This window comes from Pteronotus mesoamericanus, unplaced genomic scaffold (assembly GCF_021234165.1).
Source record: "Pteronotus mesoamericanus isolate MK-2021 breed Mesoamerican mustached bat unplaced genomic scaffold, CSHL_Meso_final contig_25, whole genome shotgun sequence".
Lineage (NCBI taxonomy): Eukaryota > Metazoa > Chordata > Mammalia > Chiroptera > Mormoopidae > Pteronotus > Pteronotus mesoamericanus.
In genome coordinates, this window is record NW_026555105.1 from 31,115,224 (window position 1) to 31,259,402 (window position 144,179).

At 36.5% G+C, this 144,179-nt stretch overlaps 1 pseudogene; it reads right to left on the reverse strand.

The window, feature by feature from the left end:
* Positions 1–9,338: 9,338 nt before the first annotated feature.
* On the reverse strand, positions 9,339–9,799 carry LOC129070538 (FUN14 domain-containing protein 1-like; annotated as a pseudogene).
* Positions 9,800–144,179: the final 134,380 nt, after the last annotated feature.

The window sequence follows — 144,179 nt, forward strand, 5'->3', positions numbered from 1 at the left end:
TGCTAGGATACCGCTACTAATAATAATAAAAGGAAAATAACAAGTGTTGGTGAGGATGTGAAAGAATAGGAATCCTCATATATTACTGTTGACAATGTATAATCGTATAACTGCTATGGAAAGCAGTTGCTGTCTCCTCAAAGAGTTAAACATAGAATCACCATATGACCCAGAAATTCTATTTTTAGTTATATACTCCAGGTAAATGAAAATGTATGTTCACATAAAAACTTGTCCATGAATGTGAATGTTTATAGCGCCATTATTCATAGTAGCCTAAAGGTAGAAACAACACAAATACCCATCAGTGGATGGACAAATTATGATAAATTACATAAAATATTATTTAGCCATAAAACAGAAGCAAATTACTGATACATGCCACAAGTTGGATGAACTTTGAAAACATTATGCTAAGTGAAAGAAGACAAGCAAAAGTTCATATATTTTCTGATTCTTTTTCAAATAAAATATGGCAATCCATAATTACAAAAAGAGGACTGTGGCTGCCACAGGATGGGGGCTATAGGTTGGAGTCTGGTTTTAAAACAAGCTTATAATTTTTTTTTAATATTGGGATTTGTAGTATGAATGTTTCTCCCCCAGTTATGAGTGTCATAATTGAATTAAGAGTAAAACATCATAAACACTTTTTAAATTGAATTGCAACAAAGCCAAGACTGGCCGCAGGCACTTGATACTAAACTTTCCATGGACTATAAGATGGGGATTGTACCCAATTGCTACATTAGTTTGAACCTGCCTATTACAACTGCTGATCTCCTCCATTTGTAACTTAAATCAATAGACCAATGATGTAAGGAGGATCTGTTGTATAGTAGGCATGGGAACTAGGGCCTGGGAAGATAAAAAGTGATAGGCCAGGAGTACTGCCAAGCTTAATGCTTTGGAAAAGGACCCACTCTATCAGCTTCTCTCGCTTCCTTCCTAGTTTCTCCTAAAAGCACCATCTCAATAAATTATTTTTATATAAATCCTCATTTCAGGCTTTGCTTCTAGTGAAGCTGATTCAAGATCCTGATATCCATCTATCCTTAGACTTATTTGATCTTTCCTATACAGTTAGGGGAATGGTGCTTTAGTCCTGAAGTGTGTCAGTATATATGCTAATATTCCATTGGCCAAAGCAGGTCATGTGGCCAAGCTTAATAACAAGAGACCTGGATGTACTCTCTATCCTCAGAAGGGAACAGAGAGAGAGAACAGTTGCTGAATGATAAACCAAATGATCACAGAATTATTAATAAATTGTGGCCATTTTATTTAACCAACTAGAGTTTTTAATCAAAGTATGCCAAAGATCTTTGCAACTGTTTCCTGGGGTATCTTATCAAATTTAACCTATTGTTTGAGTCCTTTTTAAACATAAGCAATGCCATCTCTGGAAGGAATTCTGGCAAGTACAGTTTTCTATCCTTCTATTCCCCTGCAAGCATTAACATTCCTTATAAAATGGTACCTCAGACAGCTCTCTGGATGGCCCTCCCATTACTCAGTTCTGTCCTTATCCTAAGGGAAGATTAAATGTTTCTTGCCAATAGGTTAGTAATTCTGCATTAAATCAGTTGGATACCAGGCCACCTTTATTTCTATGAGGTGTGTTAATTTTAGGAAAATTTATTGAACTATAAACTTAACCCATTCAAGAAACAAGACATAACCAGTACAACAGAAGCCTCCTTCATCTGATGCTCCTTTCTAGACTCTTTGCCCCCAAAGGTAATGACAATCCTGGCTTCGATTAACATAGGTTTATCTCTACTTGATTACTCGTATATTCAGATAAAAGGATTCATGTAGTATGTACTCTTGTGTCTTGTTTCATTCACTTAACACTGTTTGTAAAATTCATATTTTTTACAGATAGCTGTAAAGAATTACTTCTTAATTTGTATAGTGTTTATTTATCTCTCTCTTCTACTGATAATTAACAACTTGGAAACATCGGATTTTTGGCCATTAAGAATAAAGCTGCTATGAATATTTTGCTATATGACTTCTGTTGAACCTATGAATACATTTCATTTGGGTGTACACCTATGAGTGAAATCACTGAGTCACATGATTTGTATATGTTCATATTTAGTAAACACTTATAGTATCTTTTAAGAGTTTGGAGAATGATGTAGACTTAGTCATAGGTGCATGTAGCTACATTTCATTTATAAGCTTGTGATTTTCCACTTAAAACTTAACAAGCTCATATTTATCTGGGCCTAAGCTGTTGTTTGGTTGCAAATTAGGCAGCTTTGAAAGCTGTGCTAACCTCTTTATCCCCCTGGGGCTCTATGCAGTGTGTTACTCATAGATGGGTAAGAGATGAAGGTTCTTGCCACCAATACAGTCAAGCACAAGGAAAATATCCTAATATACTATTATCCAATATCCTCTTGAGAATGAACAATGGGTCTGGAAAACGATTATCCTTTTAGAGTCCCAGTAACAGAGTCATTTATCATTTTGAGTCCCACAGAGGAAGCCAGGCCTTGTTCGAGGGCTATGCTAAATGAGATGAGTGATTGGACAGGGCAGGAGGTGGCACTGCCTCCCTCTTTGTCTGCATGCCTGCCTCTCTGTGGAGGGAGGAGAATCTGAGAATTTGAGGAATAACAGAACCCTTAGTGGAAAGTAAAATACAGACAGATACATAGAGAAAGACACCGTTACTTCTCTTTAAACACCATACGTCTTCATTCCTTATGGCTCCAAGGTAAAGTACCTACTCATTGAAAAGGCTAAAGACAGTGTGTTGCTCAGTGCCTGTTTTTTTTTTCCCTTTTTTTGTCACAACCAATAAATTTATCCAAGGGACCCTAGAGTAGACAGAAAAAAAAAAGCTAAATTTAAGGCCTTCCTCTGAAGGGCTTACCTCTCTGATAGTAGTGACCAATGAGAGCAAGGGAGAAAAAGACAAAACACACAGCAGAAAATTTCATCACAACACCTTCCTTAACAGCAGGTTGAGATTTTAGGCTCATTCCTATCTGTCTTTGCGCCTTGGTGAATACAAAAGCTGTCTCCAAACCTTCCTTCGCAGTTTCTACTTGGGTGGAGAAGACATGGAGAACATGCAGGGAACAGTATGAAAATAAAACACAAATTATAAATCAAGTGATTCATGTGAATATGAAAGAGTGAATATGCTTTACTTTACAAATTATATCAACAGAGAGGTGGCTAATTTGGCATTGAAATAGCCTGATGTCATAATTATATCCTAAAATATATGTTTAATAATATTTTTTAAATAAAATATAGTTGTTTTTGAATATACCAAGTTTTTCATCTTAATGAAAAATAGACTCTTAAGGACTAGCACTCCAGAAGAAATTACATGATCCCTCAAAAGGGAAATTTGAGGAAAGGTAAAGGAAAGGTAAAGAAAATTGTGGACAGGATTAAGGGGAATGAACAGAAATTGGGAAGCCCTTTGGCCAGCAATAATGAGGGGTTATTTGTCACACCTAGAGTGGAAGGGTAGAGACAGCAACCAGCATCCAGGAGCTGTGGCTGGAGGTGAAGAACCTCAGCCAATCTGCAACAATCTGTCAGAAAAGAGTCAAACTCCACTGTCCTACTTTCCTTCTATATAGAGGATGGTATGTCCCATTACAGGAGTCCAACTGAAAGTTCAGGGGCAAGGAGCCTATTGATTGGCCCCTAAAGGTAAGGTCCTCTCGCCTCCAGATGGAAAAGGGCCAGAGGGGCAGTGGGAGAGTACCTATCAGTTGGAAAGTTACAGTTTCTCAAGAAATAAAACAAAGCTCTTTGTTTAGATCATATTCTGTTTTTTTTAATGCATACCTATTTTGCTGTTATTATTTTATGTTCATTAAACACTTCTAGCTTATCAAGCATTCATTAATTAGCTTCTAATTATGCAAACTCCTTTTCAGAGATATGAAAATTGGCAATTTTTCCCCTCATCTGCTTTTTATCTTGCTGAGAAACAAAAATATTGAGAATGTTAGAGTTATGTAAAAACTTTGAAAAATATCAACAACCAGCTTCAAAAAATGAACATAAAATTTTTGAAGCATCTATAATTATATTAGGATTTTATAGACAAACCACTATCTTCTAGCTCCAAACCTGTATTTAGGGGCTAAAATAACAGGTTGTATCCTGTTTAGTCCCAGTTACTTATTTAGGAATTCATAGAACTATTTCTTCTGCTGCTCAATAGAAAAGATTGCTTACTATAGCAACCTCTGCATTAGCATTCAGCTTCCTGGCTACAAAGCACTTCCCTAAGAAAGGCTTACATCAATGTGCAAAGTGAACCCAATTTTTAAATATAATTTTAAGAGAGGAGGCTGTTGTATTAAAGTTCATAACAAAGAGCAAAACCCCAGCTGGAGACTAGTAATTGCCTAAGACATTTTTGCAATTATTTAATTGGCATATTTTTCCTGATCCTGGGCACTCTGTTTCTCTTGTACTTCTATAAGCCAGAAAGGGTGGGAATAACAAAATATTATGCACAACCCATACCCAGCATAAGAAGCTTGCTGCTGTCTCTGGGGAGTTCCGGCTTAGGTTAGCTTCACTCCGCTATTCTCAAATTTATTTTATTTTCTTTTGTTAGAAAAAGGCAAATTCCTGCTCCTGTCACTCAAAATTTCAAAGTAAAAATATTTAGTTTAATTTTGAAGTCTATTTCCCTTATGTCAATCTAGTGTCTGAAACACTCATGATTGTTTTTACTTTGTATTGTGAAGTAAGGCAGCATTTTAATGAAGGGAAAAATATTTGACTTGTATTCATAAGTGATAGTCACAGCATTTGCAGCTGAGCTTAAAATATATAGAGACCAGGAAGTCATGACTTGTATGTTGATGATCAGAGCATCCAAGCTGTTTTTTGGAGCTTCACTGGTTAAAAAGGGGCTCGTTAGTTCACAAGAAGATTTGTAGAACTGCTTACAGTCAAATATACTACTGAAAAATAACCCTGGAATTGTTTGTGATTTTGATGTTCTATTCCAGCTCTTAGACAATTTATACCCAATGGAAGACAATGGCTGAAGAGAAGAAAAATGTGCTGGGGTTCAAGTAACCTCATTTCTGAGGTTAATTCTTGGTAGATAACAGGGGCAAAGAGAAGTGAACACAGATATTATATCCAGGAAATGTGTTGGAGAAAGATGAGCTAGAGGATGTGATTAAACTTAGGGTATAGGTAGAAGCTCTCTTTTCTGTGTGTGTCCAGAATCCAACCTGGGCCTCATGAAACAGGTTAGAGACTTCAGTAGGAATATTATTCCTGATTTAAGTAGGAGCAAATATTCTAAGCTTCCTAGGTGTATTTTTTCCTGGATACTTCTCTCAGAGATATGCTTTGCTTTCAAATTAAATTCCCCTCTTTCAGACTCGATGAAAAATGTGAATCTGGATCCTTGGCCAACATATCATTGCATTAATTTTCATGGAGACTTGGCTTAGCAATAAGGGGTTCTCACCATCCAAGGTAACCTCAGCTTTTATAGGAACTATTTGTGAGAGAATGAGGAAGGCTCATCCAGATGGACATGCTAGAATGAGGAATCAGCTCACAAATGGATTGAACCAGGTCTTCTACAGTTATCTGGGTTTTGTGGTACAAATAATAAACCAGGCAGTTATGGGTGATTGGAATATTACCATTGTCCAAAATATTATTTTCTACTGTTGTCCTTGTTACAGAGTTCTTACCAGCTTCTTTGGAGCAATGGTGTTCAACTTTGGTAAACATTAATAATACTTGGAGAGCTAATAATCCTGAAGATTCAGGAGCTCTACTCACAGCAACTCAGTTTTGGGTGGTACCTGAGAATCTGCATTTCTCAGAAAGGCAATGATGCTTTTGTGCTGACGGAGGGCCACAATTTGAGAAACATTGAGGAAATTTTCTGCTAATCAGTGGTTGGGCCCAGAAGTCTGTGTTTTAACAAGGGTCCAGGAGATACTAGTCTTTACCTAAGCCTGAGAAGAGCTATTTTAAACCACTTGTTTTCAACCCTAACTAAACATTGGACACATGCTTAAATAATGCCAATGCCTAGGTCTCACCCAACTGATTTTGTTGAAAATGGATCAGGAAACAGCTTGACATGGGGATTAGTTGAAGTTCCCCAGATGATTCTAATGTGCAGTCAAGGTTGAAAACCATTTCTTAGACCATATTTTTATTTCTAGGTTGCAAGACTAGACTACCTGAAATTTGTAATTTTCAATGTATTGCTATGGAAGGAAAAGAGGGAGATATAAATTCTAGCACCTAAAAGGAAATAAGCTTTGCCAGCTTTGTATGAAGTCAACCCCAGCTTACCTTACTTATTGTAGGGAGTGTGAGTAATGAAGGACTCAATTCAGAGACTCTGGGAGTGAGTCACCTGGAAGAGGTAGAACTTTGGGTAAAGAGCAAGTTTTACAAATCTGTAGAAGTAAAATCCATTTAGTTACTTCCAAAGGGCCAAATGTACTATTTAAAATGCTCCAATAGAGCATTCAATTTCACAGCTGTCTGTATCTTTGAGGCCAAATTATCATTCCCTAAAGTTAGGAAACAGAAGTAGGAGCTCTACCAAAGCCACATGTACTACTGAGATATTAATTAAGCCCCAAAGACTTCAAGGACCCCTGTCCAGTACTCCAAAATGCATTATTCTTTGCCAACGGATGCAAATAGATTTCTCTTGACCTTCCTCATGCTTGACCCAGACGTCTAAACCTGAGTATCATTAACATAAAAGGATGTCAAAATTTTAAATTTCAGAGAATAGATTCCTCCAAAGCTAACTCACATCCTTTTGTTATTTTCCCAAGATACTGAAAAAACTTTTTCTTTTTTTTATGAAAGATGTATATTAAACAAAAAAAAAGATTCCTTCCATTTGGGAAATGAAGCTTAACATTTAGGCAGAAAATGAGAGTATAAAGCCAAGTTAGAACACTGGATGAAGATTCAGGTACACAGGATCCTCATCCTGGTTTTGACCCTTACATGATCTGTAGAAAGTTGTGTTCTGAGCCTTAGTTGCTTCAACTGTCAAATGACAATGACTTCTCATAACCTCTTTTAATTTTAATACTGTAAAAGGGTCTTACTAGATAACGAGGATATGGAAAATTCTGTGTTATCACAGTCAACCGAAAACCTATTGGGCTAGTTTTCAAACTTTCAACTGAAACACTAAGTGGATTATTGTCTCTGCAATGGTACAGCTTCAGTGCTGACTCCTCCCTGCCCGCTGCCTCCTGTGTAATGGCTGTTGTTTTTCATTGACATAAAAGACTGGAAAAGCAAGCCATATTCTCCAACTCTTTCCTCTTAGGGTGATAGCAAATGAACTATTTTTCCTATGATCTGCTTGCAAATCACTCTCACCAGTAGTGAATCTCCCATTTTTTGAAAAGTTATCATTTGAATCATTTTCCCTCTGTTGATTTGTACTTAGCCATCTTTTTGAAATGAAGTTCCATTTGCATTGTTGGTTCCATGAAAATGTAAGCTATTTCAAAGCCTATTTCTGCTTTTTTTCTGATTGGAACCAAGTAGGGGAGGGAGGATAAACTTCTCTAATTTGCTGGTAAACTGACAAATATTCCAAAGATTTTTGTTCAGTCCTGAGTAGATTGATCTTTGCCAACAAATTCAAATGTATTTTTCTTGACTTTGCCAACTGCTGTGCCCATAGCAAAATTGAAACTATATTAATATAAAAGGATATCAAAACTTTCAAAGTTGAGACTACAGTAACATAAAAGAATATCAAAACTTAGTCACTGTAGAGGGTAGATCCAGTAGAACCTGGCATTGGCAATGATGGGCATTGATAGCAACTAGATTAGTATTAAGGGGTTGTACGGGAAACATTATCCATTTTGCCTAAAAATGTCTCAGAAAGAAGAAATGAAAGGCAGAGAAAGATGCAGTTCCGGAATTCAAGAACCCTAGGCTTGAATTTTGATCATCAATTAACTAGCTATGAGAACTTGGAAATTCTTCAGTTGCTCCAGGTTTGAAAAAGGTCTAGAGTAGTTTTTCTTAAACTTTAATGTGCATTTGAGTCCCTTGGGATGTTGGTAAAATGAAGACTGATTCAGTAGGTCTAGGATCCTGTACTTCTAATGTCTCTGAGGTGGTGAACGTGCCATGAATCCAAGACCACACCCTGAGTAGCTAGAGGACAGATGGTTCTCCCCAAGTTACCTTGCAGATCTGTAGGAAAATAAATACACAAATTGATACCCTTAAGCCATTTTGAAGAATTCTGTTAGTATGATGCTGAAGTCCAAATTCTATAAATCATCATGTGAATGTGGATAGCACCTGACTGGATTTTCTGCAATTTCACACCTCAGTTGCAGGAAAAATGCCAATCAGAGAAGTGAGAGCTTCTACAGTAATGATCCTACTGCTTTTTCCCCCCAAATATTATTCTCTGCTTATCAGATACTTTCTAACTCATCTCTAAAATAACCCAAAACAGAGTATTAGAAGCTTTCTGATTTACATAGCAGCCAGAGAATTATGCTTTTCAGATTTTTGCAAAATTTATGGAGCATAAACAGTGGGTTATGTCAACATTTTAATTGTCAAAACAGTTATTTTCTTTTGAAATGTTTTGTATTATGAGTTACTAATTTTTATCCTGAGACTGAATCCTCATTCTAGCGAGTGACACAATATTAACAGATATGTGCATGTTACTAATGAGAAATGCTTAGTTCAATTTCTATCCTAAGTTATGTGAACAAATCAGGAATCTAGTGTACTGTGTCTGATGTGCGTGGATTGGTTTGTACTCACCAAGACATGCTAATAAAATTAGCAAATATTATGGTGAAAATATAGCTATAGATATAAATGTAGCTTTCTATTGTTTTATTTTTTTGTTATTAAGTCTGTTTAATACCTTTAATAATTCTACTATTTCTAAATTCTTCCACAGAAAGGCTCTACAGTTCTTCAGTTTCTTGGAAACATTTCTTTCAAAAAAGCCATTCTTAATGTTGCAGCTATAATCAAATTTTTGTTTATTGTCACTTTACTATACAGCACAAGAAAGAACATTTGATTTAAATAAATGAAAGCCATGTTTTATTCAGGAATATTTTATATACATATCATGTAAGAAGATTAATAGCAGATACTAATTTGCCAAACTTCAGAAGGCAGTATGCTAAATTCAGAAGGCAGTGAGTTTGATATTGTCCAGCTAGTTGTTTCTTGCTGCCCTGGAGAGGCTGGTGGTATATAATGTTGACAGACAGCCTTGTTGCCACCACTTCTTTGCTCACAAGTGACTCTGCTGTGGTAGAACACTCATATCCTTAAGATGCAGGGCCTAGCAAAAAGCCTCCCACAAACCTGCTAGATGTCACAATGTTCTGTTTGACAAATTCTGTAACCTCTTCAATTATGTTGTTAATTTCAGGTGCTGTCTTATTTGCTGATTTCTTAATCTGTCTTTTTGCTTTCTATACACATTTTAATCTTCTTCCAGATGATCTGTACATAGCTTGTGTGACTAGTAATCTGGAGAAGAAAGCCACCACCTACTGCAGTTGCTGCAAGATTTCCAACTTTCTGAAACAAAAATCCTGGACACCAACCATTCACCCCACCCATTACAATCTGGGTGGCTACCGAGTATTTTTCCACTATAGGTCCAGAACTTGGCCAAGATATGATTCCATCAGTGGCGCCTTCTTGCATAATCTGTTTAATCCAACACTTCATAAGAGTCATCATCACTTTCAAATTCTTGGGCAGGAGGGTTCCAGGTCTCCATACCACAGGCAGCCTGTATCGAAGGTTGTTTTCCCTCATCCTCCCTTCCCACTACTTCGAGAGCCAGTCTAGCCCAGGTGGAAATCTATCCTCTCTTTTTTCCTACTTCTCCTCCCTCTCCTCCAAGCATGTCCTACTGTTACATCTTTAACTGGGTAGTTTTATGAGATTTCAAAGTGTTCATGTTTTCCCTCGGAAATGCAGCCTCTTGTGAGAACATGTAGCCTACTGGCAGTAACAGCAAAAACAGGCTGTGGGCTCTCCTGAGGAAGTCATTTCCAGATCTCATCCCCCAGAGACTAACATCAGCTGCAAAGTAAAATTTGGCTTCCTTGCAATGTGTGCGTAGGACACACTCACTCTGATGAAATGGAAAGAAGTGAATAAGTGTAGCCTAGCTTCTATTTTGCATCAGACAACAGAAGAATGTAAGAGACAGCTTCACTGATAACCAACAGTGCCTTCCTGTTAGGTATTTAAAAAATTGTTCCTTAGAGTATAAACTTATGGAAGATATAGTTCTTTAAAAAAAACAGTTTACTCATCTAAACTCACTAGGAAATATATTAAAAATTCTTAGAGTCTTTTTGTCTTAAAATATCATATCATAGTAATCCTCTATAATTTGAGCTGACATAAAATATTAAATGGTTTCAGATTAATGGTAAAAGCAATTCATTTGGAATTAGAATACATTGATTTAAAATATGACTTTGTATGAGTCACTTAAACTTTCTGGGCCCCAATTTTCTTATCTATAGAATCTTATCTATCTAAACTGTTAGTTTAGATAATAGCTTAGATATTTACCAAGGTACCTACCAGCTCTGCACTTCCTTGATCAATTCTCTGATGATATTTTTTTCCATATTTACTTATAAATCCCAATATATGCTCACTGCTCTTCTTCACACAACTTTTTACATTTAATATTTTTTATAACTAGGTCATTTCTCTTTAAAAAGCCCACATAGTGTTTCCTATCTGATGATGTTTGGACTTTATAACCTAATAAACCTCCAGAAGACAGAAGAGGGACTCAAAGAGAGTGAAAAGATGGGCTAAGCAGAGTGTGTCTGCTTCTTCCATCTTGTATCTTGGTGGGTTTGACTTGTTAGGGATCTTTAATTTTTAGAGAGGAGTTCAAATTGACCACAAATAATTGCTTTTAGAAGCCATTTTTAGGTGGATAGCCATTGGCTCAGGGCGGTACTCAGAGGGAAAGTGAAGTCCAGTGGTCCATTGGAGCTGGCTCACCTCCTACGTACAGCCTTGTGAGGTCAATCATGTGCCTCTCTGCCCCACCCTTGGCTACAATGAGAATATTTACACCATGGAAGTCAGCAAATGCTAAAAATTGAGGTACATATAGCAGCCAGTTGTTAAACATCTGTAAATGTTAAAACTGGATGTTGCACATACACATGTACACACAATAACACACAGATCAATACCACCCATATTCAGAATTTTTAAACATCTTTGTTAAGGCAAAGAAAGAGACTAGAAATCCCCTCTCCCAAATGCCCATTTGTTAATGATTTTTCTTCCCAATTTAGGATGTCCATGTAGGTAATTCTTAAAAATATATACATAATGTATAATTATTTCATATAGTTATTAAAGGGATAATATTCATAATGCACTTAAATGGATTTTTTCACTATATAATCCTGTGGGAGTGGAATAATTTGCTTAATCATTATTCAGTGGTTTAAGTTCCTTCTCATTTCTTCACTATGATAAATAATACTGTGATAGATAATTTGATAAATAACTTTGATGGTAGAGGAAGGGTAGAATCATAGAGGGTTTGTTTTTTTTTATATTGTACACTCTGAATTGTTGGCATAGTGGGGGAAAAATGGCACGAACAGTTTAATCATGGCCAAGGAAAACTCAGCTGTCCATAGAACAATTTGGAGAACCTGGATATTTATAAAAGTCCTATGAATTGCTAACTGAATGACATATGTGGGTGTGTTGAGATCTTCTGCCAGGTGGTTTATAAAAAAGCTTGCCAGGGTTTAAATCAACCCTATCATCAGGATCAGAGTAGATTATATACCAGCTATTTTTTCTCATGCACCATTTTTGGACTTGATTAAGGACACCTGCTAGGAATATTTGTCACCTGATGTATATCTAGGCAAACAATACCATCAGAGAGAGTTTTGTAACAGCAACAGTAGAACCTTTAGTGTAGAACCTTTAATCGTTGGGGGAGGCCAAGAGTTTCTGTATACTTGGGTTTGCTAAATCCACCTCCAGCTTGTTGGGTGGACATGTTTCTAAACCTACTCAGGCAGCAGATCAAGCCAACTGATCTGGTACACTGTGTTCCCTGAAAGCTCTGTTTTGAATATATTTGTGTATATCTCCACCTGCTCTGTTCACCAGACTGAAGGTTCTGTTGTTGACTGCATTTGGTTTTAAATTTATTAAATTCTTCAGTTAATTTAATTCACCAGACATTTAATGTACGATTGCCCACTGCAAGGCAGGATGCAATTGTTGTAATCCCCACTTCCCCATTATTTTTTGATTGATGCTTAATAGAAATGATGAGTCTTAAAATGCCCAGGATATAAGGTACATGAGATAGAGCCTATCCTATGGGTTGCCACTAAGATATGGAGTCAGAAACGGAATACATGTGAGTGAAGAGATGTGGGAATAATGCTTTTATGGGGAGAGTGGCATGACATATTTCAGCTGGTGAACATAGAATAAAGGGAATCTAGGGAGAGGGATTTTTACAGACAAACCAGAAGGTAATAACAGTAGTTTATGATTATATAGTGCTTTTCAAATAAAGGGTTTTTACATACTTTATTATCGTTAAATAAAATAGGAGTAGAAAAGACCCTGAACTGGCTAAGCATAGGTTTGAAGGACAAAGATGGAAGTGTTTCTCATAGTCAATTTTTTCTAGACCACAGAGGGTAATTTAATTTAGATTCCTCCAATAGCAGTTCCTGAAATAAAGATTTTGGGTAGTCTGTTTCGGAAGGAATCCCAGGAAGTAGGGTCAGAGGAGTGGAAAATGAGTTAGGGAAATAAGGAAAGCCAATAAAGAAGTATGAGTGAATGAAGAAACAGGTTATCATCAGGGCTAGAAGTAAGGTAAAGTGAGGGAAGCACTCACCTAGGATGCAGAATTTAAGTGGTGCCAAACACTCAGTAAACCAAATACACAATATTTTAATGAAATATATTTTTTAAATATCAAAATTAACACAAAAAATTTATGGTATAAAATTATCCAAGTTTAAATAAAGACAGGATCTGACAGTGCTGTGTTGAGCTATATTGGGGCCTGAGGCAAAAGAAAAAGTGTGTAAAGATAAAATATTTTGTATTTTTAAAAATGGTGTATTTTCTGCAGAACATTAAAGTAACTGAAAAATATTGAAAAATCATAAAGTAGGTGTAGTAAAACTCACACCATTATTTTAAATTTAAACATTTTATTTATATCAAAACCAAATTTAATTATAATTTTACTGGTTTTAATGAAAACAAACTCATCACTAATATTTTGTTAAAACAATTGATCATAAAAAATATAAAAATTGTCTCTGACCAGGTAGCTCAACTGGTAGGAATGTCATCCCATACACCAAAGTGTTGCAGGTTTGATCCCCATTAGGACACATACCTAATAGGTGGGTTCCAACCCAGTCAGTGTGAATATGGGAGGCAGCCCATCAATGTTTCTCTCTCACATCAATGTCTTCCTCTCTCTCTCTCTCTCTCTCTTTCTCTCTCTTCCCCTTTCTCTTTCTTTAAAACCAATGAACATATCCTCAAGTGAGGATTTTTAAAAGGTTAAAAAAATATAAAAATTGTATATAGGAGCATATATATATTTAAATATATTTATTTAGATGAGATTGATTAATAAGATATTGTAAGTTGCAAGTATACAGTATTATAAGACATCATCTGTATATTTCATTGTTTGTTCATTACCCAAAGTTTAGTCTCCTTTTGTCACTATATATTTGACACCCTTACTCTCTTCTACCTCCCCCAACTTCCTTATCCTCTGGTAATCACCATATTGTTGTCTATGTCAATGAATTTTTTGTCTGTTTGTTTTGTTCATAGCCCACGTGGGAAAAAATCATATGGTTCTTGTCCTTTACCGTCCCTCTATGTTGTTGAAAATGGCAATATTTATCTTTTCTTATAGCTGAGTAGTATTCCTTGTATATATGTACCACATTTCATTTATTCAATCATCCATGGGAGGAAGCTTGTATTGTTTCAATGTCTTGGCTATTGCAAATAATGCTGCAACAAACACAGGGGTACATAAAGTTTTATGAATAAATTTTTTCCATTTTTTTCTGGTAGATGCTGGGAAGAGGGATTGCTGGATCATATGGTAGCTCTATTCTTATTTTTAAGAAACACCCTTACTGTTTTCCATAGTGACTGTGCCAATTTACATTCTCACCAGCAGCGTAGGAGGGTTACTTTTTTCTCCACATCTTCTCCAGCACTTGTTACTTCTTGTGTTGTGAATAGTAACCATTCTAACATATTTCTGGAAGTCCTAGCAGAGCAATGATGCAAGAGAAAGAAGCAAAACATCCAAATTAGGAATGAAGGAGTAAAATTGTCACTTTTTGCAGAGTACATGATTCTTTATGTAGAAAACCCCAAGGACTCCACCAAAAAAATTACTATTAGAAACAGTAAACAAATATAATAAAATTTCAGGATACAAAATCAAAGTGCAAAAATCCATTACACTAAGAAAAAGAAATGAAAAAGATATTTTTGATTAAAACAACAAAAAAAAAACCCCTAGGAATAAATTTAACAAACGATGTATAGGACCTATACACTGAAAACTCAGGAGGATTGAAAGTAATTGAAGGTTACATTCCATCTCATGGATTGGAAGAACCAACCTAGTTAAAATGGCCATTATCACCCAAAGAAAGATATGAATTTAATGCAATCCCTATTAAAATCTCAATAATAGTTCTCAAAGAAATAGCACAAAACCCCATCAAATTTGTATGGAACTAAAAAAGATGCCAAATAGTCAAAGCAACTGTGAGGGAAAAACCAAACCAAACAAAAATCTACAGAACTGAAGGTATCACATCTTTGACTTCAGATTATATTACAAATAATCATTACACATTTCTTTTGCCTAAGGTTCTAGTTTAGCTTGGCAGATCACAGGTTACTACTGTGGGTTTTATTCTGCTGGGAGTCCTTTGAGACTTGTCCTACTGAGGAGTTAAAAGGCTGAGGTATTTATCCACCAACTCCTGCCTCTCACTGGGTGGGATTCTTGCTAAGGGTGTTAACTCTCTGGTACTCCCAGCATCCTCCTGGGGTAAGCCAATACCTGTAGAAAAGACACTACCATTGTCCACTATGGAGAGCTTTGATGTGTATTCAAGGACCACAAATTTTTATATTGTGGGCTCTGTGCAAGTACTAAAAAGGCTCTCAAGAAAGTATGAAACAGTTGATAGAGCTCTGATTTATACATGTTTTCCTGAATTTGCTACATATAGTAAGTTGGAAATGAGGAAAGCAGGAGACAGGAAGGCAATTTAGAGGACACTAAAATAATTCAGTTGGAAGACAATGTGGGCCTGAGCTAGGAATGTGTCTGTGGGGCTAAAAATAACAAAGAAGAGGCAAGACAGTATGGCAGGACTTAATCACTGAGTCCTGACCACCAAATGGATAAGTGGGGGGACAAGGAGGGACGATGTGGTTTCTCATTGATCTCTAAGATAATAAATATTCCATTTACTGAATTGATAGCTTTGGAGAAAGAGAAAACTTAATGAGTAAAGAGATTTGGATTTGCACATGTGAAAGGGATAGAGATCCAGGATGGACACACACATGCATGAGCACAAAAAAAAAATGTTAAAATATGATTTGGAGGGCTAACAAATTTCCAGGACTCTTTCTTGCCTGAGTTGATGTTCCTAGAAGAGCCTCCCCTTTGAGGGGAAAGCCTGGGGGACAAAGGCATGCGGGAGGAGAAAGATAATCAGTCAAGGCTTCTCAGAGTGGCCTGTGCACACAACCTATACTGACCCATGGACTGCTGGTTACCCATCCATAAGGTGAATGCAGTGCACAAGGCCAACATGTGGGAACCTTCATAGCAATTTAACACTGCTGCCAGATGCTGTGTTGTGAGCCCTGTGCAGAGGCACATGCAGTTAAGGAGTCTCCAGAGGAGGGCCAGCCCAGCTGACAGCTTGACTGCAACCTCGTGAGAGACTAAGCCAGTGGCACCTAGCTAGGCTGCACCTAGATTCCTGACCCACAGGAACTGTGAGATGACATTTGCTGTTTTAAGCTACTAGATTTTGAGGAAATTAATAATTAATAACATTCACTGTCTACTAGTGGATTGAAACACAGATACGTTACAAAAATGTTTTTTTGAGTTGGGGGTCAGGTGGTGGGGCAGTGAAAAGATAAGTTTTCAATGTTATTGCGAGGTACAGTGACCTTTCCTGTATAACTCCGCACCTCTTTCTTGGAAAAAGGGCATTTATATCATTAAAAGGCAATGGTCCTGAAGAAAATTGTGAAGGAAAAGATTGCTGCTGTCAGCTTTTACCCTACCTTCTATGTAAAGGCCCCATTACCTGCTGAGTGTAATAATCCTAGTTATCTTACTACTCAGCCATTGTTGGGGACCACTTTCAGCCAGACATGCTTCCTAGCTTGTGTGTTCCCAGATATCTATTTGTCTCATTTATTAATGACTGTTATGTAGGGATCGTCCAGAAACAACAAATTTGGGTTACATGAGAGGGTGTATTAGAAAATCAGTTCATGGCTCATGTCTTACAGAAATGGTCTTCTCTGGGACTGGAATCCACAAGTATGGAGACCTTAATTCTCCAGGATTCTCAGAAGCTATAAACTGTGCATAGCATAAATCAGATGAACATGTAGGAAATTTTAGAGGAGGCAAAAATTTACCTTTTCTCTCTTTGTTTTTATTTCAGCTGAACCTAAGAAATTAGTTGACATAGGTTAGATCAACAGTAGAAAAGCATACGCATTCACTTAATACAAGTTTTATGTAAACTGAAGCCTTTATTAGGAATGAAGATACAAAGAAATTGTGAAACCTACATGCCTTTGTATTAGGTTGAGGAAAGAGAGGCCATTGTGGACAAATATGTGGGGAGACTGAAAGAAGACAAAGATTTTAACAAGATCTGTATATATAGAATTCTCTCAATCTCAATTTCTCTTTCTTGATAAGAATGCTGCTTTCCTTCCAGTATAGGGAAGGCACATGGGAATTTCATCTCCTGCTTTTAAGAAAAGAAAAATAGTCAGTATATTCCTTGTATTTGCTGTTTTACAAATTCCTTTAACTCAAAATAGTCAATATGCCTGAACAGCATATTTTGGAGTGGCATGTTCTGAACCTCTTCAATATGTTACATATTTTGATGAATAATGCTTGTGTCATAGGGTTTGACTTACCATTGCTCTTGCCTGGGGCTAGACATATATTCTGAGAATCAACCCTCTCCCACCTCCACACTGGTCCCATTCTTTATTTAGGGTCTTCTAGGTGTCTTGAAATTCTGAAAAAGGAATGTTTCACAGCTAAGTTTCAGAAGCCCGTCTTCAAATCTAACTGCTAATGAAGGGAAGTTTTCAGTGGATGACAACAGGAAAAACAGCTAACATATTTCCCCATCAGAGGGAAGATGCAATGCTTAGTGCAGTGCTGTATTTTACATGACCCCTAGTGAGGCATGTGGGGTTGTCCTTGAGTTGCACGCAAGGAGAGGCTGGACCATCTCTGGCTTCATTCTTTCCTGTGCAGGTTTGCCATACTCTTCACCTGAACTCCCATTCCCTAATTTTATTTATGCTCTGAGAATTTCTTACTATTTAAAAAGGAGAGAAGACTTTCTTCAAAACCTATGGCCTCTGCTTTAAGTTTATGAAATTGAAAAATATAAAGAACAAAAATTGAAAATTTTTTAAACTTCTAAATTTCTGTTTCCTTGAGGCCACAAATGCACAGTGATAAGCTGACTGGAAGAGGTAAGAAGTAAGGGTAGAAAGAATTAAGAAGAGTAAGAAAAACAATGACATGGCTTAATTCCTCAAATGTACTATTTTTCCACAAACACATAAATAATTTTATGGACTACAGAAGCTATTTGTGATACAACCACATGTATGTATAAATGACACATGTGGTGTGTGTCCTTAAAGTCGTAAAGTCATGCAGGTTAGCAGTCCCCAGGTAGTCACTGAAGTCAAAACATCAGGATCCCTGCCCCTCTAGTGTCCGTGGTGCCCCCGGGATCTGCTCAGGCTATAAAAGCAATAATTACTGCTGTCTGTGGAACACTGATATTGTTATAAACTGTGTGCTAAGGACTGTGTTCTTTTATCCATAATCAATATTCCCCACTTGTACAAGGTAAGTATTATTTCCCCCATCCTGCAAATGAAAAAACTGATGCTCACAGAGGTTAAATACCTTGTTGAAGATCTTCCATCCAGAAAGTACAGAATCAAATCTGCCTGATTCCAGAGGCATTGGTCTTTTTACTCTACCATTGGATTAGCTTGTATTTCCCTCAGATATAGAACCTGAGGCAAGGATTTGTAGACAGGTAGTTTATGAGGTGATCCCAGAGTTTAAAAGAAAAGCACAAGGGGATATGAAAAAAAGGAAAAAAAGGCAAGTCTGTAATGATGAGGATGTAATGATAAGGATGCTTTTTGTTAGATTTATTGCTGTGGGCCACTTGGATTTTATTTTTTCAAGGGTTTTCTAAACAGCTTATAGATATCTCACTGAATTTTCCACTTAAGAATCAATTGGGAGCAATAGTTACCCATTACCCTCCAGGCCCCCCATATTTGAGAGCTGTCCCTGGGGACACTACCAGCCTATCACTTTTAGGAAGTGCATTCATGCTTTCTGAGTAGACTATTGTTTGGTTTTGGAACATCAGAGAAGACCCAGAATAGAAAGGGAAATACAGAACATAATGAAGATGCTTCATGGTGGATGTGAAATAAGTTGATGCCTGTAAGGACTGCCTGCTGTGGCCACAGCTGGGGTCAGAGGTGAGGCTGAGAAAATGTGAGCTGGGGCACCAGGGGCATCTGGTACAGTTATATTCTCCCTGATTAAGCCCATTACAGGCCACAATGATATGTGATCCTTCCATTGCAATGGCCTCAATAAGGCTTGAACATGACAGTTACACTGAAGTAACAAAACAACCTACCAGATTAAGTGTGTATGGAGGTAGATGTTGTGAAATGCATGAACTGAAAAGGTGTCCTTCTTGACTAAAATGGCATGTAGAGCAAGGGGCACCTGAGTGTGCTGTTGCAAAGGGGTCATTTTTAATGGACAATAGGAGGCTTAAAGAATTTGTCTGAAACATTCTCCTTTTCAAGCTATATATATATATATATATATATATATATATGAAAATTTTGATGACTAGTATCATGCTGCCATGAGACAGGATGAACAAAGATATAGCTTTGAGGCAAGACTGTGAAGTTACTGAGATTTTACCCAGTTGCAAACTAAATTAGTCTGCCACACTTTCATAGATGTCTGCACATTACAGAAGACTCCAGTGTCAGATATAGAGGACTTGATTACTCAGACACCGTAAGCAGCGAGAGCATCAACATATTTTTGTCAGTTCTCCTCACTCTCAAGTCCAACAGGGGCTACATGGATAAGCCCAAGTAGATGCCTGTATGTGTACTAGGTTGCATTTCAGAAGAACTTTGGGCTTCAGAAACCCAAATTTCATATTGGGCAGGTATGTCTTCCCTTTGATAACAGGTCACATTATCTTATTATCCTGAATAGTAAGGATGCCTCCCTTGTCCTCAAGGAGATACTGTCTCTATCTTATAAAAATATAAGCAGACTTGTCCTTAGCTTCTAATGGAGATACTATATGTGTCTTTTAAGGCTGGTCAATATATGATAATCTTAAAAAGGTAATCCAGAACAAAGGTAGTTAGTGCCTCACTCATAAAATGTGTAGAAACATGAGAGAGCCATGAATAATTTTCTTTTAATACTTTGTTCTTCATCAAGTAACAACAGGATTGAACTTTGTTTGAACCATATGTAGATGTTCTATTGCCTTAATGAGACATATATCTTCAATACACAGGAACATATTTTCTAATCTTGGATGGGGCAGGAGGTTAGAACATACAAGAACCTGCCTAAAATACCTGGGTGAACACTAACTTTAAATGGAGAGATAGAGGAGAGTGTTGAGGGTGGAGGAATGGAGAGAACATGTGAGAAAGAGAGAGAAAGAGACAAGGAGAAAGTCTCAGAGGGAAAGTTAGAAATTGTATAACATATTCAGAAAACGATTTGGAGGTATGGAAAGCATAAGTGAATAGGTGGATGGATAGATGGATGAATGGAAGGAAGGAAGGATGGCGAAGTAAAGACAAATGTATGCATATATATAAATAGGTAATTCATAGATAAATACTTATATGAATAGAGAGCTTAAAAGAGTGAGAGAAAGAAAGGAAAGAAAAGACAGAGACATGAAATAAGAGACAAACTCATTAGGGTTGAGATAGTCAAGGACACAAAGAGAAAGAGTTCACAGAGATAAAGACGTACATGAAGGTACAGGGAAAGACAGAGAAAGAACATAGAAGAACAGATAGAATATGAGGAGAGCAATAAATGAATAAATAGATGGGTAAGTACATGGATGAAAGAGATAATTAAAGAGAGAGAAGTAATGTAATATGGATTTGAGCTCTGCATTCAGGTTTAGGGTTTTAGTTTTGCCACAGTCCATCTGCATGGCTTTGCACAAGTTAATTTCTTTGTCTGTTAAATGGGAATAATATTAATAATACTGATGTTATAAGGTTGTCTTAAGTCTGAATTAAAATAATCCTCATAAATTCTTAGCAAGGTGGGAGCCCATGGTAATGCCAATACACAGGAAGATGGCTTGTTACATCAGCTGAGATGCTATCCCTATAAATATTATAGGCTTCAACACTTTAGCACTCACATTAAATGTGTTTCCCCTTGGAGCCACAGCTGAGTCTGGCAGATGTGTCAAACACTGATAAAGCCAACACTGGCATACAACATTCAATTTTATGCAACATAGCAATTTTATGCAAACGGGATCTTCTCATTATGTTATCCCTCTGTAATCCATAATTATTGTTCTGAATGAGTCTGAGGTTGTCCTCATCTCCATGAAATGAGGTCACACTACTTATACAGTAAATTAAAGGCAAATTGAGCAGATGATCTGTATAAAATAAGAAACATGCAGTTTTTGGAGCATTGACACGCTGCTAAATGAGTTGATTTTCAATCCAAACCAAGTATTTATATAATTTGGTTTAGCATCCCAACATTCAGATGAAAACCCACACTCTTTACAGACTTGTTACTTTTACTCTTTAGAGTTAGCATTTATGATGAGAAAGTACTTCTTGAGTCTTATGATTTCAGTTTTAAACCCAAACACATAATTTTTTACAGTTCATTCTTACTAAAGGAAAAAAAATATTCCTGCCTAAGTTATTTTGATTTGTCACATTATGGTAAAGTATTTCCAAATAAAGTGACATGAAAAACACAATCTGAAATCTTTGGTTACATCAGAATACATCAAGGACTCTTTCTGGCCCACTTTTATCATTCTTCAAGCACCCCAGCATTTCCACTTCAAAGGAGAGTTATTATAATTTCTAGCACATACTTGATTCAAGGTTCTTCACTTTTAATGAGGGTAAAATGAATAAAACTTATCTCATTTAGGTAAAATTATGTATTTTTTCAATTGCTTCTGTGAATCTCTATTCTCTTCCCCCTGGTCAACCTTATGAGTAAACAATTATACCAATGGTGTAATTTGAAGACCAGCATGATAATGCAGGTTAAAATGCTTTGGAATGCTTTTCTATCCCGTTTTCATTAAATATACCTCTAGTCAGAAACTTTACCATTACATCATCTTTCATTTGAATTCAATAGACTTCCCTTTATAGGTTCTATTTTAAAATGTGAATGTTCCTTACTAGTAACAGTTTATGTTTGAAGTAAATTCATTTAATTGATCATTTTCTTTTATAAGTATTTAGGTTCAACAAATATTATTAAACACAACTGTAGTGGTGATTTATGGGGAGTAACACAGTAGAGATTTCAGACTTGACACTCATTTATTTATTCGTTTACCAATTGTTTATTGAGCTCTTACTACCTGCCAGACACTATGTTATGCACTGGGTATATAATACTAATTTGTCTTTGGAACATAAAATTTATTGAGGGATGTTATTGGTCTTTAAATAATCATAGAAATAATAAGTGAAGATTGAAATGACCTCAATGAGAGAGTTGCAAGAATTTATAATGGCTTGAAAAGATTCTGTAGTACTAGATCACCAAAAATCAACTTTTCTGGGGCCATGTGCTATCCAGGACAGCAAACTCATGTTTAATGGGTCAGGCACTCTCAGATAGGCAGCACTTTTATAGAGAGGTGACAGAGGGTAGCTAAGTGGGATAGAGAGTTGAGTACTGAGATTAAAGTTTGCTTTGAAACTAGGTTCCTAGTTATGATTTTCCTGGCTCAGATGGTTGCTTCTGACTTATGCACAGTGTCTTCTTACTTCCCTGCCAGATGTCATCTCTCTTTTTCATCCCTCCCATACCCTTGTTCTGAGGCTTTCCTGGCATTTACCACATGCAGTGCCTGGTAACAATAGCATATGGGTTTATGATTTGTCCCTTCCTGGATAGCAAGCTCCTTGTGCTCAAAATATGAGCTCAGTACGTCCTGTATAAACACCAGATATATGAATGCAATACAACAATCACCTCTGAGAGGGATATTATTATTCCTATTGGATAACAAAGAAGTGGGATTATAATAGATTAATGATTGATCCAATGTCACAAATGTAGTATGTGGCTATTTCCAGATTTGAACCCAAGTTCTTTTAGAACAAAAACTTATATTAGAAATGTACTCTCTAAAACAAGGATATACAATAAGAAGATAAGGACAACACCTCAAACCACTTTAAATCATGTAAGATGACTCTAAATGTCTCATTTCCATGTGATTTTTGTAGAGATAACTATTCTATAGTTTAAAAAAATCCCAAATCTCGATGCTAATTTAAAATACGAACAACTTTTTCTCATATATATTGTACACCTACTGCAGGTAAGCTAGAAGCTCTGATGATTTCTATTACACATGGAGCAGCCATCATTGTAATTATTGCTTCTCATTATGCCCACTGGATAAATAGAGCTTTAGAATGTCTTGCAATTAAATGTTCTAGTCTGGAAATAACACAATGTCAGTTTAGTTTATAACTCATTGCTCAGAACCAGTCATATGTCCCTATATTCTCTGCTAGAAAATGCAAAGGCATAATACTAATGACTCCCACAGATTAAAAAATGTATACTTCTTTTACATGGTCATTTATTTATCAATTACCTATTGGATACTTATTATGTGCCAGGATGTCTAAACATAACAATGTAATAGTCTGCTATTGGTGCCTAACAATCACAGAATCTCAGTGACATATAAGATATGTATTTATTTATCTATTGTGTATGTGTCAGGTGATTGGGATCTGGTTGATCTAGGTAGGTTGGAGTCAGCAAATCAAGACTTTAACCAATAGGTTGTACAGGTTGTATGAGTCTACAACATACAGCTCCTGTCCTCCTGAGACCACTGGCTACATGAAACATGCTTCTCATAGCAATCGCAGAAGTATAAAAATAGTGAGTGGAAGCATACAATGCCTTGTAAAGTCAAGGCTTGGCACTGCCACACTATCATACCCACTTACATTCTGATAACCAAAGCAAGCCTTATGACCAAATCCAACAGCAAGGAAGCATAGAAGTATAATCAACCTTTCTTGGGATAAACTGAAAAGGTTGTAGATTCATAAAAGGATGATTGGTAACAACAATGCAATCTCTCAACAGAGATCAGACTAAAATATTTAATTTCATATAGTTTATATTCTATAGACAAAGGATTGATAAGCTATAAAATATGTAAAATTTTGGATAGAAATAACTGCTAAAGAGAAGATAATAAAGCAAGAAAGGAGATTAGAAAGAATGATGACAGATGACAGGAATAGTGGTAAAAAATTTAGAAGAATAGCCAAGAAGGAAGACCTTACAAAACCAGAGGACAATTTAATAAATCACTTAAAAGAAGTAAAAGAGACATCTGTGAAGATAGCTGAAGAAAACCAGAGGAAAAAATCAACTGCAGAGGTTGTGGTAGGGTCTACCTGGCATGTTTGAAGAGCAGAGAGACGGTTTATGTGACTGAGCCAAGTGAGTGAGGAGAATACCAAAAAAGTGAGCACAGATTGTTTGAGGCCAGTAAAATGTTATCTTTTAAATTGGAATGAGGCGAATGTCCACTGGAGAATTTCCAGAAAAAAGGTGCTATTGTCTGCTTCCACTTTTTACTGGATCACTCTGGCTAACTTACTGAAAGTGGACATTGTTTGGGTAGGGAAACAAGCTAAAAAGCCATCACAGTGTTATAGGTGACAGACAATGGTGGCTTAGACAAGGATTTTAGCAGCAGATATGATAATAGTCACTGAATTGGTTAGATTTTGAAAATATTTTATGGTTTAGTCTGTCAAGTTTGCTGACAATCAGATTAGCAAAATAGGAGAGAGTGGCAAAAAGTTTGGTTCAATCAACTGGATAAAAAAAAAATTTCGGTTTTCTGAGATGGAAAAGATTCTGTGAGGAGCACACGAGAAAGAAAGATCAAGGTTCATTTTGGGATCCATTATGTTGAAAGTACCTATAATTCATCCAAGTGGAAAGGTAAGCAGACTGTCAAATAGTGAGATGAACTGCGGGAGGTCCAGGCTGAAGAGATAAATTTTGAGGCATTCTTTGTATGCTTGTATGCAGGTCTGAAACCATTCAAGGCTATAAGATTGAGACTCACCAAAGAATGGATTTGGATAAAATAATGACAAAAGCCAAGACCTGAACTCTGGGGCACTTCTAATTTCCAGTGCCAAGAAGTTAGTGAGAAACCAGAGACAATCTTAGAATAAATGACTAGAGCATAGATGAGAAACATGAGAGAGTGATGTCACAGAAATTAGGTTAGGTTGAGCAACATGCAGGTCATTGGTCATCTTGTGAAACAGATTAGTTAGAATAAGGGAGTAAAAGCTTGGTCAATATGGGTTTAAGAGAGAATGGGACTGGAGCAATTGGTGACAGTGAATATAGGTCACTCTTTCAAGGAGTTCTATGAAAGAGAATAAAAGGTTTTGTTTGATGGAGATTGATGGAAGAATCAAGGGAAAATCATTTTTAAATAAATGGTAGAATCAATCATGGGATCTATTAGAGCGAAAAAAAATAACAACAAAGAGGAAAAAGTTACTGAATTGGTGGTCTTGAGTGGTGAAAATGACAGGTTGTGTGTACAAAGAGAGAGGTGTGCTTTCTCTAAGAGCATGGACTTTTCATTCACAGGATCTATAGAAAGACAGACTAACTGGAAACAGAGACAAGTGGAAGGTATATTGATAGAAGCTGGGTGCGTATATTCTCTCAGTGAGGAGGGAAACATTTGTTCATTGTCCAACTAAGGTAGCTCAAATCAAACACCTTCTTAAATCCATACTTGGTGTTCTAATACCAAACAAACACACAGCATGTTGGAAATATTCAACACAGGGACAGAGGATGGGGCCCACAGAGGTAACTAAGGTCATCTATAGCAAAGGTGACCTGCAGATGATTTTGTGGCTTGGAACAGCTGGGACTGTGAAAAATCACATTTCTTGTCTTCCTGCAGAAGCTATTTTATACCAGAGTTGCCTGGTATTTAGATTCTCATTCCTCTGCTGCTAGAGTTTATGACTCTAAGAAAAAAGTTTACTTACTTATGGACACCTTATTGGACTTCTAGGGAGAGAATAATGGGTTGCTGTCCAGAACAAGATTGTTGACAGTTCTCTTTCTGAGAGTTGCTAGAATCCAAGCTACCATTAAAGGTATCGTTCTGAAGATCCCCAGCAGTTGCTTTGCTTGTAGCTTTGTATATCCTTCCTGAGTTCTAAATACCAGCTTCTTGGCCCTATCTCTTCAAGTAGCTCAGATGCTACCTTTTGGAGAATACCTTTTCTTTATGCCAATTAATGAAAAATCAACAATTCAGTGATATTTAAGAGCGATTCTCTCCCCTTCTATATTATCATACCTTTGAAAGCAGAGACTGTCCCATTCTTTCAGGTACCCAGTGAAGGCCCACCTTACACAGAATATGCACTTAATATATCAATGAATGGACAACTTTTTCCCTTCCATCAGGCATAATTAAAATTTGGTTAAGAAAGGACTTTGTGCAATTGTTAAATGTTAGCCCCAAATCTGTTTAGAACAATAGCAAATGTTTAATTATTTAAAAGACACATTTTTAATATAAAAGTCTAGTTTTTAATTATTTTTATGACAGTTTATGTTAAATTTTACCTGCTTCATGCCTGGCTGTAGATTACAGATTTCTATTTTAATTATGCAGCCAGTAATTACCTCAAATGTGTTGAGGCTCAATTTTTTTTTCTTCTTTTAGTTCTCTTGGAGTCGGAAGTGAACAGTGTTGGGTATTATCAAGTTCTCCGGGAAATGACAGTGATGTATGGTCAAAAAATTAATGCCTTTCAAAAGAATAAGATTCACATGTCTCCCCACAGCTTTGGTGTATAAAGAATATTAAACATGAGTGTGATTATCCAGGCTTTGAATATCTTTATTCTGTGCCTATGCCCACCTAGCAAGAGCTAATTCACTCTCTTTAGTAGATTTTGTGGATCAACAAAACACCCTTTTGCTTAGTGGTTTAAAAACACTTTTTTTTTTTGGCTTATGATTCTGCAAGTTGGCAATTTTTGACTGTGATCAGCTGAGTGGGTCTTCCGGTCTTGGCTGGGATTACTTATTTGTTTATGGTAAGCAACCAGATTGGCTGGGGCTAGTTATTTCAAAATGACCTACACTGGGATAGCTCATTTTTGCTTCATGTGTTTTTATTCCATCAGGCTAGCCAGGGCAGTCTATCTAGAAGCATGCAAATCCTTTCAAGGCCAACACTCAACTGGCATGCTATCACTTCTGACACATTCTATTGACCAATGCAAGTCTCAAAGTCATCAAGAATCAAAGGGAAGAGAAATAGATTCCATATATTGATGGGAGGAGCTGGAACATCATATCCAGACAAAGTGTCTGGGTACAGGGGAGTCATTTTTGCAACCTGCCACACCAGCTGAAATATAATAAAAAAAAAGTACATGGGCAAAATAAGTTCATTGGTTGAGTATCCTGGCATTGAGAACCCTAAAAGGCTGTGGATTTTGTACTGGAGTCAGAAGTAGGGCCCAGTTTTGCTATGCAGAATGAATGTACTCCCTCATTGGAGATGAATGATGAGCTATGACTTATGAAATGAAAACTATTTCTACTGAAGTTTCTAACCACTTCAGAAGCAGTAGCAGAGCTCTGGCAGGGAAAATCATTATGGTCAATAAATGCTCCCAAAATGTGAGTGGAGGCAAGTATGTCTTCCTCCATCAGCATTTCTTTTTCCCTTTGGAAATATGATACTCCAAATCACTATTGCCCTGTTTTCAACTAACTTGAACATAACTATAACTATGGTGTTAGTTGATAGATAAGGTGTTTAAAAAATGTTAAGTTTATTTACAGTTTTAGAGTGGTCTGTTGACCTTTCAAAGACCTAGGTGTCAAATACATAAAGCCGTGATAGTGGAAGGATGGGCAGATGTGGTCACTCATTTGAACAGAATACTCCATCTAACCCATGGATAGTACTTCTGCTCATTTTAACCCAAGAATTGAACCTTCTCTTAGTGTTAATATTAAATTCAGATGACTAGAATGCCATACAGACATTTTCTCCATAGATTAAATGGAGGGTAATATTGGAGATGATGGAAACGTGGTGTCCAGTGTTAATGGTGCTGTAATATCATCCTATATAGATGTTGTGAACTTGGGTTGTGTTTTCTTTCTGCACAACCTTTCTTGTTTCCTGTCACATTTGCAAGCTACATTCTCAATACTTCCAGCAATTCTTGGAGTTCCTTGATAATAAAAGACCCTCTTCCTAATATGCCCTTTGCTAATAAATCCCTCTTCTGCTAAGTTAAGTAGAATCATTTTATTTGTCTGCAACTAAAAACTGTATGATTAATTTTAATTTTTTTTTAATTATCTTCAGGCTTTCTTACTTCTTAGTAAAAATATTTATTTTGGGAGGACCAAGCTGGGATTTAAAACCACATTGACATAGGTTCACCGTGAGTTGTTTTTTTTAATTAAATCTTCACCTGAGGATATTTTTTTAAAATTTCTTTTTAGAAAGGAGAGCAGGAGAGAGAGCAAGCAACATTGATATGAGAGAAAAACATTGATTGGTTGCCTCTCCTAGTCTCCCTGACTGGGGATCGAACCAACAACTTTTCAGTGTATGGGATGGTACTCAACCGAGCTGCACCAGCTAGAGCATCAGTGAGTTTTTAATGCAGGTAAATGAAAAACAGTGGTGCCCTGCCCAGATCCCCATTACCAGGCAGATGTACCCATTCCCAGATGCCGTAAATATTGGCTGATAAAGTCTCACAGTTTCCATCCACATGCCTTATCCCCCAACTAAAGAATTGTCCAGAGCACTCATATTCACTAATGTCTTTTATCCTTCCAGCACCCCAGGAATTACCTCATGTACAGTAATAAACTGATATGGAGATAGAAAGACCAACTCCATGTCTCAAAGTGGCATAACTCAATGGTGCTTCAGAAACTCTCATAAAATAAGAAACTCTCAGAACAAGGCTAGACTCTGGGGGACCAAGTCCTTGCTTAGCTCCCACTCCTGCACCCCTTTGCTTCCCTCATTCTGCTTCTCCTGAGAGCTCTTCTTCGATGAGCCACACGTGTCTGAATTCATGGCTCAGGGACTTTTCATGTTGTGGCTCCACCTTTCTCTAGATCCTCAGAATCCATTCTCCTTCAGGGAAAGACAATGAGACTTGTACTAAAGCAGATTTTATGGGCCTGTTCTGGAAGCAGTGACCTCACTTCCACACACATTCCATTAAGCAGAACTCAGGCACATGTTCAACAGAAACTGGCAAACAGTGTGGCTCTGTGTCCAAGTGAAAGGAGAAGGCCTCCAGGCCTACATACAGGAGAAATGGTGAGGGGAAGCTAACCCAGGAAGTTGTGGTACATAAAATCACCACTTAGCTTTAGCTCAAGTAGCCATATTGAACAAACAAGGCAAGTGTCCCAGGGGTGAAATGGGACTTTCAAGCAAACAGAGATATCTTAGCTCTAGCTGATCCACAAGCAGTCAAGAAAATGGCTGAGCCATGCTGTATGGATAATAAAATGTTTTGAACTTTCCCCTACTAGGGCACAATCCACAAAGCTGGGTTGAAGGGAAAGAAAATAAAATGGCACGGTTTCTAACCTTTATATTTAGTAACTGAGTTGCATCCCTTCTCAGCCTCTCAGAGTGCTGTATTTTAAGTCTCTAAAGGGTACAAGTTCTAGTCTCTGCCTGAGGTTCTTCACTGATTTGTCTTTTCTTTCCTTCTCTATAGTGGTGAGAAGCTGACATTAATACATGTTCTGTGGCTTTTGTCTGATTCCCTTCAGGTCAGCTGAAAAACAAGAGGTGTGTAGCAGATTGCTGAGGCACTTCTGGTACAAACATTCTCTGATTCTAGAAGACTCAGAGGCTCAGTTGGAATAAGAGAGAATCTAGCCATGTTCTTAAGAGCTTGTGTGATGTCTTGATTTATAATGAATATGTATTTGGTTTCCCTCTCTTTTCTGAAGCAAAGCTCCTAAAACTACTGGAATTTCTTGTGATGACAACAATAAAGGTTTCCATTGTTATGTTAATGAGGTGACTTTTTGACTGGAAACCAAAGGATGGGGGTTAGTTACTAGGAAAACCAACCATGTGATTAAGAGGTTGGGATTTTAGTCTGTCCCCATCTTCCCTGGAGGGGTGAGGGGTTTGGGGTTAGATCTATTGCCAATGCCTAAGGATTTAATCAGTGTAGCTATGTAAAACTCAAAATTATTGGTATTCAAAGAGCTTTCATGTTGATGAACACATGAAGACTGAGGAGAGTGGTTCTCCTGGAGAGGGGTGGGAAGCTTCATGTCTTTCCCCCATACTTTGTCCTGTGCATCTCTTCTATCTGGCCTTTCCTGAGTTATAGCCTTTCAGAATAAACTGGTAATCCAGTAGATAAATGTTTCTCTGAGTTCCATTAGCCACTCTAGAAAATTTATCAAAGTCAAGTTCATTGGAGACTCCTGTTTATAGCCAATTGGTCAGAAACACAAGAGAACCTGAACTTTACATTGGTGTCTGAAATGGAGGAGGAGGGACAATCTTGGAAGACTGAACCCTTAACCTGTGGCATCTGATGCTATTTTTAGATAGACAGTATCAAAATTGAATTGTAGAACACCCAGCTGATGTTTGAGAATTGCTTGTTAGTATGGGACTCTTCCCCACTACAGCACCCCAAATGATCAGAATCATTTAGCTGGGGTTACAGGAGTAGCAATGAGCAGTTTATGATTCAACATGGGTCACTGCTGATGGTCAAAGGGAATGATGACAATGGATCACATGAGAAATGTGCTTGGGGTGTTGAAGAGGAAACCACAGGCCCAAAATTCCATCACTTGTGCTAAAAGCCCATGATACCAAACCTGATCTAATTGCAGTTTCAGTCTCTCACAGAAACATAATCTTAATTAACTAGGATGGAATATTCTGTTCAAGTACCATAAGGCAATCTGCAGGGTAAAAATACTTCCCATACTCTTTCCCCAAAGAAAAAGTCTCTAGATCAAAAATAATTTATTCTTTTCTTTTGTTAACAGCTCCCTTGCCCCATCCATCTTTCTATAAAAACCTTTCATTTTGTACAGTTCCTTGGAGCACCCTTCCAATTGCTAGATGGGATAATGTCAATTCATGAATTGCTTAATAAACTCAATCAGATTTCCAAATTTACCTGGTTGAATTTTGTTTTAAAGATTATTTATTTATTTATTTATTTATTTATTTATTTATTTATTTATAGAGAAAGGGAAAGAGGGAAAAAGGAAGAGAAACATAGATATGTAAGGGAAACATCAACTGATTGCTTCTCGCATGGCCACAGCTGGGAGCTGGCCCGCAACTCAGTCATGTGCTTTGGCCAGGAATTGAACCAGCAACCTTTCAATTTGGAGAATGACACCCGATACACTGAGCCACACAAGTTTGGGGAATTTTGCTTTTTAACAAGAGTAAACCAGGCACTGCCTCTTTCCAGACTTTGCCCACACTGGGATCCTGCCTGAGAATCTCAAGAGGAGAAGGGTGGTGAGGAAATTAGGCCTCCATGATTTCTAGTATGCTTCCTTTTTTACTTATCTGTATGGAGCATCATCCAGATCCCCCCTTCAGGGCCATACTCTTACCCCCAGCTGTGAGAAATTTTACTTGTTGACTAATCACAATAGGGGCCTGCTGGGGGGAAGCCCCAAAAGTCTAAATTTAAGATTGATGTCAAAGGATTGACACATAATTTTATTCAAATTCCTAAGAGTTTTAATAGGAGAAATTTACGTACACAGGCCACTTCCAATGGTGGCTGTCCTGGAAGAATCCACATCCCTCCTAGGACAGGGTCCTTTTTTATAAGGGGATAATTGTAAAACCACATGGTGGATAGTCACTAGACCACCAGAAAGAACAATGCATTCCTAAGTGAATAGATAACATCAGTCAGTTAACACACTCTACACATTCATTAACCTCCTCTTGGGGGGCATTCCAGTTTTCTGGGTAGTCAGCTAAGCCTGAATCTACTGAAAGTTAAAGAGAGAGCCCAACATTTCCCAGGCACCTTTGTTGCTGAACACATATTGCATCTAAAATGTGTTCCCCTACAGGGCCCTCCCTGGAATTTGCCCTTGGTCTCAGGGGACCACCTTCCTTAAGGCTAGGCAGCAGAGAGAATGACTGAGTAATGATAAAAGGTCCTGACCTCTTTGCCTCATTTGGAGCAACTGAGAAGGTCATCCTGGCTCCAGAGCTCCCTGTAGAGTGGACAAGGACTGTGGTAACTGCACGGAAGCTCAGATTTTTCTGTCCATTCTCAACCTTCTCTCTTCCTTGTAAGTAGCTCCTGAGAGCATGCCCCAGAAAACACCTTGATTGAAACTCCCAGATTCAATCTTTTTTTTCCAGAATCTCAGGGAATGCAAATGAAGACAACCTGGAACATAAATTCTAAATAAAACATTTGTGTTGGGGACATGCAATTTTAAAGGAATTTCTAAAACCCCCACCTCTGGTCCCCAACCACAGCGTCCAGCCTCTTTCTATACACACATGCTCCACAGAAGGATCAGAAGAAATTAGAAGGGAGGACCAGTTGAATCAGTCCCCCACAGCTTTCCTATCTGCTGCTGCTGCCCTTGTATTTTCTCCCCATTTGCCTCCTGCTAATGCAAATTCGAGGTCTTAATAAAGACTTTTTTCTTTCTTTCTTTCTAAGGCCTATAAGACACTTCATCGTTTTCTTCTTTCACAAGGTTTTTTTTTTTAATTTCCTCTGCCTAACTGGGGTTTTTATATGTTTAAAGAAAAAGTCAGAAGTTTGTGTGTGTGTGTGTGTGTGTGTATGTGCATATTTCAAGACTACATAGCATATTTCCTGTCTTTTTATCACTTGGAACTCAGAGCACCAGGCAGACAAAATCTGCTCCCCATTTCTCTCTACTTGATGAATTATCCAGGTACTTCTGTGACCCAGATGTCCCCTGGCTATGACTTTGACACTCTGAATCCATGAGTATCTTCTCTTTAAGGTTCTAGAGAGCTTGGACCTTGGTCACAAAGAACCTATCTTCTACGATAGATGGCTAGGGGCACAGAAAATCTATAGATAGTTTCGTTTTTTTGTTTGTTTGTTTTTGTTTTGTTTTCTTTTTGGAGGGTGGGTAGTGAATCCAACCAAGCCATTTTGTTGGGGATATAGCCTAGGAGGGTCATTACTAGAAAAGAAAGGTGTTGACTTCCAGTACATGATGAGCCAAACACCCTTGTAGTGTAAAGGCAGAAAATACACATTCCCACACCATTTTCAGCCTTCCACAGTCTATTGTACAACTGTCAATTCTATGGTTTCAAATTTTTTGTTAGGAGTTTATTTGTGGAATCATACATATATATAACATCTTCATCCAAAATGTATTTCATGTTACATGAGTGGTTTTCATGAGCAAGTGCACATAGTTTGACTTCTCATGTGACCCTAATGTTCTCTGAAACTTGTCTGCCCTCCAGAGCATTGAGGAAATGAGGTTCTAATTCCCCATGCCCATGGTTTCTGTGCATTTCTCACATTGGCATGATCCCCTGCATCTCTCTTCCTCTGATTATTTAAGCAAATCTGTTTGGCCTTTCCTTGTTTCGGTGCAATGTCCATCCTTTCTCCAGCTTTTAGGAGAAATTCAAGCATACCAAATGCATTTAAAATGTACACTAACTGTCCCATGGAGAAGGCAGATAAGCCCACTATATTCCTGGCTTCATTCTTTTTTTTTGTTTTTAACCTTTACTGTATTTTTCTCATTACCATTTAGTCCCCTTATGATGCTCTCCCTCCAGCAATCACCACATTATTGTCCATAAGTTCTTTTTCCTTTTTGCTCAATCTCTATACCCCCTAACCATGCCCCCCTCCAACTAGCTGTCATCTGCACTCCATCTTTGAGTCTGTTTGTTTTGCTTGTCAGATCTGTTTGTTCATTAGATTCCACATATGAGTGAAATCATATGGTGTTTGTCTTTTCTGACTGCTTTATTTCACTTAGCATAATGTTCTCCAGGCCCATGCATCCTGTCACAAAGGGTGAAATTTTCTTCTTTTTTATGACTGCATAATATTCCATTGTGTAAATGTTCCATAGTTGTTTTATCCATTCATCTATGGATGGACACTTGGGCTGCTACCGTATCTTGGCAATTGTAAATAATGCTGCAATGAACATAGGGGTGCTTTTCTTTTGAATTAGTGTTTTGGGTTCCTTCAGATATATCCACAGAGGTGAGATCAGTGGGTGAAAAGGCATATCCATTTTTAAATTTTTGAGGTATCTCCGTAATGCTTCCCACAACATCTGTACCAATCTGCCTTTCTACCAACAGTGCCAAAGAGTTCCCCTTTTTCTACATCCTCTCCAGCACTTGTTGTTTGTTGATTCACTGAAAGAGAAATTAAGAAAACAATCTCATTCACAATTATTTAAAAAAGAATAAAATGCCTAGGAATAAACCTAACCAAGGATGTAAAAGCCCTGTGCTCGGAAAATTATAAGACATTGAAGAAAGAAATTGAAGAAGATTCAAATAAGTGGAAGTGCATACTGTGTTCATGGATAGGAAGAATTAACATCATTAAAATGTATGTACCATCCAAAGCAATCTATAGATTAGATGCAATTCCTATCAAGATTCCAATGAAGTATTTCAAAGAACTAGAACAAATATTTCATAAATTTATGTGGAATCACATAAGGCCCACAAAGGAAGAGCAATTCTGAGAAAGAAGAACAAAGTTGGAGGAATCATGCTATCTAATATCAAACTACATTACAAGGCCATAGTAATCAACACAGCTTGATACTGGCATAAAAACAGATACATAGATCAGTGGAACAGAAAAGACAGCCCAGAATAAACCCACAACTTTATAGTCAATTATATTTGACAGAGGAAGCAAACACATACAGTGGGCTAAGGATAGTTTATTCAATAAATGGTGTTGGGAAAACTGAACAGATGTGTGCAGAGCAATGAAACTAGACCACCTTCTTACACCACACACAAGAAAAATTCAAAATGGATCAAAGACTTAAATTTTAGACCCAAAACCATAAAAGTCCTAGAAGAAAACATAGGCAGCAAAATCTCAGACATTGTTTATAGCAATATTTTATCAGATATATCTCCCTAGGCAAGGGAAACAAAAGAAAAAATAAATGAGAGTATATCAAACTAAAAAGTTTTTGCACAGCAAAGGAAATTATCAACAAAATAAAAAGGCACCCCGCAGAATGGGAGAACATATTCATCAATATATCCAATAAAGGGTTAATAACCGAAATTTATAAAGTACTTAAAAAACTCAACACCAAAAAAAAAAAAAAAAATCCAATTAAAAGAATGGGCAAAGGACCTCAATAGACACTTCTCCAAAGACATATGAAAAGATGCTCAACATCACTAATCATCAGAGAAATGCAGATTAAAATCACAATGAGATACCATTTCACACTTGTCAGAATAGCTATCTGGCTTCATTCTTGTTCCAGTTTTCTCTTAGAGTTTCTTGTGGCTGTGTGTCCCTTCAAAACACACCTATTCCCAAAGGAGGCTTAGGGGCATGGTCTCAGCTGCCTTCTGCCTTGAGGAAAAAAATAGTCTTGTTTTATATCCTTTCCACCTTGAAATTCTAAGAAGCTTTATCTTTATGTCTAGTAACTGCCTTCAATTAACCATGGCTTGTTAAGTTCTGCCTTCAAGTTCTCCTGCCCAATGAACAGTGTTTCTACCCAGCCTAATGAATTTTAAAACAATAGTGATCAGAGTGAACCCTTATTTCAAAGAATTTCCACCAAATAGTGAGTTCCTCTAGAACAAGGTATTTTTCTTATTCATGCTTATATGCTTATCACCTAGTAGAGTTCCTGGCACCAGGTGGGCTTTCATTGAGCTGGTTGAATTAATAACACTACAGGAAATTATTTTGTAAAACAAAGTATCTACTTTAATAGGAATAAAATACTCTACTTCAAATGTGATTATAAATGTGTGTTTTTGTATTTGGGGATTTTCTTAAGTATGATAAGATGAAATGCACTTAATTACTCACAGGAAAATATAACCTAGATATTTCCCATATGGAGGTTGGCTGCGAATTTCTCCCTGGAGAAATGGGACTTTGCTTGGAGTCCACTCTGTTGTCATAGACAAAATGGTAGAAGGTACACTTTGAGCTCTAGGCAGGAAGCCAACATTTTCATGTCTCCTGATGCTTAAAAACCATGCTCTGATTTTTATTTTTATTTTGTTTCTAGTGCCAGTGCTCCGAGGTCAGTATGCTAATTCAAAAACTAATTGCATATATTTGCATACTGTGCATATTCTTGACTCCATAGAGGCAGAATTAAAATTAAATAGTGTTTTTTACTCTTTCACTAGTCCAGTATGGTTTTAACATTCTACTGGAAATTCATTTTCCTTCATTGTTCTTGTTAATGGCTAAACAGCACCAGATGTTAGACCTTGATCCTTGAGTTTGGTTAAGAAAAGAATTCAGAGCCAAGAACTCTAATTACAATAGAAAGTTAAAGGCTCCTTAGAATTTAGAAAAGAGAAAGCAACAAACAGACCTTGAAGGAAGAGATAAGGAAAGGCAGAGGAGAGAGAGAGAGAGAAAGAGAGAGAGAAAGAGAGAGAGAGAGAGAGAGAGATTGCTTTGGTCCTGATGTTGCTTCACCTGGTTTTGCTGCTTTTCTGGGCCTGGAGCTGAAACATAACTGAGGCCTAAATATTATCTCTAGTTTGAAGCAAACTGTCTTGTGGTCTACAGACTGAAGCCTTTGTGCCAAAGATTATTTGAGGTGGGTCAGAACCTCATTGTCTTGGGGACTTAACGCTCAAGGGAGTGATCAATCAAGGGCTTGTATGGGAGTCACATGAGTCTTTTCTCTAGCCCCCTTGTTCCTCTTCTAAGGGGGTCTACCCTGCCTAGTAGTATGCTAGGAGATGAAAGGTCACCCTGGGGGCGAGGTCCCACCCTACAATACTTGTCATCCCAGTTCTGCCTGTTGCTAGGGACCCGGGGCTTTCTGCCCTGGTGACCTTTCTGTACCTGCCCTATGGTTCTTATTCTGCTTATGCCCGTCTAAGGATCTACTATGTAAGTTTTCAAACTCTTTGAAACTGCAGAAAAGATAATGAGATTTAGCAATTACCAGCTTAATATAGTCAATGTAAAAGAAGATTGGATTTTCTTGATGTGATCATTTAATCTACAGTGACCAGGTTATTTTTGCTGGTTCTTGGATTCCACATACTCAGTTTGGGTGGGTGGGAGGAGGGTCTGTACATGTCTAAGGAAAAAGTAAAACACTTTTACTTTACTGAAATCCAGCATTGTTCTTCAATTATATATATAGGCAATCAATTGCAATATTATTAGTAGTATCTGGGTCTTTGGCATCACTAGAAATCAGTTATTTTAATCTCACAATACAATTGTTCCAGATATCTTAAAATGTCATTTACTCTTAAATCACTGCTTTTCAATTACATTATTAGACTCTCCATCAGTTCTTGTTATTTAATATGTCAGCAAAGAAGCAGAACCATTGCTGTATCACAAATTTGTGTTTTTTTTAATATTTAGATTGCTAAATTTAAGTCTAATTCAGCTTATACTATGTACCACTGTGCAATTCACTTTATGTATTTATTTTTTTATTGTTGTTCAATTACAGTTGTCTCAATTTTCCCCTATTGTTCTCCCCTGCCCAACCTCCCACACTGAATCCACACCCTGTTGTCAATGTCCATGTACTTTATACATTTTAAAAAATTAACCTAATGAAGGGTCCTTCAGCTCATCAGGACACCAGAGGGATCTGAGGGACAGAAAAGGCTAAGACTGAAATTTACTCATTTGTGAGTTCCCCTACTTGTTTCTGTGTTTATCTGTCTCTTATTGAACCACCATACATGGCTTCTTATCTCTCTCTCCTCAACACAGCCCTCTTGGGGACACCATTTATTTGCTGAACAGTAAGTATGCTTTTAATGCCTGATGGTACTTGAAACTCAGCAAACTATTTCTGAAGAGGGAAGAGCTCACTCAGGCATGGCTTGAAGCTCTGAAAAAGTCATTATATTTTAGAATGAGGGTGATATTTTTAAAATATATGTAACCAAAGGTCTGCTCACTCCATAGGTTTCTAAAAAAAGCTGCCCTCTAATTGGGCCCTTATCAATCCCAAACCCTTAGGACAAGTTCTAAGTATAAATTCACCTTTTCACTTCCGTTAGGAGAACAGAAGCCAGTTTAAATGGTATGCAATCTACTGAGGGAACATTAACTGAAATCATTCTGAACTTCCTGGGCTTGCTCCTTGCTGGACAAAACTGAGGCCTGGAAGCACCCAGTACGTTGCAGAGGCGGCCTTGTCCTGCTTCAAGTAGGGATCTAACAAATAGGAGGGTTGGATACTCTGGCTCGATTCCAGGTTTCCTGGAGCTCTGCCTGTGTCCTCTGAAACTTGCTCCCTTAGTTGCTGAGTCATCAAACTGTGGAGGAAGCACTTCCAGTGAAAATCATCCTTTGTGGACTTCAATACTTACCGCACGTATTTTGGGAGGCAGACCAGAGCCAAGTGCTGCCTTGGCAAAAGCATATAGTAGGTGTTACGAACTCCACTTCTGCATTTCAAGGTTTTCCTAAACCTTTTGCTTTCCCCTTGTTCAAGCATTTTGTGCTGATATACTTGTTCATAGTATAGTATAGTAAGTCCTCACTTAACATCGCCCGTAGGTTCTGTGACTTTAAGTGAAACAACATGTAACAAAACCAATTTTACCATAGGCTAATTGATGCAAACAAGAGTTAAGTTTCTGTGGCATCTCATCAACATTATAATGGAACAATGTGGAACTAGAAGACATTATTTGAGGAATTACTGTATTAGCAGTGCAATGTGCCCTTCATTAGGGGATCGCTGTCAGCTGGGAAAGCCAAGTATTTGAAAGGGATACAATTCTTAAAGCGAATTTCTAAATGGTAGGCAGTGAAACCTAGATGCTCTCCTTGCCAGGCTTTCAGTTGACTGAGTTAATCAGAAGGAAGATTATTTTGGGTGGGCCTGACCTAATCAGCTGAGCTCTTAAAAGAGGGTTTATAGGTCAAAAATAAAAGAAGTTAGAGAAAAGTCTGCCTCCTTCTGACCTAAAAGGAGGCAAACTTCTATGTTGCGGAGAGAACCACACCTGGTAGGGAGAGCGTGCTGCCTTGAGGAGCTGAAATGTCGGATCTACAACAGTCACAACAAATTAAATTCTGCCAACAATCTGAGGAAGCTTGGAAGAAGAATTGAACTCCAGATGAGAAGCCCAGCTCAGCCAACATCTCTTCAGTCTTGTGAGACCCAGAGCAGTAGAACCAGCTAAACTGTGCTGTGACTCCTGACCCATAGAAACTGGGAGAAAATAAATTGTGGTGGTTGAGGCTATGAGTTTGTGGTAATGTTTTGCACAAAAATAGAAAAATAATAGAGTAGGGGTCCAGAGATTCTTAACTTTTGTGTGTAATGGACCCCATGGGAAGACTGGTGAAGACTGCAGGCTTCTACTCATAATTAATTTTTAGATTCTTACAATAAAATACACAGGGTTACAAAGGAAACAGCTTTTACTGAAATAGAGTAATAAAATATTAAAAACATATCTGGGTCAGAGTAACAATACACTTATTTGTTAACACATAAATAATAAGATCTATGAACTACTATAATATTAAAAATAATGAGTACAACACATGATTTTTGATATCTGAAGCAACAGTGATGCAATATAAAATTACTTGGCACTTATATGGGTGTCAGGGTGTCAGGACTGCTAGCGTTCTTATGGTTAGCTACTTTCATTCACAATTTAAGGAACTAAATTTCAGATAGGGGTTAGTGAACATAAATGTATATATTTTTTCTTCCTAGTATATGGGTCCCTGCATTCTACTTAGGTTAAGAACTCTAGATGAGAATGTTCTTGGGTTTCTTCCAATCTTGGTATTCTCTGAGCTGGCTTCTCTTTTCTGAGCATTCTCCAGTGGATTCCATCCAGTAGAATCATTAGGCCCTTGTTCACACCCTTAGGAGAAACTGCCCACCCTTTGTTTATCCCTAGATCATTTTTCTTTAATTACGTGAATGATTTGATTTGCATCTGTGATTCATGTTTTTTTTTTTCATTATGTGAAATTAACAGAACCCAGCTGCACCATGATAAACTCTGGGTGTATTTGTCTGTGTTTCTAAATGTCTGTGTTGCAAGTGCCTTCCTGGGGGAGGCCAAAGCTCATAACTCCAATAGCAAAGCCAGGGTTCCAGGCTGTACCTAGTCTTTAGTCCACAGCTGCCCATCCCTGCTCCTCTTTTCTGCAGTCTCAGTGGGGACCAGAAGTATGTGCTTGTGAAAACTGCTTTCCGCCCACTGGTCTTTGAACTGTCAAAGTTATAAATGGATGTTCTCTGCTCTTGACTGCGCTGTAAATCAATGTATTACATGTTTCCCAGTTATTCCTTTACTCCTTTCTTTATTCTTTCCTTTTAAAAAAGTCGCAAGCCTGTGACTTTAAAATCTAAAGAGCTTATGATACATTCCTTTCCTCTCTTGTCCCAGCTCCTATTTCTATTTTCTTTTCGTTTGCTAATTCCTTAACTTCACATAGCATATCTATTATCTCTTGACTTATTAACTTTATATGAAGTCTGTTGACTCACTGTTATGAAAGATGAGGATTTAACTCACTTTACTCCCCATTGCCCATGGATGGTAGTTTTATTGTTTTACCTCTCTGGCTTTCTTGTATCATATCTCTATTTATATCAATTTTAGCATCACATCTTCATATGCTTCCTCTTTCTATGTTTCATTTTCTTTCAGGTACATATTTGCTTTCAGATACATATTTGCTTTTATATTGTCAAGTTTAGGATCATTTACACACTCTTATACCAAAATTGTGTCTTCTACACATTCTCTATAGATTAACTTTAAAAGTAGGAAATGAACAAAGAGCTTTTATCTAACTTTGACTATCAGAATATTGTTCTAGGCAGGGCCAAGTGGTAACTAGGATCATATGTGTAATATGATGATCTCCTAGACCTCTTGAAGAAGAAAGTGACAATTGTCAAGGTCAAAGCATTCGCATATTGTTTATGTCATTGAGATATTAAAATCATGTCTAATTTTTGTCTGTTTAACACTTTGTTAAACTTTATATGTGTAATTTTTATTTTATGTCTCTTTGAGTTGTCAATCACTTCTACTTTTTTTCCTTCTAAACAAAAGAATAACATGACTTCAGTCCTAAATTTTGACCCCAGATGGTCCATCCACAGACCAATTAAATTAAAATTTCTGTGAATGGAACTCTAGCATAAGCTAATTTCAAATCAAAGTATTTCTACATAAATTGAACTGATTAATTTGAGAGAGGAGAGAGAGCTATTGCACATATAGATTCTACCTAAAATATATTATTTCCCAGTTCTGCGAATAACGAGTCCAATAGACTAGTTCCTTAGAGAAGCATTACCTAAACATTTTCCATCCAGATAGTGTGGGTGGAATTCTATCTCCAGTAATAGCTGCAGAGCATGTGACTCAGACTTAGCCTCCACGCACAGGTCCATCTTCATTTACAAAGCAAGTATAAGTGATTAATTCTTGGTGTCACCGCAAAGGTCTCATAACACTTAAAAGTAAATTATTTGTTAAGAAACTATTAATAATGTTTAGTCCATAGAATCTTGGAACTCAGCGTCCTCCATTTTGACTCAATGCTCCATTCTTCAGCTGATTCCTTAATTTCTTCTGAATTTTTTTTGGTAAGAAAACTTCTAGAAACTGAATCCACACTCTCATTTCATAAGTGAGATAATGAATTTATTTCCTGAGCCCAATTAATTTCTGTTGCTGAGGTAAAGACACACTGTTTAGATCTGAACACTGCTGTCTACTTTGTAAATGATCGCAGGCTGAAGTGAAACAGAACTGTTAATGTATTTTTGATGAATATTAAAAATTCATGAAAAAATAAAAAGTATGATAAATATTCAAAAGAGCCTGGTTTGGTTTCCTTGCCTTAAAGTTATTTTCTTTCTCATACTCTCTCCCTTACTCTACAATGATTATCATAAAACTTCTGTGTCTTTCTGCATTATGGAAAGTCAATTTGATAAGAGTGCTGTTATGTCTGTAACCTGTCAGGGGTAAATTGAGTAGAAAATTATGCAGTACCCTGGTAGAACCAAATGTTAATATGGGAAATTCTCATTAAAAGCCCTAAGAAGCTACAGATGTTTGAGTAAATTCTACTGATTGCTTTGACCTGACCTTTTTGTTTTTTACTGCCCTCTTACACAGTGTACTAAAATCCTTCAACTGGTCTCACCCTATGTTATCAGTTTCAGACCAGGAGTCTTTTTCAGAATCATTGGTTATGGCATTAATTCATTTTCTTCCCACCTTTCCTGTTCTGTCTCCTGCCTGCCGACAACAGCTCTCCGTAGAGTGCAGTGAGCAGGAAAATGCAACGTTTCTCCTTCAATAGACAGGACATCCCATTTGGGTCACTCATGCAACTCATTTTAAATAAATTGAATCAGCTTATGCCTATTAGCTGCTGTCCTTGAACTAAGATAACATGGGACGTTCAGGTGTCACTAATAAAAGAAATTATGAGGGTGACAAAATTTGCTGTGTGCTCCAAGGCCAATTCCTACAGAGTTTTTTACTTGAATAGGACTGGGGGAAATAACTTTTATTGCTTCTAATAAAGTAGCATGTTAATGATTAACAGTGTATTATGCCCTTGGAGAAAAGCATTGGAAAATTAGAAAATTTGAGAATATTTTTTAAATGAATTTTATTTTTGTGTAATAAATGAAATACCATGAATGAGGTTGAGAGAGTGCTCATCCCAGGAGACTGGCAATGCCCAGCCCTGACCCAAAGCACCTCTTGTTATAGGGATTTAGCCTCAAGAGAATCAACAAGTCAAATTAATCAGTAAGCCTAATTCATATACAGGAGTTACCTGAGGAGTAACATAAAGATTCTTTTATTCAAGAAGGGTTTAAATTTATTGAAGTAAATCATCTCTGAACCTCAATTTTCTGATGATAGATTTGGTCCAGTAATTTCCAATCCTATGGCTTTAAATGCAGGTAAAGTCTTTAATTAATTCATACCTCTCCCTTGTTATTAGTGTGGCTCACCAATATTTTAAGTTATTCTCCCTGTTTGGACATATAAAATGATCTCATTTTCCTGACCCTTCATGTAATGCACACCCATGGGACTTCTTTGACCAAGGAAACTGTATGTGTGACTTCTAGACTGTAACAGTTAATTGTTGATGCTTGACTTTTGTTTCTTCTCCCTGTGTCTTATGGAAGCAGAAAACTGGCATGGTGGGGCCACAGGACTGATGCAGCCTGAAATGAGAGTGGTCCTGACTCATGACTGAGTAAGGATGAATGAGAAGTGAATTTGTATTGTGCTAAGCCACAATACAAAAGTTAGGAGTTACTTTTACTGCATCATAACCTACCCTGTCCTTATTGAAACAAGCTTCATGTCCAAACTCTCTTGAATGAGGTACTTTAGAGCCACTGTTGTTGTTGTTATTGTTGTTTTCAGGGCATTTGTCTTGACAATTTTTGCTGGAAGCTCAGCTATTTTGTGATATGAACTACCAGTTGGAAAGTTGTGAGCTGAAGTGTCCAGATGCTGACCTATCAGCTACAGACAAGTGTATCCTTCATGAGGCCCTCTAACTAATGGAGAAGAGCTGTACTATAGAATCAAAATCAAGCTTAGCCCACGACTCTTCTGTGATCTCTGCTTGTGACTACCAAGAATACCTTGTTCTATTGGCATTTATTAATTCCTCTTGGCTACTCACATTAATTTACCTCTTCTCTGATAATGGTTTATAGGAATAACTTTGATATGAGTGTTCAGTACACAGATGGCTTGTTGGGTATCGGTCTCAGAAATACCAATCTCCTCTTAGAAATATTGAGGTTCCAGAAGTCCTGTTTTCTATAAGCACAAACAAACATCACCTATCTGAATGGGGTAAAATTATCCACTTCTGCTATGGCTCAGGCTTGATTCTTACCTAAGAAGTGAATTATTTTAATAAATTCTACACCTTTAGTGTCTTGAAAAATAGAAATATATCGAATGAAGCAGCCCCATTGTTATAAGCATGGACATTTAATATTTAAGAGGACATATTCCCAGGAACCTTCTTCAAATTGGAAGAGTTAGGGGAGAGGTTGTATTTTGTGTGGCACTTTATAAATTATTTGATAGAATAAAGAACTTTTAAAATGTAGTTATAGTATTTCATCCAATCCTCCGTTATGAAAGTTCCATTAATAATAAATATAACACTGATTTTATATTTTCTCCTACAGCAAGACACTCTTTATTCTCCTTTGAAGTGGATTCAGTCCCCTAAAGCACAACACTTTTGAATTAAGTAGCTATTGAGTTGCGAAGTGGGAAGGAGGATAAAGCTGAAATATTTTGCTAATGCCTCACAGAGGCTGAAGAAGTAATGAGGAGGCTTCCATCAGCACTTTTTATTGCTGATCAACATGAAAGTGTCTGAGCTGGAGGGGGGCTAGTGTTTCACTAATTTTTATGAAGCCCTTACAGAGGGGTGGGCATACTTGTTCATCCCTCCCTCTTTATCTCCTCCTTTTTGTCTCAGACTCCTTGGAGAAAGTTTACAGACCCAAGAAAGGTGCAGTTCCCTTAATTTGTATATGGTTTAAAACAACTATTGAAATGAGATATGTCGCTCTGTTACTGCTATTCTGTAGTTATTACTACTGGCTGATGAATGCAGTTCTTTCAACCTTTCTTCCGCACCTTGTATTCTACTAAACTATTTTCCTGGAGACCTTTCATCTGCACTTTTTCTCACTAACATGGACAGCTATCTTAAGGTTGTTGGTCTTGCCCTAACCCATTAAAGATTCTTGTACCTGATGATTATTAGGTTCAAGTTGCCATTTTTGTTTGTCAAAAATGGATGACTGTAAAAAATTCTCCATGGTTCAAACTTTCTTTGCTGTGGCTAGCAATTTACAGAGTATTTAAAGGACTGCTTAACATGTGTAAACAACTTGTACTTTGCCAATTTATTTTTTGGTCACCAACAAAGGAAACAGATAAGTGATAAAAAGGAGTATCATCAAGAGAATCTATAGAAGAGGCACAGGTTCCTGGACATTGTGCAGCATCACTCACCCTTCCCTCACCCAGTTCAAGGCTAAGGAGTAATGAGAAAGAAGAACAAAGGAAAGGAAGAGAAGATGGTTTACACTGGAGATCCAGCCAGCCTCAGGCACTATCTTTATTCTGATGGTCTCTGCCTTTCAGTAATGAAATGAGGATAAGTTTTCTTCATAGAAAATAGGAAAACAGAGAAGCATTTTATACTTTGTATATCAAAGAAGCAGGCTCATCTGAGACATTTGTAAAGACAGTTGTGAAACAACTGCAAACTTCCCCCTCACCATCCCTTCAAAAAACAAAACAAAACAAAACAAAACACACACACACACACACACACACACACACACACACACACACACACATCCCCCTGCCCCCAGCAAAAACCGCAAGGTCATCCAGATTGACTTTGATTGTATATCCTTGGAGAAGAGAGAAAAGCATTTAGGAGAGAGGAAATCAAGGGGAGTGAGGAGCAAAGGTGCTTACTTTTCCTCCTCACTTATTCTGTTGTAATCATTTATTTTAGCTTATTAAGTCCTCCCAACCCTCCTACCATGTGGATATCATCACCCCATTTTACAGAGGAGATGTTTAAGGCATACAGACCAAGTACAGCTTGTTCCAAGAGGAAAACTTGCTGATTGGCAGAGGAATAGACTCAAAGTCAAGCTGGCTGAAATCCAAAGTTGAATTTCTTCCAAAATGGTACACAAATGCCCACAGGGAATCAAGCAGGTGGTGGATTTTACAAGAATCAGGAAAACAAAAGGTTCTAGATAGGGGTAGGAAATCACCTGCCTACAGATTCTCTCATAAAATATTCTGCCCCTCCCAGCAAGCTTTTCACTAGCACATTAATAAAGCCATATCCCGGTCAGTCCTTGAGGAAGCTGTTGGGGAAGAGTGGGTCTGGGTAGGTTGGGAATATTGCCTGTCCTAGCATACCATTGCCCTGCCCCCACCCCCTGAATAAACAGTTTGCCTTGGTGAGAATCTTTTTTTATACATTTTTATTTTTTTAAATTTATAAATCATGTTTATTCTATTACAGTTGTCTCAATTTTTTACCCCTTTACCCCCTCCAACCATCCCACCCCAACCCCTCGCTCCACAGTTAATTCCCACTCTGTTGTCCATGTCCATGGGTCATTCATACATGTTCTTTGTCTAGTCCCTTCTCCTTCATTCCATCATTGTCCTCTTTCCCCATCCCCTCTGGTCATTTTCAGTCTGTTCCATGTCTCTGTGCCTGTGGTTTATTTTGTTCGTTAGTTTATTTTGTTGAATACAGTCCACTTATAGGTGAGATCATATGGTATTCATCTTTCATCAACTAGCTTATTTTACTTAGCTTAATATTTTCCAGTTCCATCCTTGTTGTCGCAAAAGATAGAGTCCCATCTTCCTCTCTCTCTCTTTCTCTCTCTCTCTTTCTTTTTCTTTCTTTCTTTCTTTCTTTTTCTCTCTCTTCTTTCTTTCTAAATGTAGATTGATTTAATTTATTTTTTTAAATGTCAAAGTTAATTATAAAATATTAAAAAATTTAAAACCATTATAAAGGCTCAGAAATTAAACCAACATGACACCTTGGTGAGAATCTTAAAGGCACACATGCCCTTTTGCAAAGAAACGCCATCTGTAAATGTTCCCAATTAAAGACACAGAATGTTACAGGAGAGAGAGCATAGTTGTGGGGACTGGGGTCAGGAGACTCAATTAACATTTGTAAGATATTGTACATCTGAAAATGGAGTTAATTACATCTACTTTGTAGAACTTCTATAAGTTAACAATTATCAATCTCTCTCTCAAATTTTACGCTTAAAAATTTGTTGGGGTTTCAAAAGAGCTTTACTTTGTTAGATATGGATTGTATCTATTGATATTAAATATAGATTATAAAATCAAGACATCCAAAATAGTTATTAATTTTTCAAAAATTATAACAATTACATATTAACAGAGATTATGTTTTAAGAGCAATAACTATACATTCCAAAAAACTTAGTGAGAAGAGCGTTATTGTTTTACAACTTTGTGAATCTCTTTAATGTGGGGCTTACTGTAAAACAGCCAGATGCTCTGATCTGCTTCCACATTCAATCTGCTGTGATACATTGTTTTGTTTAAAGTGTATAAAGAAAACTTAGCTTCAAACAGATTTGTAGTTGGAAAAGTGAGGTGCTCATGGATCTTCAAAAGGCAACCTTTGAGGGTTCTGGTACTACACTATGATAATAGTTACTCTAAAGATTAAAAAGAGTGAATGATAATGGAAAAAATGTATATAATAAAGTTTTAAAAAAAAATGTACGAGTGCAAAGGATTTTCAACAGTTCCAGTACACAGAGCAGATACTAAATTAAATGAGAAATGTGATCCTCAAATCTCAGTGTATCAACATGTCTATGTCTAAGAAATGTGTACCAAAAGAATGTGTGTGTGTGCATACAGGTTGGGGCAAAAGTAGGTTTACAGTTGGAAAATAATACAATAATCAATAATTACACAGGATGTATTGTATGTATTCACAACTGTAAACCTACTTTTGCCACACCCTATATATACATAAATCTCACAGCCAAGCAAATGAATGAATGGGGGCACACATACATAAAAACATAGCTTTGAATTCACTTGACCTCCCTTAAATCAAAGTATTGGTACTCTGTTTCAGAATTATTTTAACAACATTCTCTTGTCTCCTACCCCTCTTACCTTTTACCTAGGTTGCTGGATCATATGAAAAATGTATCTTTAACTTTACAAGAAATTGTCAAACTGTTGTCCAAAGTGGCTCTGCTATTTTGCATTCCCACAATCAATGGATATGAATTTTATTTGCTTCATGTCCTTGCTAGCACTTTGGTAATTATTTACTCCCCACCCCATCCTAATGGGTGCATTCATAGTCATATATCCATATTTTTGAGTTTTCTATTTGTTCCTTTCTTTAAAAAGTCACAAAATAAAAAATATTAAAATAACTTAGATGGGCAAAACCACTATAGAAACTATTGATATAGTAGTTAATGAAAAAAATACCAAAGATCTAAAAATCTCAATGTGTAAGTAAAGTACTTATCTGGAGTAATTGTATACATTTTTATTCTGTGGGTAATATTTAAATATTATCTTTTGAAATCTCCTAATCACAATTTTTAAAAAATAATTTAACATTGTATTGCTAATAACTCAAATATTAGAGGTCACATTAAAATTAACAAGTAAGTATAAACTTGATCCCTTCTCAAAGTGCCATTCTGATGTTATATTTCTACTAAGTTAATATTAGTTTTAAAAAACTGTCAGTGATTCAAAACAACTGAGTTTTTAATAATGACTATGTGTCCAATTGTTGTTTAATAATATTGTCAAGTTTAAATTAGATTTCTACTTCCTTTAAGGAAAGAACAGCTTTATTGAAATATAATTCACGTACTGTAAAATTAACCTATTTAAAGTATCCAAATCAGTGGTTCTAGTACAGTTGCAGAGTTTTGAATATAACAATCTAATTTTTCTAACTATTTACTTTTTAAAACAACAAGGACATTATGTTGGGATACATGATTCTTGATCTTTATTTCAGAGTATGCATATCATTACACACATTTTAGGAATGTCCAATGATAAGAAATTCATAGCAGCAACATTTTAATTTTCTCCAGGACTAAATCTTCCAATGATTAATATTAAGATATTTTGCAGCAAAACTGATAGATGGTATGAAGCTAAATATATTGATAAAATTTTATTTGGGTCTTAGAAACTGTAAAGCTTATTTTTAATAGTGTACTAATTAAGTTGAAATTAAGTTAATTAAAAACGGTTCTTTGAAGTAAGCAAATTTAAAAATGATAAATGGAGAGGCAAAACTTCATTAGGGTTTAAGAAAAGCTTAATTTATTTTTCTCCTCACTATTTTCATCTTGTAGATCACATTTTTCAAATAACATCATTGTCTTAAACTCTTCAGGCCAAGTTTTCTTTTTTTGTACATTTATATTCATGCCAGTTTCCATTAAGGATGTTGATATATATTTATCTGTTCAAAGTTGGGCCATTACAATAAAATGGCTATTAAATGGATTTAACAAGTAATCTGAAGGTCACAGACAAATTTTACTAACTGGTGTATCTGCAAATTTGCTAACTGGTGTATCTTTGATTTAATTTGATTATCTCTCTTTCTAAAAGAATTAGGAGCCCCCTGCAGTACCTCAGAAATGCTGATGGAATGGGCATTGGCTCTCAATCAATTTGCTCACATTCCCCCTGCCCCTCATTGTTCTGTAATGAACTGCTAACTGTGGATCAATATTCACCAATGACACAGCTTTGCTCCAATCTGCTTATAGGCTGTTTCTTTTGTGAACTTGTTTGGTTAATCATTCTTTCCCTCTCAGGTTCCATTCTCCTACTTGGAGGTCAGTGTTCCACAGAATTTATTAAGGCTGTAGTTTCATCCAGAGACACTTCTTCTGGATTCTCACACGTGTCAGGGTAACTCTGTAGGCTCCTCATGCCTTTCCCTGTGTCCAGGTACTCATTGTCTCCCCATCCTTAGCAATAGTTCCCTTAGGGCCCTGATAATTCTACCTATCTTTGGGATTGTGCTCCACCTTGACCAAACACCTGCCAGTCACAAACATCACTATAGGTTCCTGAAGGGGCAGAACTTTACTTTTACATTTTTAAAAGAACCATATGAACTGCAGGCCATGCAGCAACTCTCTGAAAATAGAATCTTGGCTGGATTTGCTTAAATTCACACAGCAAGTATGTTAGCCACCCAACTTCAGTCCAGCCTGGGCCAATTCAACAGGAACTAGAAAGGGTTTGGGTAATAGATGCACTGAGATCAGCTGGCTGTAACCATGAAGATTTGGTGGAATGTCAGTTGCAGAGACAGACATCTGCATCTTTGCCCTGGTCTAACATTTGAATATTGAATGGTATTTGGCATAATCCCTGAGTTGGCAAATAAATCAATCTGCTTGCATCCAGGAGACCTAGCTATGCAGATGTACCTGGACTTTTGCCATCCCATAAAATATTTTTGAATTATCTCAAAGTATGTGTCATAAGATATGAGATCTTACCAACTGAATAATCAAATGTGGGGTCAATGTTTATTTTAACAAAACCAAATCACTTTCAACAAATCTATTTTTTCCCATTATGAGAGAGGATTGCATTATGGGATACCCATGAGAAATAGGCTATCATCCAGTCATTTCTGAGTCATGCATCTGACTAGTATTTCTCCCTCCCATGTGCCCATGGCATTGTCACTACTCATACGGGAAAGGCAAACCTACCACCACAACTTCACATCTGAGTTCTTTCTCCTTTTTTTGTTTTGTTTTGGGGGTTTTTTTGTCTTTGTTTTTGTTTTTGTTTTAACTTTTAAGGTTTGTACAATGCTCTGATGGTTTGGTATTGGTATGAAAGTGTAACAGCAATGATATAAAGGAAGATCCATAAAGCAGTGACATAAAGGAAGTAACAGAAGGCAGACATCTTCCCACATCAATTCCTTGCATTTATGTAGAGCATATTAATAGGCAAGGAGAATTTTAAAGATGATATGCATTCGAGTCATTTTTAAAATAGCATTGACTAATTCAATTTGTGCCTCTTACTTTAGCTTTTGATTTGAACAATAACAACTGAAAAGTGTAAGTATACAGCCCCAGAATGCTGCCCAAGACACCTGGGAAAATCATTCATTTATCAAATGCATATTTGTGTCAAACTCTGTCCCAGGTGCTGCAAAATTCAGTAGTGAACAATACAAATGAGGTCCCCTCCTTATGTGGTCAAAACAAATGGTAAACATTAATACAATAAATTCAACAAAAGAATATCATTTTGATATTCTTGAGCCCATGATGATTTCAGATTTTAAAAGCAGCTCCCCAGAGAGTGTCTCGAGTGGAATCCAAGCATTCAGTGGGCAATATATGCAGAACAGAAGGAAATTTTAGATTGTTCCAGCAAAAGCCTGGAATAAATTTCAGGGAGGAATAATATAAGGCATGGTGTAATTCCCTTAGGAAAAGCATTTCCACCATTTCCCTGGCATCTAATTCTGTTTTTCCACATCTGTCCCCTCACTTGGCAGCTGAGGAGATGCCGCAGGAATGCAGGGTGGGCGATACTTGGAGAGGGTGCTGTTGAACCTTAGAGAACAAACATATGAAGCCTCACCACATTTAGCAATCATGTTTTAACTAGTTAAAATAATTTAAAATAGTTTTTTCAGAAAATAGGAAAATTAGAAGAGGGTTGCCTGTTTCTAATCATCAAAGATTTTCAACTCCAGAGCTAAAAACAAGTCACTTTTGAAACATTTGTAAATGGAGTGATCCAATCCTGAAACAGCTACTCTTTTATCTACCCCCCGATAATATCTCCCTGGACAACTAGACTTTTCTCCTCCCAGGCAATCAAGGGGAAGTAATTACCTAAAAATTTCCTTACTTCTCTCTTCATATGTTTTCCTTGCGTTCTGCCGAAATATCCTCAAGCGAGTTCATTACCTTCATGCTGCCCCTAGCATGTAATCTACATTACTGAGGGTCATTCCAGCTTTGATCTGGTCCTCATTTCTCACCGTAAGCAATAAGCAGGAAAACTGTGAATCTGGGGAACACTCACGATCCCATTTCACCTGATCCTATTGACATGTTAGTCATTGTCGTGGACTGAATGTTGACACCAAAAGATATATCCAGGTACGAATCTACAAAACTTGTGACTGATCTTACCTGAAAAAATAAAAGTCTTAGCAGATGTAATTAAACTCAGTATCTCAAGATGAAATAATCTTGGGCCCTGAATCCAGTGAAAAATATCCTTATAAGAGATACACAGAGAAGAAGAGGCCATGTAACTGCAGAGGCAAAGAAGGGAGTGATATGGCCACAAGTTCAGCAATGGCAATGCTTGTAGATACCAGTGTTGTGCCAGGAGTAAAGGAGGGGCCACAGGAATCCCTGGAGGCACGGTGCCAGAGGTTGCTTTCCCTGGGTAAACAAACCAGTGGGGCAGGCTCTTGTTGCCACAGCAACTGAGCTAGCTTAGCATGTGATGGCAGATTCCCTGCCTTTGGCAGGTACCCTACAAGAGGAAGCGTTGCATGGAGTTTGCTCAAGAGCCTAAAAAGCCTTCCTACCCTCTTCTGGTTCATGACTGAAGGGAAACCATAGGCACAGAGGTACGTGTACCTAAAGATTAACGTGGCGGCAGGGAGAGGTGTAGACCTGCCAGTCTAGCCTATGAGATTGTCTGGGGGAAGTGGAACCTTCCAGAGCAGGAGGAATTTTGGGCCGTGAGATTTAAATGACAACAGGAGAGCAGAGGCTCACAACTTCTCTTCCTTTGAGATTAACGCTGAGATGTGTGGGCTGGAGCTCTTGCTTCCAGGGGGTTGGGGCAGCCTCAGGGGATGAGCCCCTTGGGTAGAGCCCCTCCATGACTGGTTGCAGTGGTTGGCAGTAGCCCTGGACCCCTCTCCAGTGGTGCTGGGAAGCAGCTGCAGCATGGTGACAATGGCAAAGCCGGCCCTGCACATATGTGGGCTTCAGGGAGAGTCTGCTTAGCAGACTTGTGCTCTGAAGGACAGATAAGGATGGAGTGGTATCTCTGGGCTTGGTTTCAGTCTTTTTGCTATTTCTGTGTTTTGCTGAAGAGGAGAGTCTGGAGCCAGGGAGTCCCCAGCTGCCCCCAATTGTGCAACCTTTTTTCTTCCCCACTAACCTTTGTTTTATGCTTGTGTTTGGCAACAGGCATCTGACCACGCTTTTGTTTGGTAACACTACCAGACACTGGAAGTGTCAAGAAATGGTATCTCCCTTAGAGCTTCTGTTGACATCTTGATTTTGAATTTCTGGCCTCCCAAATTGTAAAGAACACATTTTTGCTGTTTTAAGCCACTGTTTGTGATAATTTGTTACAGAAGTCTTAGGAAACTAATACAGTCACTATAGGTTGTAAATAAAAGTAGCATCTAAATGATGCTCCTGAATATGCACAGAAAGGGCCAAATTAATGTGATTTGATCAGGCCAGTTTAAGAATGGAGGTAAGCAATGCAAATGCCTTTTATAGAAATATCCCTATTTCCACGATTCATGTGACTTCTCAAGCAAAACAGAGCAGCTATCTTCACTGTTAGAAGAAAAGAATGGACATTTTTGGGGAGCCGTTCAGTTAGATGACAGTAATCATACACTTGAGGGTCTGACAGCAAACCAAGAAATTAAATAAAGCCAGTTTACACCCACATTTTTTTCCTGCAGATGTTCTTCTCTCCCTTCACTGAGATGTCCTTACATACAAGACTCAACTTCTCATCCCAATGCTTGGTTCATCTCAGACTGTTTAATAGTGCAAGAATGCCATGGATTCTCTATTCCCTGTACATTGAAAAGAAAGCAACGTTGAAACTCTCTGGCACTTGAGCCACCATAAATTTCTTGTAATGCCAGAGAACAGCACAGGCCAACTGTGGGGAACAGTTGTTTATGTCTCCGAATACTGATGAAAGGCTGTTGTCTTGTGGTAATTTAGCTTCAAATTTGCCAGAAATAAAGAGTTCCTCTCACTCCTTAGTAATAAAACAGGGTGGCTGGAGACATGCAGACACTGGAAGAGTCATTTATCAGGGTGGAGACACTATTTCATGCAAACAAAATATGAGTATGCCAAGCCAGTGACACTGAATCCTAAGGAGCTGTTTGACCGTGCTCTCCTCAGTTTAAGCACTACGTCCAGAGCAGACAGTGTTCTCAGTGTAAGTCTGCATCTTGCTCATTGCTGTAAATAGTCATATGTGATAAAATTAGCATTTCTACTTCCTCTGTCATTTTTCTGGAGCAAGGTTCAATCCCACTTCAGGCTGTTGCAGAACCACAAGACTTCTGAGGTTTGTAAGGGCAGCAAACTAGGAGACCAGAAAGATATCTTAGCTTGAATTACCTTTGGAGGCAGAGGCCAGCTCTCTCCCATTTGCCAGGCTCTAGTGGAAAGCAGCAAACTTGAATTTTTCTAAATAAGCTCCAAGAATGCCTCCACTAATATGATTTATTTCAAATGTTTATTATGACCCATCCTTAAAATTCATTGGTGAGAACAATGGCCCAGGAATAATTTTACTGTATCCTGATGTTCTGGTTCTGTTAGAGTAGTCAGATAGTTGGATAATTAACAAGAGGGTGGAAGAGTCACCCCAGGAGTAACCAGCATCCTTCTGCTGGATTAACAGACAGGAGATGCAGGAGGAATGGCTAGGGGAAATCCTTCTACTAAGTGTGTGCCCAGAAGAAGCCAAATGACATAGCAAAACTATGAGAAATCTGCAATAACAGCCAAAATAGTGACATAAAGGGGAACGGCAGAGCCTGGGAAAATATGGGGAAAAGATCAGATAAGGTTACAAGCTCCAGGAAAATCCAGGAAAGAGATTGGATAACTGTAGGGCACAGGCACAAGCCCAGGAAGAGCCAGGAAAGTGATTGGATAGTTTGAAGGAAAGCCTGCTCTTTTCCTAACCCAAGGAAATATAAAGAAGCCTGAAAAAGAACCCAATGTGCCCCCTCCCCAGAGCACACGCATGCTCTTCCTTCTCTCAGGGCACATACCTTTTGCCTTCTTTTCTCCTAAACTCTAAGGGTGCCCATGAAATGTACAACCAGGAAGCAGTGAAAAGCGACAGAAGACTCTTCTTTTTCTTTTGTAACTTCCTTTCCTGGGTCTGCAGAGCTGCTACCCTATAGACTGCCCACTCTCTCTGCCTCTCCAAGACTGTACTGTCATTTGTCACTTTTTGCTCTAATAAATCTTCCACTATCGCTGAGCTCCTCCTTCACAAGTGTTCCTGAAATTCTTTTCCTACCACGCTGCTGAAGAACCTATTTCCTCCGGTAACAGTTTCATTGGAAAGAAACTAGTGGGATTACACTGCAGAATGACTCACAGATATGTCAGGATTGAATGTAAGTTTTACATTTTCTGAAAAGAACCAGTCTATGAAATCCAGGATTTTGGAAGTCTCACATTCAATAACAACATTTTTAAAACTTTGTTTATCCTATAACTATGAGTATTGAACCCACCATTTGACCAGAAGTACATATGTATGAAGAAAAATTAAGTCTATTATAAATTTTCATCTTCTATACTGTATAATATACTAAAAAATAATAAGCACATTTTCTTAAAGAGTTAAAAAGAAATACAAAATCAATCATAAGACAGTAACCAGTTAATTATCTAATAAACAAAACATATAATAAGTTATATATTTACAGGTAAAAAAGATGTGGCAAGATGATTCGGTAAAGTGGGAGGAATCTGGTCCTTGTTTCAGACAACCTGACATTACTCTCCCCACTCCTTTTTTTTCTTGCCTTGCTCTAGTTGTGGGATTGGGGCCAGTAGGTTAACAACTTCTGTGAGCCTAACCTTTAAGCTGGCTATGCCAGATACTTAAAATGATTGGAAGATGAGCTAGAGTATATATGAAATACCTCATGCATGATGGGTGTGCAAATGTATTACTGCTTTCTTATTACTGCTTCATCACTCCTATGGCACACACTTTCCTAGGAAGGAGCACTGAAATGTATGTTCAGATTCTCATGAAGTATTTCAAAGTCCCTGGGATAGTGTTTGTCACACTGCTAGATGTGGTAAGCAGGGAACTGCTGATTAAAGAAACAAAATATTAAACAGAGGGTTTTTATCATCCAGATGGTCCAAAAAGGTGGCCATTTGTGCCTTATCAAAGAGCTAACAATATGCATAACTGGACCCCAAACTAAGGCCTTAGAAAGGGTCTTATGTAGAAAATTTCCTTCTGAAAATCCAGAACTTGCCCCCTTGATTATGTTAATTAATGTTTAAGCATTGACTTACTTCTAAGCTTCCTGGTACCCAGGTGAACAATGGAAACAGAAGATTATATAATTTTTATTGATTGATTAAAAAGACATGTGGAGTCTTTGTGGGAGATTAAACTCTAAGATTTAAAAGGTGTAGCTATAAAGGAATGAAAATATATGTACAAGTTGCATTAAAAAATGTGCTTTATCTCTTTATTCCACAGCTGTGTCTTCCAGTTCTGCTATCAGTGGTTGAGGGTAAAGCAAAAAAATGCACACCTGGTGACTATGACCCTCAGGGCATCATGGCTCAAATCAGGAAGACTGGAAAGATACAGTCGTGTGTATCTGAGAATGGATATAAATGTGAACAGCATAAGCATATGTGAGATAAAGGGAAAAAAATGGAGAAAATACGGGTAACTAAGAATCTTTCTAGACTGCCTTCTATTTTAAAAATCTTCAAAGTATCAGATATGAACAGTAATGGAAGTGCTGAGATTGAGATGATGTTTAGAATGTTGGGATGATTGTTGTGAAAGAATAGTTTGAGGTAAGTGACTGGTTGAATTCCAAATGAATTTAAGAAAATTTTGACCCATTATTTCAGCCAGGCAATGATATATATTAATTCAATCAGAAATAAATTTTCTTCATATGAACAAAGAAAGTGAGCACAATCATTTTTGCCTTGAACAGGAAATAGGGCGTAGGAGGAGACTGCTGATTCTTTAAATGATATGCTAAGATTGTTTCCTATTATATAAATTATTTTGCATGTTTAAGGAGTAAAAATACTAAGAGAAGTCACAAGGTGTTCAGATTTCTACATTAAAGAAATAAGTGTAAAAAAGACCCAAAGGCAAAATTGTTGAGTGATGATATTTCCTCACTGTTCCATTGGTTAGAAATGATGAAAAAATCACTGTGTGGAAAATGCTTGGTAAAGTCTTCTGCTCTGAAAGTCTTGCTGGCCAATTTTTGTTGTTGTTGTTGACACTAGTACGTTTATTACAACTTAAGTGTGAGGAAAAATAAGCCAAACCAGTAAATATTCTTTTCCCTTTGGTTCTGACTTGTGAGAGGTTAAAAATTCTCAAAATGAGCTGATCCTCCTTCAAGGCAGTTACCTACCCGTACTGTCCACTAGAATCACCTAAAAAGCTTTTAAAAAATCCATATGTGCAAGTCTATCCCATTCTCTGGGGCAGGATCCAGGTACCAGTGTTTGAAAACCTGCCCAGGTGTTTCCAGTGGTAGACAAGGCTGGGAACCACTGTTTTAAAGGATAAACTAGTAAGCCAAATAAGGAAATCAGATACAACTAGAAGTGTAACATTAGTAATGAAGGATGTGGCTGACTGAAAATCATGGGTGCCGTAGTAAATAAAGTCCTTTTCTCCACTCCTTGAATTGGGGCTGCCCTTGTGATTTATTTTGGCCAATAAGATGTGGTAGAAATGACATGAGGTGAATCTGAGCGCCTCAGTGCAGCTTGTGCCTTGATCTTTCTAGAATACAGCCTTTGTCATGTGAGGAAGCGTGGGCTAGACTATGAATCCTGAGGGATCATATAGACAGATGCCTAGTCAATAGGCAGCACCGACTTCTAGATGTAGAGTCATCTTGGATCATTCAACCACTGTAACCCACTTAACACTTAATGGAGCAGAGATGAGCCATCCCAAATGAGCCTGATCATATTGTCTGCTTGTAGAAATATAACAAGAAGTAAATAGTTGTTCTTTTAAGTCAATACATTTTGGAATAGATTTTTTATATAGCAATCAACACAAATACATAAGAAAGAAAACTTCCTAAAGCTGGACTGTCAGATGAGTCTGTGGCAGCTAGTCTCTAAGTTGGTCCTCAATGATTCCCACCTCCGGGCATTCAGGCCCCTATGTCAAATTTTTCAAAATTTTACAAGGCTTGGTCTGTATAATCCAAAGAATATGACAAAGATATTGTATGTGACTTCTGAGACTATATTAGGAAATATACTTTGGGTTCAGCCTTTCTCTCTTTCGTCCTCTTGCATAAGGGATATGAGGTCAATGGCATGATGATGAACTAGATAAGCAGTGCTTTGTAGCCTGGGGAAATGAAAAATAGTACATTTATTTGGGGTGCCAAGTGGTTATCCCAGCAAATGATAACCTTGGGTAGGGACAGAATTCATTTCTCTTTGAAATAAAAATCTTCCACTAGATAGGGATTTAAAAGTTTCACCTGTAGAGATTGGAAAACTGCAGGTTGATAAGCTGACTGTTACACACATCTGTAGACAGCTACAGAAATGACTTATAACCAATAAAAAAAAACATAGAAATTCATATTAAGAAATGATCAAGAGAAATGCATCATTTTTTGGACCAAATACCAGCTATAACCAAAATTAAGAAAGGAAATGGAGTTGGGAGAATTAGGAGAAAGATTAAACAACAAAACTAAAATGGAGAAAAAGATAAACATAATTAATGAGAATAAAATTTGAAAACAACTAACGTTTTTTTTTAAGTTAATAACTTAGAAGAGTTTTTGTCCTTCTTTCTTAACTGCTGTAACTCTAACTAAGCATGTCACAATTTATAGGAAAAATAAGAATAAGTGTGCATATACAATGAAGCTGAATTACTTAAATGAAGGATGTCAATATGTAAATTTCAAGCAAATTGTCAGTTGCTCTAAAACTCCAAAAAAACCCAGCAGAGCTACAAGGCAGAGTAGAGAAAACAGAAAACCTGTAAGCAGCTCAGCAGCTACAAAGTAGAGACAAATGTACAAAAATAAGTAAACATTAATTCACCAAAATAAAGGTCTGTGAACTGTGGAATTTTGTTTTCAGACATAAACTTTGTGATATTCTTACCCAGAAGGAGTAATTAATTGCTGAATGCAGAGGGAAAACAGATACCAAGTGAGATTGTTGTTTTCCCCATCTCACTTCCCAGACACTCTCATAATTTTGTTGGTTAGGGGTACAAGATTTCAGTTATGCAAAATAAGTTCTGGAGAATGTACAGTAATGTGACTATAGTTGTCAGCACTGTATTGTGTACTTGAAATTTGCTGAATGGGTAAATCTCAAGAGTTCTTACCACACACATGCATGCACACACACACACACAAAAGAAAACAAAAGAAGATGATAACTATGTGAGGTGATAGCTATATTATTTAGCTTGATTATGGTGATTATTAACAATGTGTGCACTTATATATATGTCTCAAAACATCAAGCTGTATACCTTACATATATACAATTTTTATATCTCAATTATACATGAAGAAAGCTGGAAAAATTATGTTGTAACAAATGGCATCCAGATGAAGAGGACTCCAAGAGGTCATCAATGAATAAATGAAATCACAATAAAAAATAAATTGGAAATGAAGTGAAGGAAGAAAGAGAAAAAAAGCTTTTATAAGAATTGCATTAAAGGATGAATTAATCTGTTTTGCAGAGCATTAAGATAAATATATGTTTATATTTATACTTTTGAAGAAGCAACATGATTACTTCTGGAAAAATCAATATTATTCTCCAGGACATTTGATTTCCAAGTCTGTGCTTTTAACCATCATGTGATGGATGCTACTTAATAACACTGAAAAATAAGGAGAGAACAAACACATGAACTTAACACACTGAGAAATAGAAGCTGTGCAAAATATACATATTTAAGAATTGTTTTTTTAACAAATCATTTAGATAGATAAAATACACACAAATCAGGGAAAAAGAAGAAAAGTAAGCATACTTTAAATTAGGAGAATAAGGAACTAGCCAAAAATCAGAAGACATTAAGAACATTATAATGGAACAGCTTGCACAGCTATACATATAAGTTTGAAAGCCTGATTGAAGTTGAAAATATAAATTACTACAAATTGACTGGGGAGAGAGAGAAAAGCTTAAGTAGACCAATGGCCATAGGCTAAAGGGAAACAGTGGGGTAATGAATGGTATTCTACATATAGTGAAAGCATTCTATAATATAACCATGAAAAAAAAAATGCCAGGCTCAGATAATTTCACAGGTTCAGTTCGGTATTTCAAAAAATATATAAATCCAGCCTTATTTGAACTGTTTCATAGAATATAGAAAGAAGACTCCCAGCTTTTTCCTTTAGTCAGGATAAATTTTATGCTACCCACATAAAGGCAAAAATAATACATAGAATCATCCAATGACAGGCCAAAATCCAGTCTATTCTCAATTCAAAGGCAGAATAATCCCTTTAACATGTGAAGTAGATTGTGCCTCTCCTCTGCCCAAATTTCTCCAATTTCCCTGTAACATCCAAAGGCCTTCCAATGGACTTGAGTGATCTCATTCCATTCCAGCTACCTTAGGTACCCTCATATCTCAGGGCTTTTTTCTTTTGCTGCTTCCTCTGGAAGAATCTTTTCCCAAATATCTTCATGGCTAATGACATCCCTTAAGTTTTTATCAAAGCTCAACTTTTTATAAATGAGGCCTGCCTTAATCACTCCTTATCATCATATTTAAATTAGTAATGGTCTCCCATATCCACTCTGGATTCTCCTCTCCCTGGGCTGGTTTGTTTGTTTCTGGTAGCACCTACCACTTTGTCCCACATTACATAACTGACCTTCTGTCTCTCTACTCCTACTGGAATGTAAACTCTGGAAAGAACAGTCATTTTTAGCAGTTTGTTGCCAATGTATTCCAAGCACCTAGAAACAATTCCAGAATATGGTAAACTCTCAGTATATATTTATTGAATTAAGTGATTGAAAATTCATTTAAAATGTTTATTTCTTCAGTTTTTATCTCTTTTTGGTAACTACTATATTTATATATTGATTCTATTTAATTGATTCTCTAATATTCTTATCTTTTAAATATCATTTTTCATATTTTTCTCCTGGTTCTACTTTCTGAAATCATTCCTAAACTTTCCCCTATAGCACTTGAAAAAGTTCTTTAATTTCTGATATTTGTATATATTTAATATTCAAGGATTCTATATTGCTTTCTGATTTTTCTTTTTTATTTTTATAACATTTATTATATAATATAATATCTATAATACATAATATTTTATATTTTCTTTTCTAATTTCTGATTTTTCCTTTCTATTTCCTGGATGTCTTTCCTTATTTTCTGAATAAATTAACTATAAATTTTTTAAAAAACTTTTTTTCATTTTATAATTATAAAAATAGACAGGAAACTGATAATGGTGAAATCCTATTGGAAGTAGGAACTAAGGGACAGAGAGTCTTCAGTTTTTCCTTTTATAACCTTTGGTGCTATTTTAGTCTCTTACAATATGTATGTATTAATTTTATAATGATATTATTAATAATCATAAGGAAGAAAGAGAAGGAGGAAGAAAAGTCATTAGATAAGCACTTCAACCTTTGACCAATCGATTTATAATGCATGTGCAGCATCAGAAAACTAATATCATTAAATATCATCATATGCCCAGACAGAATTCAGGTTTCATCAGACGATTTAATGTCCCTCTGCATTCTATAGTAGTTCTCCAATGCATAATTTAGAGTTCCTGTAATGAATTCTACAAACCAATGTCATGCTCCATCCTTATGTTATCTATTGCAAAGTGGAACTTTGATGAAGGATTTTAATATAATCTGGACTTGTATTCATCTGTAGTTATGCTACCTGCATCTTGCATGGCAATCTTGGGTTTTAGCCTACCACGCAGCAGTCTAAAGGGTAACTGGAAAGTTACCCTTAATTGTTGTTTTCTACTTTGATAAATGGACCTCAAAATCAACCTACTTTCTCACATAAACCTTGTTTTCCTGGCATATATCAACTGGGAAGCTGAGCCATCACTCCCAAAAGAGTATGTGGCAAAAGAAGGTGACTTGAGCATATGTATCCAGGTGGGACAGTTTGGGACAAGGTCACATGACCCATGTTGAGGCAATTTGGGGCAGACCACTCCTGGCCTAGGCCAATCTTCCATGTGCCAGTTTCCTTAGGTAGGTACTACCAAGAATACATACTATGTGCAGAGGATGCAAACTATCCTGACCCTGAAATTCTGCACCTACCTGAGGGACTCACAAAGAGGACCAGTCATGGGTGCTGCCAAGAATGGGTTTTTCATTAAGATTCTGTCAAGAATTTCAGTCTTGTTACTGTCTCCAGACCTTTGAGTTCCACTGGTCATGTCAGTTTTTATAAGCTCAGGGCTTTATAGGACCTGTCACTAATTCTTGTGTCCTCTCATCCGACTCATTTTCTACTTTCTGAAGTAAAATCCGTAGGAAATCTTTCTTCCTCATAATTATAAGCATTACTTACATCTACCACTGACAACACTGAGAAGTAGAAACAATGTGCTTATGGTACCTTCCCATCAACACACTACCAAAAGTGATGCCATCCTTTGAATTCTTGATCTCTGTTGATGGTTCACACTCATTCAATACATATTAATTGTCTCTACTTGGCAGATAGACAATGAATATCTAAGCATTGGGGATACTAATCTTCTAAGCACTGGGGATATTTTGGTGAACAAAATAGACCAAATCCCTGCAATCATGGATCATATATTTTTCCTAAGTGTGCCCTCAGAATCAAACAATTTTAATAACATACAGTATTTTCTGTTCCCAAAGGAATTGGGAACAGGTGCTCTAGGGTGCTCAAAATATTCAAGATCTTAAGGAATTAAGTCAAATAACAACAGATTGGGACAAATTAATTATAGTCTATTACTATTGGAAATGTGGTGGTGGTGGAACATATCTTTAAAAATAATGTTTCATATTAGCTAATTTTTATTGTCCTAAAGCAACCTGTAATAGTGGAAAGAGCTCTGGAATTGGTATAAAAAGATATAAGTTAAAATTCTGTCCCTGCTCTGTGGTGTGCTTTTGGCAAGTCATTATACCTCCCTGAGCATTAGCCTTTCACCACCACCAACCCCAAGAAAAAAGGGACTTTATCATCCATTGAGAGAAAGTAGTGAGATAATATATGTTTAGCAGCCTAGGCTGGCCTGGTGAAAAATAAAAACTCAGTATATGAGTGCTCTGTCTGTAGAAAGGGCAAGGAATGGACACTCTCAACAGAGCTCTTGATTCCAGCAGGAGAGCATCCAGTATAGATCCTGCAGCTTTTGGGGGGCTCTGCTCCATGCCCTGTGGGAAGATCAGCTTGGGGCAAACAGTGGAGCCCACCCAGCTCCATGGCCAGCAGGCTGCAGGGCTGGTAGGCCTGGTGTCTGACTGTTTCACAGCTGGTTCTCTGATGCATGAAATCCTTCACAGAAGCCATTTTCTGATGTAGCAGACATTATTTGCTCACTGTCGTTCACTTAGAATGAAAGCATATGTGAACTTCCTGCAGATCCTTTTCATGCCAAACTCCAATGACCTAAGGAAAAGGATGGAGAAAAGCACTTTGAAGGAACAAGAGGAGAGGCCCTCTGCTGAATTATGGTGAGGATGGCTGAGGACACACACATGTGTTTTTATAGAAGCTTAATTTATTTTGCATTGTTATAAAAATGAATTATATCCTCTTCGTTTCTCTAATTCAGAGGAAGAAGAACAGTTAGATACAAAGTAAAAGACCCATTAAAATGACAGTGCTATGGGTGACTCCCTCTAAGAACCCTTACAGAGGTTTTTGGAGGATGATGTAAGAAGGAAGGAGGTCTGAGATATAAATTTGGAGCCTCTTGAAATGTACTTATAACTAGGTTCACAGAAGGTCAGGATGAGACTCAACTTCCAAAGGCTTCAATGGGAAGTTTATGCTGGTCAAGAAATAAAATACAAATAAATAGCTAGTAAAAAATACTTTTCATTGAAAAGACTTGAATGATATATATATAGATTTAGTAACTCAAGGCAGAGGTTATGCTACTGTATCAGAAAAGAGAAAAAATAAAAGAGAAGATTAAGCAAAATTCTTACATGATATTTTTAGTGTTAAAATTTGGAAAAAAATCTTTAAAATTATCTATTCATTCCAATGATGGGCATTTAGATATACTGACAACAAAAATATGTGTTGTATTATCAGAGCTTTGAGATGACAGTATGTCCTAAAGGCACCAGGAGTTATTTTTTTATTTTATATATTATCATAATGATACCTAATATCCTTGAGAGGAAACAACATATTCTTAGAAAAAAAATCTTAATTTTTGTATAACAATAAATAACCTCAGTGAATTAGGCCAATAAAATTCCTGCATCCTATTTCGATTGGCTTAGGAAAGTCTTAGTCTAAATGACTGTACTTGCTTGAAAGGCATCTTCCGATGGAGTTAATGAAGTCTGATAGCAGACTTCATTAGTTAGCCCTCTTCAGGTGGGAAATGATTTCATGTCAAACTATTGGAATTTAGTATTAAGACAAATGAATAAAACTTCTTTCTGCTATACAGGATACAAATATATTTTGAAAACATTTTAAAAGTCATAAAATATTGTAGTTGTTGCTTGTCTGTAATTTATTAAAGCAGTGGAAGTAATGGAAAATTAAGACCTCAGTTTGATATTTTATGCACACATATATGTATAAATGTATGCGCATATGTGCATATATATGTATTTGTATACATAAACATACATATATACATAAATAAAATCTTGTTTCTCTCTTGAGATCTGAGGGATAGAGGAGTTGAATTATTTCTACTAATATGAAATTTGATTGCCTTCCTGCTTTCTTCCACTTACTGAAATTTGTGGGAGAGAAAGAAAATCTTGAACTCTCCAGTGTCAAGATTCTTCTCAGCTGTTAAATGATGAATGCCTGGATTAGTAGAGGCTTTGTCCAAGCCAGCACCTCAGTGCCATTGGTAATGTGCAAGCTGAGGTTTGCTTGAGATAGTGTGTTTCAAATTTATGGTTATAGGATAGATTCCAGGGGTCTATTAAATTGTCCACAGGAAGTTTGGCAAGTTCATAAGAAAAGGTAATATTTGGTTCGTACATGGTTTACAAGTCTAAAATTTTAAATTTTTTAGATTTTCACAGAAATAATTTACATACTTAATATTGTCATCAAAAGTTTTGCATGCCCTTAAAGAACTGGGTTGGTCAGTTATTCTAGACTAATATTGCATTCATAGGAGTGGCTTTTCTTGGCAATGGTATTTTCAATGTTCAAACAATAAAATCATTTGCTTGTGTACTGTTTTTTTGTTCGTTAAATTGTGTTTTATTCTTATCAGTGTGTACTTCTTATAGCCCCAATCTATAAAAATGGATGGATGACTCAGAAATATTTTACTGAAGATAAAAGTGCCCTTAGAAGCCCTGGTCAGGGAGCTCAGTTGGTTTGCGCATCATCCTGATATGTCAAAGTCGTGGGTTCAGTTTCTGGTCAGGGAACATATAAGAATCAACCAATGAATGCATAAATGAGTGGAACAACAAATCAATGTTTCTCTCTCTCTCAAATCAATGAATAAAAATTTTTTTAAAAGTGCCCTTAAAAACAAAAGATATGCTCAGATAAAATGATGATATAAGTAGTAAACAGGTCTTCAGTGTGAATACATAGTGTAAATATACATATATTTATTTGTATTTATATTTACATTTACAAACTATTATTTTTATAATATAAATAAATAAATTATAAATATGGTCTTTCCAGAAGGTATCCAGCCATGTAATATGAAAAATACATTTCTTGAAGAAGATACAAGAAACATTATATATAGAACAATGACACCTCAGTCCCCTTCAAAGTAGGCATCGTGGGATCTCACACAGTTCTTCCAATAGTAATCAGCTGCCCAGTTGTATTTTCTTGAATCTTATCAAAGTTCTGAAATCTCTTCCCTTTCAAAAATGATTTTAGTTTTGGGAAAACCAAAAGTCACAGGGCACCAAATCTGTGCTCTAGGGGAGCTGATCACCAGTATGATTTGAGGTTTTGCCAAAAAACTGCACAAGACATGATGCTTGAGTGGGTGCATTGTTGTGATGAAGTTGCCAATCACCAGTTGCCCATAGCTGTGGCCTTTTGAATCATTCAAATAGTTCCCGGCGAGAAATGTTCAAGCTTAATGCAAAATTTAATGAGATTTGTTGCTCTACTCACTTGGTCATTTTGAATGCAATGGCCACATGGTATACATGCTCATTCAATGGTGTCTACCACCCCCACTGACTAATCCAGTGAAGTCATCATTGTTCATGCATGCTCATTCCAGCCCACTCTCCTTGGCTACCACAAACTGTTATGATTATATTAATAATGGCTGGACTTTTTTCCTATAGACTATATTGTGTATATATACACACTGACAATTTCATATGTGTAGCTAAAAATTAAAAGTATGAATGGGAACTTTAATTATTAATATACAAATTAAAATATTATAGGACTAGTGAGGCTTCCAACTCCAAATAGGCCTGTTATAAAACTTCTGAAAATATGTTATAAAACCATCTGTGTTTTCATGGTTTGGTTTGTTTGTTTATTGTTGTTCAGTTACAGTTGTCCTGCCTTTTTCCCCATTGCTCTCCCTCACCTTATTCCCTCCATTCCATAGTCAATCCCCCCAACATTGTCTATGCTCATGAGTCCTCTGTTGATGTTCTTGGCTTGCTCCTTTTTCTTTGCCCCATTATCTTCCATGTCATTTTTCAGTAAATAAAAACAAATTTACTTATCTTTCAAAACAAAGGCAAACTAATGGATCATGACAAAATAGAAAATTTTATATCTAAAGTCAAAGAAGAAATAAGAGATGCATAAGTCAGTTTTTCTCTTTATAGCAAAAATGAGTATGAATCTTATTATTGCCAAAATACTTATTAAACCACCATAATATTAATGATAAATACAATTCACAGAAAGTAAATTGAACAAACCATTACCCAAACCAGCCATTACCAAAATTATTTTGTCCATTGATATTGTTGGCAAGCTCTTTACAGAAGTAGGCTGTTATTATTAGTGCAATTCCAATTTGACTCAATATCAAAGAAGTCACTTTAGCCTCATCTTCAGGATTATATGTTCTACCCCTTAAATATTTTTAGTTATCTGGTATATTTTCCATGTGCACATTTGCTTGGTTATCTACCTCCTAGTATCACAAAATCATCATATTACAGGGACCAGCTGGGTGTGATTGGTAAATTGATTTGAATCAGCTCAGTCCTTTCTTAGTGGTAATCATTATGTTAGTTGGTTTTCTTCCAAGTGAGTGTAAATCATATTGTGATCAAACTATGTAAAAATCACATGGTTCTTTTCTTAAAAGTTGATTTTATAGATACTAATTGTGATTAAGCTGATCTGTCCTTTTCCATGCCCTTATATATTTGATTTAAAACAAAAGCCAATTTTTTTATTTAGTTATGTTAATTTATATTTTAGAATATTATTTAAACTTGAACATTATGATGTATTTGATTGTTCATTGTGCTTTGCACTATTATCTTTACTTTGTAATTATCCTGAGTGTGCTAACAAGTTGGATGGAACCAGAAATACATAGTGCCTGAATCAGTTTAGTATATATAGGAGACATTCTCAACAAAGAGAGTCTGAATAAAAATTTTTTATTTTCTTAATGCTAAAAATGCAACCTGAAGAAGGTAATTTCTGTTTACCTGATTGTTTTATGAGCAGTGAAGTAGAGTCAGTGTTAATGCCGGACACATTTTACATGCAACAAAGAACACTGTTTTTGTGAAGATGAAAGAGGCTGAGGCCGCTAGGTGATTTAATCACAGAGAATACTTAGCTGCCAACAATTTTCCTCCTAATCCCAATTTAGTCTAGAATAAAGTAATGATAATTGTCAATATAACTAAATGATAGTCAGTTAATACAGGTAGAACAATATTTTACTTTCCATATGGAAGACTTTCAGGAGAAATGGTGAGTATATGAGTCTTTGAAATAAGAGTTGAGATTACAGCATTTCCTCATAACCTATATGGAGGTGGAGAAAGCATTTCCATGATTTCCACTGGTTTTCCCATTGTGCACTATCTTAAAAGTATTGTCAGGGTCTTTAGGAGCATGAGCATAGCACTCCTGGGCCAAAAATCTACAATTTTAAAATAAAAAATAGAACACATTAGGATTTCTTAAGAAATTCAAATTTTGTTACTATCTCAATTTCTTAAAAAACGTTTTTTCTCCAACAGTTACTAATACTCTTGATTACTTAGTTACAAAGAAAATTGATGTTCAAATTTTGTGTAATAACTTGATGCCTGAAATTTTGCCTTTCCTTTCCAACTTCATTCATTTATTTACTTTTGGTAAAAGAATTTGAGGGGCCAAATGATTATAAGATGAAAATAAATGACCAACAACTAATACTTTTCAGATCTGAATTAAACCAGCATAAGAAAGAACATTCATTTGCACAAAGAAATATGTAAAATTTTTATATTTTGAAGGTTGATGTGACATTGGTTCAACAACCAAAAGCATTGAAAGTAATCTTCATTGAGACCCACCATCATATGTTCATTATAGGTCAAATATGTCTACATTCAAAATAAATTGAGAGAATTATCTGTCAGGTCAAACATGGTCTTCCGTCCCTCCTGAAATATGATTGCAAATTAGGGTTTTCTAATAAAAATAGAAAAACAAGTGGATGAATAATATCCCACATCTTGGTTTATCTGTCATTAGGCTAGATAAAAAATTTGGAAAAACTTTACAAGTAATTTTGTTGCTTTCAAAATATGAAGCAGATATTATTAAATGTAATGTTATTTATCTAAAATAAGTTTCATTTGTATATGGGGCATTTACACAATGGAATACTACTCAGTCATAAAAAATAAAAAAAATTACCCTTTGTAACAGTATGGATGGACCTGGAGAACATTATGCTAAGTGAAGTAAGCCAGTGAAAGACAAATGCCATATGATTTCCCTCATATGTGGAATATAATAAAGAAACTGAACTAACAAGCACAATGGAGACAGATTCATAGATGGAGAGCAAGATGACAGCTACTGTGGGGGGAAATTAAGGGGTAGAAGGATTGAGCAAAAAGGAAAAAGGACTCATGGACAACAGTGTGGTGATTGCCAGGGGAAGGGAGTATAAGGGGGTTAAATGGTAAACAAAAATAAAAAATCAAGTATTAAAAAAGTCACCAAAAAATAAAATTATGGAGACTTTTTTAAAACCTGTTAATAATTGATGGTCCATAGAAATTTTGAAAAATCATTAAATGGTCTACTGATGTGAAAAACTTTAATATCATTATAAAAAATAATCCCTCATTTTAAGCACAAGAAAATTTAATAAGCAATTAGAATCCCTAATTGCACTGTCATAATTTAAAAATGGAAAATCAAATATATTTTAGGTATTCAAATCTATTAATTCAAATAACATAACCTTTATGATTTTAAAAGAAAAATCAGAGTAGTAGAATTACTCTAAAATACAGGTAAAGTTTTTAAAGAATGAGAAGATGCTGTGTTTGAAATGAATGCCTATCCTTGCTGAGATAAGTTAGTGTGATAAATACCTGACTGCCGGATTAATGTCAGGGAAACCCAGGAAAACCCTTATCAAGTGAATATCTTTACAAGAAAATATAAAGAATGAAGACAGCAAGCAAGCTGTAGTTGTATCTACAAAAGAAGCTTATCCGGCAGAAGAAAGAGCAGGTAAAAAGCCTATGAGGTAGGAACATTTGTGATGTGTTCAAGGAAGAGTAAATCAATCAACATGGCATGAGTAGCAATCCCACTTCTGGGAATATATCTGAAGAAACACAAAACACTATTCAAAAAGACATAAACACCCTATGTTCATTTCAGCGTTATTTACAATCGCCAAGATATGGAAGCAGCCCTAGTGTTCACCAGTACGTGAATGAATAAAACAACTAAGGGACATTTACACAATGGAGTACTACTTGGCTGTTAAAAAAAGAAAGTTTTATTCTTTGCATGATGGACCTGGAGAACATCATGCTAAGTGAAATAAGCCAGTCAGAGAAAGAGAAATACCATATGATTTCACTCATATGTGGAATCTAATGAACAAACTGAACTCATAGATAGCAGCTTATAGCTCTGTGGGGGAGGTTAGGGAGTGGAGGGATTGAGCAAATGGGAAAAAGGACTCATGGACAAGAATGTGGTGATTATAGGGGAGTATAAGGGGGATAAATGGTAATAGGAAAAATACAATAAAAACAACAAAAAAGAAAGAAAGAAGGGGAATGGGATCAGATAATAATGGGATAGGAAAGATCATATAAAGTCTTAGAGGGTTAGCAAGGGCTTTTACTTTATTCTGAGTGATATGAGACAATTTTGTATGGTTTTGAGCAGAGTTATGACATAATCTCACTTAAATTTTAACCAAATCAGTATGACTGCTGTGACTAGGGAGACCAATTACTGGCTAATCCAGAGGAGAAGTAATGATTTGAACTAAGTGATGGTAAGGAGAGTACAAATTGGTTAAAATCTGAATGTCTATTTCAATAGCACATTCTTCAGGATATGGTGATGGACTGGATATGAGCTGCTGGGCAAAGAGAAGAACACATTGATACAAAAGGTTTTGGCCTAAATAACTATAAAGAGTGTTGCCATTACCTGAAGAGGGGAAAATTTCAGGTAAAGCTTGGGGTGGGCAATAACAGGAACTCTTTTTCAGTATTCTAAGTTTGATGTCCAAGAGGAAGTGTTAAGTAGAAATTTGCATATTAACATCTAAAGCTGGGGTGGGTGCTCAAAGGAGCAGCCTGCTGATTTTAATCTTGATTTTTCTGCAATGGATCCTGGGTGATACTAGAATCTTTATGGGATCATTCAGGGAATGACTCTGGATAGAAAGAGAAACAGGTCAAAGAACAAAATTCTGAGCCATTATCATAGTTAGGGATCAAGGAGGAAAGGGGAAACCAAAAAAAGAGACCAAGAAAAGAATCCAGGAATTTAAGATGCAAACCAGGGGAAGAGTGGTGTCCTGGAAGCTAAATGGAGAAAATGCGTCAAGGAATAGAGAGTGATCAGCTGAGAAGTCAAGTAAGATTTGAGTTTTGGGGTTAGCTTTAGTGACACAGGTCAGTGGTGATCGTGACAAAAACAGTTTCAGGGAAAGAGTTAAGGAAAAACCTGATTGGAGTGTGTTTTAGAGAGTTTGGAAAGACATACTTTAGATTAGAAAGAATAGACAACACCACAAAGGAGTTTTGCTCTACAGATGAACAAGAAATGGATGAACTATTGAAGAGAGAGTAGGCATCAAGAGAGGAGGTTTTTTAAAAAAAACTGGAGACATAACAGGATACTTTTATGTGATGGGAATACTCCAGCAAAGAGGTACATATTGAACACCTATGTTAACCAAGGTTCCCAACTTCAGCCACAAATATTAACAATAAAGTGGTATTCAATAAGGAGGTGAAGATTTTGTTTAAACCAAATTCAAGCAATCTATATTACAAAACAGCTATACCAAACTCACCATTTCAAAATGGTTACAGCAAAATTGCCAAGTCAGAATGTTTTATAAACCCAGCTCCTTCATATCCTTTTCCTTTTTATCCTTTCCAAACACCTATAATTTCATAGGAATATGTTCCTTTTAACATGCTTTCTTGCCTTGAAGTGTTTGTTTTTTGAATCTTGAGTCTAAGTTTGGGGGGAAAAAAGCTTATTTCTCTTTCAATAATTTCAACTACTAACAAGCTATGTTGTAGGAATATTTTGGAAGCCAAAGGGACTCTTTTTATTGCCTTAATCCTGAAATTATACCAGGAAGTAAGCTGATGCTGAGAATGATAGTTCTGGCAGGGTGTTGCATAAGAGTGGATCAAGAACAATGGTTATTTTAGGCCAGGTTTTCCCAAGAGAAAGAACCTGAGACAGATTCCTGTGAGCATGATTTATGGAGAATGAGCCCTCAGGAGACACCCGTAAGGGAATGAGACAAGTAAGATGGGACAGGGGAGTAGCCAGGCAAAAATGTGGGCTCAGCTGGTGACTAACTCTGGCTCAATCCCACAGGCAGCTCAGCCACAGGAGTCTCCATGAGATGAGGGGGTTGGGCTTTTGTGCCACTTTTTAGCCAGTCATTTATCCTCTGCAGGTAGCCCTCAGTGCAGCAAGGGTGGGGAGTGGCTATGAAGAACAGTCACTTCCCAGGCATAGCAGTCCTTGTTCTGCCCCGGCCTTGTTCTGCTCAGGAGAAGGGGGCATCTGGGATCTGTAAGCAGCTGCTGGAGATAGATGTTCACCCCAGGAAAGGGGATCTGGGTGGAGCAGCCGCCGCATCCTCTACAGTGGTCTCAGAATCTGGCACCCAGACACCTTCACAGTCCTCCTAGGAGGGATGGTACAGCTTCAAGGCCATTATGAATGTTGGTTATAGCTACTAGAGTGCTTTAGAAAAGGGGAAGGAGGGAAGCAAAACATTCTGAAAATGTGATTTGTCCAAAAGGCTGTATAGTAACTACTTGTCAATGTTCCTGTGAACAACTTATCTTTATTATCCAGGCAAGTTTTGCAGGACTAGAGTTCACCTCTCTCTGTTCTGAGTGGGGCTGCCCACAGGGAATCCCTGGAGCTGAGGTTCAGAAACATCATCTCTGCTACCTGCTGTAAGGAGAGTTCCAGTCTGTTGTGTGTCATTAATCATGGTCTTTAGGTGATATTTACGGTAAGTGACAATGACTTTGCACTTGATGCTCCTCATTCATGTCATAAAGTACTTTAATTTGTTGGTGGCTCATAATCATCATTCCAACTCAGCAGTTTTTAACTTTTTTCATCTCATGGCACAGGTTATATTTTTGCAGTTCTGACAAAAAATAGATATAATTTTTTATTGCTGTTTTATTATAGTTGTCCCAGTTCCCCCCCCCCTTGCTCCCCTTGGCCCAGACCATCCCTGGCTCCCACAGTCAGTCTCCACACCATTGTCCATGCCCATGGGCCATTCATACATGTTCCTTGACTAGTCCCTTCCCCTTCTTTTCACTATTATTCCCCTCCCTCCTCCCATCTGGCCACTGTCAGCTTATTCCATGTTTACATGTCTCTGATTCTATTTTGCTTGTTAGTTTCTTTTGTTCATTAGATTCCTTTTATAAGTGAGATCACATGGTATTTGTCTTTCACTGACTGGTTTATTTCACTTAGTATAATATTCTCCAGTTCTATCCATGCTATTGTAAAAGATAGGAGTTCCTTCTTTCCTCTCTGCTGCATAATATTCCACTGTGTAAATGTACCACAGTTTTTTGATCTACTCATTTACTGATGAGCACTTAGGCTGTTTCCAGCAGTTGGCTATTATAAATAGTGCTGCTATGAACATAGGAGTAACATAAGTTCTTTAGAATTGGTGTTTTGGGATTCTTAAGGTATAATCCTAACAGTGGAATCACTGGGAGAAAAGGCAATTCTATTTTTTAATTTTTATGAGGAAATTCCATACTGTTTTCCAAAGTTAAATAAAAGCTGTGATACTATAAAAGTCCTAGCAGAAAACATAGGCAGCAAAATTTTAGCTATCCCATGCAACAATATTTTTGTTGATATATCTCTTAGGGCAAAGGAAATAAAAGAAAAAATAAGCAAATGAGACTACATCAAATTAAAAAGCTTCTGCATCATTAAAGAAATCATCATTAAAATGAAAAGGAAACCAGCAATATGGGAAAATATACTTGTCAATGATATATAGAACAAGGGTTTAGTCTCGAAACTATATAAAAAACTCATACAACTCAACACCAGGAAGACAAATAATCTAATTAAAAATAGGCAAAGGACCTGAATGGACACTTCTCCAAAGAGGACATAGAGATATATGGCCCAGAGATATATGAAAAGATGTTCAACATCACTAGCTGTCAGAGATGCAAATTAAAACCACAATGAGATATAAACTTGCATCTGTCAGAATGGCTCTCATTAACAAATCCACAAACAACACATGCTCCTGAGGATGCAGAGAAATGGCATATAAGTATAGTCTTGATTCATTCACATCAGTCAGATATTATTGTGTTGGCTGTTGTCATTGCTTTATTTGACAGTCTAAGGGAAGAGAGGTAAGTGCCCCTGACTAAATAGTCAGGTATTGCATGTTTTAAAAATTTTTGTGGCACACCAGTGTGCCTGCTGGAGCCCACCAGTTGAAAACCACTGCTTTCGCTGCACCCATAAGGTATCCATGCAGACTCATACTTTGAAGTTATATCTTTAAACTTGCCTATAAATTTTGGCACAAGTACATAACTACACTTCTGAAAATCTGAGAAAACCATGTTCAGATTTTGGTTCTCCTACTTTGTAGCTCAATTTGGCAAAGTCAAACTTTACTGAAGTTCCCTTTTCTTATCTTTAAAATGGTAATAAAACCAATATAAACCTTCACACTCAAGAATTATAAGAGGGCCTCGGAATGATAAGACAAACAAGATGTCTTGTAGTACCTTGTATCATCTGATTCTTTAAATCTCTGCTCTCCTTTCTCCTTTTTCCCTCCTCTTCCTGAAAAGGTAGGAACTTTTTTTTTATTCCTCCTTCAAAGGGCTTCAGTCTTGCCAACTTCTGAGGCCAGATGATTGTCCTGTAATATCTGTTATATCTCATCAATTTGTATCCAACTCATCAAGTCCTCAGCACTGTCTCACTCTCCTTAAAAAAGAAAAAACAAAACAAACGCTACTCCACCCATGTGGAATATATTAGAGACAAACAGAATGTTTTCTGAATCTTCCAAAAAGAACATGCAGCAGTGTCCACATTTCCTTTCTACCTACACCAGCAACTTGCTCCAGACCCCTACCCCATGGCTATTCTTCCATGTCCCCTCTGGCCACATCAGCACCTCTCCACCCAAAGGCCCCACAGAGTCTCTCTCTGGCTTCTATTATGCACTTTCTTGTGATGTTTTTGCTAATACTCCAAACACTTAGTAAAGTAAATCTTTCAAACAAATGAAATTCTCTAGAGAGAGAAGGCTTAATAAAAAAAATCCACACCCTCGCCCGCCCTTATTATAGTAAGAAAGCAGGCAACTGGAGCAGAAGATATATTTAATACAAACAGCTTCATTTTTCTCAGTAAGAAAACTCTCTTCCTACCAGTAATTTGTAATCTGGATCTCCTCTCAATTTTAGGGTCTAAATAATTGTGTAAACTTCATTTGCTTCATTTGAAACTTGGCTGTCATTTCCTTTCAGGAGGGAAACAAGAGAAACTCTGACTACAGATTCATTCTCTGATTACCTGTCAGCCTCACAGGAACAAGCATCTTGCAATTTGTCCCTGCCCAGGAACTTCATCTTCAAACAGAAACTGCATCTTAATTATAGCCTTTAATGGGCTGTTTCACTCCAGGATCAATATGCCTGACAAAAGCCAAGCTTCACTAAAAGCTCATTAATTCACATCCGACTAATTCAGGATTTATGATGATTTTGGCAGGGATCAACCTGCAGTTTCCCTCTCATATTATGGCTTACAAAGGTTTAGGTTGGCCCATAAATTGGGAAAAACAGAATTGCCAGGGAAGAACTTACAGAGCATCTATCTGTGTGGAGATGGCAGGCTGATTGTAGCTTCTAAAGGGTTCTATACGTACTATGCAACTCCAGTTAAACATTATTTTCTTTTGGCACCTTGGACTTGAAATGAAAAAGCACAGTGCCTCAAAAAATGTCTGCAGGACCTACTAGTTTTACCTCCGTGTGGTTGATTCCTTCGCTATATTAAATCACATCCTTCATCCCACCTCTGGCTTCAGCCTCAACTGCAATGGACATTTCTATGTGGGGTCAAACTCATCTCTGCAGGCAGCATCTGTCTCCATTGTGAACATGAATTTCTCCTTGTTCTTTTGCTCAGTGACCAAAGGAGGGCAGGACAGAAATGTAGAGAGTTAATGCCTGGAGAGGATAATGCTCCACCAGGAAGAACTGGTAGATATATCGATGGACACTTCAGGAGGCATTCTTTGAGCTTCTCAGATATCCTGGTAGAAGTAAGCTTCTATGGCCAACAGCTATGACCTTGATCATGTGTACTTGTACTGGCTTTTCCTTCCTGCCTATCTTACTCTCCCTGCTGCATAGCATCACTTCCTAAATAAGTTACTGGCCTTCAAATGCTTTTGAGAAAACCTAAACTAAGGCATCTACTCCTTCAAAAGTATGTATGTATTTGAGATGCTTGTTTAGTCCTTAATCCATTCATTCCTTGGTGAATGCATTTCTTCTTTGTGCTTCCTGTGTTTGAAGCTATCTTTTGGGAATAATGTTGAATGGGCAATGTCTATCTCCATTTTCCTTTTCTATACTTAAAGAACTTTCCACCTCCTCCGTGATGTCCTTTCCTTGGGCTCTCACAGTATTCCCTGCAACCTTCTATCCAGTTCTGTTTTGTTTCTGTTAATATTTCTCTGTTTCCTCCCTTCCCCACTATCAGCATAAATTATTTCCCCTTTCATTCTTATCTTTTGCCCCGTGTTCTATGTCTTAGTAACATAACCTATACTAATTAATATGATAAATGGATCCATGTCAAAAGATTTCATGTGTTTTTATATTACTCTGAGAAGGCAAAAAAGTGTATGGTTTAACCAGGACTTTCTAGGCAACTGGGGTTTGTCCATTACCACTCAGACCATCCTAGTTTTGAGCAGATGTAGATATGCCAAGTAGTCCTGCCTTCTTGAACTATAGTTGTCTCAACTTTTAGAATATCCATATTCTCCTTTGAGCTCTGTGGTCCTGCTCTTTATCCTTTTGGTCTTTTCCTATGATTTAACTCTCTGTTATTCATAGTGTTCTCTGTGGACCAGGAAATAAATATTAAATCTTTGGTCCCTGCAGCACATCTACTAAATCACAGAATCTGTATTTCTAAAAGACCCCCAGGGGATTCATAGACACATAAAATTTGACAAATATTGCAACTGGTGTTGGTTTCCTAGATTTCCAGACTCACTTGTTTTCCTCACTTTCCAAACTGTCCCCGGAAATGTCTCTACCTCATAGCACCAGCTACTGTAGGTGAACTGATGACTATGACCACCTATTTCCAACTCAGATCTCTGCTCCAAGTTCATGCTCATTTGTGCAACTGTTCAGCTGTCCACTGGATGTCTACATCTGGATATCTCACAGGTGAGCCCAACTCAAGGTATGGAACTGTGGTGACTCTAGTGAGGCTGTCGGTGATTAGGCTGGCCTATGTATTGATATTAATTGAGACCAATTCAAAACTAGCTCAGGCGATTACTTGTTCTTATGGTAAAATAAGCAAATAAAGTGTCCTTTCTTGAATTTGGAGTCTAGGGATATATTATCCTAAAAAAAAAGTAATGACTTTTTTCTTTTAACTCTTAGTCCCAACAAAACAAAAACAAAGAAGAACCAACCTAGCCCTGGCCAAGTGGCTCAGTTGGTTGGATCATTGTCCCATACACCAAAAGGTTGCAGGTTCCATCCCTGGTCCAGGTACATACGTTGGTTGCGGGTTCAATCTTGTGTTGGGGTACATATGGAAAGCAATTGATCAATGTTTCTCTCTCACGCTGATGTTTCTTTCTCTCTGTCTGTTTCTCCCTTCCTCTCTGTCTAAAACCAATAATTATATCTTTAGATGAGAAAAAACCAACAAACTAGTAGTGGATAAGGTAGTACTTCTTCAGGATCAAAATAGCTGTCCTCTGCTGGAGGTATCTGCAGCTGAATCCCTTACTAGAAATCATATTAGGCTTCATAAAAGTTCATTTTCTCAAAGGTATACCACATCTGGGGAGGTGACCTGAGGCCAATAACCAGCTGATATGGGAAGATAGAGATCTATTCCCTCTGTCTCAATTTGGAACAACTCTGAAGGTCTCATTTTAGTTTCAGAGCTCTCATGATCCGCTGGGGCCTCATCTACAACCATATTGTGGGTCAGACTCTGCCTCTACCCAGTACTGTCACACTCACTTCCCCATAGGTCTATCTCCTGAGATCACTTCCCAATATAACGTTTGCATGAAATATGCCATCCCAGAGCTCGTTTCTGAGGAACCCAATCTTAGACGCTGCTGCTCCTCCATTACTTACTCCCTGTCTTACTGAATACACCAATATTCATCCTGGTTTAAGCAAAACCAGACAAGTAAGAATTGTTTTTGACTTTCCACTCCCTGTCTCAGGTCACATACTAGGGTTTCAATGTTGCATTGATCCCTTCTTTTCATCCTTCATGATTATTGCCCTTATTGAAGATTTTATCCAATCTGTTACCTGGATAACTACAATGGCCTTGTTACTTGTTTTCTTAATGCAACCATAATAATATCTTTTAGACTAAAAAATAATTAATTCTAAAGTTCACAGTTTTTAATACCTTCCATTTATTCAGCACAAAATAAACTTTTAAGACACCATATAAAAATTATTTGGTTCAGCCAGTACCACGCTTACCTCTTCCAAGAGACTCACTTTATTGTACTACCACAGATTATCAGATTCTCTCCATAAAAGTTCCCTCTTTTGTGCCAAGGATGTGATTTTGTATCTCAGTATTTTTCAGCCTTGTTCAAAGTGTAGCATCAAGTAGGAAATTGAATGAAAGTTTCCTGCAGACATTTACTCAATTCTTCTTTGTGGGTTATTCCTCCCAACCCACGCATTCTAAATTCAAGCAATGAAATGATTTTACTGTTTGCTTGTATATCTAACCTGTCACTTACCTTTACTTCTTAAAAACAACCATTTAAATTTGAGGGCATGATGACCCATTAGGAATTTGCTGGGGTGACTGGGTAGCCAGGATTTATAGCACTCTTCCAATGTGATTCATTTTATGCATACTGTAAATTTTAGTTATAGCTACACTTGTCTGTGGCCAGCATGGACAAGGCTGACTCCTTTTTGTAATTTCATAATCACAATAAGTCATAAATCTCAAGTTGCCTTTTTTTCTGCCCTTTGTTTCAGTAGCCTGTTCCTGAAGCAAAACAATGGACTTTCAAAGGAAAATTCCAACATCAATAGATAGCCACTCACAATGAGCCAGGCAGTGCTGCTTCAAGGTTATGGGAAGTTTGTCCTTATTTCTTACTGAAGACTCAAGATTTAAAAATTGCTAGGATTTTCTTAAGAACCAAGTGGCCACATCTTTCCAAAGCTGAGGGGCAGGCATCTAGATATCAGTATCCAGATGTTGGTGATATCCTTACGCCTCACCCAGAGGGTCACTAGTCTTTAGGAGAACCATACAAGTACTTTGATATCATGGAAATTTGCTCATTCTTCCTGGAAGTAGTAGCCATGTTTTACTTCACAATTATGTCAGTCTGTCCCAATGATGCAGTCTACACTCAGCCCCAAACCTGATCTCATAGATTCAGATTATTATTTTTAATAAACATTGAAGTTATAAATTTAAAGAAAAAATGAGAAGAGAACACAGTGAATTCCCATGATCTTTATAGCAGTTTTTCTCTTTGTTAATCTTTTAAAAAAGATTTTATTTACTTATTTTTAGAGATGGGGGAAGGGAGGGAGAGAGGGAGAGAAACATCAATGTATGGTTGCCTCTAGTGTGCCAGCTACTGGAGACCTGGCCTGCAACACAGGCAAGTGCTCTGACTGGGAATTGAACCAGTGACCCTTTGGTTCACAAGCCAGCACTCAATCCACTTAGCCACACCAGCCAGGGCTTCATTATTAATCTTATGATATTTGTTACATATAATAAACTAGTACTGCTACATTATTATTAAGTAAAGTTGATAATTTATTCACATTTTTAGTCTTTTTCTCCTTAATCTAATGTTCTTTTTCTGTTTCAGGACTCCATCAGTGATACCAATTTATATTCACTTGTCATGTATTCTTAGGCTCCTCTCAGACTTTACTTGATTTTGATGACTTTCACAGTGTTGAAGAATACTGGTATTTTGTAGAATTCCCTCCATTGAAATTTGTCTGATTTTTTTTCATGATTTGACTGGGGTTATAGATGTTTGGGTTGATGACCACAGAGGTAGGGCCATTCTCATCACATTATATCAAAGTACATGCATTTAACACAGCATCACTATTGATGGTAACCTTGATCACCTGGCCAAGGCAGTGTCTATAGGTTTTTTATGGTAAAGTTATTTCTTTTCTTTTTATACTACATTCTTTTGAAGGGAGTCAATATGTGCAGCCCACATAAAAGGAGAAGAAAATTAACCTCTATCTCCTTTAGGATCAGATATCTACATAAATTATTTGGAATTCTTCTGCATGGAGATTTGTCTATTGTCTTTTTTACTTATTTAGCCAGCCATTTATTTACATCAATATGGATTAGTAGATTTTATACTTTAGGTAATAATCCAATACTATTTTTCTTATTTTGTTACATAAATTATTTTAAACCTGGCCTTTGGGAGCTTTTTCAGTTGTCTCCTTTGTCCCTTTAACATATTCCCATCACTTTGGGGATTTTTTGTTTGTTTGTTGGAGCACTTCTTTACTTTCTGATCTTGTGTATGTATATGTATAGGGTTAGGGCTAAGGTTATGTGTGCATGTGTGTGTGCACATACACACATACTTGCAGTTAGCCTGTCTTACAGATTTTTGTTGAAAGCAATAATTTATCAGGTAATGAGAACTGAGTAAATAGGCCCTTTATTGGGAGGTTTTAATTGGGCTAGAAATGATACTGTGTTTAATGTCTGCTGTAGCAATATGTTTTTAATCTCCCCTGTTGACTTTGGGCTTTCCTAAGGGCTCTTCCTCCAAGAGAGTGTGCATCTTGCAGCTCTCTGTTATTACTCTGGAATACTGCTGGTGTTATAGTAAGGTGTAGCAGAAAGAAAACATTCTACAATCTATGATTAAACCTCAATCTTTCAGTAGGCCTGTGTCTCTGAGCTGTGATCTTCCTAATTGTTTCTTAGCTTTTCTTTTTTTTTTTTTTTTTTATTAATTTATTTACTTTTTAAATACATTTGTCTCTGCCTTCCCCCCCCCCTTTCCCTTGCCCCCTCCCACCTTCCCTCCCTCAGCTCTTCCCCTTTGGTTTTGTCCATGAGTCCTTGCTATATGTTCCTTGACTTTCCCCTTCCCTTCCCTTTCCCTGCCCCCCCCTTCCCTCTTGTCTCTGTTGATTTCTTTTAGCTTTTCTTTTTTCCCTTCTTAGATGAAACAGGAGGCTAGAGGGCACCACAGTGGGTGAATGCTCCTTACCTAGCTGGGCAAAGCCTTTTCCTGCAGAGTAGCCTTTCTTATGGAAATTGTTCTGAGTATATTGCACAAGGATGACTTCCCCCACCAGTCTTGAATCAATTAGGGGATCATTCCTGACTCTTTACTCTGAGAACCTTGGGGGTTCCTGGAGGTAAAGCCCATCAAAGTGTATAGAGTCTACTGTAAGACTGTGCCTCCAGGAATTTTTCATTCTCATAGTAGTCTGCACTTAGCTTCCAATAGTTCTTTAAAATTCCCATTTAATTGTTTTTACCAGCTTGTGCCTCCAGAACTTCTGTTCCAGGTAGGGTGATGCGGGCTGTGGTTTTCTGTATTTGCCTGTCTCTCCATATTTTGGTGTGGCAGTTTGCCTTGGTCTAAGAGCTGAATTCTCTGATGGCTCCAAGACATATTTGATTTTAGTTTATTAATTTTTGTCTTGTTATAAGGGCAGGACTGATGACTTCTAAACCCTTTACACATCAAGGCTGATACTAGGAATCAAGAATGGGATTTCAAGCAGAGCACAGAAGAGTCAGAAAAATCCCAAACACCTAGATGGCAACTCTATGATTCATTATTATCCAATCAGTCTCACATTAAACATGTCTGTGCACATGTGCACACATATACAATACAAAACAATAAAAGCACCATCTAACTTTATAAAAGGCATTTAATAACTGAATATCAGAGACTTTAGAATTTTACAGTAGATGTATTTTCCTCTTGTATCTTTGGCATGAAATTGCTTTTAATTACTTTTTTTAGCTGTTAAGCTGACATAGAATTTGTTCTCAAAAATGTTTGTTAAATAAACAAATGTCTTTAGGTAACTATACAATTCATAAAATCAAATAAAATGTGAGGGAGAACACTTTTGGTTCAGTATATTAACTGAAAATCAGTAACCAACAGATGATTTTGGAAGTCAAAAGTGAGATGAATCATTATTACTACTTTCCTGAAAATGTTGCCACATCAAAGAAAAAAAAGTGAGAACTCAAATCACCATAATTTCCTGTATCTGTATTAAACAGCATCAAGAATGGGGATATTTTTCTCTATTAAGATTTCTCTATTACTATTAAGCAGTAGTAATAACAAGCAACATTACTTAGCTACTTGCTCCAGAAATACTTCTTCTAGGAAATTAAGACTGTAAGCAACTGAAGTTACTTAAATGTCATGACTAATAGTGTGTCTATCAAGTCTTTCTTCAAGATTCTTAACAGTTTTGCTAAGCAATCCACAGCTATTATGTTATAACTTCTGCCTCGTTCCAACCAGTTCCTCACCTTTCAAAACTCACATTAAAATGGACTTGCCCAGCCCTAAATCCTCATCTAGATCCTCCCTTCATTTATCTCTACTTAGACACTACTAACACCTATAAAGGTGCTATTCTACTTTCCTGCAATAAATTTAATAATCTCAGCTTTGCTTGATCAACAGGATTTTCCAACCATCTTTTGAGCTGAAAGGAAACTATATGGACTACTTTTGGAAGCTGTTAATATAGTTTACGTGGCAGAGCCTAACATGCCTCTTGCATTTAAAAATGTTTATGCAGAAACTCTCTAGTAACAGAAAACTTACTAAAATTATTTTTTCTTTAATTTTCTCCTTAGACATATCTATCACAAAATTTTATTTCCTTATTTTGGCTAAATTTTATATCCTTTTATATTAACTACTTCAAAGCTTAAAACAGCCTCATGAATGATCTATAATGATTTTTGCTGTTTGTGTATACTATCTAGGAACACATTACAATAATTTTAGATTTGAAAAACTTAAAGAGGAAAGGATTGTATGACTATACTATTTTTTAAAATACAGATAATTCCTTAAAGGTCTCAAATTAACAACAAAACACTTAACAAAATCTAAAAAAAACATTAATGATGTGATTTACTATTAAAGATGTAAATTTTAGTAACAACCATTCTAAACAATTATTTGAGATTGCTGTAAATTAAGGAAATAAATCACAGTCAGGGATTGGTGAGGCCGCCCCACATCTCCGCTTTCTTTTCCTCTGTCACCTCTTCTCAAACGCAGACAGTACAAAGAGCTTGGGAAATGATTTTTCTGTCAATAAGTGATTGTATAGTCTCATGGGATAGTCAGCAAATTATTTTTTCAAGCTAGGTAAATTGTGTTATGTTTCTAATCAATAATGTATGTATTTCTTCTTTTCTTTTCAAATTGTGGTGATCTGTATTACATAAGTTTTTGTCTGCATTTCTTAACCACATATACTTATTAACAGGGATTTAGCTCAAGAAATGGTGGGAAATGTAGACTTGGCCAAAATCTATCTGCTCTGGGCACCATGAGCAAAGTGAGCATGATCAGAATACATTCTGGGGAGGGACAGGCAGAATCACCATTTAACTCTCTACATATACCAAGGAAGACACCGATTTGCATGATTCTCCCTCCTCCTTCATGTACACCACCCCATCTGCTATAGCCAAAGTCTCTTGGTGTTTCCACTTACAGGCTTGTGAGGAATGGGAGAAGTGCTAATCCAGAGGTTTTCAGAAGCACTGGGCTTTCAAGAGAAGACCAAGAGTGAGCCTCTCTGAGACCAGGACACTAACTTAAACCAAAGAAGTGTTTTTTTTTTTAATTTTATTTTACTTGTTTATTTTTAACATAATAGTTATGCAGAAGATTTTATTTGAAAAAAAGGGAAAAAGTGCTTCTAATGAAATATTTAGAAATTACGGATCTGTTTCCATAATATAGTAAATTAGCATCTGATTCAATTTAAGCCTTCCTTATTCAAATTCTGGACATTCTGGAATCTAGCTATAGACCCAGGTGTTGCACAGATCCTAGGCTGAGCATGCTCTCTTAAGACTACAACTGACACTTTTATATACCAAGAATCTCCCTCAATGCATGTTACCTGCCTTGTAACTCTATGTGTTGTTATGTTACATGCTTTTGGGCTGCTTCTCCCATGAGTTCATCTACTTGTTGCATCAGCCTCACAGCCTAGCCCCTATCGTCCTACCCTGAAGATCTTCTGTCACATATGGGGCTAGATATCACGTCTTTGGCAAGTCTTTCCTGACCCTGTCTTTTGTGTGCTATGTCAGCAATGCCAAGAAACTCAATAACTATAGTTGTATCAAAAAAACAAAAAACAAACAAAACAAAACAAAAAAACCCTGTGATTCTACTCTGCAGCTTTCCAGATGTCTGTCCATGTTTTTTCTCTCATTAAATGCAGTTAGGACTATTCAGGTTTCATGTCATGCCAGGTCCTTCTTGTATAGGTCTCATTACAAACGAATAGGAAGATCAGCTTCCTTATCCTCGAAAAAGGACATTCTGATTTATACCCCTGCCTTAATTTTATCCATGGATGGCAGAGCTCCTTCCAATAAGTAGACTTCTATTCATCTTATGCAAATAGAGTGATGATGGAACAGCAGTTTTTGTTTCATTGTTTAAAGAACCTCTGGTTCTGCACTTGCCTTAGCTCTCTATAGCTACCCTTTGAGAAAAAAACAAACAACTTATATCTGAAATCCTAATGAATTCTGGAACTTAACATGCCCCAGTATTAGTGTAATATTGCACTCAAATTACAAAAGTAATTTAAAAATATTTCTGTCCCTTACTCAGTGGGCCTTCTCTCACTCTGAATCATCATTTCACATGTAAAAACTCCCATGGGATAAAAACTAATATCACTTATGCATCATGTTAGAGAACGTGTGTGTGTGTGTGTGTGTATGCATGTAAGTATATGTGGGGCTTGTTTTGTGTCCATAAGTTTGTTTTATTTTGTAGTAAAAAACTTGTTTTTTCATCATTAGTTAAATTCTATTTCCCAAAACTAAAACAAAACAACTCAGCTGGTTTCTGTATATGTGTAACAATAAGGGCTAGGAGTGGGGACAGGAAGTGAGAAGTTCACTATTTCACTAAGCTACTCCCTGTTGATAATTCAGAGAAAGGATCAGGTTTTACCAAAACGTTTATATACTTAAGTGACACTGACTTTTTCCCCCTAGGATTTGGTTGTGTTATAATCAGAAAAAGTTTCACTTTGAGTGAAACCAAATGAAAGATAAAATCAACTAGTAACTGAACCAGAAAATGGAAATCAATAGTTTTCTATAGGGTAAGAAAGAAATCAATAAAAATTGAAGGGACAACTCATTATGATCAGAGTAATCAGAATTGAGAAGAAATTCTTCCATTGGTTAATTGACAATAAGAAATACTATGTCTCACAGGTAAGATTATTATTTACTATTTGACATTTGAAGGAGCATAACATTCAGAGCTTCCAATTATAAGAAAGTATCATCAATACATATTTTATTTTAATTTAAAGTGGTGTTCAAATAGAAAATAAAAAGAAGTTCAATCAGAAGACCCAAATTCTAGGTCTATCGAGACCAATAACAAGGCTAATGCATTTTTTCCTTTTACCTTATGTTTTGATGTTACTTAACAACAGGCTGTATTTGTTCTTAATTCCATGCAAATAGAACAATTTTTACTTTGGTCTAGTTTCCCCAAGAGTTAATCTGCCAGGAATTTCACATGCCCATGGCCTGCCTCATCTATCTTCTAGACAGAGAGTGATAAAAAGTGGAGTCAGGCAACCAATGGAACCACAAGTAGGTTTGTGCTCTTAATTACTTTAGAAACTTTGAGATCAGGATAACCTTTCCAAGGAGAAGCGTCTTTCATTTTAAATTATGTTAATATTTTTCCAAGATACCACACTTCATTTATGTCCTTAGCCCAAAAAACAGAAACTCCTCAATACAAGAAATGAGAAAAGTCTTCTGCTTTCATTCCAGAAGTTGGAGGATGGCGATAATGTCATTTCTGCTAATGTAGTGAAAGGTTATATCATAAATGATTTTGATGAAATAAAACTATTTTTTTAAATCATGACCTGAGGATATGTTCTTTTTTTATTACTGATTTTAGAGAGAGGGGGAGAGAGAGAAAGAGAGAGGGAGAAAAAGAAAGAGAGAGAGAGAAACATAGATCAGTTGCCTCCTGCATATGCCTTGCCAGGGATCGAACCTGCAACCTAGGTACGTGCCCTGACCAGGGATCAAACACTAATATTTTGGTGTACGGGGTGATGCTCCAACCAAATAAGCCACATGGCCAGGGCTGATGAAATAAAACTCTTGATAGTTGGATGTATCAAGTCAAATGTTACATTAGAAATTTTATATATATATATATTTTTATATATATAATGTATATATTTTATCTAAATATAAAATTTACCATTAAGGAAAATAAATCAACATAATAAAAATTTGCTACCAAAAAACACTGTGGGTCTCCTCTTTCAATTGTGGAACTAGTCTTTAATCAAATAGAAATAAGATGGTTGTCAAGTAGAAATAACAAGACATTTAGAGTAAGAAGACCCAGGTCTACCACTCTTTTTATAACCTGGATATTTTGACATATTGAGCCTGTTTTCATTTCTTTAAAAGTGGAGAAAAAATACTATTACGTATATTATATTAGGGAGGCCAAAATAAATAATAACATATGAGAGTTGTATGTGTGAATATTTTATTTATACATCAAAAGTTGAATAAGAATAGTAGCTTTTGCCATTAGAACTCTCTAATTTCCTTAATGACTTTTCTAGAGTCTCACATTTTATTCTTTCTTCTCTTGTGGAGGTTTCATTTAGTGTGAGGAATTAAGACTGTCTTGAATTACAGGAAAGGTTTTATAAACACACCATGACTAAAAACAAAAGTGACTTAAAAATGTTTATACCAGAATATTAACTTACAAGTGTATATTCCTCTCTTGGAGAATTATACATATATTTTAGTGATCTTCCAACCTTTAATATCCTTCAAAATTTTGACTGTCAGAATAGAATTCTTAGCTGTGGCCTAGTCTTTCAACAAATAGTTATTGAGAACCTACTGTGTGCCTGGAGCTATATCAGAACAAGTTTGTGATTAGAATATACTGAAACTGAGTTTTCTAATTTAACCCAAACTTAATTTCAGACTAAGAAAAAAATAACATTTATTGAATGCCCAGTATGTTCCAATCATTATATTTTCAAAATATTATTTTGGAAAATTCCTTCAAAAGTACATCATCTATACTTGCCAATGAGACAGTAATTTTTGTAAGACCACATTACTAATGTGTGGCCAAAGCAAATCCAAACTCAAGCCCCCTTGTCAAGAGGACTTCCAGCCAGTTATAACAATTCGTACCCCCAGGGGCAATGGCAATAAAGTTAGAATATTTACATAGCTTCCCAAGGGAATCACTTAGAAATAAGGAAGCTTTGGGACCAGTAAGTTTAGAATCATTTACCAAAGAGCATCAGTTTTCTTGAAAAGAGCACCTGGTATGTCCACGCTGCAGTAAGACTGATTACCATTCCAACAAGAGACAGCAAATTCCAGTGGAAGGATGATGAGATGAGATATACAACACCTTATCCAATGGTCATTTTTAGGCATTAGTTCCGAAGTGATGAGGTCACAAACTCTAACAAACCTCAAACCCACAATTGTTGCCACTTCAGTGACTGACTTGTACAATTGCCAAAGCGCTACTACAAGTGACACTACTTTGTAAACCCTATTTGTTGTAATTCAGAGTTTCCTAGCAAAAGCACACAATCCCCAATTAGGTAATGTGTTCCTTAGGTCCTTCATAGCATTGTCATCACTAAAATCCAGTTAGCCAGGCCCCGGGGCCATGACCTCTATAACCACAGAATTTAGGCTTAGGAATTATGCTGTGTGAGTTGACAGATCACATTGCTCAAGTATGCAGACAATTTGGCTGAAACACTCTTAATTGACAGAACTGTTAAGGCCACAAAGAATTCAGTCAGATAAAGAATATTAACGTTAGGTTTTACCTTTTGTTGGAGAATTTTCCTATAGGAAATGAGTTTCATCCATCATTTTTGTCAAAGTCAGGGACAGCCAGCATTGCTGGCAACCAGCCAAGTTTATTTAATAAGCAGCATGGTGTTGCTTCCTAATCACTGGAACATATAAGCACTGTTTCTAAGTCCCTTGCTTATTTCCCTCATCTGTGTATTGTTATGCCCTACTTACAGCTGACTCTCTGAATTAGAAAATTTCAGATTAGAAAGCTGTAGTGCACTGGGGCTACGAACAGGACTCATGCATATCTTAGTGTTGGGTCCATAGCAATCAACCAGCAAAGAGTCATTGAGTGGATTCTATCAACAAACTTGTCTCTCAGCTCTGAGGGTGATATAAAAAAGAATGCCATATGTTTACACAGGAAAGTTTCTTAGAATCAAATTGGGGAGAAAATAACAATAGCCACTGTTTATTATCAATTCACTACTGAAATTTGTACATTTAATCCTCCCAATAAATCTATGAAGCTGTATTATGATGTCCCTTTTACAGATGAGTTTCACAGAAGGTAAAGAATTTGTACACAACACAAAGTAAAAAATACAGGATTTGAACCCAGCTTTATTCATCAATAAATATTAATTATTTTTTAATTTTTAAAATATTTTATTTACTTTCAGAGAGAAGGGAATTACAGAAGAAAGAGAGGGAGAGAAATATCGATGTGTGTGACAACATAAATCAGTTTTCTCTTGCACACCGCCAACTGGGGACCTGGCCTGTAACCCAGGCATGTGCCTGAGAGAGAGTCAAATCTGTGACCTTTAGATTCACAGGCCAGTGCTTAATACATTGAGCCATACCAGCCAGGGCCACAAATCTTAATTTTTATCCATTATACTATTTAACTATAAATGCAAGAAAATTTTAAAATTTTAAAATATAGAAAAGGAAGTATCATCAGTAAAGGAGATAAATATTAGTACAGTACTAAAGTACAAAAAATGGACTGACCCAGTGCCAAATATGTGAGACGGTATGAGGGCTGCTAAAGTTTGGAAGAATGTTCAACCAGTGTTGGAGGAGGCCACTGAGAAAACACGACCATTCGTTGACCCTCAAGGTGGACCTGGGTAAATGGAGACTCCTCCCCTTCTCCCTTATCTTTGGAACGTACACTCTGCCCACCTTTCTCACAGCTGAAGCCATTTTCATGGATACAGACTTGAGAGAAAAATATGTTGTTGAGACTATCTGGACAGTGTATGTGACTGAACCCCATTAGGGTCTCTATAGAAATGTTAAAATTCTGCTAGAGAGGAGCAGAGATCTACTCCTCTTGTGGCTGCCTAACACAAACCTCATAGGTGAGTTCCCTTGCTTATTAAATCTGTCAAATACCTATCTGTAGGGATCTGCCACTTTCTTCCATCTCTCCCTACCTTCTGTGTATGGGACCAGCATGCCAACCAATAGCTAGGCTTCAGAGGAAAATGTTGCAGGGTCTTGAGAAGACTACCTGTGTTTAACTGAAATAATAATTTACCAGTCATCATTTTATCTCTTAAATTTTTAGATAAAATTTTTGTCATTAGTTAGATAATATTATAATTGTTTTTTCAACAAGTAGCAATGTATCAAAGCAAGAGTGCTGGCCTTTTCAGTGCAAAGTCCTTTTATCACCCCAGCAATTATCCTCTTTAGTTTTATTTAATTCTTCTTTATTAAATAAAGATGTGACCTAAAAAAATGGAACTCACAACTATAAAAGGCTGAGCTAGCACTTGTTAAGCTCTCTAAGGTTTCAAGCGTTTTCCCAAATCACTACAAACACCATCCTAGTTAATTTTCTCTGTGGTCTATTGTCTTTATTTCCCAGATGAGGAATGTATATAACGGAACACTTGTTAACCTTAGAAGATTAAGAAAGAAGTTTGCTTCCCAAATTTCCTTCCCTGACACACCATGGTCCTTGTCTCAGAAATAAACTGGAAACACCTTTCACATGGTGCCAGAGACAAAGAACATGCTCACTCCTCAAGATTATATATGAGGCAGTTCCCATCCTGAACCACACTCTTTATTTTCTAGAGAAAGTCTTGTCCATATTCTTCTCCCAGTTAAATAGTGGTCAGCTCATGCATTGTTTTAGAGAAAGAAAGAATGAGAAATCTTGCCATATTTTGTTTTCTGTCCAGCTCCAAATTCTCTTGTGTTATAGTTATGGCTGACCAGACTTATGGCTCTTGTGTCTCATGATCTCTAGTAAAGCCTTCCAACATTCTATGAGTTTCTTGAGGATAGAGACAAAGTCTGATTAAGTTATATCCCTCCATCTCTTAGTTTAATGTCTGGCACATACCCTAAACATAAATTTCTGGTAAAAAGAGCTAAATTTTATAAAACTTCCACTACCTGAGTGCTTAAAATTACTTAACATAGGGCAAAAGCTTTAATTTTATAGTGAAACATAAGGCTTCAAGGAAATTATTATCACAAAAGTCACAGTATATTTTACCTTTAAGGGGAGGCAGAGAACTCCCACTGGCAAGGGACACACAGGAGACTGTTGAGGTAATATTTTATTTTTTAAAATTTGTATAGTAGGTACATAACTGTTCAATTGTTAATTATTACTAGATTTTTGCAAGCCTTTTTCTGTATGTTTATGTGCTTTGTGAAATATAACATACATGTTTAAAAGTGCATGCAATAAACAGAAGAGTTCTTGCAATGTTTAAGATATAAATTACAAACCAAACATTTGTGTGTCTACCAAACCATTTGCGTTATCACCAAACTAAAAATAAAAAAATAAAAAAATGACTTAAATGAAATATCTCTGGGTAAAGTAATATGAATTAAATTCCTATATTATTGTGCATTATATTTTCTTGTGAGCATAAGGAAAGGAGGAGCTCTGTGAAGATGGACAAAGAATATCAATAGTGAAATTAAAGGATGGTATAAAATGGTCTTGGGACATAGGTTTGGGGAGCAGATTTTCTTTTCACATGAGACAGGAGACACATGTTCCCTGTTCAGCAGGATAGATGTTCTGTCTTCAGACTGGAGAAAGGGAAATCATCTCATGGGGAGGAGAGATGATATTAGATGAGGGCGTTGGTAGATTTATTGATTAGAGTGCAAAACCATAGATCTCCCAGATTAAGATTATGATGCTTAAATAAAGCTATAGTATTATTTCAATAAAGGAGAAGATAGACTAAGTCTTGGAAGCTGTCACATAAGAATTATTGATATATTGATCGCCTTAAAAGGTTACTACATTTATAAATCAAATATGATATACACTATGGATCAGAAGATGATATACACTATGGATCTGACTGGTATTATAAAATCACATAAATTTACTATGGTGGGTTGACATTTATCTCTTTGTTCTTCTGTATGAATTATTTTATGTGACAGGCTGTGATTGTGAAGGTCTGAACTTTGAAGTGATCCAAGGTAAACAGTTGTCCTGCAGAAATAAAATGTCCACTCCTATTTGCTGACTGAGTCCTCCTTAGAAGGTGACACTTCTTAATGGGATGGCATTCCACTTGGAAAGATAATAATTAAGCACTTTTTCACCAGTGGAGCAAGACCCATGTTTGGAGATAATGTTATTTTCTATGTGAAATCTGTTCCAAGTTCCATGTTTAAATTCAGAAAGCCAATGAAATGAAAACATGGAATTAACTTGATTACGGCAGAATGCATTCCAGAGTGAGACCTTTCATTCTCTGGGTCTGTCTTAATCGGGAATCAAAAGTGATTTGTGTTGTGTGTGGATGATTACTGAATGGGTAATTATTCTAAAATATCTCTTTTCAAATCCTTTGCACAGCAATCAAGGGAGAATGTGCAAGGTTAGGCATTACATTACCAGAGTTATCGGCAGCATATAATTTCTTAATTATGCATAAAAATGAATAGCTACTACCTGCTGAAGGAGTTCCTGAAAATTTTTTTTTAATTTAAGCCTGGTGTATTACATGTGGACCTCTGAGCCTTATTAGAGAATCTGTGCTTTAAAGACATGAACAAAAATTCCTTCTTTCTAGTAGCTATGTGACTGAACCTCAGTTTTGTTACTGGTACCATGAGAATAATGGAAATAATAAATAAGAAACACTTTTCTTCTCAGGATTGATTGATAGGACATTAAGTCATATCACAAGCTGCTTATTGTTATTTTTGACACATAGTACAAGATACTCACTAAATAGCAGCTTTTATTCTGGCTATTTTTATGAGCATCAGCCTTAATATTACTACTACTTCTTGTTTTTAAATTTTATTAAATTTACTGGGGTAACATTGGCTAATAAAATTATATAGGTTTCAAGCGTACAATTCTATAATACATCATCTGCATATTGCATTGTATGTTAACCACCCAAAGTCAAGTCTCCTTCCCCTACTATATATTTGACCCTTTTTACTCTTTTCTACCTCTCCCTACCCCTCTTTTCCTTTGGTAACCACCATACTGTTGTCTGCATCTACAAGTTTTTATTTGTCTTGTGTGTTCATTTGTTGCTTTCAGTTTTGTATCTTGCATTAGAATGAAATCTTATGGCTTTAGACTTTTCCTGTCTGATGCATTTTCCTTAGCATGACATTTGCATGATTTATCCATGTTTTTACAAACGGCAATACTTCATCTTTTCTGATGGCTGAATAGTATTTTGTTATATGTATAAAGATATCTTTATCCAATCATTTATAGAAGTCAAATGTCTCATCTAATAAAAGCCAAATATAACAACCCTTCAGGTAATATTATACTAAATAATGAAAAACTGAAAGCTTTTCCTGTAAGAACAAGAACAAGACAAAGATGGTCATTCTTATCACTGTTTTTAAGTGTAGTACTTGAAGTTTTAGCCAGAACATTTGGGCAAGAGAAAAAAATAATAAACAGCATCAAAATTGGGAATGAAGAAATAAAGTTATAATTTTTTGCAGACATGTTTCTTTATATAGAAAGCTCTAAGGACTCCACCAAAAAGCTATTAGAAACGAAAACAAATACTGTAAAGTGCAGGATATAAAATCAGTGTATAATAATCTATTCCATTCTTACATACTAACAATAAAATTTGAGGAAAATATATAAGAAGGAAACAATTTATTTTGCAATTGACACAAAAAGAATAAAATGCCTAGGAATAAACTTAACAAAGGATATGAAAAACCTATACAATGAAAACTATAAGCATTATTAAAATAAATTGAAGAAGACACAAAGAAATAGAAAAATAGTCTATGTCATGGATTTGAAGAATTAACACAGCTTTAATGCCCATATTACTCAAAAAGATATATAGATTTAATGCAATCCCCAACAAATCCCAAAGACATTTTTTTAAAGAAATAGAACAAAGATCATAAGATTTGTATGGAAGCACAAAAAAATCCCAAAATAGCCAAAGCAATCCTGAGAAAAAAGAACAAGACCAGAGATATATTTCATACTTCCTGACTTCAAATTATACTACAAAGATACAATAATCAAAATAGCATGATATTAGCAGAAGAGAAAACACAGATACTAATAACCTGGAACTCAGACCCCAGAAATAAACACACATATATATGCATAAATAATTTTTGACAAAGATGCTAAAAAACATACAAGCAGAAAAGAAAACCGCTTCAATGAATGGCACTACTACTTTGTATACTACTAGCTTTGATTAAAGCGACACACAATTCAGGTGGAGATACATTTAATTGAGATGATTTTTAGTTGGATATTTCATTTTAGAATTAAATCCTGGATACAGAGGTGAACTCTAACATCAGTCATTGATGTGAAATATTTTAAAGAATAGCACAGAAACCTCCCTGTGTTTGTATCTACATATTAGGTAGAGCTTCTATGACTATCTTGGTAGCATGGTCTAATTTGGTAGGTGTTCTAAGACAAAGAAACATGAAAGAACAGATCAAAACTCCACAAAAAAAATAAACAAAATGGAGATAAGCAATCTATCAGATACAGAGTCAAAACACTGGTTAAAAAGATGCTCAAGGAACTTAGTGAGTACCTCAACAGCATAAAAAATATTGTCAGAAATAAAGGATAGACTAATTGAAATAAATAACAATTTACAGGGAAACAACAGGAGAGTGGATGAAGCTGACAATCAAATCAATGATTTAGAGCATAAGAAGCAAAAAACAACCAATCAGAAAAACAAGAAGAAAAAAGAATTCAAAAAAATGAGGATAATGTAAAGAGCCTCTAGGACAACTTCAAGCATTCTGACATTTGTATCATGGGGGTGCCAGACGGAGAAGAGAAAGAGGAAGAAATCGGAAAGCTATTTGAAAAAAACAATGAAAGAAAACTACTTTAATTTGGTGAAGCAAATAGACATAAAAGTCCAGGAAGCATGGAGAATACCAAACAAGATGGATGCAAAGAGACCCACTCTAATTAAATGCCAAAGGTTAAAGATAAAGAGAGAATCTCAGCAAGAGAAGAGCAGTTAGTTACCTACAGGGGAGTTCCCATAAGACTGTCATTTAATTTCTCAAAAGAAACTTTGCAAGCTAAAGGGATTGGCAAGAAATATTCAAAATCATGAAAAGCAGAGACCTACAGCCAATATTGCTCTACACAGCAAAGCTATCATTTAGAATCAAAGGGCAAATAAAGAGCCTCCCAGACAAGAAATAACTAAAGGAGTTCATCATCACCAAACCATTATTATATGAAATGTTAAAGAGGTTTATTTAAGAAAAAGAAGGAAATCAAAACTATGAACAATAAAATGATAATAAATATGTATATATCAACAATTGAATCTAAAAAATAGCTAAGCAAGCAAAAAGAACAGAGACAGAATCATGACTATGGAGAGCATTTTGATGGTTACCAGATAGAAAGGGGTTTGGGGGAATGGGTGAAAAAGTGAGGAGATTAAGAAGTACATATAGATAGTTACAGAATAACCATGGGGATGTAAAGTAGGAAATGGAGTAGCCAAAGAACCTATATGCATGGCCCATGGACAGGAAAAATGGTGTGGGGATTGCCTAAGGGAGGAGGCCTGCTAGATGAAGGGAAGGAAAAGGGAAACAGTTATGACCACCAGTAAGTAGTCATAATAAATATTGATGATTTTAATCTTTACTGAAGCATCCACATAGGCTTAATGTTACAAAAGCATTTTTGAAGCCTATAACAGTTCCACAGAGCATACTTTTTAAACTCTAATATGCTCTTCTGGAGCACTACATATTTTAGAGTGATAGATTGAGGCCTAGAAGAAAATTGAGTTGACCCACTCAGATTTCAAACTACACTTCTTCAGTTAGCCCCACTAGGGACCTTGACTACTTCTGCCATGATTTCTATTCTAGTCTGAACTTTTATAATACTTGTTATGTACAAGTTAGTATTTGATCAAATGTAATTGTGTCATACTTACGATCTCTCTTATATGTGGAATTCCCTCACACAAAACAACAACAACAAAAAACCCTAAGGTCATAGACACAGAGAACAGACTGGTGGTTGCCAGAGTATGGTGGTGGGGGTGGGGAGAAAAAAAAGATAGGGGAGAGGATCTGTCACAACATTTCCCAAAGAAGATTTCTCATTTGGCTTGGGCTAAATTGTTTTTCAGATGTCTTTTAGAGTGGCATGTGCTAATTGATTGTGGCAATCTTAAAATGAATTAACATATTTACTGAAAAATTCCAACCCCGTATCCTCTACATTTTGGGGGGAAAGATGTATATTTTTGATCTATTATAAAGACTTGTCAAGAAAAAATGAAATGCTGTGATTGTTACTGTTTGGGTTAAATTCTTCTCAAAGTAAAAAGTGGACTTTACCTCTTTGTACCTTTTCTTAGTTGTTTCAGTGGTGCCAGAAAGCTTGTTGGAGACTTCAGTGCTCTCAGTGGTATGGCTATCCAGATATTTGGAGTCACAATTTATGAACAGTAACACAATAGAGAGATTTATCTACAAGTTCTTATCACTATGTTTGATTGGAGGGGGGATGAATCTAATAAAAAAAGTTTTGTATAGTGAAGATAACACAGGCTAGAACACATTTTTAGCTACTTATGTGATGTCTCATGTACTCTTGCCCACCCTAGCAGGAGGCATGAACCTACTGTGGACACATTGGTAGCTTTTCTAACTCTAGGGTAGGAGAGTCTGTAGTCTTCCATGGTAATTGTCCAGCTTTTGAGGCCACCAAGTTATTGAAAAGGTGCCACTACTTATGATTTGCAAAAGTAGCCCTACTGTCTGTCCTCCACGGAAGAATGCCATCATCTCTCAGGTAGCTTGTAATGAACTGTAGTTAAAAGAAAGAACAAAGGGAGCAAACCTGAGAATGGAATGTGTTAGTGTTGTCCACAGCATTACTGATGATTAATTAAAGATTTCTTATGAAAATACTGTTGAATCCTGAATGATTGTGTACATAATCATTTTTGACAACCAGAGAATCATTCTTCAAATTGTATGTCACTCTAAAGCATATAAAATATTAATTAATTAATATTAGAAAAAAGTAGACATTTAGCAACATATAAGAAAAAATCATGCTTAGAAAATTGAATTTCAACTGGTTCAATATATTGAAGTATTGTATAGATATTTTACATAAATATAAGTGAACTGAGATATAGTTTAGAAACACTGAACTCCAATATCAATTACTTAGAATATTAGCTCATGAGGGATGACAATTTATTGCAATTTTAAGCCTTCAAGGTGAATAGACAATTTACATTCTACCTCCTACTCTATATGTACATTAAAATTATAGCTTAAATCTGAAAGTAGTGCTTTAGCAACTTCAAACATATAACATTTGAGAATGAAGAAAACATTAGAAAACCAATGACTGCTGTATATTGATTGCATTCTAAGTTTCTGCAGCCCTTCTTTTCCTGAAAGAAAGAAAATAGTTTTGCAATTAGACATTTCATACAACTTCTCCTCAAAGTGGAAGTTCAAATTTTTTGAGGCTGTTTAATAACATTTTTCAGTAGTATTGCAAAAGCCATTTGTTCATTTGTTTCAGATGCAGTAACCTGACCCACTTTTTTCTCTCAATTTTCTCCTGTTTTGATATCATCTTGTATAGGTCAAGGTCAAAATAAAGGGCAAAGTAATCCTCTGTATCTACTGTAACTCTGTAAATTGAACATAGTTGGAAATATATTGTTTTTGAGTATTACAAAAGAACTATGACATGAACATCCACTCTCTTATCCACTGAAGGAGAAAGTTGAATATGTGAGTTCTTGATGCAAAATGTGTGGGTACAATGACCTCAAACCCCCAGAATAATGTCTATCTTTCATTTCTAGGTCAGATCAAGTAGGATTGCAGAAATTCATTGTTTTAGCTTTTTGCAAGGTCTCTAGGGTTATGAGGAATCAGGAAGTACCCAGTATTTGGGAGACTTTGATATTGTCCAATAAATTTTCCCAATAGATGTCCCCAATACAAAATGGTTCTCCTTCTGTGAGATATTCATGAAACTCATGATAGAATCCTTCAACAAAGATTGAGTCACAATGAGAAGTGCAGATATTTTTTCCACATAAGAGCACATGTACATGGGCATAATGTTTCAAAACTTTGGAAGAATGTTCATGGTTTTGCATATAACTTTGCAGTAGGGCATATGTATGATGATACTTTATGTGTCTCTTTATTTGGCAAAGAGTTTATGCTCTTGCTGTAAGAAGAGTTCTTTAATCATATTTTCCTATATTCTGACATGTACAAGATATACAGAAGGCCAAGTGAATACCCATGAGAAATGTCATTTTCTCTTCGTAGCCTACCACTTGTGTCCATCATGTCCTTTCTCTTTCTTTTTGCTTTTCTTCCTCCTCTTAGATACAATGACTCCAATTTCAATGTAAGATATTCCTTTGACTTGATCTGAGTTCTTGTTTTTCAAGTGGCCCCATAAACAACCTAGGATAGCAACCTTGGGGAGTACAGTAGGGGAGAGAAGGAGGAAAGGAGGCTATGATAAAAAGTATGCACAAAGACATGGAGTACACAGACATGAGACACACTGTGGAGCACACAGCCATGGAGTACACCGATATGGGGCACAGAGATATGGGCCATATAGTAGCCATAGTGCTTACTACCTGTGTGACCTTGAGTGGCTAGTTTGATCAATAGGTATCTCCAACTGTCTTTTATAGGAATCTGAGGATAATAATGCCTTCTTCACTGTAAACTCCAAAGGAGATAATGACTGTGAAAACTCAAAGAAGTCAGTGTTTGACTTAGTAATGACTCTTAATTAATCTCCATTTTTTTTCCCTTTCTTCTTCCTCCTGCCATGGTGTCATTCTTGTCTCCAGTCCTAGGACTGGGTTCAAGAAACAACACAAAATTTCCTACTTCTGACCAGAAAAATCTGCCACCCTTTGGTTATATACGGCATTATTCTTTACACCCCTCTGGTAATCTGTTTTCTCTTATGGAAGAATAAGGGAAAAAAGTAGGGAAATAGGAAAGAGTAATAATTCCCTATTTATTTTTCCAATGTAAAAGCTAATGACTTTACACATTAGAAATTGTCTTTTATTTCAATTACCTCACAAATCATAACTAATACTGTTAATGATACTATTACAATTGCCTATATCACTACCATTGTTTTCAGAATTTGTGAACAATTACTTTGTGCCAAACACTATATCCAACACTTATACAGAAGCAAAGTTGAATGACTCACTCATTATTGTTACCTCCATTTGTTGACATAAGGAAATGAAAGCTGAGCTCACAAAAAGAGGAATATAGAAGAAAGTCTGTAATATTATCATTTATCCTAAGGAGGCATAACCCTGATCAGATCAATAGTTAACAACTATAGATGGAAGGTTGATGAGTTGTGGCCCTCAGAAGGAAAGAGTCAGCTATCAGAAGTCTATCAGCCTGAGCGGAATCTCAAGCATTGCTCCAAGCCCAAGGCTTCTTTCTCACTTGGTCTCAGTTGCTTCATCTGCAATATGCCAGGCCACCAAGTCATCACTATTGGCCTAAAACTTGGAGTATCCCTGTGCCTGGCATATGGCTGAGGAGAACTTCAAGCTGGAACCCTAAATGATTTAATCACAAATTTGGGAGGGGGGATGAATACTTCAATTCTTTGATGTGGTTAATATATCAGGGATATTTTGGCATCGTGTAAATGTTGTCTACAAAAACATAGATGCAGATTTGCAAAAAGCAAACTTGCAGGCAGTCTGTTGAAATAATGGCATTTGAGAACTGTTTGTGTCCTTTCTATTGTTTATTTTTTGGAGATGTAAAAGCTTTTTCTTAAATTTTTACTTGCATAATTTGGTACTTTAAAAGGAGGAATAGACACTGAAATCACACTTTTTTATGCTTGTCTGGAGGCCATACAGTAGCAAGGACCATACATTTCCAATATCAACCACAAAGCCTAGTGTTATAGTTTTATTGGTTGTTGATACTTTAAAGCAGGATTTTCAAATTTTAGTGTGCATCAGAATCACCCGAGAAGCTTATAAAAATGGATTTTTGGCCCTCTAAAAGGTGGTAATGTGTATGTCTAGAATAAGGCTTAACTTTCTGCATTTTTTTAATCCCCCACTCCCAAGGATATGTTCATTGATTTTAGAAAGAGAGGAAGAGTAATAAGAGAGAGGTGGGGAGAGAGAGAGAGAGAGAAAGAAAAAAAAGAGAGGGAGAGAGAAACAGCGATCAGTTGCCTCCTGTATGTGCCCTGACTGGGATCGAACCCTCAACCTTTTGGTATACATGATGATGTTCCAACCAACTGAGTACTCGGCCAGTGCACATTCTGAATTTTCAATGAGCCTTCCAGGTAATGCTGATGTTGCTGGCTTTTGGCTTATGCTTCGAATAACATTGTCACAGAATACCCCTGTAATCTGCAATTTTCATCTTCACTTGATTCTAGAGGACTTTAGTCTCAGTTACGCTATATTGTTTGAACAGAGGCCAGATTTTATTTCACACCCACCCCTCCATCACTTCAGTTCTCAGTATGATTCTTGGGTATTTTTTAGATGTCTGTTATTCTTAGAGTCCTAAGCCAGTATAGCCTGAGATACAGGCACCCTTGAGATCTCTGAACCAGCTCATTCTATAGCCATGGGAGTAAGAGAGAAAGGCAATGTATTTGGAATATAGAATCATGAAAGTGTTTTTGCGTGGACACAAAGGTATCAAATTACAGGCCTACTTGGTCTCACCCAATATAATTTCATTCTGGTTTATAAGATTAGTCACACATGCTGTGGGAAGGAAGAGACACATGGCTAAATTAAAAGCTTTGTATGAGGCAGAAATCTTTCAGATATGGCTTGAAATTCAATCATACCTTAACTGATTCACAGCCTCATTTTGGGCCTGGCTCTGGTTGTTCATTAAATATATTGAAACATTTATGAAATAGGTGAGGCGAGGTTAAGGAGAAAGGGTATGGAGGTACCCAGATAACCTGTGGGTTAACATTTTAGGTTCTCTTAACCTCTGTTTCCCCATCTAAAATATAGAAACATTAATGATATTAAACTCACAGAGCTCTTGTAAGGATTACATATAAGTGTGTGGAAAAGCAGCCAGTATAACATATAGAACATAATAATATTCAATTAAATTTGTTTTCTTTTCTTTTCTTTTCTTTTCTTCAGTGTCTCCTGCCTACAAAGTTGAGAGAGTATGGGGACTAGAGAAAGAAAATAAATATTAGGTTCTTAGAAACTGCAAAATGGTTTGTTCCCTGGCACAAAACTGAATTAGATTTATTCTATTTTTTCTAAAGGTTAATGGAACTCCAAGGACTGGCCTAGAAACCTAACAGTCATTGGTGACAGAAAATCTATAAAATGGCATCATACTTTCAAAGTAGAAGACACATCTTGGGTGTTAAAGATAGCAGGTGGAATATGGATGGCAAATATTTGTTTAAAGTCTTTATGGGTTGACAATGGAACATCATAGCACCTAAAAATCCACATTAAGGAGCAAATTACATATAACTGAGTGAATAAGTGTCTGACATAGTGCCGTATACTGAAAGGGAATGGAACCGTGGCCCTGATTTTAATTCCAGCTTTGCCTTAAATCAGCCTTATGACTTTGGGAAGGTCATTTAGCCTCCTTCTACATGTGCACATGCATTCATGCACACATACAAACACACAATCTGAAACCAGCTACATGGTGCATTTTAGCTCAGGAATATCATGCTGTGTTTATAGTCATTAAGACTGTACTTTGAATACTAAGTATTCCTATGCGGAGAAGCATTTCAGAAACAGAAACTGGGGGAAATAAAGCTTTAGCTTTACTATTAGGATGCTAGCCTTTATGACTGTGGACAGCAAATCTGAAGACTAAATTTTGCTGAAGATCTCCACAAACTCCCTGATTCCTTGGCTTTTCTGTTCACAGTAGATCATTAGCAGGAAATTGAGTCACTAGATTCTCCCTGGATGTCAGATCCCCACCCTATTAGTACCATGAAACTGGGCCTGTGTACCCCACTATTGGCACACTGCCTGCCATGTAGTAAGAACTCAATCGACATTTGTAGGCTGGTGAGAAGATGGATGAATGGCAAACAATTCAGGTAATATAGCTTCAGGAAGGTTGTCCCAGAGAGCCTATACAAATCAAATTGTGGAAATTTCTACCTTTCCTGAGTCTATGTAGACACAAACCCAATTTCTGCCACTGCCTTAAAGATAATTACAATAATCATTCATCTTTCCATGTGGAAATAAGGAATAACATTCATACTTTCCCAAGGTGTGTTATCACACATCATTTTAGAAAGGATAACATAAAAATTAGCAGTTCCATCACAAAGCTAATGAGAAATATTGACAAAACATTTGAAGCAATGGAAAAAAAATATGTTTTCCATCATGATCAATTAAAGGTATATAGTAGAAGGCCATACATGGAACCACACTCCAAAACAAGAGCACCTTCATCATACTTTATTACAAAATTTTTGTCTCCTTTGTTTATTAATTGTTATGTTGTATTCAAAATGTAGACTTTGAGAGAAAATTGTGCATGTGATATGATGATAAATAAATGGTAATAAATAATACATAAAGCATTTTCTCCATACAAGAACTGTACAGTCAGCTGGGACATAGACATATGCACACAAATGTACACATAGAGGGTCTGATAGTGCCAATACTAAGCAGAAAGAAGCCTAATAATTGATATTTTGGAAATGTGAAAGTAAAAGTAACAAACTAGGATGGTGGGTAGTAGAAGATTGGAGAGGTAAAAAAACACGTTATAATGGAAAAATCAAAATTGAGGTAGAACATATACGATGATCTGTGAGGTCAAGTCAGTCTAAGAATCATGATGTGGAGAAGGTCAAGGATAATCCACAGAGATATGGCATTTATAGTAGCTGCTAGGTACAGTAAAAGAAGCTTTAGTTTTAGAGTCTAAAAATGTACACAAGAAATACAGTTTTGCCACTTACCACCAAGCAACTAACCTTGAACCCAATCTATAAGCCGAATCTATATCCCAATTTGTAAAATTGGTTTATAGGTATCTATCTTAGTGGGATCTTCAGAAAAACCAATGTGATAACATATAAAGTAAAAAGCACATGTCAACACATAGAATAAGAACAAATCTTGTCACACTCTAGTGCATAAACGAAGCTTATGGATAAATGTAAGCTAAATGGAAGGCACAGTCTGAGGTTTGGTTGAAGTGTTTGAACCACTTTTGACAATGTTGAGTCAATGAGGTTACCCTTCTCCAAAACTTCTATAAGACAGTTAATCAAGAAGCCAAATAATCCTAATATCCATTCTTGCTTTGTTCCAACACACTGTGTTTAGCTTCCATTTGAATAGCTAACCTGTTCAGTGTGGAAAACTAAATCAGATAATTCAGCCCTTGTTATTTTTATTTTTGGACCAATTCATTTTGTCTGGCAACACTGAGGAAAGTAAGCAAATAACTGCCAACTTTCCACTTAGCTTGGTGCAAATATACACACGGGTCCTAGCTATGAATAAGGGTAAATCTGGGAGGAGTGGTATTGTTAAAGGATGAGAAAATTTCTAGGAGAAGAGACACGGGTTCTCTTGGAATGTCTTATTCTTGGAGAATTTCCACCAACCACATTCAGAAAAATGTGCACCTCTCTCTGTCCTTCCTATTTAAGTCACTGTGCTATTACCTGCAAGCTCCCTCAGTTTAGTTCCACTTACACCTTGTAAATGACTTCTGACCATGGTTCACATTTTCTTTTACCATCTAATAATAACAACACTTACCAATGAAAGTATTTTGTTTTTCAAAGAATTTTTACTTATTCACTTGAGTCACCTAAGATCCTAATACTGTTTTTACTTTACAAATGAGGAAAGAGTTTTAGTAGTGATGGGGGAAATAGAGAAGGGAAAAATATATAAATCAAGGGCAAAAAGAGGAGGGCTGCTTCACAGAAGTGAAGGATACCATGGGAAGTCAGAAAGTCCAATGGAGGGGTTGAATCTTTGTGACCATGAATTGTGTGGTTGGTTCTGAACACAGTGTTTTTTCCTTCCTCCCTGAGAGCTGCAATCAAAGCTCAAAGTGTTAATGCACCCTGGCCCGTGGGACTCAGTTGGTTGGGCATCACCTTGCAAAGCAAAAAATCACTGGTGATTCCCTGTTGGGGTACATGTCTTGGTTGCAGTTTCAGTGCCTGGTCAGGGCACGTACAAGAAGGCAGATGATTGATATTTCTCTGCCTCTCTTTCTCCTGTCTTTCTGCCTTTCTCTAAAAATAAAATAAAGTCTTTACAAAAATGTGTTCATGTAATTTTGACTTAGCTAGAAAATGGCTGAGTCATGGGTCTTAACATCATACCATGTCCCTGACCCGCCAGGCCTGGGACCTCACCCATCTTCACCTAAGCATGTCCTTGGGTGGTAAAGGTACAAGGGAATATGGTGGTGCACCAGAAAAGAAATTTTGATTGTAAAAAAAAAATCTGTATAAAAAGCAAGGGCAGGGAGCAGCAATAGGAGAAAAAAAGCCAGGTACTTGTCAGATGCTAGCCTATTGCTGCTTAAACACACATTCCATGAACAAATGTGTTGTGATATGCACTGTAATCATTAACAACACTATGTCCACCCACAGGGACTTGTTTCTTGAATTCCTGTCTTCTGAAATCCTCAAAATGTTTAAGAAACTTATTATCCTTCTATAAACACCAAAGGTATACAGATTCTGGGAAAATGATGACTGAGCATGATATAAAGCATGTATGTATATAAAGCATTGTCTTTGTATTAGTTTTCCAAGCATATATTTATTTTTAAGTCCACATTTTTCATTCAGAATGTTTAATGAAAATGAGCATTTTGTCCCTCTGAATCTTCAATTTACTTTTGTCTTCTAGTTACAAGATAAAACTTAGGATAAATAGGGGAACTGTCCTATAGATCTTCATGGCAGAATTGGTTTATGTATTCACATCTGTCTGCTCAAGCTGCCATAACAAAATATCAGAAACTGAATGGCTTTGGCCAAAAAACCAGAAATTTATTTTCTCATAGTTCTGAAGACTCAGAGTCCAAGATCAAGGTGCCAGCAAGGTTGGTTTCTGGTGAGATCTTTCTTCCTGGCTTGCAGACGGCCACCTTCTCTCTGTGTCCTCTCATGGCCTTTCCTCTGTGTATGAGTGGAGAGGGAGAGAGCTCTGGTGTCTCATCCTCTTCTTATAGGAATACCAGTTCTATAAGATCAGCCCCTCGCCTTCTACCTTATTTAACCTTCATTACCCCTTTAAAGATCCTATCTCCAAATATAATCACTTTGAGGGTAAAGGCTTCAACATATGAATTCAGGGTGAAGGGGACACAGTTCAGTCTATAACAATATCTTAAGATAAAAGCATGACCCACAGCCAATATTTCCTGAACATTTCATCTCAAAGCACCCCAAACCAAGCGGCCCTTCACCTTTTCCCCTTCCTACCATTCTTCACCCCTAGCTACATGCTGAATTATATTTCTTCGTCTAAGATTTTTACCACACATTTTAAATCTGACATATCCCAGGGACAGCAGTTACCTTGTGGCAACCTGAGGAGCCATCTTGGAGTGAAGTAAGAGAGACTTGATCACCTAGAAGAAAATACAAGAACTTCACAACTCTCAGTTTGGAGGCTTGGGTATTTATCTTCCTCCTTTGCTGTGAAAATACAAAAAAGAGAGTAGAAGGCACAATGAGGTCATTGGATATGCAGTGAGACTTGGTAGAAAATGGATCCAGACACTACAGGGACAGAGTGGGTAGAAAGTGCTAGGTTGTAATTGAAGTATGTAAGGGTGTGAGGAAAGCTTCATCTTAGTCTATGGTCTGGAGGCCAGAATCTAACTAGGAGTCACTCAGATAGGACAGTAAGACTCTCAGTAAAAGGATGGAGAAACCATGTGAGCAAAAACATTTCTTCGAGGGGAGAAAAGAAAAGGACTCATAGTGCTGAAGGTGGCCAGGGTCTCAGCCAAGAGTAGCAATGTGCCAATAAATAACCTCAAATATTGTCTGCTGATGCAATTTGCTATTATTAACCTTTGTATCAGTCCAAGTCTAGGCAATATCCTTAAGAACTTATGTAGTTTTAGAAGTGTGATTCTCTAGTTTCTAACTTATACTAGCACTAGACAAAGAATGTAAAGAAATAACATGTTCTAAATTTTTTTGTCTTTTTGTAGTGGTATGAATTACTAACCTAACAGTTCTCCTTTCTTCATTTAACTATTGAGTAATAAAAAGAATGTTGACTTTAGAGGGTGGATGAAAAAAATTGGGAGAAAAGAATTCCAGAAACAACCAATCTTTATTCACTTATGTGCTCTTGTCCCAGTTCTCCCACATTGTAGTGGTTAGGATGCCTTGAAACCTTCCTTAAACATCAGCATGTATTATTTAAGATCTTTTCTAAAATGCATTAATCTATTTTAGGCAAATAATGAAATCTTTGATCATTTACACATGGAGTTCCAGAATCAATCCTTGTGAACACCAATTCTTGTATAATATTATGACGTTAAATAAAAAAAAAAAATGTAAGATTCAGGCTGCAAGTGCATGCCTGATCAGGCACAGAGATTTGTTTTGTTTGTTTTTGTAAAAAGTCCTCTGTATGGTTTTATTCTACTGCAGATACATCTATGATTCATTTTCCAAAACAAAGGACAACACATTTTGGTGGAGAGCTCTGGATTTTTCACTAACAATTTTTTTTATTACGTTGTATCACTTTGGTACACTTTCCTAACAACTCATCATCGCTTCACTGGGTTAGGTCTCCTCCTACCTCTTATGTTTTTAGTTGGTCTCCTTTGCTCTGTGGTTCAACCTCCTTGACCTGTAAATGCAAGAGTCTCACAGGGCTCACTCTCAGTACAGCTTTGATATTAATACTTCTCATTTAATCTCCTCCAGATTAATCTCATCTTTGCTTTTTGATGGTTCTCAAAATTGCATCCCTTGTCCCAACTTAGCCTACTCCCAATTTAGGCTAATTTTTCCAACTGCCTATTTAGTGTATCCACTTTGAGAGATAAAAAAGAATCTCAAACAAAACAGCCAAAATTAAATTGTTGATCCCTTCCCCACCAAATCTATTTCTTCTAAAGTCTTTTTCCATAACGGTAAAAGGCAAGTCCATTCCTTCAGTTGCTTAGGCAAAACTCTCAGAGTTATTTGACTTTCTCTGACACTTCACATCAAATCCACTAGAAAAACATGTTATCTTAGTTATAGGATTTATCTAGACTTTGAACACTTGTGCCCTTAACTGCTATGAACCAAGTTTGCTCCAGCAACAGCAACAGGTCTGTAACTCTCTGTGCTTTCCTCTGCTCTAGATCCTTAGAATCTGCACACAAAAACCAGTGGCTTTTTTGAAATGTAGGTTATATCATGCTACATTCTATCTTAAATCCTCCACTGATTTCTCACCTTTCCTGAAATAAAATCTTATGGAACTCTGAATCTAGCCACTTGTTACCTTTCTGACTTCAACTTCTGCCATGTTCTTTGTAACATTCCTGTGCAGCCCAGCTGACTTTCTTGCTGTTCTTTAAATGCTCATGCCTCAGTGCCTTTACATATATCGTTAGCACTTCCTAAACTTTCCTCCACCAGGAATATGCCTTGTTTCTTCAGGTCACTTAAGCCTTTGCTCAGATGTCACCTTATCAAAAACATCTCTGATCAATCTTTCGAAAGTAGATTCCTTGTCCCTTCCCTCTCCATTCCTTCCTTGTATTATTTTAACACATGGACCTTACTTCCACCTGATAAATGCCTCCTATTTACCTATTTATTGTCTATCTACCCCTATTAAGGTGTCAGATCCCTGAGAATAGGCACTGTGCATGCTTATTTGATATAGATCTCCAGTGCCTATAGTGTCTTGCTCTTTGCAGTTAATCAATAAAGGAATAAATCAGTCCATTCCTACTTTTAATAGGTATCAGCCATAGTATTCTCATTGACAATAAAGAGAACTGCATGGGAAAGGGAACCAGCAGGAAATCAGAAACCCAGCCTTGGAAAAAGAGACTTTTTTTTAACCTTGCTCTTCAAATCATGGCATCACCTGGGAGCTTATTGTGTTAGAAATGCAGAGTTTCAATGCTCATCTCAAACTTAATAGAACACAGACTTTAGTAAAATCTGTTTATTTGATCCATTTTGTTGGCATCTGTATAGCTAAGCTATAGCTGTATGGACACACCCTGTACCCCGAACCAGGTTTGGACTTCAAAGTTGAAATGGTAGGGCTCAGAATACTCAATTCTAACAGATCCCTGAGTACCTTGTACGCATGATGACATGAGAAGCACCACCCTAGAGTCCCCTAATGTAGCCTCTTATTTCTTTAGTGAGACACCCTGTCTTGTTTGAACAAGAGGTTAGCTTGCCTGATACCTGACATCAAGTATCTTTCTGTATTGTCTGCCTTGTAGAACTTGTGACTTACAAATGGTTGATAAATGAGAAAAGTGACTGCATCAGGGAAACTAATAAGACTAGGCACCCTGCTGTCATTCAATTTTTGACAAAGGAAAGACCCCACCCAGTAGAGTCTGCAGGGGAAAATTATCATTCACAAGATCACGGTACCCTGTCAAGGAGTAGGCTACCAATTTGAGCCAAAACAAGAGCCCACTGAGAATTACCACAGACTCAGCCTTCCCGCTGGGCTGATCTGAGGAGACAGATACTATGTGCAACAGAGCTTAACCTTCAAATTGGCAGAAGGGAGACAGTTGCATTTACATTGTGTCTCATTCCTCTCAAGTTGTCTTATAAAAAGCATCTCCTTTCATGGTAGCTGCTGTAATTAGTATTTTGTTATCTTGTCATTGTTCAAATTTGGTTTGCTAAATCATCTGATTTTCCTTGACAGGCTGATTCTGCAAGGTCAGAAAATAACATTTCATACTTATCTTAGGCCAGCTTTCCTAGAAGCAAACATGGGATGAGGATTTGAATACCTGTAATTAATTGGAGAGTGGTCTCAGGAAAAAGGGAGTAAAGAAAGTAGGATAGCACAGAGGAAAAGCCAAGCAAAGATAAGGGTTTTTCTGAAGCTTAACTAAGCCTGATTCCTTAGAGAGCTCTGGAGCATAGTATGCAGGACACCAGAGACTAGATCCCACCTTGAGACAAAGAGGCTGCTCATTTTTGCTCTCTAATCATTCAACTGCAAGCTGTTTCCAGAAATTATGTGTAACCTTTTCTCAATGAGGCAACTCCTGTAGACCATTGGCCAGTCTCAGGATAAGGAGGGTAACAGTAAGCTGTAAGCAATCATCACTCACAGCATCAGGAGGATGGGTACACCACAGGTAAAAGGCAACTTATGATACTTACCAATAATTATCCATCCATAGACGCTATCTCAGAAGTAATTTTTTTTCATCTAGATTAGATATCTGTCTGGTTATCCCAGGCAAAGAAATAAATTCTTCCAATTTTAGATGTTAATATTTTTCATTTACCTTTTGTTGTTTCAAATACACTGCAAAATTAACTCATTTCATCTTATGACAAACCAGAAATGTAAGTGCTATTATTATGTCCATTTTATTGCTGAAGAAACTAAAATACTACAAGCTTAGGGAATTTGCCCAACGTACCCAGCAGAAGCATGCCCCAGTCTAGACAATCTGGTTCCAGACTCCTTATCTTAGCCACTAGGCTATGAGACACCAACTGGATGACTGCCATTTTGACCGTAAGCATGGCTCATAAAACCTCACTCAATGCTTGACACATTTTAGATGCCCATCTGTGTAGGTGAAATGCACTAAATGATTTACGAGAAACAATATTGAATAAAAATAAGGATCCCTTTGATTTTTGTGTACATCAGCTTTTGCTGCACAAGAAAACATCTCAAAACTTAGTGGCTTAAAACAACAAACATTACTTGAGTGCTCAATTCTGTGGATAGCCTCTTCTTCATGGGCTCAGTCTTGCATTGTGTGATCAGCTGCCAATTATCTAGGTGGATCTACCTTTTGGATTGGTTGTCTAAAAGTTGAAGTGTTAGGGGAAAGTGGGCCATTTGTTTCTCATCATCTAGTTGGCTGTGCTGAGCTTATTCACCTAACTATCGGAGTATGTGACAAGGAGGATAAAAACTTGCAAAGGATCTTGAATCCTAGGCTAAGAATTGAGACACTATTATTTTTTTTGGCATTCTGTTGCCAAAATGAGTCACAAGCCACCTCAGATTCAAAGGATAATTGACTTCATAATTTGAATGCAAGGAGCTACAAATTCAAATTGCAAAGAGGCAAGGAAACTGGGAGGGGAACAATTGTTAACTGTTTTGGCTTTTATCAGACATCTCACTGTGGACCTATTAGTCAATATGCAATATAAGCCTGTCTTTCATATTCAGGAATGAATAATATTTGATTAGGACACTTAAAAACTATATCACTACTGTTAATTGGTTCAAAAATACAATGTACACATTTGAAATAAGCAGGCTGCCTTGGGGTGCTATTTTTTTCAATGAAAATATTATTAAAAATATCACACCAGCATTCCTACAGTCCTATAATAAACCTCTATTTTAATCAAGGTTAAGAAAGAATAGAATGCCATACAATAAAATATGAGTCTCTTGTCTACCCATCACTTTCAGAGTGACCAATATCAAAAGATGTCTGTATATATTTGCAGGCATCATCTCCCTGAATGGGAATATACTATGCACGTTGTCCTCTGCTTTTCTTCTTAGTCTTATGTTTTAAAGATACTTTCCTATTAGTACAAATAGTTTTAACTCATTTTTTAACGAAAGACTGTATAATGGTCCCTCCGAAGTCCAGGGATATTCTTAACTTATTTTAATATTGTGCTGGTATTTTCAAGACAAAATTTGTATGAGTCTTTAATTTTTTTTTATTGTGGTAAACACACTTAATTAAGATTTACCCTCTTAAAGTTTTAAGTGTACATTATCGTTGACAATAGGAACAGCAGATCTCTAGGGCTTATTCATGCTACTTACTGAAACATATGCCCATTGATTAGTAACTCCCCATTTCTCCTTGCTTCCAGTCTCTGGTTACTACCATTCCACTCTTTGATTCTATAAATTTTACGAGTTTAGATACCTTATACAGGTGGAATCATACAGTGTTTGTCTCTCTGTTACTGGTTTATTTTCACTTGCCATAATGTCCTCAGGGTTCATACATACTTGCATATTGCAGAATTTCCTTCTTTTTAAGGCTGAAGAGTATTCCGTTATATTTAAACACCACATTATTTATTTATTTATCTGTTGATGAATATTTACGTTGTTTCCACATCTTATCTATTGTGAATAGTGCTACAGGAAACATAAAAGTGCTAATATCTCTTTGAGATACTGATTTTACTTCTTTAAATAAATATTCAGGGATGGGGTTGTTGGATCATATGGTAGTTCTATTTTTAATTTTTTGAGGAACCACCTCCATAGCAACTGCACCATTTTGTATTCTCAACAACAGTGTACAGTTGCTCCACATTCTTCCCTATTTTTGTTGTCTTTAATTTTTTTTTACAACAGTCATCCTAGCAGGTGCAAAATTAAAATCACAATGCACAAGACTTTTAGTTCATAAAGAAAATTAACCTTTTTGTCTATGACAAATATTGTCAGTGTTTTTAATCTACTTAGTGAGATGTATACTACTTATTTAGGAAAAATACACTAATCTCAATATATTTTAATCAATTTTAGCAAACACATGCACCTACATAACTATCACACAAATCAAGATATAAAAATATGTCTAGCAGTCTAGAAATTCCCTTGTGCACCTTTCCAGTCAATTACCCCAGAGTCCACCACTATTTTGACGTCTAAGAAAATCAATTAGTTTGCCTCTCCTTGAATTTGATATGAATATAATTATACAATATTTACTCTTAACATGTGGATATTTGTTCACCATATTATTTTCAACAATGACACTTCATTTATAAGTAGTTTGTAGCTCCCTCTTTTTAAGTTGTACTTTATTGTATTTTCATACTGCAATTTGTTTCATGTGTGGACAAATGAGGCATTCTGTGTTTTGTGCTATTGTACATTAGGCTGCTATGAACAAATCATTTGTACACATTATTTCTCCTCAATATCTATGTAGGAGTGAAATATCTAAGTCATAAAGTAGATGTATTTTTAACTTTAGTAGGAGTTGCCAAACAAAGTTTTAAGTGATGTACCATTTTATATTTCCACTAGCAATTCATGAGATTGCCAGATGTTCCACATGCCAACATAATACTTGTAGTCTTCATAACTTTAGATATTTTGATGTGTGTAATATATCTCTTTGTGATGTTATTTTGCATTTCCTTGATAACTAATGATGTTGATCATCTTCTCCAGTGTTTGTTGGCCTACCATCTACCTTTTATCAACTGCTTTGTGAAGTACAAATGTTTTGTACATTTTAAAGGGGTTCACTTTATTTTCACATAGTTTTGTCAAAATTGTTTATTTATTCAGGATATGAGTTCTTCTGTATGTAGGCATTGCATATTTCCTCTCAGTCCAAAATTTGCCTTTTTTATTTTTAAAATGTTATCTTTTTTGAATAGTGAAATATTTTAGTTTTCAAAAAATCTTATCAGTGAGTTTTTATTTTTCCTGTGGCTACAATTTTTATGTTTTTTATGTGTTTGCTTCTTCTTTCTATTTTTTAAAAGATTTTGTTTATTTTTAGAGAGACAGAAATAGAGGAGAAAGAGAGGAAGAGAAACATCAACATGTGGTTGCCTCTTGCATGCCCCCGACTGGGGACCTGGCCTGCAACCCAGGCATGTGCCCTGACTGGGAATCAACCGGAGACCCTTTGGTTCGCAGGCTGGCACTCAGTCCACTGAGCCACACCAACCAGCACTGCTGCTTCTTTTTCTATGATATATTTCAAATTGATTTTTGTGTGTAGCATGAGACAGAGATCAAAGATGTTTTTTTTCTGTATGGAAATGCAGTTGTTCCACCATCATATTTTGAAAAGAATTTTCCCATGAAATTAACTAGATATCTTGGCTCTATTTCTTAGCTTCCTATTTGATTACATGCTATTCTGGTCTATCCTTATAAAAAAGTCACACTTTATAAATTACTGCCACTTTTTAGTAAATCTTGAAATAATGTTGTCTAATCCCTCAGTTTTTATCTTTTTTCAAAATTGTTTTTACTATTCTATATCTTTTACCCTTCATATGTGGATTTTAAATTCATCAGTTTATTAATTTAAACAAGGAATAGTTCTAAGATTTTAATTGGGATTCTGTTGAATCTCAGGTCAATTTGGGGTGATTTTATATTTCAAAAACTTTGAGATTTTTAATCTATAAACATAATGCATTTCCCTTTTTAGATCTTTTTAATTTCCCATAGCAATATTTTATCATTTGCATTGTAGAAGTCTTTCACATCATTTATTAAATTTTTTCTTACAATGTGATGTTTGATGCTATGTAAATGGCATTGTTTTAAATCATAAGTTGAAGAAGTCTTCCTCTATTTTTAATTTTCTGTGATGTTTAATTATGCATGGTTGTCAAGTTTCTCAAATGATTTTCTATATCTACTTAGATAATTATTTTTATGTTAATTTAGCACATTCTATTCATTGTTTTTAGAATAATAAATCATGTTTCATTTTTTGATAAAACTTACTTGGTCATGATTTATATAATTTGAATTCAATATGCTAAGACTTTGTAACAAATATTTGTGTCTGCGTTAATGAAAGATATTAGTTGGTGATTTTTTTGTATTTCGGTTTCAGGGTTATGTTGGCCTCATAAAGTGACATTAGCAATAATTTGCGCCTAAAAGAGATAAATATATACGTGAATCTTGAAAAGATAAATTAGAACAAGAAAAACCCAACCCTAAAAGATTACATGTTAAATGATATTGATTATAAAATTAATTAATTTGTATTTAATTACTGAACTACCTTTTCTTAATGGTATTTTTTTTTTTTTGCTTTCTTCCGTTATTTTTTTTCTTTTATTTACTTATTTATTTAGTAAATACATTTGTCTCTGCATCCCCCCCACCACTTTCCCTTGCCCCCTCCCTCCTTCCCTCCCTCAGCTCTTCCCCTTTGGTTTTGTCCATGAGTCCTTGCTATATGTTCCTTGACTTTCTCCTTCCTTTCCCTTTCCCTGCCCACTCCTTCCTTCCCTCTTGTCTCTGTTGATTTCTTTTCCTTTCAGTGTTGCTGGTCATATTTTCCTTGCATCTTTGTATTGTTGGTTAGGTTCCGCTTACAGGTGAGATCATACGGTATTTGTCTTTCGCCCCCTGGCTTATTTTGCTTAGCATAATGCTCTCCAGTTCCATCCATGCTGTCGCGAAGTTTAGTAGTTCTTTTTTTCTTTCTGCTGCGTAGTATTCCATTGTGTATATGTACCATGACTTTTTGATCCAGTCATCTACTGATGTACATTTAGGTTGCTTCCAACACTTGGCTATTGTAAATTGTGCTGCTATGAACATTGGGGTGCATAGGTTCTTTTGTATTGGCGTTTTGGTGTTCTCAGGGTATAGTCCCAGGAGGGGAATCACTGGATCAAAAGGCAGTTCCATTTTCAGCTTTTTGAGGACATTCCACACTGCTTTCCACAGTGGCTGCACCAGTCTGGATTCCCACCAACAGTGGACTAGGGTTCCCTTTTCTCCACAGCATCGCCAGCACCTATTGTTTTTGTTGATCTGTTTATGATGGCCATTCTGACTGGTGTGAGGTGGTACCTCATGGTGTTTTTCATCTGCATTTCTCTGATGGCTAGTGATGCTGAGCATCCTTTCAAATGCCTCTGGGCCCTCTGTATCTCCTCCTTGGAAAAGCGTCTGCCCAGGTCCTTTGCCCATTCTAGGATTGGATAGTTTGTCTTCTTGGAGTGGAGTCGAGTGAGTTCTTTATATATCTTGGAGATCAAACCTCTATCTGATGTATCATTAGCGAATATATTTTCCCATAGAGTTGGCTCCCTTTTCATTTTGCTGATGTTTTCTTTTGCCGTGCAGAAGCTTCTTATTTTGATGAGGTCCCACTTGTTTATTCTTTCCTGTATGTCCCTTGCTTTAGGAGACATATCAGTGAAAAAATTGTTGCGTGGGATATCTGAGTTTCCTGCCAATGTTCTCCTCTAGGATTTTGATGGTGTTGCGACTTATATTTAAAGCTTTTATCCATCTTGAGTTTATTTTTGTGTATGGTGTCAGCTGATGATCCAATTTCAATTTTTTGCATGTAGCCATCCAGCTCTCCCAACACCATTTGTTGAAGAGGCTCTTATTGCTTCATTTTATGCTTCTGCCCCCTTTGTCAAATATTAGATGCCCATAGAGACCTGGGCTTATTTCTGGGCTTTCCATTCTGTTCCACTGGTCTATGGGTCTGTTCTTGTGCCAGTACCAGATTGTTTTGAGTGTAGTGGCTTTGTAGTATAGTTTGATGTCCGGTATTGTGATCCCTCCTACTTTGTGTTTCTTTCTCAAAATTGCTGCGGCTATTTGGGGTCGTCTATGGTTCCATATAAATTTTTGAAATGTCTGTTCTATGTCTGTGAAATACGTCATTGGTATCTTAATAGGGATTGCGTTGAATCTATAAATTGCTTTGGGTAGTATGGACATTTTGAGGATATTAATTCTTCCAATCCATGAGCACGGTATATGCTTCCATTTATTTGTGTTTTCCTTAATTTCTTTTTTCAAGGTTGTATAGTTTTCTGCATACAATTCTTTTACTTCTTTGGTTAAATTTATGCCTAGGTACTTTATTTTTCTTCTTGCTATATCGAATGGTATTTTTTCTCTGATTTCTTCTTCTTCTACTGCATTGCTGGTGTACAAAAATGCCTTTGATTTCTGAATGTTGACTTTGTATCCTGCTGTTTTGCCAAATTCACTTATTAGGTTAGGAGTTTTTTGGTAGAGTCTACAGGGTTCTCTATGTACACTATCATGTCATCTGCAAACAATGATAGCTTTACTTCCTCCTTTCCTATTTGGATGCCTTTTATCTCTTTCTCTTGTCTGACCGCTGTGGCTAGGACTTCAAATATGATGTTGAAAAGAAGCTGTGAGAGCGGACATCCTTGTCGTGTTCCTGATCTTAGTGGGAAAGCTTTCAGTTTTTGCCCTTTGAGTATGATATTGGCTGTAGGTTTTTCATATATCGCCTTTATTATGTTGAGGAATGCCCCATTTATTCCCAATTTGCTGGGTGTTTTGATCATAAATGGGTACTGTACCTTATCAAATGTTTTTTCTGCATCTATCGAGATGATCATGTGGTTTTTGTCTTTTCTTTTACTTATGCGATGTATCACGTTTACTGATTTGCATATATTGAACCATCCCTGCATCCCTGGGATGAATCCCACTTGATCGTGGTAGATAATCTTTTTAATGTATTGCTGGATGCGGTTTGCCAATATTTTGTTGAGGATTTTAGCATCTATGTTCATCAGCGAAATTGGCCTGTAGTTTTCTTTCTTTGTAGGGTCTTTATCTGGTTTTGGGATCAGGGTGATGCTGGCCTCATAGAAGGAGTCTGGGAGTCTTCCCTCCTCTTGGATGTTTTGGAATAGTCTGAGGACAGGGGTTAGCTCTTCCTTAAATGTTTTGTAAAAATCTCCTGTGAAACCATCTGGCCCCGGGCTTTTGTGTGCTGGGAGTTTCTTGATTACTGCTTCAATTTCCCCAGCTGTTATCGGTCTGTTCAAGCTTTCTGTTTCTTCCTCCTTCAGTGTTGGAAGATTATACTTTTCTAGAAATGTGTCCATTTCATCAAGATTTTCAAATTTCTTGGTGTGTCATTGTTGATAGTAGTTTCTGATGATCATTTGTATTTCTGTGGTATCAGTTGTTATTTCTCCTCTTTCATTTCTGATATTATTAATTTGGGTCCTCTCCCTTTTTTTCTTGATGAGTCTGCTTAAAGGCTTGTCAATTTTATTTATCTTTTCAAAGAACCAGCTTCCGGATTGGTTGATCCTCTGAATTGTTCTTTTTGTCTCTATGTCATTGAGTTCTGCTCTAATCTTGACTATTTCCTTCCTTCTATTTGCTCTGGGATTTATTGTTTGTTGTTTCTCCAGTTCTTGAAGTTGTAGTGTTAGGTCTTTTATTTGAAATGTTTCTATCTTTTTTAAGTAAACCTGTATTGCTATGAACTTCTTTCTCAGGACCGCCTTCGCTGTGTCCCATAGGTTTTGGACTGTTGTCTGTTCATTTTCATTTGTTTCCAGAAATTTTTTGATTTCTTCTCTTATCTCATTATTGACCCATTCATTGTTTAATAGTGTACTGTTCAGTCTCCATGAGTTTCCAAGTTTTTGAAGTTTTTCTTTGAGGTTGATTTCCAGTGTCAAGCCTTTGTGGTCTGAGAAAAAGTTTGGTATTATTTCAATTTTCCTGAATTTGCTGAGGTTTGCTTTGTGTCCTATCATGTGGTCTATCTTTGAAAAACTGCCATGAGCATTTGAAAAGAATGTGTATTTTTCTTCTTTGGGATGTAAGGTTATATATATGTCAGTTAAGTCTCTGATTCAGTGTGTCATTCAGCGCCACAATATGTTTATTAATGTTTTGTTTGGAAGATCTGTCCACTCTTGACAGTGGGGTGTTGAAATCCCCTACTATCAGTGTGTTGCTGTCTACATCTTTTTTGAAGTCATCCAACAATTTCCTTATGTACTTGGGTGCTCCTATATTGGGAGCATATAAGTTTACAATATTGATGCCTTCTTGATAGAGTCTTCCTTTAAGTATGATAAAGTGCCCCTCTGGGTCTCTATGGCCTTTGTTTTGAAATCTACTTTGTCTGATACAAGTATGGCAACCCTGGCCTTTTTCTCTTGCCCATTTGCTTGGAATATTTTTTTTCCATCCCTTTACTTTCAATCTGTGTAGGTCTCTTGCTCTGAGGTGTGTCTCTTGTAGGCAGTGCATGTGTGGGTCATGTTTTCTTATCCATTCAGCTACCCTGAGTCTCTTGATCAGGGCATTTAATCCATTTACATTGAGAGCTATTATTGATAGAAACCTATTCATTTTTTCTCTTTGAACCTGTGTTTTTTCTTTTCTCACTCTTTTCCTTCATCTTCTTAAACCAGTCCCTTTAGCATATCTTGGAGTGCTGGTTTGGTAGAGGTGTATTCTTTTAGCCTTCTTTTGTCTGGGAAACTCCTTATTACCCCTTCTACTTTAATTGAGAGCTTTGGTAGGTAGAGCAGCCTTGGCTGTAGGCCCTTGCTTTTCATGGCTTGGAATATTTGTTGCCATTCCCTTCTGACTTGTAGTGTTTCTGTTGAGAAGTCACCTTCTAGCCATATTGGGGCCCCCTTGTATGTTACTTTCTCCTTCTCCCTTGCTGCCTTGAGGATTCTCTCTTTGTCTTTGATAGTTGCCATTTTAATGATGATGTGTCTTGGAGTGGACCTCCTTGAGTCCCTCTTGAGTGGGGTCCTCTGTGCCTCCTGGATCCATGAGAGCCTTTCTCTCCTCAAATTAGGGAAATTTTCCAGCATTACTTTTTCAAGGAGGGTCTCTATCCCTTGCTCCTCTTCTTCTCCTTCTGGGATCCCTATTATACGGATATTATTGCGTTTCAGGTTGTCCTGCATTTCCCTAAATGCCTCTTCATTCTTTTGTAGTCTTTTTTCCATTTCTTATTCTTTCTGGGAGCTTTTTTCTACCTTGTCCTCCATCTCACTGATTCGATCCTCGTCTTCATCCAGCCTGCTTTGGATTCCTTCTACTGTGTTCTTCAATTCAGAAATGGTATTTTTCATATCCTCTTTTGTCTTCTTGATAGTTTCTATGTCCTTTTCCAGGCTGATATAGTTTGCTGTAAGATCCTGATAGTTTCTCTACAGTTTCTCATAGTTATCTTTGAGCTGGCTGAACTCATTGAGCTTCCTTAGAACCATTGTTTTGAATTCAGTATCTGATAGTTCCCTTGCCTCTATTTCATTTAGCTCTCTCTGTGGGGAGTCTCCTTTTCCACTCATTTGGGGGGAACTTCTTTTTCTTCCCATTTTTGTGAGAGTCTGTTAAGTAATTTACTTACTTATTTAATTATTTTTGCTTCTGCTTTGATTGGGCCATCTAGATTTCCTGACTTTGTGAATTAAATTTCTATGGTAGTAGGCGGGTCTTTTTATTTATTTATTTTTGTCTTTTACTTTTCTTTCTGGGCCGGCCTCTGAGATGTCCTTTGTTGACCCTATATGGCCTTGGATCATTTGTTTGAGCCTTCCAGGAGTTGACTGTCTGTATCTGACACTGCTTTGGTCAGCTGTGTGACTCCTTCGGCCAGGGATCCACTATTTCTGTGGATCTCTGCACTCCACGAGGGCTCCTTGATCGTGCTCCCCGACTGGCAGGATCCCCCTCCTGCCTAGGCTCCCGCGTGCTTGCCCCAGCCCAGGGGGTTTCTTCACGACCTCACATACTCGTCTGGCTCCCCAAGCCAGCGGGCACTCCCACACTGGTCTGTTTAGGATCTTCTATTGTGTGCTTTCCCCACTTTTGGCTCTTCGGATGTGTTGCCTGCCCTCGCCAAATGGAGACTATGGAAATCAGAGGAAGTCAGTTCCAGGACTCTCCGGGTAATTCTGTCTCCAGTCTCTACTCCAGGGACTCTGGGCAGCTCTGTGACCCCTTCAGACCGGGATCCACTATTTCTGAAGACTGCTCTGCACCTGAACGCCTGAACGGGTCAATTTACACCTGTCCTCCCCGATCTGCGCACTCCCTCGCAGGCCCCATTGGTGCCAACCTGTGGGAGCCCTTGCCAGCCCGTGTAGGTCCACACACACACTCACCAACCCTCGCCGGCTACTCGACGCAGGTGTGCGCGCCTGCACTGGGTGGTTTTGGGCTCTCTATTGTGTGCTTTTCAGCTTTTGGCTTTTTTGGGGGTGTGTCCTTTTCCTGCACAATGGAGACTAGGGAAAGGAAAAGGAGTCCGGACTCCCCGGTTCCTCCTCCCATTCTTTCCCCAATGCCTCCGTTTCCAGTCTCTCCTCAGGGGTCTCTGGGCAGTTCTGTGACCCCTTCGGCCAAGGATCCACCACCGGTGGGGACTGCGTTTCAATGGCGGGCAGTCTTGTTCCTGCGCGCCCTGCTTCTGCCTCTTTGGGGAGCGTGCCTTGCCTGCCCAGAATGGAGACTACGGAACAGGGAGGGGATCGGGACTCCCCATTCCTTCTCCCATTCTTTCCCCAATGCCTCCATCTCCAATCTCTCCTCAAGGCTCTCCCAGCCATTCTGCACTTAGTTCCCCAGTTCACACGCGCACAAGCTGTGTGCAGAGCGCACAAAAGGCAGGTTAATTGATTCCCTTATGCCTGAGCGAGATGGTAGCTGCAGAGTGGGAGGTGCGTTATCACCGGGGCTCTACCCGCCGCTGTCTCAGTTCTCTTCACAAAGTTTTCCTCACCAATCTTTTCCCAGGCACCAGCCCACCCTGCTGCCGCCTCTACCCAGAGATCAAGGAGGATGGCTGGCACTGCAATTTTTGCGTTGGCCCTTTAAATGTCTCATTGCATCCTCAGCCACCTGTCTCTGGCAGAGAGCGCCCCTAAGCTTTTCGGGGTTGCGTTTTGTCTTTATTTTTCTGGTTTTAGCTGCTGTAGTTTAGAGGTCCCTGTTTATGATTCAGACCCCGTTCTTCTCGGGGGGAACTAACCGGCCTTTCAATGTTCCTCTGGTGCTGGTGCCCATGGGCACCCAGCCCACCCTCTCCAGCCTCCTTCGCACTTCTCACCCGTTGGGATGTATGAGAGTTGAATCCACTGTCTGTCCGCAGCTCCAAGGCTCCTCTCTCACTATAGTTCCATTGTTTTCCAGGTGATTACTCCATTATTTAGTCGCAATTCCAGTTTGGTCTTGGGAGGAGGAGGTCAGCCTGCCTCCCATTCACTCCTCCGCCATCTTTTCCCCAAATCTAAAATGGTATTTAAATTCTAATTTTGCTTGCATTTGGTTGAGCATGGTATTTCTGTTGACATCACTACATCTATTTAATGATCTCAAGTTTAAGCCAAAATTTCAAGTTGCCTTCGCTAAGACTGTTTTTTCAGAAATCTTGCAGTTTGGTGGTGCAGGCGCAGCCCTCCAACTTTGCTGTGCATGGGAGACCTTCGCGAGTTTAAACCAGGCAAAAGCGGTCTGAGACTTATAAATGTAAGAATGGGGAGTTAGGGAGAAAGTAAAGTCGCGTTTCTTCTCAGTATCAGCATGTTGAAAAAAACCATTCTTTCTTCAGTTAACTACCTTTTGTATATGTTAGTTTTTATGTTTGCAATTAAAGGCATGATAAGTTATATATAAAGCATAACTTTTATATAATAAACAATTAAACTTTTGCATTTTGAGCTATCATATAAGAAAATTTTATTTAGATATAGTAGAACATATATTTATTCCCATCTCTTATATTTTTATAATCTAATGCTTTTTCTTCTTCCTTTGTTTCTTGATTGCTATTACAGAAAAAAAATCCTGAAAAATAGGGAAAATACTGTTTCTTCAAGAAAGCCATTAAAAAAATATTATGAAGCAACCCTTCTAAACAGTGCAATCTTGAGTAAGATGGGAAGAAATATAAATGTTCCTTGGCACTTGTCACCAGAGTGCTGTTCTGGAGCCAAATGCAGTATGTCCTTTATTCTAGTTGTCACCCATCTGAAAAGACTCATGCAAATATCCTTGGTTATGATGATGTGATTTAAGACCACTGATGGTTCTAAAAGAAGACAAAGAATTCCCTTTGGAGTTCAGGTTCAGCCATTGATTTCAAGTGTAAATAAGAAATCACATGGGTATCCACAACAATACTAGTAACCACAACCCAAAACAAATGAGCACAAAAGGAAATTGCAGACCAAGTCTCAGAGTCTCCACAGAAGCATCCAATGTTGGAATGCAGGGGTACAAAAATCTAAGGGATAGAAAATATAGCTTCAAAATTTGTACCCAGCTATATTTTATTTAATATAATAGCAACACACAGGCATTTTTTAGCTTGTAATCTGGAGATCAAAACAATCCTAAACTCTGCTTATAAAAAATACCAAGTCAATCTAGAAATAAATCCAAGTTTAAAATCAGGAATGGGAAAAAATAAAGAAATCATGGTAAAAGGAAAAGTGATAGGCATTGAATCTACTGAACTTCAAAAATCAAACAATAACCATCAAATTGATCATAACACTTTTGACAAAGCAAACATAATATGTAAATGCCAAGTATATATTCATAATATGTAAACACTAAATATTGGGAGGAGAGGCTAAATGGGATGTACTAGTTCCTTAATTTTTCAGAGCAGAAAGTCAATAGAACTTGTCTAAATTTGAAACACAAGGTTAAAAAATACTCTAACAATTTAATACATCTCTAATTTATTGATTTAAGATTTCTCTTCTGGCAGTTAATGTCAGGTAATAAAGAGACATTTATCTGAAGCTCAATATTCCTTAATCTCAATCAGTTTTTGCCCTCCACCTATGGTTAAATGTAATTAAATTGTAATTAAAAGGCTAAATATGTGTAGCTGTATAGTATGATAACAATCTTCCTAAAATAATTTATACTTATTTATATTTATATAGAGACACCTGAAATAATAGTCCCTAAATGTTGACAATGATTATTTAAGAGTAGTAAGATATAGAATAATTTTGAAAGTATTTTCTTTCAGGTTTTTGGAATTATATGATTGTTTTTATGTAACACTTGTATTACTTACTATATATAAAATCATTCTTCTAAATCAATTATAAAAATTAATACAAATGACATTGACTTAATGAATATAAACTAGAAATTACAATAGGCAAACCTTTTTAAAATTTATATGTATAAAATAGTACTCTAATAGAAAAAAGACAAAACAAAAGTTGAAATATTATTGACTAATACATTAAAAATAAATAGTGCAGATTCTTTAGTAATCAGAAAAATTCAAGTTCAAATCAGTCTTTTGTTTTTTGTTGTTGTTGTTTTTTAACCTGCCTATAGAGAATTATTGAGATAGGCCTCCTTATATTCGGTGGTGGAAGTGTAAATTGACATAACTTATCTAGAATGCAATTTGACAATATTTGGATGGATTTTTAAAATGTTGATAATAATTTGCAACTTCAAAAATTTGAATCTGTAAAAATACCCAAAAGTGTAAACTAACACATAAAATATATCTATATTTCACTGTCATCTCCAGAAAACAAAACCAAGAAATAATATAAAATTCTAATAATAGAAGAAATATTCTAGTCTATAATAAATAATAATTTTCACTTATTGAGCTTTCATAATGTGCCCAGTTTTGTCAAGGGCTTTGTATATGTGACCTCATTATAGCTCTATAATGACACAGAAAAGCAGGGACTATAAACATTTTACACATAAGAGATTGCCCATCAGAGAGTTTAGGAAACATAATGATGACAAAACTCCTATTATGTACTACTTCTTCTATAGTCATATGTTCCTTTTGTTGGATCATGATTGAATTTACCTATAAACAATGCCAGTCAAGTGTAAATTTTATTTCATTAAAACTTGGTTATAGATTTTTACAGATCTAAAAAAAAAAAAAAAATCAATGCTGACCTCTGGTTTCCTGTTTCTCATGTTAGGAGTTTAGACATCACCACTCTCTCCTAACAAAAGTAAAAAGTTGAACTGAATAACCAACATATCTTCTTGAATTGACAAGAGAGGTGGGGACACAGGGCAACCCCTAAGATTGGTGAGACAGACAAGTCAATATATGGAGTCATGACATATCGGAGCAGAGACTTAGTTACAGAAGCCTCCACAGGCACCAGTGCTGAGGTAAGAAACCTGACCATAATTGAATAATTTCAGGAGGCTCAGTATGAACAACTCTGAGAGTTAAGCATTCCAGGGGGACCCAGTCTTGGGGTAGGGGCCACCCCACAATCTTGTGAGATTTACCTCTAGGCACTCAAACAAGTTCTTTTATTTTTGTATGGTGAATTCTCCTTTTTTTAAATTTCATTTTTTAATTACATTTTACATTCAAGATCATTTTGTATTAATTTCAGGTGTACACGTAGTGGTTAGACAATCACATAATTTACAAAGTGATTCCCCCAATATTTCAAATACTTACCTAGCACCACACTTAGTTATTACAATATTATTGACTATGTTCTCTATGCTATACTTTACATCCCTGTGACTATTTTGTAAGTACCAATTTGTACTTCTTAATCCCTTCACCTTTCCCACCTAGCACCTACCCTCCTGCCACCATGCTGTAGCAGCAGTCAGTGAGCTCTCTGTATCTATGAGTCTGTTTCCATTGTGTTTGTATGTTTATTTTGTTCTTTAGATCCCACATATAAATGAAATCATATTTTATCTGTCTTTTTTTGACAGACTTATTTCACTTAGCTTAATACTCTCTAGGTCCATCACAAATAGTAAGATTTCTTTGTTTTTATGAAGATGTAATATTCCATTTTATATATGCACCACAACACTTTTCTTTTATTTTTCAATTAGAGTTTAATTCAACATTATTCCATTTCAGTTTCAGAGGTACAGCACAGTGATTACATAATCATGTAATCCCCTGGGGATTTCAGCAGGAGGAGAGTGAAAGGAGTCATTTTATTGATGACATATGTATATATGTATGTATGTATTTATTTCATGCCTACTCTGTGCCGGCCACTGTGCTAGGCAGTGAACATGCTGTTTTCTTCTGAATCTTTACACTGTCCTCACAAGTAGAATGTCCACTTCACAGATAAGGAAACATTCAGATTTTTCTTTTTACATCTATAGGCACACTATCGATGGCCCTGTTTTTTTTTAATATATATAATCTTTATTATATTTTTCTACTACCATTTAATCCCCTTACACTCCCCTCCCCCCAGCAATCACCACACTGTTCCATGAAAAGAGTCATTTTAAAAAGTGATCTTAGCTTGTGCAAAGGCCTGCCCTCAGGAGAAACAGAGCTTAATCTGCTAGGGTATTATCAGAGCCTAACTGAATAAGGAGAAGGAAATACACAACTCCAGCTTAGTCAGCCATCCTGCCCCATCTCAGAGGGGAGAAAAAACTGAAAAACACTTGTGATCATTTGTTCACAGACCAGAGATATCGTCTCAATAAAAGATAGACCTAATCATAGGTCTAGATATGTCCTTATAGATATTATAGATTTGGTTCCAGACCATTGCAATAAAGCAAATATTGCAATAAAGTGTCACACAAATGTTTTGGTTTCCCAGTGCATATAAAAGTTATATTTACACTATATTGTAATCTCTTAAGTATGCAATAGCATTATGTTTAAAATGTACATACCTTAATTTAAAAATACATTATTGCTAAAAAATGCTAACCATTGTCTGAGCCTTAAGCGAGTTGTAATCTTTTTGCTGGTGGAGGGTCTTACCATCAATTTGTAAAACACTCAGTACTCGAGAAGTGCAATAAAGTGAAGCACAATAAAAGAAGGTATGCAATATTTTACCTCTATCCAATACCGCACCACCACATTACTAAAGGTCTATTTGTGGCAGTTCCTTTTATCAGGTTCAATATGTCTGTCCATCAAGAAAAATTTGCTTACCAAAACATACCAAAAAAGCAAAATCAAAATAAAACAAAACCAGAATAAAAACTTGAAGAGAGCAAGCACAAAAGCCAGACATGGCAGGGATGTAGTGATTATTAAACCAGGAATTTTTTTAAACTGATTAATATGCTAAAAATTCTAATGGATAAATTAGAGAGTAGATGAGCAAAGTAAACAAAGCAATAGAAATCATAAGAAAGAACTGAAAACAACCCTAGAGATCAGAAATACTGCAACATAAATGAAGAATGTATTTGATGGCTCATTAGTAGATTGGACATGGCAGAGGAAAGAGTCTCTGAGCTTGAGGACATTGCAATAGAAACCTCCAAAACTAAAAATCAAAGAGAACAAAGACGGGAACGAAGAAGAGAATATCTAAGAACTGTGAGACAACTACACAAGATGTAATGGAAATATAAGATGGAGAAGAAAGAGGGAAAAGAGCCAAAGAAATATTTGAAACAATAATGAATGAAAATTTTCCTAATTAAAAATGTAAGTATACAGATATTTATCACAATGGTATTTATTTTTCAAAAATATTATTAGACCCTAGATTTGCAAAATAAGAAAATAGATTAGCATATATTCATATGTGAATTTGCATCTATTAAGACTTTTCAAAGATTATTCAGATTTAGAAAAATATTAAAACATGAATTAAGTGGAAAAAGAACATAAATTTATGTTAGATCTCAGTTCTATTTATTTTTAAAAGGCAAAATATTTTTAAAAGGCAAAAAGAAATATTTTAAATATTTAATATGAGTAGGTTTGTATGTAATGTTTACTTCTTCATAATTCTTAAGATTCTATAATGCATACATGTTATTTTTATATTTTAAAAAATATGGCCCTGGCTGATGTAGCTTGGTGGACTGAGTGCCAGCTTGTGAACCAAAGGGTCACTGGTTCCATTCTCTCTAGAGAACATACCAGAAGTTGAGACCAGGTCGCCAGTAGGGGGCGCACGAGAGGCAACCGCACATTGATGTTTCCCTCACCCTCTCTAAAAATCAATAAATAAAATCTTTACAAAAATGACGCTTTAAAAAAAAAATAGTACGTTAGAGTATTCTGAAACACATCCCCAACAAAATAAATGTTATTTTTAATAAAAATGCTATTACAATAAGGTGGGAATTGATTAGTTAAATAAATGGTTATGTGTTTTATGGATATCCATATAACATAACAGTTTGATTTTTAACTCACAGCATACACAAAAATATTAGTTGCAGATAGATTAAAGATCTAGGTGAAAAAATGTAAAATAGTTATTTTAAACAATTTTATTCAATACTAATATAACGTAAGCCAATTTTTTTTATTGAGATATAATTCTATACATGCTATACAATCCATCCATTTAAATTATACGAGTCAATTTTGTTATTGTATTCATACAGTTGTGCAACCATCTCGACAATCAATTTTAACATATCATCAGTATCCCCTCAAAAAGCCTGTAACAGTAGCATTCACTCTCAGTTACCCCCAAACCATTTATCTCTATGAAACCATTGATCTATTTTCTGTATTTATAGATTTGTATCTTATGGACATTTCTTTGAGGTAGAATCACAAAATATGGTCTTGATGACTTTATTTTCACTTTACATGTTTTCAAAATTCATACATGTTGCAGCATGCATAAATTCTTTATTCTTTTTTATAGCCAAATAATATTGCATTTTAAATATATCACTGTGTTTACCAATTCGTAAGTTAATAGATATTTTGATTGTCTCCATTTTTGGCTATTATAAATGATGCTGCAATGAACAGTTTTTGTATGGATATACTATCTGTATGGCTCTTTGAATGGAAACTCTGGGTCATATGGTAACTCTATGCTTTGGCTTTTGAGGAACTGGTTTCTAATGCACCTGCACTATTTAATGCTATTTCAAAAACCATTGCCTGCCCCAAGGTCATAAAAATATATGAATGTTCTAATTTCTCAGCATTCTAGCCAACACGTTATTATCTGTCATTTTGATTCTAGTTACCCTAATGTGGGTGAAATGTTGTCACATGTAGTTTTAATTTGCATTTCCTTGATGTTTAGCATGTTTTCACATGCTTATAGGCCAAGGGCATACATATGTTCTTTAGGGAAATGTCTACTCAATTTTTAAGTTAGGTTGTTATTTTTATTGTTGAATTTTAAGAATTTTTTATATAGTCCAATACTGTTATCAAAATTATAACTTGAAAATATTTTCTTTCCTTCTCAGTGTTGATTTTTATTTCTTAATATTGCCCTTTGAAACAAAAAAATAATAATTTTTAACTTTTTTTTCAGTCTCTTGTGCTTCTGGTGTCCCAAGAAGGTGTTGTCTAAATCAAAGTAACAAATATTTATTCTTATATTTTCTATTGTACTAAGAGTTTTATAGTTTTAGCTCTTGTAATTATGTCTATGATCCATTTTCAATTAATTTCTTCATATAGTGTGAAAAAAGGGTCCAACTTCATTATTTTGCACATAGGTATACAGCTGTGCAGCAATATTGTTGAAAAGACTATTCTTTCTGCTTTGAATTTGTCATAACACTTTGGTGAAAAACAAGAAATATGAGGGCTTATTTCTGGACTTTTGATTTTATTCCATTGATCTATATGTCTATCTTTACGATAGTATAATACCTCTTGATTACTGTAGCTTTGTGCATATTTAGACTGTAAAATAAATATGAAAAAGAAACAAGTAAAATTAATTTAACTGAACATATTTCTTAATCCAATATATCTCAAATATCACCATTTTAACATGTAGCCAATATTATAGTTCTTAATATTTTAATTTTTTCAAAACTCAAAGTTCTATATGTATAGTACAATTTAAACTCAACTTTACTAGTTTGCAATAACCATATTGGCCAGTGGCTACCATAATGAACAACAGGTCTTTAGAAAAAACATAGAAAAACATTTTAATAATCTCATGGTAAGCAATGATTTTAAAACAATAAAATAAAGTGTTTCTGTTTATCAAGAAATACAGTTATTGTATTATTATTGTGTAATTATTAAAGCATGTTACAGATTGGAAGAATAATTTCAGTACATGTTTTCAATCAAGGACTCATACACAAAACCTATAAACAGTTTCTTCAAATCAATAAGTAAAAGACAGACAACCTTATTATTTAAAAAAAAAACTAAAAGTCTTAATTGAAGATTTCACAAAAGTGTATGAAAGTTTGTTTAACATTATTATCACAGAAATGCTACCAAAGCCACAAGAAAATACCACTATCCAACTCCTATAATGGAAAAAAAGTGAGAGTAACTAAGTATAGAACAACCAGAACTCATACACTGCTTACAGGGAATATATCTTTATACAACCATTTTGGAAAAATAATTTGGAAGTGTCTATTAACATCAAACATTTCTTTTCTCTATATTGCTTTAAGTATTATCTATACCAAAAAGAAATGAGTACATCTGCTCAAAAGAATTCTCATTTCAATAGAGTTTAAAGTTGCCCTAAATTGAAAAGACCTCAACACTTATCATCAATGTGATGGATAATAATATAATGATATATTCACCAATGGATTAGTAAACAACAATGGAAGAAAACAGAAGAACAGGTAAGATGTATAGGCAAAGTATGTATCGTGCTCACAGATGCAATTTTCAGGAAAGCAAGCCAGATGTAAAAGTGTACCTGTTGTATTATCCCATTTATATGAATCAGAAGGAGTAGTAAACAAATCTGTGGTATTAGCTGAAAGAATAATGAATATTTTATTGAGAATGCTGATTGGGAGAGGACAAGAGAGAGCCTTTCAGTCTGTGAGAAATTTTCTGTATCTTGATTTGTGTGATGATCGCACAAAAGTAGTCATATGTAAAATTTCATCAGTTGGTGCACCTTAGATTTGTGCATTTTACTGCATGCATGTTATACCTCAATATAATGTTTGAAAATTTTAAAAGTATAATATGAAGCAATAAAAGATTTCTGTAGGTCAAACAACCCTGGAGTGATGGGAATAAAAATTTAATGATGTAGAAGATAAGCCTTTTTAAGGAAATAAAAATTGGTTGGACTAGAGCATGATATAGACTTCTTAAGCTGTTTTATCCCTCATTTTAAGTAAATTTGGTTTGAGTAAATTATTTTTATATTATGGCAGTTTGATAGCTAAATTACTTTCATGATTTGAAATCTCTGGATATATTTAAGGGCAGGAAAAAATAATTGCTATAATGAGTAAAAAAGAGCTCTTTCTGCCTCAAGCTTACAAAGGTAAGAGGACAATTAATGGAGCTTTTCATTTAACTTTAAAAGCACCCTGCATGGTGGAACCCTCTTTCCATATAATTTAATGATCCAAGAAGAGTTTTTGTGAATGGCAAACGAGTGTGCTGGATGTAGCTAGGAAGGAAGCAGAAAGAGTAAGTGGGTTGGTTTAGCCATTAAAGATGCAGTAGCATTTATCCTATCAGAAAAAGACAAAATGAAGGCAAATACATGCACATTCAATGTGACACAAAAAGAACAGTCAGTACTTTGTTGCGGCTATTTAAAGGGTCCGTTTGCTCTAAAATATGACCAGACAGGGAAAGAAAAAAAATAAAATAAATCAGATTATTTACAAAGACCCAGGAAAGTATCTGTCCAGTTTCTTTCTATTTTATGTGACAATTATTCAAGCCTTGCATTTTAGAAGAGACTCCCTAGAAGCAAAACTTGAAATAGGAATTTATTTGCCTGCGATTTCTTGATGGAGGACTCGCAAGTGAAATTTGTGAAGAAATGAAGGAGGCAGGATAGGGCAGCATAAGGAGTCAGGCATAGATACAGGCCCAGCACTGTCAGGACTAGGCTTAGCCTAATGCCATAGGGAGCCCTGGAGTGGGAATCAACCACAGAGGTGCTCTGACTACAGGCAAGCAAGGTGGGTATGTTTGCTAATACATATCAGTTAATCCTATCAAGCCTGGCAGGGGAAAAAGGAAGGAGTTAACTCTTAGTAGCATATTCTTTCAGCATCTGAGAAATGGGGCCATATCTGGATGAATTGGGGGTGGGGAGGCGGTAGCAGTAGCATACACCTTCCAAAAGCGTGAAAATAGAGATCTTAAATTAACCTCACTTTTTCTTGCTTATAATGACAAATGATCAAATGCCCACCTGGCTTCAAGTTTAAGTTAGTGTTACTCAGACTTTAGCAATTTGCAAATTACATTATATATGCCATTATCTAATCAATTTAAATTGACATTTTTTTCCTGTAAAAATTACACTTTTGTTTAAGCAATACCATCTGTGGAACTATATGTTTGGGTTGCTATATTATTAATACATAGTCAAAAACATGTATAAATATTGAGTAAAAGGAAAGGATGCTTAAGCTATTCTGGTTCAATCAATAACCAAGAGAGAATAATGAATTTCCCTATATTTCTCACTAAGGCATAAACCATGGAGGCTAGACACATATACCTTTTGCAGAATTTTAAAACTAAAAGCCAATGATTACAGAAAACAGTGGCAGATAAGAAGGCATTGTAAAGAATTTCAAGGCAACTTAGTTGTTTCTAGACCCAACCTTATCTCTTCTATGCATTCTTTCTAGGATACAACACCCCAACCTTTTAATTTTTATACATTCTTTCCATTTGACGTAAAACTGTTAATCATTGAAATGCATGTATCATAATTGAAACTTCTGATGTACCAAATACACTTTTGCTTACTTTCCTATATAAGCTTCACTTCTCTGAAGTTGGGATACTATTTCAAGGCTTCTCTTGAAGCTCTACTCTTAAGCTATAGTCCTCAGTGAGGACCAAATAAAACTCTTTATTGAATTTATAGAGATTCAGTTACCTTTTCATTGACATTGTTTAAACACAATATTATATCAGTAGTACAATGACCATCATTTGAGCAGTATTGTTTTAAGGGATGCCAAAATGTGGTCTTCACTTTAACAAACCTATTATAGTGTTTGAAGTTACTATCACAAAAGCTTCATCTTTGCATTAAGATAGTGCCTTTAAAAGGTTCTAGATTGAAAAATGTATCAACAGAGAAGGGAAATCATCAGATATTATCATAACTAATCTTATTGCTCATATAAGGCAGGGCTCTCAGAGAATGAAATACTGAAGAGGGCAATTTTGTATTTGAAGTGAAGATGTCATAGATCCTGCCCAGGATGGTATGCTGACAGAGTTAGAAAAGAGGATGAGAATATTGGGGTGTATGTATGCATAATGGATGTCAAGGAAAGTTCCAAAATGCAGCCTAGTTATACTCTGATCATTAATTAAGATGATTAAGGTATGTTGGTATTAATGGAAATGTAGACATGTAGATCAATGGAAAGAATAAAAACCACACCTATACAGTCAGTTGGTTTATGATAAGGTTACCAAGGCAATTAATGAGCAAGACAAATCTTTCAAGAGATGATCCTGGATCAACTGAATAGTCATACAAAAAAAAAAATCCTTGATTATTACCTGACTCTACACACAAAAAGAAACTTAAAATAGATTATTAACATACGTGTACATTTAAAACTATAAAACTTGGGCAATAAAACAGGAAAAAATATTTGTAAATTTGGGGTAAATAAAGATTGCTTCTACAAGAACCATGAACCAAAAGAAAAAAATTGGGTAAATTTGAATGTATCAAGTTAAAATTTAAAGAGCCCTTTAAAAGGCATTATTAAGAAAACAAAACGATAATCCACAAAGTGAGAAAATATTTGCAACAAGTGCATACATCAATATATCAGACAAAAGACATGTATTCATAATGTTTAAAAATTTTTACAACTCAATAAGAAGACACACAACCTCGTAAAATATGGGCAAAATATGACCAGAGAATTCACTAAAGAAGATATGTAAATTATTAATAAGTACCTGAAAAGACACTCAATATCATTAGTTATCAGGGAAATGCAAACTAAAACCACAGAAAGATAGAAATACATACTGCTGGGCAAAGGGGAGCCAGAGTGTCCTGATTTAACTTTGGGGGGGGTGGTTTCTTGCTATATTTTAATATCAGGTTTTTTCAATTTTCAAGGGCAATTGTATCCAGGAATCATTAACAAGCCAACTGAAAGCAAGCATACATGATTTCATTAGGTCAATTTAAAAAATGATAATTCTAAATATTCTGTTTTTCATCTTTTCCATAACAAACTTGGATGGTACAGGATGCTCAGTTTGTGTGTCATTTCAGGATCCCCTGGATCCTAACTTTCAGGCAAGGAAATGAATAATACCAACTTATATCCCTGGCTTTGTCATATCTTTGGCTGGAGATGCTTTTATATAGCCGATTGTGGAAATGTGAGGATTTGTTCCACTGCCTGAATAATTATCTCAGAGAAGTGGGATTTTTAGACGTTGGATTGTGAGGCTGAGAGGAGAGAGAAGATGAAGGGTATTACTAAATAAATGTCCTGCTTCTGCTGTTGGGATAGATACATCATCGTCCCAGCTGTCACTAGTCACCACCAAATGAGTGTGCATTTGTCACGCTTCATTTAGCAGGACTGGCTGGGCTTGAGCCGGGCCAAGATTATAACTGTTTAAAGTCTCTACACCAGACTTCATAATAAATCCCACAGAAAGCCAGGGCCAGGAGTAAAGGGAGCTTGGCTATTGCAGGGCTTTGTGAAAGGGGTAAAGGTGAAATCAACACAACAGAAAGGCACTAGGGAAAGGAAGGAAGAAAGGCAGACCTTTTGTGGAGATCAGTCTGCACAGATTTTTCTATTTCCACATGAGCCTTACTAGCTGCAAGTAAATCACTGCCATCACCCTCATAATTATCATCTCCAACAGCCACTAAAGGGTAACAAAAACTGTGTAACTGTCCAAGGAATTGGGAGGAGTTTTCGCAAGGGCAGCCGGGGCAGGAAGTAAGAATCAATGCTGAGTCTTGGCATGCTACAACCGTGCTAGTCTGTAAGTGTGAGCCTGCAGTCAATGGAAAGAAGCTGTGGCATAAGAGAGGTATGATCATTTGTTGTAATCAATTAGACTATTTTTCAGTCAAATGTGTAGATACCTATTGCAAAAGCAAGAAGAATGTGTGTACCAGGTAGCTGATCCCCCTTGAATGGCCTTCTGAGCAGTGTGAGTTAGGAGAAACATCCATCTCAAACACATCCTCTCTCCTCTGCCCTGTGATGTAAATGCCAATACCAGCAAAGATGTACAGAATGAATAGTGAAGGGAAATCTTCAGGGTGCTTGCTAGAGAGTATGAATGGATGGCAGATTCTGGTCTGAAGCAGAAGAGAAGACACAAGTAAACAGGTAAAGCTTATGGTGGAACAGGGGCTGGAGCAAAGCTATGTAATACATGGGTCTGTCCAAACCAAGTTTGTAGGGAAAGTGAGCCAGAGTAGAAAACGTTATGTGGGAAGATTGGATGGAACATAAGTAATGCCAGGAGTAGCACATGTGAGGTGAGCCTGGAGAGGTGGGCAAAGGCCAGATCATGAAAAGTATTTACATCCATGCTAAGGAGTTTCAACATCATGCTGAAGATAGTGAGAAGATATAGGAGAGTCTTAAGACATTGGAGGATTCTGAGTGTTGTATGGAGATGATTATACTTACAATGTGGAGAATGGATCAGATGGAAACAAAAGTAAAGACAGGGAGCTTGTGAAGATGGCTACTCTGGCTCAGATAAGAAGTGATGAAGAATTAACCTACTAAAGAAGCAGAGGTGGAGAAGTGCAGGGAAAAATGTAGATGGATTCAAGGATTGTTATGCATTTGTGATTAGTTAAGTCATTCTTGTGTTTCCCTGTTTTTGTGTTTGAAGTTTGACTGACAGTACACTACCTCTACTTGCTCACACTCATGAAAAGTCTAATACTTTTTGCTAAGGTCTCCATTCACTGCTATGTCCAAGAACCTTTATAGAGCATCCTCATGCATCTCTCCTTGAACCTAGAAGACCATGGGACCATTTATGAGAAGCTGGGTCATCTATCCTATGAGGATCTATTATGCCACTCATGTTACCTATAGTAGTACTAGAGGCTTGGGGATTGCAAATGATATCTAGTCAAGATACATAGTCAAGAAAGATTGCCCTGCCTCCATGTTTCCAGCTACTGTCACCTTTGTGTGATCCCCTTTTGTGTTGAAACAATGTGAGCTCCTGCTCTGTCCACCACAGCTGTTGGTGCAATTCCTGCTGAGGCTACAGTGATTTTTTTTCTTTTAGTTTTTCATCAGCCCCAGTAATAATTTGCTCAATGAAGAATTCACATGACAGCACTGTTTTGGAATCCAACATTTAAATTTATTTAAGATTCCCTCACATTGTTTCTTCCTCAAGGTGTAGGAATGTCACATAAAATAAGATGGAAAAGTTTCCATGCTTTGCCATATCAGGAGACTGACCATTTTGGCACAACACCTGTGTCTTAGGTCAGGTTACTAGAAGCTGACCCTGAGGTGGTGAGTCACATGCAAATGTTTTTTGGGAAAATATTTCTATGGAAAAACTGTAAGGGAGTAGAGCAGGGAAAGGGGAAGAAGGTAAGCAAGGGTATAGTTTCAGGTAAAGCCCCAGGCTGAGCATGATACTAAAGGGAGTTATGAAATGTAAGTTACACCTCAGTTTTCCTTAACTCAAGGGAAGAGGACTAGGCTTTCGTATTCATTGGCTAAGGCCCATTCCAAGAGATATAAACTACCAGCCACCTCCCAGTCTCTACCAGTGACAGTCCTGCAATGATGTTCACATGTGTGAGCCTTAAAGCTACAGCACACAGAGCTGAGGGATGGGAACGGAGAGAGTAAGAGGGACCCAAGAAGAACAAGGAAGAGCACCAATAGTGCTCAAACTATAACTAGTTTTGTGCATGAAATGGTCCACTTCATTTTTTTTCTATCCAGTCATATTTTAAAAGCTTTGAACTTAAAAGGAGAAGGTAAAGGACTCTTGATTCCTCCCCTCCCCAAAGCCTTGAAATCTTTATGCAAATTTTCCTATAAACTTTGATCTCTGTATTTTAATATTGTTTCTCTCATATATGTCCAACTGTTAAGTTCTCACCTCATCAGGATCTCTGTTACCATTAAATCTGAGAATGCAGAACGAATCTAGAATGATATCCAGTATTTTTACTTCATCTACTTGGTTTCAGAGCACTGACTTCTCTGGGTATGCCAGCAACCCAAGAACAGCCTTGTGAGTCGGAGTTCCTTATAGGCGCCTTCCCTGGTTCACGCAACTTAAGGACAAGAAACCTATTCTTTGGGAGATATTCTTGGATTTTCTGAAGGTTATGAGAAAGCTATGAGTGAACTTAAGAGAGGGCTTTTAGCCCAGATCCTTTTATGACAACAAAAAAAAGGGAAACTCAGGTATATTTGTTTTCTTAAAGTACACAGTTCCTAAAATCATAGCTTGATCAGAACCCTGAAAGATTATCTGGTTATTTTCATCATGTTACTAAGAAAAAAAACTAAAACCCATAAAAGTTAGGTAACATGTCCTAGTCACCCAGTTAATTGATTGCAAGCCGTTCAATCAAGGTCTTGTGATATCTATCAAAGTAAGTACATTGCTGAGGATGAAGATAAAAATGGCTATTAAAATTCTCTAGATTATGTTACCACAATTCACCATTTTAATCTATTAGCTTTTTACCTCCAATCATCCTACATTCCATAAAAATTTTTGGAACTTTTTAAATTCATTTCTGTTTGCTCCACAAACTGTTGTCTAAATAAATTGAGTTACTCTATTATATTTGCAATAACTTGTCAATCACCCTGCATTTACTATATTTTGTTGTTGTTGTTGTTAAAGAATTTACTTATTTATTTTTAGACAGAGGGAAAAGGAGGAAGGAAAAGAGGAAGAGAAACATCAATGTGTAGTTGCCTCTCGCACATCCTCTCCTGGGGACCTGGCCTGCAGCCCAGGCTTGTGCCCCGAATGGGAATCAAAGTGGCAACCTTTTGGTTCACAGGCCAGTGTTCAATCCACTGAGCCACACCAGCCAGGGCAGTATTTACTATCTTAATGAGCCTAAAAGAATTCAACGAATTAGTCTTTCAGAGAAAGTTAAAGCAAAATGCAAGCACATATCCCAATAAATATGATGACAGCAAAAACTCATCTTTCTGGTTGTATTATTTCAACACATCTAATCATTCCAACTCAAGTACCTGACATATTGCCTGGGTTCAATTTCTAGTATTTCTACTTCTACAACTGCTTAACCCTAAGGCCTTAGACAAGTTATTTTATCTTTATAACTTTCAATTTCCTTACCTGTAAAATAAGCATAATAATGGAATATCCCATGTAAGGTTGTATATGGTTTAAAGTTCATGGTACATTAGTTAATAGCTAAAATACAGATGCACCTTGGTATATATAAAGCTTGAATTCCCTTCTCTACTCAGCTTTAAATATTTGGTGTATTTAAGTGTGTTTGAAAACTTAACAAAATTAATGTATACATTATTATGTGAAATTAAATAATAATTTTAGTATTCATATGTGAAAATGATAAACATATATATCTGAAAATATCTGTCCTTAAAGTAATATATCTTTCCTATTCAGACATATATAAATAAGTTGTAAATAAATGTTAGGATGATGAATTTTTATATAAACCATATTTCATTAAGAAAAAATATATTTTCTTATATATATTTATATACTTATATTTCAGATATATATTTCATTAAGATATGTATTTCAGATATATATATATATATATATATCATTAAGAAAAAAGTCATGATGCATGCAAAGTCATCAGTACAATACCTGGAATATAAGCATCTTACTAATGGTAGTTATTATCATTGACTTTATTCCACACAATTCAAATTTAATACTCAAATTTAATTCATATGCCATGAAATCATAACTTTTAAATATACAATTCAGTAATTTTAGTATATTCACAAAGTCTTGAAGTAATCACTCTTTAATCCCAGAACATTTTCATCATTTATTGAAAAAAACCCTCATACATCTTAACAGTCATTCCCACTCTTCTGGCCCCTGGCACTATTAATTTACTTTCTACATTTATGAATTTGCTTATTCTTGAACATTTAAGGTAAATGGAATTATGCAATATGTGGCCTTTTTAATCTGGCTTCTTTCAATATTGTGTTCTCAAGTATCATTCATGTTGTACCATGTGTCAGTATTTTATTTATTATTATGGACAAATAATATTCTCTTGTATGGGTATATCACATTTGTTTATCCATTTATCAATTTATGGGAATTTATGTTGTTTCTCTTTTTGCTGTTATGACTAACACTGTTGTCAACATTCACGTACCAGTTTTTGTATGAATATATATTCTCAATCTTATTGGGTAAATGCCTAAGAGTGAAAATACTGGGTCACACGCTTAATTCTATGTTTAGTGTTTTGAGGAATTGATGAACTGTTTTTCCAAAGTGGCTGTACCATTTAACATTCCTACTAGCAATATATTAAGTCACATCCTTTTCAACATTGTTATTAGTTATTTTGGTTATAGTTATTTTAGTGTATATGAAATGATATCACATTATGGCTTTGATTTGCATTCCTTTTATTTTTTAAGTTCTCACCCAACAATATGTTTATTGATTTAGGGAGGGAGAAAGAGAGAGAGAGAGAGAGAGAGAGACATCAATCAGTTAACTCCTGTATATGCCCCAACCGAGGATTGAACCCTCAACCTACATATGTGTCTGCACCAGAAATCAAACTTGCAAATTTTTGGTGTACGGGACAAATGCTCCAACCAACTTAGCCACCCAGTCAGGGCTGATTTGCATTTCTTAATGACTAATGATGTGGAGCATCTTTTCATCTCCTTGTTAGCCATTTATATATCTTTTTCAGAGAACTGTCTATTCAAATCCTTTGCCTATTTTTAATTAGGTTTATTTGATTTTTTTATTGTTGAATTATAAAAATTTCACATATTTTATTGGATATTTTATTGGAAATTATTGGATATTTTTATAGATCAGGTGACATTCCAGAAGATGCAAACACGAAGGTGAAAATATAGAAAACTCTCTGCTTTCGTAAACTTACATTGTAGTGGAGGTATAGAAAACTTTCCCCTCTCCCCCTCAAAAATAGTAAGCAGGTAAAAGAATAAGAAAAATTTCTTTGGACAGAAAGTGTTCTCAGGAACATTGAAAAAGAAAAGGAAAAAAAAAGAAAAAGAAAAGAAAGGGTACAATAGTGACAAGTGAATTGAGAACCACATAACATATGGTGCACAGAGAAAGATACACTTTGAATTCTGACTTATAGTAATAGAAAGAACCTATTACAGGAAAATAAACTACTATTGAAAAGATATACCAAGATTTTAGTAGCATAAGCCAAACAACAAAAACAAAAACAAAAATTGTATTCTAAAATAAAGGAATACATAGCTGAAAAAGTCCTCTTTAGCTTCAGTGACATGCCTGGTAGAATTTTTGGTCAACCTAAGCCTATAGGTGAAATTACACAAAGATATGTAATTCTACCCAGGATTCCTTTCACATGTTATTAGATAGGCAAATTTTGCCTTGATATATTTTTTAAAAATATTGTACCTCTTGAATTCAGGAAAGGAGCATACAGTGCTTTTTACAGTTTATTGGGTAAGTACATACATTTCAAAGCTAGTCCCCATCAATTGACAATAATGGGGCCAAAAGGCAAGGTATAACTTAAAATTATCCTCTGTATTAAGAACATAGATGACATGGTAAAAAAAAAAATTAGGCATTCAGAAATGTTAGAAACAAGTTCTATGCTCCTAATATTGAACTTTCTTTGAAGTCATTTTCCAAAGCTAATCCATAAACTATAAAGGTACATAATTCCTATTTGCAAACAATGCATAAAACATAAAGTAACAGGCATGGTATTCACATTTTAAAAATGCGGTTCGGAATGTAGCTGCCTTGCTTGTTTTGAAGCGAGCTGCCAGAGGATATGAATAAAAAGATCAGAGGAATTCAATAAATTCAATTCAAAGCTCGTGGGTAATTCCCCCTCATTTGGGTGTAGTTCTACCTGGAAGAAGGACAGATACCTGAAACTCCTGTATATATTTCACTGGAATATAAGCAAAATAATAATCATAACCATAAAATGTTCCTCTACACAAAAATCCAATCTAATGCAACTTGAGCTATTCAACCAAACATTCAACACCTTATGATAAGGCTGGTGCTGCTACTAAATTTATTAAGAGCAGAAATTCAAACCTAGATGTTAACAAAAAAGTTTCAAGAATAACTAAAATATGAAATATACTATCTACTATTGGTAGCTATTGGACATCAACTTTTTAAACAGCTCTTTGTTGCTTTTCTAACATGTACTGAGCACCGTTTATAGATACTGGGATACAAGGATGAGAAAAAGAAACAAAATCTTGTTCTTAATATAGTTTACATTCTAGTTAAGGAATCTGCCAAAAAAGAGAGAAACAAACAGGAGAACTTTGGAATGTAAAAAATGCTATAAAGAAAAAAGAATGAGGTTATATACAGGGTTGGACAGAAGTAAGTTTATAGTCACTCATATGGAAAATAACATAATAATTAATAAATTATAATACCAGAATAAGCATTGTGTATTATATAGTCACAATTATAAACCTAATTTTGCCCACCCTGCATAGTAAGAGAAGATACGATGGGAGCAAGATTAGACAGGGTGATTAGTAAAGATCTCTGTAAGTTTATGATATTTAACTTGATTGACTAAGCTTGAATAAAAATATTTTATATTGTATTTTTGTATGTGTTATTTAACTTCTTTGTTACAATTAAAGAATAAATCTAGTTATGTTGTTTTCACTATTTTTATTACCCTATGTTTAGTACTATACATATCTAAAAGGGCTTGGAACAATTACTCTTACTGGAAAAATATCAGCATATTAAAACAATTTCTGCATTTGTATGTCTAATATTTTACAAAAACTAACTCTGTTATGACCAATATTTTCTTATTCTGATGCTCAAAGAATTTTCTTGCTTACTTTCTATATCAGCTAGTTATTGCACAATAATGCTGTGTAAAAAACCACCCAAACTCAATGATTAAAACAATCATTTATTCTAATTGTGCATCTGTGGGTAGGCTGGTCAGGATTAGTTTACCTTGGGTTGATTCAAAGCGGCATGGTGGATACAGGTCTACCCTATCTGTTTTTCATCCTCTTCAAACCAGTAACATTCTGAGGCAGGGTTGTTTCATGTAGAAATGCAGATTCACAGAAGACCAACACCAATCGTGAAGCACATTTCAAGCTTTCGATCTCTTTACATGTACTAACATCCCAATGACCAAAGAAAGTCACATAGCCAAACCCTAAGTCAAGTGGTGGAGACTATAGCCTGCCCACGATATGGCCTGAGGAAGTCTAATTGCTAAGCCCAATATCAGTGGGGTACAGTTGTAAACCCTCCTTTACAGGTAGAGGGAGAAAGCAAACATTTGCCATATAACTATGTAGTCTATTGCATCATTCGGTCACCAAATACATACAGGGTGGGACAAAAGTAGGTTTGCAGTTGTTTATATGGAAAATAAGATAAAATTAATAAATAATAATACAAGAATAAATTTGGTTTCACGTACCCACAACTGTAAATCTAATTTTGTCCCACCTTGTATTGAGTATTTAGTGCATTTAAAACATTATATCATGTGCAATGGGATATGAAAAATTATGTGAAGAAACTCTAGATATTTGTATTTGAGTCAGTAACAGAAGGTACCAAGTAGGATGCCTGTCCTCAAAGACTCAGGTAAAAGGTTTTGGATATTCAGGTAAGGATGAGACTCCCGGTCAAGATGGCATAGGTAAACACAGCTCACCTCTTTTCACAACCACATGAAAATTAAAACTAAGGAATTAAAGAAACCACATGCATCCAGACTGGTAGGAGGGGTAGAGACATGGAACAGGTTGGTCCCATGACCACATATGGTGGATAAAAATTCAGGAGGTATATCTCAGGAGTAAGGAGTCCCAGCTCCACAGCCCTGGGTTCCAGTACCAGGAAGATATATTCTGGCTGCAAAACCAGTGGGGATTAAGTTGGTAGAAAAAAATGATGGAATCCAAAAAAGTTTCCCTTAAAGAACCCACATGGTCTTACTCAGACTCACTCCCTCTGAGCTCCAGCACTGGGGTAACAGCCTAAAAGGCACCAGTGGCATACAGGGAGGAACTGAAATATCTGGCATCAAGGTGGGAGCTGCAGGGCAGTTATCTTCCATACAGAAAGTCGAGCAGAGACCATTGTCCCCTTTTCTGAACACTCCCCTCACAGAGCAGACAGGGGGGTGCCATATCTGGGACTTCATCATCTTGGCTAACACTGTTTGCCCTGCCCTAAAGATCACTTGAGACTCTGTCTCACCCTACTTAGGGGCCCAACCAAAAAGTTAACCCCAACTTTTCCACATGAATGGATGGACTTGGCTCATGTTTCACAACTTCCTAAATCTTATCAAACAATCAACAGCTGAACTCAGTAAACCCCCAGTCCCTGTGCCTATTGCTAAGTGGCCACAGGCCCCAGCACTAGCATCAACCAGCCTAGATTCACAGGTGGCTTTGCCTGGAAATCTCCAAGTCCATCACAAGTAATAGCCATCTCAGATTGTTTTATAGCTCATGCAGGGTAGCCACAGGCAGAACACAAGTGGAGGCTGATCTTGGCCCTCACCACCCATGAAACCTCAAAGCTGATGCACCCAGTGGACATCTATAAACCATATTGGAACACCTGCACAGCTGATCTTCCATGGAGGGCAGAGGTTGGTGGTCAGTGGTCACAGCCAGTCCTTGCAGTTGACTGGCCTGAGTAAATCCCTCCTGTTGACTTTCCAATAGCAATCAGAGCTCAAATATAAGAGGAAGCTCTATATAACCCACACAAAGGTCATACCTCAAGTACCCAGCTTGGGTGATAAGAGGGGCAGTGCCACTGGATCCTACAGGACACCTATTACTTTAGGCCACACTACTAAGACACGTAGTCAAAGCACCTCTACCGTACATAGAAAAAAAAACATTAAGAGGTTGCCAAAATAAGGGGACAAAGAAACATGGCCAAAATGGAAAAAAAAAAAAAAACAGATCAAAACTCCAGAAAAAGAGCTAAACAAAATGGAGATAAGCAATCTATCAGATGAAGAATTTAAAACATTGGTTATAAGTATGCTCAAGGAACTTAGTGAAGACCTCAACAGCATAAAAAAAAATCCAGTCAAAAATGAAGGATTCACTAAGTGAAATAAAGAACAATTTATAGGAAAACAACAGTAGAGTGGATGAAGCCAAGTATGAAATCAGGATTTGGAAAATAAGGAAGCAAAATATAACCAATCAGAACAACAAGAAGAAAAAAGAATTTAAAAAGAGGTTAATATAAGCAGACTCTGGGACAACGTCAAGCACTCCAACATTTGCTTCATGAGTGCCACAAGGAGAAGAGAAAGAAGAAACTGGAAATCTATTTTTAAAAAATAATGAAAGAAAAATTCCCTAATTTGATGAAGGAAATAGACATGTAATTCCAGGAAGCAGAGAGCGGCCCATAGAAGACAGATGCAGAGAGGCCCACTCCAAGGAACGTCATAATTAAAATGCCAAAGGTTAAAGATAAAGAGAGAATCTTAAAAGCAGCAAGAGAAAAGCAGTTAGTTACCTAAAGGGGAGCTCCCATAAGACTGTCAGCTGATTTCTCAAAAGAAACTCTGCAGGCTAGAAAGGATTGGCAAGAAACATACAAAGTTATGAAAAGCAGGGACCTAGAGCCAAGAATGCTTTACCCAACAAAGCTGTCATTTAGAATCAAAGGGCAGATAAACAGCATCCCTGACAAACAAAATCTAAAGGAGTTCATCGTCACCAAGCCATTATTATATGAAATGTTAAAGGGACTTATTTAAGAAAATGATCATAAATATGAACAATAAAATGGCAATAAATACATATCTATCAACAACTGAGTCTAAAATAAGCAAACAAGAATAACAGACAGGATCATGAATATGGGGAGCATTTTGATGATTGTCAAAGAGGTGGTGGGTTTGAAAAAATGAGTAAAGAGGTAAGGGGATTTAGAAATACAAATAGGTAGTTACAGAATAGTCACAGCAATGTAAAATACAGCATAAGAAATGGAGTCACCAAAGAAACTGTCCAGATGACCCATAGATGTGAAAAATGGTGTGAGGATTGCCTGAGGGAATGGGGATTGCTTAGTGTAGGGGGGGCAAAAAGGGAAAAGTTAGAACTGCAATAACATAATCAATAAAATAAAATTTTTAAAAAATTAACAAAAAATGAAAAAACAGATGAAATTATTGATACTCCCCATCTTGCATTCTTTTCTTTTTTTGTATATTTTATTTACCTTTTCTATTTTTAAATCATGTTTATTCTATTATATTTGTCTCAATTTTTCCCACTTTGTCCTCCTTCGCCCATCCCACCCCGCCCCTCTCTCTCACAGTCAATTCCCACTCTGTTGTCCATGTCTATGTGTCATTCAGACATATTCTTTGTTTAGTCCTTTTTCCTCCTTTACACCATTGTCCTCCTTCCCCATCCACTCTGGTCACTTTCAGTCTTCATGTTTCTTTGCCTGTGGTTTATTTTGTTTGTTAGTTTATTTTTGTTGAATGGATTCCACTTAGATGTGAGATCATATGGTGTTCTCTTTCACTGACTGGCTTATTTCACTTAATATTCTCCTGGTCCATCCATGATGTCACAAAATATATGAGTTTCTTCTTTCTCTTTTTTTTAA